At 31.2% G+C, this 124,635-nt stretch overlaps 18 protein-coding genes across 28 annotated transcripts; 8 read left to right on the top strand and 10 right to left on the bottom strand.

Annotated features, from left to right (window-relative positions):
• Positions 1-14,329: 14,329 nt before the first annotated feature.
• LOC108470044 (AUGMIN subunit 8) lies at positions 14,330-21,707 on the top strand. 3 transcript variants are annotated; one of them, XM_017771224.2, is made up of 7 exons: positions 14,330-14,747; positions 16,653-18,143; positions 18,407-18,526; positions 19,295-19,411; positions 19,495-19,584; positions 19,809-19,916; positions 21,078-21,707. In XM_017771224.2, the coding sequence occupies exons 2-7, from the start codon at positions 16,800-16,802 to the stop codon at positions 21,180-21,182; spliced, it is 1,884 nt and encodes a 627-aa protein (XP_017626713.1). In that variant the 5' UTR covers positions 14,330-14,747; positions 16,653-16,799; the 3' UTR covers positions 21,183-21,707. The 3 variants fall into 3 exon arrangements, with proteins under 3 accessions (XP_017626713.1, XP_052874038.1, XP_017626714.1); XM_053018078.1 differs by lacking the exon at positions 14,330-14,747 and adding an exon at positions 15,680-15,998; XM_017771225.2 differs by lacking the exon at positions 14,330-14,747 and adding an exon at positions 15,680-16,511.
• Positions 21,708-24,189: 2,482 nt separating this feature from the next.
• LOC108469990 (eukaryotic translation initiation factor) lies at positions 24,190-29,813 on the top strand. Its single transcript, XM_017771150.2, has 9 exons — positions 24,190-24,619; positions 24,986-25,057; positions 25,349-25,444; positions 25,550-25,771; positions 26,383-26,480; positions 27,196-27,283; positions 27,396-27,746; positions 27,835-28,077; positions 28,191-29,813. The coding sequence occupies exons 1-9, from the start codon at positions 24,428-24,430 to the stop codon at positions 29,211-29,213; spliced, it is 2,385 nt and encodes a 794-aa protein (XP_017626639.1). The 5' UTR covers positions 24,190-24,427; the 3' UTR covers positions 29,214-29,813.
• A 667-nt stretch (positions 29,814-30,480) lies between these two features.
• LOC108468032 (uncharacterized protein At2g34160-like) lies at positions 30,481-32,853 on the bottom strand. Its single transcript, XM_017768883.2, has 5 exons — positions 32,484-32,853; positions 32,174-32,222; positions 31,603-31,665; positions 31,452-31,516; positions 30,481-30,732 (listed from the first exon to the last, which is right to left on the bottom strand). Exons 1-5 carry the CDS (start codon positions 32,616-32,618, stop codon positions 30,640-30,642), a joined length of 405 nt encoding a protein of 134 aa, XP_017624372.1. The 5' UTR covers positions 32,619-32,853; the 3' UTR covers positions 30,481-30,639.
• A 2,372-nt stretch (positions 32,854-35,225) lies between these two features.
• LOC108468031 (transcription factor HY5) lies at positions 35,226-37,253 on the bottom strand. 2 transcript variants are annotated; one of them, XM_017768882.2, is made up of 4 exons: positions 37,040-37,253; positions 36,567-36,750; positions 36,323-36,479; positions 35,226-35,470 (listed from the first exon to the last, which is right to left on the bottom strand). In XM_017768882.2, the coding sequence occupies exons 1-4, from the start codon at positions 37,134-37,136 to the stop codon at positions 35,399-35,401; spliced, it is 510 nt and encodes a 169-aa protein (XP_017624371.1). In that variant the 5' UTR covers positions 37,137-37,253; the 3' UTR covers positions 35,226-35,398. The 2 variants fall into 2 exon arrangements, with proteins under 2 accessions (XP_017624371.1, XP_052874324.1); XM_053018364.1 differs by lacking the exon at positions 37,040-37,253 and adding an exon at positions 36,895-36,998.
• A 3,768-nt stretch (positions 37,254-41,021) lies between these two features.
• LOC108467828 (protein OVEREXPRESSOR OF CATIONIC PEROXIDASE 3) lies at positions 41,022-43,369 on the bottom strand. The gene is made up of 3 exons (XM_017768624.2): positions 42,696-43,369; positions 41,897-42,229; positions 41,022-41,354 (listed from the first exon to the last, which is right to left on the bottom strand). Exons 1-3 carry the CDS (start codon positions 43,263-43,265, stop codon positions 41,205-41,207), a joined length of 1,053 nt encoding a protein of 350 aa, XP_017624113.1. The 5' UTR covers positions 43,266-43,369; the 3' UTR covers positions 41,022-41,204.
• Positions 43,370-44,360: 991 nt separating this feature from the next.
• Positions 44,361-47,978, top strand: LOC108467502 (uncharacterized). The gene is made up of 3 exons (XM_017768133.2): positions 44,361-44,648; positions 45,841-46,072; positions 47,199-47,978. The coding sequence occupies exons 1-3, from the start codon at positions 44,515-44,517 to the stop codon at positions 47,493-47,495; spliced, it is 663 nt and encodes a 220-aa protein (XP_017623622.1). The 5' UTR covers positions 44,361-44,514; the 3' UTR covers positions 47,496-47,978.
• An 845-nt stretch (positions 47,979-48,823) lies between these two features.
• LOC108468090 (tRNA (cytosine(38)-C(5))-methyltransferase 2) lies at positions 48,824-52,937 on the top strand. The gene is made up of 10 exons (XM_017768950.2): positions 48,824-48,999; positions 49,120-49,230; positions 50,305-50,398; positions 50,506-50,624; positions 50,728-50,850; positions 51,153-51,504; positions 51,604-51,698; positions 52,156-52,221; positions 52,307-52,371; positions 52,449-52,937. Exons 1-10 carry the CDS (start codon positions 48,907-48,909, stop codon positions 52,525-52,527), a joined length of 1,197 nt encoding a protein of 398 aa, XP_017624439.1. The 5' UTR covers positions 48,824-48,906; the 3' UTR covers positions 52,528-52,937.
• A 1,171-nt stretch (positions 52,938-54,108) lies between these two features.
• Positions 54,109-57,763, bottom strand: LOC108468376 (probable boron transporter 7). The gene is made up of 12 exons (XM_017769264.2): positions 57,658-57,763; positions 57,197-57,302; positions 57,026-57,108; positions 56,762-56,954; positions 56,357-56,661; positions 55,945-56,285; positions 55,777-55,872; positions 55,586-55,702; positions 55,190-55,509; positions 54,847-55,117; positions 54,363-54,497; positions 54,109-54,261 (listed from the first exon to the last, which is right to left on the bottom strand). The coding sequence occupies exons 2-12, from the start codon at positions 57,298-57,300 to the stop codon at positions 54,232-54,234; spliced, it is 1,995 nt and encodes a 664-aa protein (XP_017624753.1). The 5' UTR covers positions 57,301-57,302; positions 57,658-57,763; the 3' UTR covers positions 54,109-54,231.
• A 2,454-nt stretch (positions 57,764-60,217) lies between these two features.
• On the bottom strand, positions 60,218-63,518 carry LOC108469062 (serine/threonine protein phosphatase 2A 57 kDa regulatory subunit B' kappa isoform). The gene is made up of 2 exons (XM_017769957.2): positions 61,881-63,518; positions 60,218-61,007 (listed from the first exon to the last, which is right to left on the bottom strand). The coding sequence occupies exons 1-2, from the start codon at positions 63,027-63,029 to the stop codon at positions 60,651-60,653; spliced, it is 1,506 nt and encodes a 501-aa protein (XP_017625446.1). The 5' UTR covers positions 63,030-63,518; the 3' UTR covers positions 60,218-60,650.
• Positions 63,519-64,005: 487 nt separating this feature from the next.
• On the top strand, positions 64,006-69,484 carry LOC108470171 (uncharacterized). Of its 5 annotated transcripts, none has more exons than XM_053031741.1 (6): positions 64,006-64,189; positions 65,120-67,041; positions 67,752-67,869; positions 68,251-68,310; positions 68,397-68,507; positions 68,582-69,484. In XM_053031741.1, exons 2-6 carry the CDS (start codon positions 65,126-65,128, stop codon positions 68,618-68,620), a joined length of 2,244 nt encoding a protein of 747 aa, XP_052887701.1. In that variant the 5' UTR covers positions 64,006-64,189; positions 65,120-65,125; the 3' UTR covers positions 68,621-69,484. The 5 variants fall into 5 exon arrangements, with proteins under 5 accessions (XP_052887701.1, XP_052887700.1, XP_017626919.1 ...); XM_053031740.1 differs by having other exon boundaries at positions 65,057-67,041; XM_017771430.2 differs by having other exon boundaries at positions 64,010-64,189; positions 65,095-67,041; positions 68,397-69,484.
• A 1,320-nt stretch (positions 69,485-70,804) lies between these two features.
• Positions 70,805-73,878, bottom strand: LOC108470304 (stress response protein NST1-like). Its single transcript, XM_017771606.2, has 3 exons — positions 73,273-73,878; positions 71,824-72,079; positions 70,805-71,442 (listed from the first exon to the last, which is right to left on the bottom strand). The coding sequence occupies exons 1-3, from the start codon at positions 73,603-73,605 to the stop codon at positions 71,069-71,071; spliced, it is 963 nt and encodes a 320-aa protein (XP_017627095.1). The 5' UTR covers positions 73,606-73,878; the 3' UTR covers positions 70,805-71,068.
• Positions 73,879-75,701: 1,823 nt separating this feature from the next.
• Positions 75,702-77,105, bottom strand: LOC108468377 (leucine-rich repeat extensin-like protein 4). Its single transcript, XM_017769265.1, has one exon. The coding sequence runs from the start codon at positions 77,103-77,105 to the stop codon at positions 75,702-75,704; it is 1,404 nt and encodes a 467-aa protein (XP_017624754.1).
• Positions 77,106-80,423: 3,318 nt separating this feature from the next.
• On the top strand, positions 80,424-81,067 carry LOC128279420 (uncharacterized). The gene has a single exon (XM_053018244.1). It carries the CDS (start codon positions 80,478-80,480, stop codon positions 80,832-80,834), a length of 357 nt encoding a protein of 118 aa, XP_052874204.1. The 5' UTR covers positions 80,424-80,477; the 3' UTR covers positions 80,835-81,067.
• Positions 81,068-82,232: 1,165 nt separating this feature from the next.
• On the bottom strand, positions 82,233-86,354 carry LOC108467694 (uncharacterized). Its single transcript, XM_017768427.2, has 6 exons — positions 86,023-86,354; positions 83,855-84,796; positions 83,597-83,770; positions 82,795-82,937; positions 82,545-82,655; positions 82,233-82,472 (listed from the first exon to the last, which is right to left on the bottom strand). The coding sequence occupies exons 1-6, from the start codon at positions 86,149-86,151 to the stop codon at positions 82,394-82,396; spliced, it is 1,578 nt and encodes a 525-aa protein (XP_017623916.1). The 5' UTR covers positions 86,152-86,354; the 3' UTR covers positions 82,233-82,393.
• Positions 86,355-92,111: 5,757 nt separating this feature from the next.
• Positions 92,112-93,640, top strand: LOC108467933 (40S ribosomal protein S11-like). The gene is made up of 6 exons (XM_017768762.2): positions 92,112-92,267; positions 92,348-92,388; positions 92,468-92,568; positions 92,815-92,959; positions 93,042-93,131; positions 93,350-93,640. The coding sequence occupies exons 1-6, from the start codon at positions 92,256-92,258 to the stop codon at positions 93,438-93,440; spliced, it is 480 nt and encodes a 159-aa protein (XP_017624251.1). The 5' UTR covers positions 92,112-92,255; the 3' UTR covers positions 93,441-93,640.
• A 1,949-nt stretch (positions 93,641-95,589) lies between these two features.
• On the top strand, positions 95,590-98,050 carry LOC108469170 (uncharacterized methyltransferase At2g41040, chloroplastic). 2 transcript variants are annotated; one of them, XM_053018211.1, is made up of 8 exons: positions 95,590-95,999; positions 96,337-96,437; positions 96,534-96,674; positions 96,776-96,857; positions 96,969-97,162; positions 97,237-97,414; positions 97,553-97,657; positions 97,772-98,050. In XM_053018211.1, the coding sequence occupies exons 1-8, from the start codon at positions 95,850-95,852 to the stop codon at positions 97,898-97,900; spliced, it is 1,080 nt and encodes a 359-aa protein (XP_052874171.1). In that variant the 5' UTR covers positions 95,590-95,849; the 3' UTR covers positions 97,901-98,050. The 2 variants fall into 2 exon arrangements, with proteins under 2 accessions (XP_052874171.1, XP_017625551.1); XM_017770062.2 differs by having other exon boundaries at positions 95,596-95,999; positions 97,237-97,348.
• An 11,799-nt stretch (positions 98,051-109,849) lies between these two features.
• On the bottom strand, positions 109,850-115,852 carry LOC108468378 (uncharacterized transporter C405.03c-like). Its single transcript, XM_017769266.2, has 8 exons — positions 115,689-115,852; positions 114,079-114,402; positions 113,326-113,549; positions 112,204-112,271; positions 111,991-112,092; positions 111,310-111,427; positions 111,089-111,224; positions 109,850-110,104 (listed from the first exon to the last, which is right to left on the bottom strand). Exons 1-8 carry the CDS (start codon positions 115,767-115,769, stop codon positions 110,036-110,038), a joined length of 1,122 nt encoding a protein of 373 aa, XP_017624755.2. The 5' UTR covers positions 115,770-115,852; the 3' UTR covers positions 109,850-110,035.
• A 4,515-nt stretch (positions 115,853-120,367) lies between these two features.
• Positions 120,368-123,666, bottom strand: LOC108467655 (calmodulin-binding receptor-like cytoplasmic kinase 3). Of its 3 annotated transcripts, none has more exons than XM_017768374.2 (8): positions 123,342-123,666; positions 122,723-123,227; positions 122,439-122,657; positions 122,093-122,340; positions 121,709-121,874; positions 121,543-121,632; positions 121,163-121,461; positions 120,368-121,078 (listed from the first exon to the last, which is right to left on the bottom strand). In XM_017768374.2, exons 2-8 carry the CDS (start codon positions 122,979-122,981, stop codon positions 120,875-120,877), a joined length of 1,485 nt encoding a protein of 494 aa, XP_017623863.1. In that variant the 5' UTR covers positions 122,982-123,227; positions 123,342-123,666; the 3' UTR covers positions 120,368-120,874. The 3 variants fall into 3 exon arrangements, with proteins under 3 accessions (XP_017623863.1, XP_017623861.1, XP_017623864.1); XM_017768372.2 differs by having other exon boundaries at positions 123,501-123,666; XM_017768375.2 differs by having other exon boundaries at positions 122,439-122,645; positions 123,501-123,666.
• Between the last annotated feature and the right edge of the window lie 969 nt (positions 123,667-124,635).

The following is a 124,635-nucleotide window of genomic DNA, read 5'->3' as shown; positions in this document are numbered from 1 at the left end:
TAGGGCAAAATCCGAATAACTAACACGACTTGAACTCAAGCCACACTTGGGGCGGTGAATACCTTGACTATTAGGCTATCACATTGGATTTAAAATACACTTTTATTTTTATACTATATTTTTCTAAAAAAACGTATATAAATTATCCTCCAAAAACAAGCAATAATAAGATAAATTATTATATTCACCGACTATGGTTAAAATTGGTTATGTTTTGTATAGAAAACTATTAATGAGAATTGTACACATATACCATATTATTACCTAAAAAAATGTAACAAATGGAAGAAAAAGCCAATGAAAGTTACATGTCATAGAAGGAGACAAGTTGTAATCACATGCATAAATAAAAATTGGAAATTTTTCCCAATAATTTGTGCCTCAAATCTTAATGATAAGTAATGACCATAGGTCAAATTTCGGACCAAAAAATAATATATGTCTATATATATTGAATGTTTTAGAACCAATAATTGTGATGAGATTCATTGCATAAACAAAAGATGGGTCTTCTACATGCCATGGGACTTTTCATGGGACAATACATAAAAAAAAATATAACAGAGTTTGCTTGCTTATTATGGAATGTTCCGGTCGAGAATTAAATTGTATAATTTTATAAGAGTTAAAATGTAATTTTATTATTTTAATAAGAAGATTAAATCAAAAATTTATTATTTTTAAGGTTAAAGTATAATCTTACTTAAAACTTTATAAATTTTAAAGGGTCAAAAAATAAGTTTACCATTTTATGGGGTCGATCCTTTGTTAGGCCCTCTTACTGTCGCCCATGTTTAAAGGTTCGATAAAAACTTGGGAAGGTTAGGTAAAAAAATTAAGTTTAATTAAAATATAAATTGATTTCGGGCTCAAACATTTAAGACCCAAATCCGATTCATCTTCAAAGTTTGTAATATATTAGATTATTTAATTTATGATACATAAAAATTAAATTTATATTGGTATATAACTATAATGTAAACATTAAAAGATATTAATATGTAAAATTTAATAAATAAAAATATAAAATTTATTTAATATCAAATTAAAATAATATATATATTTCAAAAATATTTAAAATAATATGGATGAGTTTAAATGCCACCAAACATTATAATTAAAAGAAATTCAATATCATATAATTAATAAACACCCATGAAATAAATAAATAATTATGGAAGTAAAATAAGCTAACTAAAATCAGCATATTAAAAAGGAAGCATAAAGCCTGGTTGTCAAAATAAAAATATTTCCAAACATTTATTTTATTGAACCCTAGATTAAATAAACAAGAGCATGATAATATTGGACATCACATGCAAATTCGATTATATTGAACATGGTATGAATAAAATAAGATATAAATTTAAAATAAATATTGAAAAATGTAAGGTTGACATGGGTCGGATTAGCTGATGTAGCCGGTTTTGTATCAGTTCCGACTGTATTGGTTGATATGCAACGTCCTGATAGAAAATTGGAGTAATTGATTCTCTATTCCGCATCATGAAAACTTCGGTCTATATCGGTTGCACCGGTTCATTCCACTCAATTTCAATCACACCGGCTGAAACTTTATGCATCGATTAATGTATGAGTAATATTGAACGGAATGTTTTTATGTTTTTCTGAGTGCGAGAAGATATTTTTTTCCTTATTTATTTCGAATTTACTTAATAATAAAATTTTATTTTAGAAGCTTATTGATGATTGTTTTATATAATTGATTAATATTTTATATTTAAAAATTATTTAATCTCGTTTATTTTGTATTTGTAAACGATATTGAATGTTTATTTTAAAATATTGATCAATACAAAATGTTACATCGAAATAAATTGATATACATATCAATTTCGGTAATAAAAAACAGTACACCCACCAACATAGTGATGATTATAAGAAAATTCAAGTAAACATAATTCAATTATATTTTTTCTTTTTTGATCGCTCAATTCGAAAAATTACAAAATGATCACTTAATTATTTAATTTTGTCTTTTTTTCACTAGTTGATTAACGTAAAACGAAAATATCCAAAAATTTAAAATAGTCAGGTGATTAAAAAATAAAAATAAATAAATATATAATTATTTTATAACTTTTTATAATTAAATGATAAAAAGGAAAAAAATATATATATAATTGAGAGGCCTTAAATTATTAACAAAAGCAAGGGCTAGGACCAAGCAAAATAGCTGTAAGATTCAAATAATGGGTTACTTTTTCATTGAAGTTGCAGCCGAAAGCAGTGGTCAAACATATGTATACACACACATACATATTGTAAAACTAAAAAAAGGCCGTCGTCAATGGAGGAAAGGGACTCATTCCATGTGCAATAAATCATAATATATGGTTTGTACCATGATTAAAAGATTGGATTGGATTGATTGAACCAAAAGAAAAATCGAATTGGATTTATCGGTTAAATAAAGTAGAGATATAATATATTTATTTTGATAAGTGTACAATATTTTAATACGTTATTATTTTAATTGTAAGGTTAAAATTTTGTAATTTCTACAATTATTTTACGATTTTTGAAAATTAATAATTTTAAGATTCGATATTGTCTTTTTTAATAATATTGTCTCTTATTTTTAAACATAAATTAATTACTTTTAATATATATATATATACCTATATATTGTAAATTTTATCTAGTATTGAATATGTTTTGTTTATATTCAAATTCGATTTAAGTATAAAATCCGAATTTATTCTTATTATGTAAACAATTTTAATCGAACTTAATCAAATAATTTTGAATGTCTCGATTTTTATTTGAATCTTATAAAATTCAATCCAACTTAAATAAAACTTTAGATCTCAAATTACAAATCCAACTTGAATTCGAGCTTTTATAATCTCAAGTGAATCATATTCAATTAAATCTTAAACCCTATATTAATATACATTCAGGGGCATAACTAGGGGGTTGATAGGGTCTCAGCCCCTCTAAAATGAAAAATTTTCTATTTAAGCTTTTTGAATTTTTTTAAAATTTTAAATTAGTAAATGCAAAATTGCACTTTGTCCCCTTAAAAATAAAAAATTTTGATTTAATCCTTTAAAATTATAAAATATATGCTATCAAAATGATGAAATTATATTTTTACTTACAATTTAATTTCAGTCCTTAAAAATTTATGATTGTGCCCCTGTTTACATTATGTGTATAAATTATCAATAATAAATCATAATAAATTTCAAATGGATATTGATGTGTATATATATGGATATTAATGTAAAAGCTTTTGCTTACAATAATTTGTGGAAGCACTTAATATTGATTAAAAAGTCAAAAAGTAAAACACAAACAATAAAAGAGGAAAAAAAAAAGTGAAATGGCAAAATGATGCATTTGGCAAATGAAAGACTAATATATCAAAATATTAAGTTTCGTTTTCAATTCAACATATATTTCATGTTTATTTTTCGGTTCATGAAAATTAAGTTTTCAGAATTCATAATTATCTCTCTTAAATTATGGTTAGCATTCTAATTTAGTTATTTTAAAACGTTTTATTTGAATCATCAAATAATCAGTGTCTTATCAATCAGATTCTTCTATCATTTTACTTGTTAGCTTGGGCATTAAAAATTGGTTCATATCTAAACTAGGGTATAACATGAAACAAATTTTAATTACGTTAGTACCTCTGGAATAGATATACTAGATATGACATGTTAAAAGAAGTTCTAATTTTTAAAATCTATGCATTCTTTTCTTTTTAATACATCAAATTCAAAGTTTTTTATGTAGTAGGCATACATGTGTATAAAATTTGGCCAAAGGCGTAAATGAAGGCATGTGGTGATATTACCCCTCCCCATAAAACGATAAAATTACTTTGTACCCCTTCAAATTTTAATAAATTACAAGTTAGTATAATAATAAATTTACACATTGACCCCAAAAATTTATGATTCATATTTGATCTCTCTAAAACAATTTTCTAGCTTCGTCCCTGGATTTAGTCAATGTATTTTAAATATATTCCACAAAACATTTGAGCTAGTATTCAATGCCCAAGCTGATTGTGAAGTTGACAAAATGACCCGATCGATACGTTATTTTATTGTATATTAGAAATTAACTTCGAATCATAACATGTTAGGCAATCTCAATCTAAATTTAAAGTACCATAATCTCAAATATGATGTAATTCAACTCACCTAATTAATATGATAAAGGAAAAGGGCACTCTTTTGAAGCAAAATGAATCAATTGGTAAACACTTTCATGCAATTAGAATAAAGTATGAAGTGAAGAAAGTCCATATATGTAAATGTCCCTTTTCTCTCAAGTCTCAAGCCATTTTGCTTGGCTTTTATTTCACAAAGTCTTGGCCACTTATTATTGTATGCCTTTTGCACCTAACTTCATTTATCATCAAACTTTACATTATTTCAGTTTCATCATCAAGGGTTAATTTATCAACCTTCAATTTCATGTATGTAACTTATAATTTATGCCAATAAATCCTTGACTCTTAAGTTATTACGAGGTCGATACAAGAATTTTGAGGTATCAAGTTCGAGTCTCATTTTATGTAAATCTATGAATTTTTTTCCTAGATTTATTCTTGTTAGTTAGTTTATGTTTAATAAACTGAAGAATTAAATATTGAAAAATAAGTACGGAAAATTAAAGTTATAAAATATATTTAATATATTATTTAAAATTAATTATAGAATATAATTAAATTATCTAATTAAATGAAAAAAAAAAAAACAATGCCTTGAGAATAGTTCATAATCGACTATTAATTTTTAATTTAATTGATATTATTTGACTGCAATTTAAATGAGTTTTTAACATTTCTTATTGCTAGTTAGTTTTATGACTTTCTTTTTATTTTGTTCGTAAAATAGGCTGCGCCACCTTTGACTTGGGACGTGATGCATGGGCCAATAAGTAATTGCCACGTCAAAATTTTATTTTCTTTGTTGACCAATTTGTACATTGGTGGGTCCAGGCGGCCTTATTATGTGGTTACGTAAACACCGTAACACAAAATTGTTCCTAGGAATAAGGAAAATATAGAAAAATAATTAAATATGTCTAAATTAGGAAATTTTTAAAAATGGGCATAAAATTGAAAATTTGAATTAGCCTTTTTAATTAAATTTTATATTCTTTTAAATTAATTTAAAATAAACATGCTTTAAAATTATTATTTCTCAAAAGAATACTTAAAAATATAAAATTGATTATAGTAAATTCATAAAGTAAAAATATTTGCTATTATAAAGCTTCATCGATGGGTGAAGTCGAAATTTTATTAGAGACGGAATTAAATTATAAATTTTGTATAAGATAAAATGTAATTTTATCTTGTATTAACTTGTAATTTCATAATTCTTTTATTGACTAAATAAAAATTCTTTTCATTTTTGAGGTAAATTATAATTTTAACACATTATAACTTTTGATTCTATTATTTATAAGAGACTAAAAGGTAATTTATCCATTTAAATACCAAATAAATAATTACTACTAAAAGGCCTTGAAATAGTTGGCATTTGGTATCTGAATACAAAAGCTTAAGATTCACCGTATGAAATCATGTGTGTGGCTCTTTTAAGTCCCATATTGTGTTATCATGATTGAGTTTTCGTTCAAGTTGATCCACTTTTTAGTCTTTTTGTGTTATAATTGTTTTGTTCTATTTTATAATTATTCGGATATGTATTTGTATTTATATCTTGATTGTACCAGTAAAACTTTAAAAAATTATATGCATAATTATTTCAAAAATTTCATTATAAAGCAAATAAGAATAATGACAAATTTAGCCTTAAACATGTATATCTTTTGTCAATTTGACATTTACTCTGTTTTTGAACTACTTTTGACCTTCAACCTTTTAAAATGAACACTTAAAAAGTCGAATTAATATTTTTTTAGTGGAAACATTGATTAAAATATTAAATTTTTAAATACGATAGCTCACATGGTAATCCATATGTACTTCATGTTAAGTTTTTAGAATTTTTATAATCCTATTTTAAAAATATTTTTATAATTTTAAACTATTTATTATCATGACATGTAAGAAAAATAGTGACATGTCAACATGAAGGACACATGAACTATCACTTGATTTACCATGTCAATATCGTTAAAAATTAATGTTTTAATCAACATTTTCGATAAATAAAAACGATTTAAACATTTTTAAAATGTTAATAGCTAAATTTAGCTAAAAAAAATGTCAAATTATAAAAAGAACTAAACATTGATGACTAAATTTATCATTATGCGAAGTAAATATTTATCTTGACTTGTATGAAACGATAATTAAATTTTTTATCAAAGATATATTTAATGCGCGTTTAAACCCTGTCACCCCAATCCCCACCCGCAACATTATATCAAAATATATTTAAATCCAAAATTTAACTTAGTTATGCGGTCACATTTAAGCAAATTTAGAATTTAGATTTCAATGTATACATTAATTTTCTAGCAATCCCATTTTCTAACCTCTATATATATAGTAAATACAATTTGAATCTCAACATTAAAATATTTATTTTCTAATAAATTTGAAATTCAAATTTCATCATATATACAATTTTTTCTTAAATTGAAATTACAATAATTTCATTATAAGTTCGATCAAAAATTTTTTTTACATAATGCCTAAAACTACCTATAATCTCTTCCAAATCTATAAATAGGAGGAAAATGCACTTTAAGCGTTTGAACTCACGTCCTCTTGCGTTGAAAACAATACCCATATTAATCGAATTAAGACATCATCAACAAAATTAATTAAAAATTAACATTAAATATGATGACAATGGTTTCAATTGATATTATTAATATTCTTAAAAGCCAAAATGAACCTACCCAGTGAACAAGACTTAACATCCACCTCACAAAGTGAACACAAAAAGGACAAGTTGAGTTAATTGATGAATCCCCTTTGAGAGAAACCACACATCATGTCACATCCCCCTTAGCTACCTTACCAAACGAATTTACATTTTAAATAATTCAAATTAATCATAATGGATTTTTTATTTATTTGTTGATATTTATATATATATATATTTATTTATTTTTATACTTGTTAATTTGTCTATTTAATTAACAGTTAGGACCTTCGATTTTTATTTTTATAGAATTTTTAAAATTTCACAAATATATTTACTATTCTTTATTTTTATTTTTGCATTTTAAAAATTTCTCAATTTTTTTCCTTTTTAGTATGATATGCTTTTGATGGGTTTTTTACGTGTCATAAAAGGGTGAAGTCGAGAATTTTTTTCTCTAAGGTGAGGAGAGGAGCAAAGTTAAATATTTTACGGGAGTTAAAATATAATTTTATCATCGTATTAACTTACAACTCTATTGTTTTTAATAAGAATTAAAATATAAAATTATTATTCTTGGAGGTAATTTGCAAATTTACCAGCTCCCTTAGTTTCGCCATTGGTGTCACAATTTGATTTGTTAGTTGATGAAGTAGGATTAACAATTAGTGCAAAATAAAAGTAGAAGCCAAAATTCTTTAGCGCCAAGGGTTTTAGAACTTAACCTATCATGCCACTAGTTTATCGATTCAATCGGTTTATTTAGTTCGATTAAATAAATTATTAAAAGAATCATAAAAATTTAAAAAATTAAAAAATTGATTCAATCAATTTGTATCAATTACCGATCAACTATCTCAATACCCTTCTCCGAATTAGGTACCCTTATCAATTTTTGGTCCAACTGGTCTAAATGAATGGACCTATCTGATTCAAACAACCCTATTTAGCACCAATGAAATTTGAAAAAAGGAACAAAAGATCCAATTGATTAAACCTCTAGTTTTCAATTCAATTGGTTAAACTGGTCAATTCAACCATTTTGAAAATATAAAAGATATAAATTAATAATAATTTAAAAACTAAAGAAAGGATAAAAAATAAGAAAATTTGGAAAATTATATTAAAAAAACAATGAAACGCTCATTTCTATAAAATATATATTAAAAAACTTTTTTTCCATTCCAATTCTCAATTTTTATTGGTTCCTATCATATCTTTAATTTTTTTAATGAGTTATCAAGACTAATTAATTTTTAATTTAACCGATTGAAATAATCAGTTCAATTTTACAACTCTGAGTACTAAACTAAAAATCAAGTACAACTATAGGGACTAATTGAATATTTAACTTTTTTAATGCAAAAAAGTTTCCAATTTATGATAAAATCTAAATTTATTAAATGTAACTCTTAACAATAAAATTCAGGTTTTACTTAAACTTTCTTTACTAATTAAATAAAATTTATTCTTCCATCCCACTAAAATTTTCACATTTTGACTTTTAGCATCCAAAATGTTTCAACTTTGACTTACTTATTTCTTAAAGTTTATCATAAACAAAAATTGAAAAATATATTATGAAAACTTTGAATGATTTAGTTTTTAAATATATTTTTAAAAATATTCAATTAATTAAATTATTTGAAATAACTGAGGTCAAAGTATGACCCAAAATGTCAACTATGGCATAGAGTAATAGAATATAGATTAAAATATATTATAGGTCTCTATATTTTTTAAAATTTAGAATTTAGTTCCTATATTTTTATTTCTAAAAATTTAGTCTCTTTATTTTCAAATTTCAAAATTCAGGCTCAATTATTAATATTGTATTTTTTTGTTAAATTTGTTAGTGTGACATTTTGAAATAAAAGAATACTCATTTGATAGTAATGTAACTAAAAATAACGTTGTAATGAACCTAAATTTAATAAAATAATTTAACAGTGTTAACAATTGGACATAAATTTTAGATTTAGAAATTAAAGAGACTAAACTTCTGAAAATAAAAATATAAAGACTAAATTTTAAATAATCAAATAATACAGGGACTTATAGCACATTTTAATGTAATATATATAGGTGTGCGAAGTCCAAATCATATGGGGGTATTAAAATAATTTTATTTTTTCCCCAATAAAACAACAAAGTTTTCATAAATTTATAGAGGATTTTGATTTCAGGTGACAGATATTAATGCAATTTAAATGTTATTAGTTGGTTTATTTGATTGCAACTTAAAGTAATGTTTTTAATTGGCAATGAATTTAATTGTTTTGTTGGTAGTGATTTTGATGTATTGTAAATTTCTCCCTGGTTTTGGAAAAATTAAAATTTATATCAACTTTTCCATAATTAAATATTTCTTTCTTTTTGGATAATTACATAATTAAATATTTTTTCACAATCAAAACTAACAACGTTTTTTTTTTTTTTAGTTTTCACTAGAATAAATACGAGAAATTATTTTATGCACCATTCCCACCACATTATTCATGGTCCTTTTCCAATTATTTAACGATATTTTAGCAATTTTTTTCATGTAATTGATATATAATTTTAAAAAAATTTTACCCTCAAACTTTAACCTCAAATCTTAAACTCTAAACCTGAACTCAAGTTTCAAATTCAAGGTTTGGGTTTAGGTTCAAGTTTAAGATTCGGGATGAAAAATTACTAAAATTATTTATCAATAACATGAAAAACTTGTTGAAATGTCATTAAATAATTAAAAGAGACCATAAATGATGTGATGTGAATGATTCATAAAATAATTTCTCGATAAATACAATACAATTGTAAACCTAATTAAAATATATCAATTATTTTAATAAACTAAATAGTATAATAAAGGAATTTTTTTAATTATTATTAAACCATTTCTACGATATTAAAATTTGATATACTAAAAATTAGTACCGAGTGTTCTTCAATTCTCATTTTATTATTTTCTTAATAGTAAATAATTTTATCATAATAGTTTGTAAATAATATATTATTAGTATAATTATAATATATTAAATTAGATTATATAATTATATTATTTCTAAAGTTTTAGATATGAAATATGAAATATAAAATATAAAAATTATTTATTAAATAAATAATTAAAATTTGATACTTAAAATTAAAGTAATATAATATATATTTTAAAATTTCCAGTTAATGAAAAAATTAATAGTTTAAAGAAAAAAATTTATTTAACAAAAATATTCTAACACAATAATTTTTGGATAACCTCCTACCACAATTTTACTAAATTATTAATAAGTTTATATTTTTGTTATTTAATTTTAAAAATTACAAAGTAGTCGTTAAACTATTAAAAGTTATTGTTTAAGTCATTAAACTATTAAAAGTTTTCATTTAAGCCACTAAATCGTTCGAACGTTTTTATTTAAGTTATTAGAATGTTAAAATTTTTTAAAAGTTCGGATAGCGAGTTTCAAGTGATGATTCAACTTCGACAATCGGTATGGTGGATTAATATCCATTGACGAGTAGAAGAATATAACTTAAATTCAAGCCGATTTGACAATTAGTGTCAAAGATTAGGGAAGAGAATTATTTAGATTTTGGTTCACAAATTTGTGACATTTGAAGTCGTTTCATGAAAAATAAACTATAGAATAAAATGGGAAGGAGCACTTTCGACTGGTGTAGGCAATGCGAATAGAGTACGCTATACAACAATGATTTTAACAGTTCAATGACTTAAATAAAAAATTCGAATAGTCAATGACCAAAAACGTAGATTTACTAATAATTTAGTGACACGGGATGTAATCTAACCTAATTTTTTATCAGATAAATATAGTAAGTCTCATAAGTAATAAATATATATTTAAAATGATAAAATCAAAGGATGATATAATTTGTGACTCATGAAATTGATAACTAGGTCTATTTTGATACTTATTCTATTGTGGTTGTTAAACTTGATAATTAGATCCATTTTAGTCATTGAACTTGGACACTGTCAATATTGATGTATGACTAGTGTTACTTGTAACACCTCTTAACCCCAAACCGTTACCGGAACGAGGTTATGAGACATTACCGGACATATCAGACAACTTGCGAATAATTTACAATTAATATAACTTTTATGGTATAATATAATAATTAAGTCCCTATCTTGAACTCTCGAAGTTCAAACACATATTAAAAGTAGAACGGGACTTGTTCGAGTATTCCAAAATTTTTTTTTTATAAAAATTTCGGCAACATTTCTGCTTATTTTTACCTAAACCTCCTGCAAATTCAAACCAAACCAACCAACACCAATATTTCACATTCATATAACTATTATTTATATCATTAACAAAATTTTAACTTAATAACTATCATAGCATCATTCAAAATTGATTAAAACTTCATTCATTTAACAACTTAATGTTCATGTATCAAAATATCATGTACTTTCCTTACTATTTCATTTAACCATCTAAATTTTATAAATCATCCTTCACTACCCAAAGTAATATACATATTCAAGTGACTAAACAACACCTATGTACATGCCACTTTTATCCAAAAGAAAATATACATCACCAAATTTGTGTTGGAGTCGGGATTGTTTTGGATCTTGAGCCGAGACACTTGACTTCTACTAACTGCATGCGGAAACAAACAACCGTCTGAGTATGGATATACTCAATGGTATTACTATAAATCGAGTCATATCAACAACAAGTAAAAACATAAATATTAAAATACCTAACAATTAATGTCATATGTACTAATTCATAAATCAATGTATTTTCTCAAACTTAAATTTATATCACTTATGAATATACATTTCATACTTTTCTCTTATTATCACAATTCCAATTTCAATTGTAATTCTTCTCATTTCAATGCCTCAAATTCACATTTCAATTTTTCACCCTATTAACGTAACTTTCGGACTTTGGCGGATACACGGATCCAACCAAACACACCAATATGGCACCCAGTGCCTCATCGGATAGTTCAAGTAATAATTGACACCAGTGTCTCATCGGCCTAGCCAAGTAAAGTTGGTACCCAGTACCTCATCGAATCTATCCAAGAAATATAGTGACACCCAGTGTCTCATCGACTCGAGGTCAAGTATCCTGAACACTTTCAATCCTATGGCATGCCAACTATATCCGACTCAGCCCGACTAGTTAATAGGGTATTCAATTCACTTTCTCAATCCTATATCACTTTCAATTCACAATTCAAATCACCAATCATTTTTCAATCAATACACTTTTCAAATAATTACATATTCCATAATTCACTTATTCAATTCAATTTGATTCAATTTGCATCACTTTCATTTTCACTCAATATTCATATCAATTTCACATACTTACCTCAAGTCTTACTTACCATACATAACAATAAAAATTCAGCAATCAATAATAATTAAAATTCAAATTATAGTAATACACACGTAATTCTCCGTTTTAGTCCTCGATGACTTTCTCCTTTCCTTTCGATGCTGATGCTTCAGGTTCTTTGTTGGCTACGAAAATAATAATTTATAATCATCAATACAACATGATTCAATTTAATTCATGGGCCTAAACATGCAAATTTAACCATTTTTAATGTATATATATAATTTCACCATTAAGCTGTCTACTTGAGTCATTATTACTAAATTATTTATATCTTGAGCTACGAAACTCCAAATTAATATCCGTAAATTTTCCTTAAAACTAGACTCATATATCTTCTAACCATAAAATTTTCAGAATTTTTGGTCTAGTCATTTAGTACAGTTTATTCGTTAAATACTCCCCTGTTATTTCATTTGACAGTTCTGACCTCACTCTACTAAAAATAAATTATCTCATTGTACAGAACTCGAACAAGGTTCTTGTTTATTTATTTTGAAACTAGATTCATTAAGGAGTTCACATATATAAATTACACTCCATAATAATTTTTGTACAATTTTTAATGATTTTCCAAATTTAAAACAGGGCATCTCGAAATCACCCCAAACCAGTCTTACAAAATTTCAAATATCTCTTGATTCATCAATTCATTGCTTACACTATTTATACTATAAGAAACTAGACTCAATAAGTTTTAATTACATATTTTTTTCATCCTCTAGTTCAATTTATACAATTTTTAGTGAATTTTCAAAGTCAGACCATTGCTACTTCCCAAAACTGTTTTGATGTAAAATGTTAATAACCAAATTTATAACACCAATTCACACCTTATTCCTATTCAAATTTCATTTAAACTCAAATTTAACTATTAAATTTTCAACATATTTTCTTAATTCCGAATTTTCCTCAATTTAGTCCCTAAAACACAAAACTTATAGTTTACTTTGCAATTCAATCCTTATTTCATTTCTAACTTGAATTCCTATCAATTTAACCCCTAATTCATCTTTTTATTCAACATGAACAATATTTAGAAATCTAATAACTTTCAAAATATCAACTTAATTTCATCAAAACTTTGTTCTAAAGCTTTTAAAATATCAAAATTAAGAGAAAAGGACTAAATTTAGCTTACCAAATAAGTTTGAAGCTTCAAAATCTCAATTTTCTCTTTTCTTTTCTTTCCTTTTCTTCCCTGTTTTTCGAATGCTCTCTGTTTCTTATTCTTCTTTGTTTCTTTTTATTCTTTTCTTCATTTGTTTTATATACATATATATATATAATATTATTTAATAATAATAGTTAATAATAATTTATAATTTATAATTCAATAATAATCTAGAGAAATCTTTAGATTTTTTTCTTTGTTTGCCTCCTCAACTATACTAAATGGTCTATTTTCCATTTTGGTCCTCTTCATTTTCTTTTAATCTACAATTTAACTTTCATCCTTTATTCAATTTAATCCTTTTACTAATTACTCTAAATTAAGCTAAATTTACTTAATTAAAACCTAATTAAATACACTACTAGACTCATAAATATCTTTTTAATAATTATTTTCGAACTTATTTCACTAAGACGGAGGCCCGATAACACACTTTTCTGGTGCCTACTGATTTTGGGTCGTTACATTACTGGAATAAAACTAGATCAAACAAATTGTGAACTAATTGATAAAACTGTCCAAATAAAAAGGTTGAATCAATTGACTCGAAAACTAATTGAAATTAGTAAATTTCAAAAATTGGGACAAAAATCGACAGTTAAACAAAGATGAACCTATTTAATAAAACCTTTTTTTTTTCTTATAGAATTTTAATTATTATTGGTTGAATGGTTAAACCAATCAAATTGATTGAATCGAAAATTGATGGATGGTATAACTTGCTCAACCAATTATTCAATAATTAAAACATTAAATATGACACTCTAATATTGTACCGCATCATTTTGAACCCAATTATAAGTTAGGGGGCTAAAAATTATATTAAATCTAAAATCAACCATATATGAATTAGTTATTTTTTAAATTCATCATTTTATAAATTTATTAAATATTTCCTAAAAAAACTAAATTAACAATAAATAAATAAATGTAAAAAAGAAAATGTCAATAAAAGTAGGTGGCGCGAAAACAACTGCCTTACTCAGTTTTCTTCTCTCTCTCAACTGAAAAAAAAAAAAAAACAGTTTCCTGCCTTTTTCCCTCATCTTTTATTCAAACTTTTTTATTTAAATTTCTTTTATTTTTTCCTCGAATTTATCACTTTATTTTCCGCCTTTTTTGTTGTGAGTTAAATCTCTCTTCCTTTTCTCTCTCGAAAAGAAACTGAATTTTTTTTCAATACGTTTCCGTCTCCCGCCGGAATATTCCTTCTCCGATCTTCCCCCAGTTATCCGTCCTTTCTTCTCCGGCGATCACTCGTATTGGTTGCTTCTTTTTTTTTTTTTTATCTTGAATCTCAACGAATTACAGTTAATTCTCTTTGATTGAATCGCTTTGGAATATAATTTTTTTCCAGATCGGTAAGAGGTGAGATTTTATTTATTTAATTTAATAATTTTTTCTTTCTTCTTTATCTTGAGATTTGTTTTACAAGTAATTTTCAGCTTTCTGTTTTAAAATTTCTTCTTGCTTTGTTGATTACTTGTATTAGTATAAAAACACCAAAAAAAAAATTAATTAGTTTAAATTTATCGTGAGATTTGTAAAATTTGTTTCTTACTTTGTTAATCGCTTTGATTAGTATGAAAAACACAATAATGATTACGAATAAAATTAGTTTAAATTTAATGTTTCTTTTATTTTGGTTGCTATTTTTAGCAGTTGGATTCAAATGAACAAACCTCTGCAACTTTGTCACTGATAGATTTGCATAAAAACAGTTATTTTTTTAATCACTCTATTTTTTGTCTTCAATTTTAGAGACATAACACTGTCAAATCCAGACACTACATGATTTTGGATTCTTTTCATTTTAAAAAAAATTAAACCCTCATTTAAAATTTTAAAATCTCTAAACTATCCTGTGATTTTCCATTGATTTTCGTTCCTCAATCAATAATTTTAAAAATATATAAAAATATTTCTACAGATGGATACTATGTTTTTTATCTGTATATTTACAGTTCTTTTATTTATATAAAAAATTTTAAACTATTATTTAAAGTTTTCACTGTTAATTCATGGGGATGGACACTGATCTTCTTGCACATGGTCCTCCATCTCTTTCCCCATATCATTCACCAACATCTCTTTCCCCATATCATTCACCAACATTAGCACCGCAAGAAAAACTTCAATTTTGTTCTTTTCTTTATCCAATTATTTAATTTCTTAAACCAATTAGGATACAAACAAACAATCCTACATAATTTTCATAGTTTGTTGAACTGCACTTAATTTTTTAATTTATTGTTTATTTTTACTGTCATTTAGTTAATCAAACATGTGATCCCAGGTAAAAAAAATCCCATGTGATCAATGTATGTATTTTTATGGGAAGATAGGACATTTAAAAAAAATTAAAAATTGATTCAATTGTTTGTTGTGATCGTTTTCATTGAATTCCTTTTCATGGAAAGTGGGTGAGAAAGAAGGGAAAGAAGCCAGCGTGGGCTGTTTTATTTATTTTTGTGAGTGAAAAAAAATCAATGAACCCCTCATTGTGGTTATTGTGCCAGCCCAGCTGACCATGCATTCCCGTGTCAAAAGTAGATATATTAACATTATAAAAATTAATTGACAATTAGAGTGAAATTGGTTTCTTTTTATGTTACTCAGGTACTTAAAATTTAGATATGTATTTGATGATTTCATGAAAAGTTATATTTCATACTTTTATAGCGGTAATGCATCGAATTAGTGTTTTAAACATGAATATTTGAGGAAAAATGAAAAGTTGGAGTAATTTTTATATGTGTATATATATATATTCTTTTTTCTCTCTCCCCTAAGCACCTTTCTTCTAGCTGTCTTCTTATCTTACTCCCCCCACCACCAGGAAACAAAAGACCAGTGGAGAGTTTGACAGTATAGTTTCTCCAATATTCCCATAGGGGACCTCTTAGTGCAATTGCATTTGCAAATTTATGTGAGATTTTGATTTAACAAGAAGCCATAGTGATGACCGTTAATCTATGTCGGATAGAATTCTACTGTAATTTCTGAACCCCCTCCAACCCCGATTGTGCCTGATGCTGTTTTATCACTTCTCAGTCTCATTCTTATGGCTTGATCTGCTTGGATTTGGGCTTTTCTTGATTAATAAGCTATGCCCCTTTCAGTTAATTTCATGTAATTCTCTAATTCTTTTATCAGTCAGATCTGGGTATCTGTAAAGATGTCCTCTCTTTTTTTCCTATGGTGTTCGTAATTATAACTTTGCTTTCTGCCATTCTGTAAGCATCTAACTTTTGGCTTATGCATTTGTGGCAGATTTATTGAAGGGGAAAGCATCTTCTTTTTAAGCAGCTGGAGTTATTCCAGTTATGTGTGGGATTCATGTAAAGGTTAGGCTGTTAAATGTAGTTTAGTTCTATTTATGGAAAATCCCATCAATGTGGTCTAGTTTGGAAGGTTTGGATGGATATATGTGAATCAGAGAGACGATTGCCAAAGCTTGCAGCTGTGGATACCACAAGGCCTCCTCTTGTTCCTGCTGAAAAAAACAATGCACCACTCACGACTCGACAGCCTCGAACTAGGGAAGTTAGTTCCAGGTTTAAATCACCCAGTCCTTCGACAACGTTTGGTCCCAGGCGTTGTCCATCTCCAAACCTTACTAGAACAACCTCTACTCCTTCCCAGTTGCCGCAAAATAGAGCTGTATCAGCTGAGAGGAAACGCCCCTCAACACCACCTTCGCCTCGAAGTCCATCTACACCAGTTCATGATTCATCAATAGCTGTGCAGATACCATCTAGAAGGCTATCAACAGGCCGCACACCTGAAAGTTTATGGCCTTCTACTATGAGAAGTCTTAGTGTTTCATTTCAGTCTGATACGATTTCAATTCCTGTTAGCAAAAAGGAAAAAGAAAAACCAGTTACTAATGTTTCATTGGATCGTACTTTGAGACCTTCTTCAAATGTGTCTCATAGACAACAGTCTGAGAAATCTACCTTATCACGAAAGCCTACTCCAGAGAGAAAGAGTAGTCCTCTTAAAGGGAAGAATGCACCTGATCAATCTGAAAATGCTAAGCCAGTTGAAAGTTTGCCTGGCCGATTGATAGATCAGCATAGATGGCCTAGTAGAATTCGTGGGAAATTATCTTCCAATTCATTGAATGGCAGTGTGGATCTGGGTGATAATAGGATTGTCAAAAGTTTATCCACTCCAGTTCCAGGAACTGAGTTATCTTCACCGAAGAGGATGCCAATGTCTGATAGTTCGGGTAAACCTCTAAAGAAAATTGCTAACGAGACTACCAGTTTGTTATCATTCAATGAAATTAGTCGAATAAGACCTGAGGCAATTTCAATTGATGATAAGTCTATGCGAGTATCTGGACCTGCAAGGCTCCTTTCTGCAAGTTCATTGGACAAATTGGCACTGGCAACTCATGCGCTCAAATCTCTGTCTTTGTCTGCTCCTGGATCACGACCTCAGACACCAAATAGGACCTCTGTTTCTAGGGGTGCCAGTCCTTCTCGGGCAAGGCCTTCCACTCCACCTCCAAGAGGGGTCAGTGCAACTACAAGGGGAGTCAGTCCATCTCGGATGAGGACATCCACCTTATCTAGTCAATCCCACAGCTCAACTTCAGTTCTTAGTTTTATTGCAGATATTAAGAAGGGAAGAAAAGGTGCAAACTACATAGAGGATGCTCATCAACTGCGTCTTCTTTATAATCGATATTTGCAGTGGCGATTTGCTAATGCCCGAGCAGAAGCTGTACTGTACATTCAGAAAATTACTGTAGAGGTAGAATTCTGCTTTAAACAAACAACTCTTCCCTGAAGAATATTAGCATATGCAAGGGAGATAGTCTTTGATGGTTTGAATAGGATAATTTTCAATTGTTTGCTTCTTTCTATCACGATCCACAATGATCAGCTTCCTACCGTGATGAATTTCTTGACAGTATAGTATGCGTGTATGCACTTAGAGCTATAGAAATGGCATGGGTAGTGAATTTTCAATTCTATCCTATGTTTATCAAAGAAAATTTTGATCTGTTGTTGCAGGAAATTTTGTACAATGTCTGGAAGGCTACTTTGGGTCTATGGGATGCCGTGATCAAGAAAAAGATCACTTTGCAGCAGCTGAAGTTAGAGCTCAAGCTGAACACGGTTTTGAATGATCAAGTAATGCCTGCCTCTGTTTCTTCTTTGATAGCAAACTTTTATTCCCCTCATACATGTTCGATGTTAGAAGTGCTTTTATATTTATGTTTGAAATTGTACTAGTAGTCTATGTGCATTTTTAGTTGTGCAACTCCTGGTAAAGATACAGGAAGTTTTTCAGTGCATGCTTATGTATCTGCTTTATACCTTCAGGTCTAAATAGTTATATTTTAAGGAAATGAGGGTTCAAACTTGAATACGCCTTTTATGTGTCAAGTACGTAGTGGTACCTTCAGTAAGGGAACAAATTTCGGTTAAATGTGATAACATATCGCAACTGACTCTCTGTTGCATAAACACGAAAAGTATGCAAGAAGTCAAGGTGTCAAGTGTGTATTGGTACCCTTCAGTAAGGATTTCCCTTGCCAACCTAGTCTGGCCCGGCCCATGACACCTCCTTTCCGAAGTGGCCTTCACTTGATAACTATTATTATTATTATTATTCTAACTGTTACTGTTACAAGGACATCACAGTTACAACTTTTAGATAAACACCTTTTATGTTTATTGATATCGAATTGATGGAAGAGACAAAATTTATTATCTACATAAATTATATAGTCTTACATGTGGTTAAACAGTTTAAGATCAACTGCTTGTCTCCAAAAGTTCGATATAAGGTCTTATCTCACTCATTTTAAGAATATTTACTGACAGTCGGCATATTAGTATAGATACTTTTTCACTGAATTTCCATTATCTAAATGCATGTGTCTCTGATTCATGCAGATGGGGTATCTCAACAATTGGGCACTACTTGAAAGAGATCATATAAGTTCTTTAGCTGGAGCAGTGGAAGATCTGGAGGCAAGCACTTTGCGTCTTCCCGTAGCTGGAGGGGCAAGGGTAAGTTAGTTTACAAGAATACTTCAGATTGATATCTGAAAAGAGACAATATTGACATCAGTACTGCATTTCGTGCTCTTCAGGCAGATATCGAATCATTGAAAGCTGCTATTTCCTCTGCTGTTGATGTGATGCAGGCTATGGGCTCCTCCATTTGTTCTTTACTCTCAAAGGTGTTTTACCTTCCCAATCTACTTATTTCCCCTGTTTCTCGACCTAAATCCCTGACATTATAAGGAGAGAAAACAAATATCAATGCCGTAGTTGATTTTATCCCTTGCTGCTCCAATGTGTGACAGATGGTTGATTCCGATATTAGCTTGCAGTTTTTCTTGCTGATTTATCTTTGATTTGGTTGTGGAAGCTTAATTGTATTTCAACATTATATGTGATGTAGGTTGAAGGAATAAACAATTTGGTCTCCGAGCTTGCTGCAATAGCTACTCTAGAGAAAAACATGCTCGACCAATGTGAAGCTCTCATGGCTTCAACAGCGGCTATGCAGGTGAGGACACATTACATGCTTGCCGATCTCCAAATTCTTGGATTGTAAATATCATGCATGTAATGAGAAATATGGCAAGGCATGAGAATAGGATTGAAAGCTATTTTCCTCTTAAAGAGAGCGAGAAGAGTTAGGGAGGGCTGAATTTGATGTTTCAAGTGGTACTTGTCATCTTCCACATGGAACATGACATAGTCGGATCCCTTTTGGCCAAAGCCAACCTTCTTGTGGAAGAAAGGCTTTAACTCAGTATCGAGTTAACTCAGTTTAGTTAATCATGCTGAAGTGGAAATTTCTTTCATGTGTTAATGGGGGTTATGAAAGAAAAATTTCAGCATGAAGCTTGATGGGTAATAGTTGGAGTGCTCATACATGCGTGCCACGTGAGATCTTCCTTATGCTTACCTGATTATGTTACTTGGACTCGGGTCTGTGTTAGATACGGATCTGTATCCGACACTAATTTATGGGTAAAAGTATCATGAGGCTCTTGTACTATGAGTTAGATTGCATTTTTTCCTTTTTACTTAAAAAATTGACAAATTAGTTTCTGCACGTTAGATCAAAGAGTAAATTGATCGTTTTGTTAAAAATTTCATTCATTTCTATTGTTAAAAACTGGTTCTTATATATCAGCATGAAGTACATGTGGCATGCCATGTGTCATTTGTTTGGTTATTCTATCAGCCATGCCAGTTTTTAGCAATAGAAATGGATCAAATTTTTAATAGAAAGGATTTTTGCTCTTTGATTTATTGTTCAGGTATTAATTTGCACATTTTTAAATAGAGAGGGCAAAATACAATCTTGACAGCTAGTATAGAGTTCCATGGTATTTTTACCTGAACTTATAGTTCATAGAGGGTCAATATCTTCATAACAATATTCAAATATAACTCGAACATGTATATTATTAGACATAGATACTTCAAGAAAAAATATGGATATCCATCCCCAATATGCCATCGCTATCGAACTGGCTGGCTGGCTATTGTCAGCTCATCCTATACATGTGCCACCTGAGCTGGCTAAAATGGATTTCTGCAATTTGCAAACTTATTCTAATGCATATAGTTACTTTGTCTTATTTCACATGCATGGATGGATGCATGCATGTATGTATGTATGTATTTGACAGTTTTTGGTGGTGTCATTGAACAGTTAGAAGAGTACAGTCTTAGGTCTCATCTCATACAAACAAAACAAGCTTTGGAGAGGAATAAGCAACCAATGATGGCAGCCAAAACATTATTTCCATGGCCATAAAAAAAAAAAAAAAAAACAGCTGGTAAGCTAATAATATTCTGCCAATATATTATTATTATCATATAAAGTGAGATGAAAATTAATTACAAAATCTCTGCTCTGCCGGCCCCTGTAAAATGTAAATTTCCCCCCCTTTTGTTTCTATTTTCCTTTTTTAACTTAAATGGTAATTTTTTTCTTCTTTCATTTTTTTTACCCTTTCAAAAGATGGAGTTACTGGCTCTGTTCTTTTTTCCTACGTGTAATTTTTGTATTACCATATGAAGAAAAAAAAAAAAAGGCAAAGGAAGCAAAATATTTGAGTTCAATGCTGAGGGAAATTTTAATTCGAGTCTTAACCTAGTTAATTTATGTAATTATTTCTAAAAAATGGTATTTAATATTAAGGTTTGTATTTTAGCATTTGTAAAATGTATTCGAGTCATGAACCTAATGTGAATTTCAACGTTGAAGTATTTTGTCATTAAATCAATGTAATTTGACATATTAATTAAAATTAGTATATAAAAATTTTACGGTTAAAAACTAATTTTGACATAGATTAAATGATTATTAAAAGAATTGAAGTTTTGTATTAAATTAATTTGGCCACCATCTCATTATTGAGAATTCTCCAAGCTTGGATGGTAAAAAGACTAATACAATTTTAATTTATTCAATTTTAGTTTGCTTTGGGTAGGGTTTGGATTTTCATTACCTGATTGGCTTTGTTCAGCTCGTTTTAATATTGAAAAAATAAAACATAAAAATTATATATTTTTATAATTAAATTTAAATTTAATTCAAGTTTGATTTGATTTAATTCGTGAACATCTTTAAATCACGCAAATTTAACTTATAATAAGTATTTACTCAAATTTGAAATCGACGGAAGTTTATGGAATCTCAAATAAACTTTTTGAGAAGATTAGTACAAGTCGGTAGTTTTCACTTTAATCAATTATCATTTTAGAATTTCTATTCAAGAGACTCGTAGAATGTCTTCAAACCTTTTATCAAGGTCATTCGAATCCAATTGTATCAATTAGTTGGATCAAGAACTGATTGGAGTATCAATTTGGAGAAAGGTAATGAACCAATTGATTTAGAACTGATAAGAATCGGTTAAATTGGGCAAAAAATTTATTGGATTTAATTTTTAATATTTTTTATACATTTTTAATAATTTATTTAATTAAACTGATTGAATTGATCAGACTGAAAAACTGTTAGTCTAACCGGTTCAACCACCGACTCGTATCGGAAACCTTCCCCTTAACTAAAACCCCTCTCTTACAAGGTAGGCTTTTTTTACATCAATACTTTCTATACATTTTATCAACTTTTGTATCATCGAGTTTTAAGTTATAATTGTGTTAAAAAGATTAAATAAAATTTTTATTCAAATTAAATTGATTGAAAAATCGAAAGTATGTCTTATACATTTTAAAGTAAAAATTTAATTGGACTGATTACCCTATTTTTTAGGTGAATTTTGTAAGTAAAGTTAAAATTTATTATTTTTAAATATATTATAATATAAGAACTATATATCAATTTATAAACTTAATCAAAAGTCCTGCCCGAAAAGCTCGACTTATATTAACCTTAGACAACAAATTTTCATAAGCTCGAACCCAGCACATATTCATATTTATTAATTAAAAATTTTATTTAAGTTTAACTGAAAATATAAAAATATATTTATAAAAAATTATAATAATAATTAAAAGTCTCCAACTGATTTTTCTAAAATTCCAGAAAACTTGTTTCAATTTTTTCTATAAAATGATCTGTTCATTTGGTCGAAAGCATAACTAAAATGTATATCAATAATATTTAATACAAATTGGATTTTATTTTAATTGAATTAAAGTATTGGTTCTGATTTATTTCAAAGCATGCAAAATAAGGTTCTAACTATTAAGAATGAAGGGCAAATTTGTCAATCAATGCCAAAGAAATCTACACAAACAAGGATAACGATAACGTATGAAAAAGATTAATTTCACAAGACATCGTCAAACTATAATGAATATTTTAATGTGGTCCCTAAATTTTAAAATATTTTAATTATATCCTTAAAATATTAGCGTTATATCAACCAGGTCCTTCTGTCCACTAGCCTAACTATCAACTTAGGCGTTTAATGGTTTAGATCTAACGTGATGCATATTAGAAGTATATTATTATAAGGACAGTTTGGATTTAACGAATTAAAGAAAGAAAATAATATCATAAATTTTGTTGATACATTTTTTTAAACATATCATATCTAAGTCAATGATTTTTGGAATTAAATTGGTGATCAAATTGATTAGGCCACCAATTCTTGATTCAATTAACAAAAAATACTGAAATAAGAAACCAAAAAAATAAAAAAAATATAAACATAGATACATATAACAATAATGACATTAACATCAATTATACACTCCTATTTAAATTAGTTTTTCTCATTTTAAATATTTTTTAAGTATTTGGATGGGTTGGGTCAATTGGGCCTTTTTATCTATTGGGCCATTACTTGGGCCAAAAACATAAAAAAATTAATTTTTTTTATCAGTTTACCACTTGCGATTCAACTCCGATTCGGAGTGGTTCGTTCTAAAATCGGTTTAACACCTTTGTCAAAATTAATATATTGTTCAATTCTTGTCTTTCCAATCTAATTGGTCGGTCCAAATCAATTTAAACAACATTAACCTAAGCTATCTATGCGATAGACACACATGTTTATAATACAATTTATATGTTTTAAATAAACATAATGTTAAACATGGACCAACATTTAACACTTAAATTTAGGGTTATGCTAATTGAAGAACTTGAATTAGGTTGAACAGATATTGTACACCATTAGGCTGATTGAAGGACTTAAATGATACAAAATTAATATTTTAAGGATTAAATTAGAATACATAAAAAGTTAGCGACCAATTTAAAATTTAGACAATAGTTTAAGGATTTCTCGTTAATTAACCCAAAATAAATTAAAAAATAAAAAAATCCATTGTTTTTCATCTTTACCGTCTTCGTGTAGCTCCTTTCTTCTCCTTTTGGTTCTTAAAAAAAAAAAAGAAAGAAAATCACTTTCATCGCTTCTCTCTCTAAAATCCATTTTTTTTTTGTAAAATTATTATTATCTTTCTATTTGTATTCAGATTCAGCGTTTTATAAATCCTCGATTTATCTGTTTTTTTTTTCTAAATTTTTGTTGTAATCCGACGGTGGAGATCGAATCTCACGTGAAAAAAGATCGAGGTATGCAGCAAGGTGATCAGACGGTGTTGAGCTTAAGGCCTGGTGGTGGTCGAGGGGGCAGACTCTTCGGTGGTCCTTCATCATCATCGTCGTCGTCGTCGTCATCGTCGTCTTCTTCCCTAGCCTTTGGTTCTGTTTCTTCTGATCTTCTTCTCTTTCGTCCTCATGGCGGTGCTTCCTCTTTCTCTATTAAGGTTCTTCTCTTTCCCGATCTAATCCTTTTTGATGTTATATTCACATAATATAATATATGCATATATGTGATGTTTTTATATTGATTTGGATTTGATTTGAATTTTATATTTTCTTTGCTATTGAAATTAGTTAGGCTTTTTTTTATTATTTAAAAATTATTAGTGTAGCTGCTGTTAGGTAATGTTTTTTCTTTCTATTTTTTTTTTTGGTTTAGTATAAGATCCTTAGCAAGTACATTTGATTTTATCATTAATATTGTTGGATTCTATATCTTCAATTGCCTGATTGATTCTTTTGGACTGTTAATCTGAATAGTAACATGCTTTATATTGAAATATTGTTGATCAATTGCTTTACTGTTTTAGGCTGGAGACTCACGATTCGAGGGTCGTGAACGTGTGCGTTACACTAGGGACCAGCTTCTGCAGCTTAGGGAGGTGATTGTCCAATCTTGTTCTTTGTACTATACTTCATATGTGAATCAGAAATATATTATTGTTGCATTTTGCTTTAGAAATCAACCAGGAAAGAACAAGAACATGTCTTTTATTTGTATGCAAGGAAGTTGTCCAACGTTTTTTGCATTCTGCTTCCGTTATGTCGAGTTGGTCATGCAAATAAGTTGTTCATAGGTGTTTGTTCTTTGTTTCAGTTTTATTTGGTTGAGACCATACAATGGCACTTTGTTTGATACGGTATCTGATTATATCCTGCTTGCCTTCTCTTAGGCGGTAGAAGTTATTGATGAGATTCTTAAAATCAAAGGAGAAATCAAGTTGGAGCTCTTTGGTGAAGATCAAAACAGCGGTCGTGCTGAAAGCATTGTAAGCCTTCTCTTGCCTTCATGGAATTACTGTATTGCAAATATATCCACCAAGTCATCATTCTTTGTTAATACTTGTTGCTTTGGTTTCTGAACTTTTTGCTAGCCATCATCAAATCAGAGTCAGAATCGTTACTCTGAACCTGATAATCGTGATTGGCGTAACCGTTCAGCACAGTTTCCTTCTTCTGGAGAGGAGAGGTCCTGGGAAGCTCTTCGGGACAGAGAATCTGGAAACCGATATGACTTTAGACAACCCGAAGCTAATCAATTTAATCGTCAAGATCAACTCAATTCTCAGTTCTCAAAGGCCTCTTATGATCAAGGGGTAATTAAAATAAAAAGATACAAACCTTTTTTCTATATAGAGTTCCCTCTATCTTCAGATTTTTACTGTTTGCCTTTGATGTTGTCTGAATTATTAAAATGCTACATTTTTTGTTCTTGGAGGTGTTGGGTATGTATTTGAAGCATCTTGCAACATATTACTCTTGTCATTAGAATGTTTAAAAGCTAGTTATCATCGTGCTGGAATCAGCAGTTCTGCTCCACTTGATTCCTTAACCTCTAGATATTTATATGGAGTCAGAGCAATTGTTCAATAAATTGAATCTGTAATGACTACTATGAATTTTATTTAAATGTGTTTTTTTATGATGATGAGATGGTTCAGAACCTTACATTTTGGGAATTTCTTTCTTTTATTTGTTAACCCATTTGCTTCAGGGTCATTGCAATTGTATTAGTTATGAAGCATGTCAGGTACTTGGCTCAGACACCAATTCCTGTATTGATAATATTTAAGGAACTCTATCACTTGTAGTGTCTTGTTTTAATTTTTAGCTTTGTATTTATTCCTTTTAAGAACTGAATTTATCCCCGTACACTATGGCTGCCATTTGGGTTTGGCATTTCATTTGGTTTCCTTTGTTGATATAGGGAGGACCAACTCCAACTTTGATCAAGGCTGAGGTACCATGGTCAGCTAGAAGGGGATACCTTTCAGAGAAGGAGCGTGTTCTAAAGACCGTAAAAGGGTAAATATGTTGAAAATATATTTTCTGCATCATATATGTGTCTAATTTTGTTACAAACCATAAAAGCATGTTTCTTGCATTATATATGTATCTCTGATTTCTATTGAGAAACCATAAAGATATATTTTATGCAGGATTTAATCTTAGATTAGGCATAATTACTCCCTAAAAATCTATGCAGCAAATAGACGTTGCAGTACATTTCTTTTTGTTTCTTAATAAGTTACTGAAACAAGGCATTATTGTGAACATCTGCCATTCAAATTTATTAAGGTCTATGAAGTTCTTAAATTCAGAGTTTATTTATTTATTTCTTTTTACTGTAGTTGGTATCTGGCACTTTAGTTTTGGAAGTTGCTAAATACGAGTTTTCTTTGATGATGAGAAAGCAAAAAGAGCAAATATATCATCTGATTATCCCTTGCAATCAATGGATTCCATTGTAAAGAAAAAACTTACCAAACCATTTTTTAAAGTCTATCGAGTTCTCAACTTTGGAGTCTAATATGTTTTCTCAGCATGCTTGGTATCTAGAAACTTTTTTTTTTTTGGAGCTACTGATGTGGGTGCTTTCATGATGACAAAATTTGTCAGTGGTTTTTATTTTTTTAACCATGCTTGATAGGAGCCGAGGCAATTCTTTCCTTCTCACTGAATTTTGTGCAATTAACAATGAGTTATTGGTTTTCTCTGAATGGATCTGTCCTCTGTGTAGGATATTGAACAAGCTTACTCCAGAGAAGTATGATATTCTTAAGGGTCAACTTATTGATTCTGGTATCACATCAGCCGATATCTTGAAGGTTGTTATTTTCTTGATTCTGTTATTCTTTTTGGAAATGCAATACTGTGCTCTTTTCCTGTTACCAGCGCAAGATAAAACTAATGATGCTATTTGTGTGTTTTTTTTTACAGGAGGTTATTTCTATAATATTTGATAAGGCTGTTTTGGAACCTACGTTTTGCCCTATGTATGCTCGATTTTGTGCTGATCTTAACGATAAGCTCCCCTCATTCCCACCCGAGGAACCTGGTGGAAAAGAAATAACATTCAAGCGAGTCCTCTTGAATAACTGCCAAGAAGCATTTGAGGGAGCTGACAAGCTCAGGGAAGAAGTGAGGCTGATGACTGCCCCTGAGCAAGAGATGGAGCGTAGGGATAAAGAAAGGATGGTCAAGCTTCGTACCCTTGGTAACATTCGTTTAATTGGTGAGCTTTTGAAGCAGAAAATGGTACCTGAAAAGATAGTCCATCACATTGTACAGGTTATTGCCAATACTTCCTTTCTCATCAATGGCACTTGGATTTCTAGCAAGTTATGGGAAATCATTTGTTGCTTATTCTGTCAAACAGGAACTTTTGGGGCCCGATACTAAAGCTTGCCCTGCAGAGGAGAATGTTGAAGCCATCTGTCAGTTCTTCAACACTATTGGAAAGCAGCTTGATGAGAGCCCAAAATCACGGCGCATAAATGATACGTACTTCAGCAGACTGAAGGAATTGACTGCAAATCCTCAACTAGCACCAAGACTGCGATTTATGGTTCGTGATGTTCTTGATCTTCGTGCAAACAACTGGGTCCCCAGGCGTGAAGAGGTCAGCTAATATATGCCATCAAATTTTCTGGGTTAGATTAGATAGAAGTTTCTGTTATGTCCTTGTGAACAGGTTTTAACTCCCAGCTCTTTTTCGTATTTGTTTTTCTGCAGGTGAAAGCCAAAACAATTACTGAAATCCATTCCGAGGCTGAAAAAAATCTCGGGTTACGTCCAGGAGCTACTGCAAGTATTAGAAATAGTCCTGTTTCTGGTGGTCCTATAAGTCCTGGTCCTGGGGGTTTTCCTATCACTCGTCCTGGTACCTGGGGTATGATGCCTGGAATGCCGGGAACTCGAAGAATGCCTGGTATGCCTGGAATAGACAATGATAATTGGGAAGTCACTAGGACCCGATCAATGCCAAGGGGAGATAAATCTGGAGGACATGTCCCGCCACCATTAGTCGATAAATCATCTTTAATGAATCCAAGGCTGTTGCCTCAAGGCAGTGCTGGCCTAATGACTGGTAGGACAAGTGCCCTGTTACAGGGAAGTTCGACTCCTCCTGCTCAGCCATCCAACTCTCTTTTGGGTGCTGAGCCTGTGGCCCAACCTACCAGACCTGTGCCTGTGGCTGCTGTTTCTCCCGTTGTGGAGAAACCACAAGATTCGGCTGCAAAACTAAATACAGACGAGCTTCGGAGGAAAACACGGGCACTGTTAGAGGAATATTTCAGTGTTAGGCTGCTTGATGAAGCATTACAATGCGTGGAAGAACTAAAATCTCCGTTGTACCATCCTGAGGTTGTGAAAGAAGCTATCTCGATTGCCTTGGAGAAAAGCCCACCTTGTGTTGAACCAGTTTCAAAGCTTCTAGAGTACTTGTTTATTAAGAAAGTTCTTACAGCTAGAGACCTAGGGACTGGATGCTTGCTCTACGGTGCCTTATTGGATGATATCGGCATTGATTTACCCAAAGCACCGAACAACTTCGGAGAAATAATCGGGACACTCGTTTTGGTTGGGGGATTAGATATTAAAGTGTTGAAAGAAGTTCTTAAGAAGATGGAAGACGACCTATACAAGAAAGCTGTATTTAATGCAACAATGAGGATCATTAGCTCAAATCCTTCAGGACAAGCCATATTGGATGCACAGGCATCCGAGGTCGAGGCCTGTCAGAATCTACTCTAATGTTTCGATACAATGAACTTCCACTTATCTCCACTGCAACACAACATCGTCCACAGATTTCCCCCTTTTTGAGGCCAGCAACTTGTATTCTGAAGTGGAACTGCACAAGTACAGGTAATGTTCTTATCGAGTTGTATATTTCTCCGAGGTCATAGCGTATTATTAAAGAAACAAAAACGAAGGAACGAACCGTAATGCCACAGAATTTTCCCTCGGCCTCAGATCTAGCTAATATATGCCAAAAAAGTAGTGAAGGGAAGAATGGATACCCCTTTTTAAGGAATCTAGTTGTTTTGTATTTGATTAGTTTTTCTTATAATTTTTCTTTTTAAGTTTGGTTGACTTAAGAACTCAGTCCCATAAATCTCCTTAAACCACTGAATTTTCCCCTTTTTTTTTTTTTGTGGCATATGATGTTTCATTTTTTCACAAATTGGGAATCAATGCATTCACTGAATCCATGACTTAGGGACCTAAAGGTTCATGTATTTGTTTCGTGTTTTTGAGATATTTTTATGTTTATGTGAATTTTTGATCCGTTAATAATTTGTATTATATAAATTTTGAGATATTCATGGTATTCGAAATGTTATTTTCTCATGTCGTATTCGTTTTGTGGTAACTCGTGTCTACTTCTTGATGCATAGGGTCTTATTATGTAATATTTCGATTTTGATTTTGGTTATAATTTTAAATAAATAAATAAAATTGATTTTATAGATTTGGATTAACTTGGTTGGACTTGAATATCATTTTTTAAGAACTCAAATCTAACTTATTTGAACTTGGATATGAATATATACTCAAGTTGACATTCCAAGTCGTATCAATTTAAATAATGATAAAAATATATTTGTTTGTAAAATAAATTATATTATTTTAAAGATATATTTTTTATCATTTTATGTTTTCGTATCTTTTATATAGACAACATCCACAAAATAATATTTAACCTAATCTTAGTTATTTTTAATATTTTTACTAATTTATTATTTATATTTAACATTTTATAATTTTTACTAAAACTTCATTTGATATCCAATTTCGACATCTTAAAATGGTAAAAGTAAAATGTCAATCAAGGAAAAAGTTGGATGCTTAATAGCTAGAATAAGAGCACTAAAAAGTTTTGACTTGAAACAAGAAAATACATCAAAACATAAAGAAAAAAAATGAAGCCAACATACATTCATCTAAAACATAAATCAATCCAAGCCATAAGTGTCACATAGTTTCAACTGTTCCACACCATGTTAAAACTAAGGAATTAGCAACAAATATTAATTTTGAATAACAAAGAGGAGCCCCCAGCAGTATTTTTACAAAAAAGTTCCTAAAAAAAATTTAAAATTATCATCCATACCTGGTCCCATTACAGTCAAAACCAAGGAAAAAACAACTGTTAAAAAGGATTAAAGTAACAATCTTAGCTTTGCTCCTCGTTTTCCAAAGCATCCTCGGCCGCAGCAGCTGCCATCAACTCATCGAATTTCTCCGATTTTGCCAGAAGTATTTCAATCTATACAGAAAAATTGACCTGATGAAGTTAGCCTCTAAATATTAAGGCAAAGTTTAACCATTTTTTGAGAATATAAGAGCAGAGCATATATGATTAACCCCAATGTTTTTGCCATACGGACATAACTCGTCATGGACTTCGTACTAATACGAGAGTAAATGCATATCCAAAACAGTCGCCTAAGCTAATTAATAGAAGTATGGGTTTCAATGGTGACAGCAACTGTTCAGCCCTAGTGCCCAAAACTTTTAAAATTTCTTTTTTACGAGCAGGTAAGTATCAACGGTTCCATCATGGCTTACAAGAGAATTTTCCAATCCCAATCTCAATCCCAAAAGAGGCCAACGTTGTACCATGCGTGTGTTTGAAAGGACCAACAAATGAGAAAAATAATAAATTGCTGTTTCGTCCCATTTTTCTATTGCAGAGGTGATGCCTCATCACTTCATGACAACCATTGGTTCGATTTTATTGATACCCTACTGAAAGCAATGGGGTCAATATGATAGCCTACGTCGCTCCAACTCCTTATTTTTCTTGAAATAATGATGTCCAATGCATATCCGGACAATAGGTATATACAGATGAGACCCTCGAGGATTCTACTACTACATGTATACCGGTATGTATCCCCGTATACCTATGTCTGAGTAACATAATATGAACCATGTCACAAATGTAATTTAAAGTAAACCATTTCAATTATGTTAGCAACTTACTTTTGCTTTTTGAACAGGTCGTCCCCCCGATTCCTCTCGCATATCAATGGTAGAAGTCATAATTTCTGGTATACAATACATATAGTAAGTTCAAATTCTCAACACGAGATTGAATGCTAAAAGCTATCTTATTAAGGTCAAAGAACCTCACTTTTCTCAACAGCCAGTCCGTTGTTCTTCAATATCTCGGCAATGGTAACTACCGTAGCAATAGCTGTGGACAGCATTTAAATGCATGTCGTAAGGAAAAGCAATAGTAAAGCAATTTTTTTCCCAACATATTTGCATACGTGCACACCAACTCTAGTACAGAAGCAGATGTGAGATTCATAGCTTCTCTCTAGGACCATGATACATAGCAACACATCCATGAATTACAAAACCACAAGCGATGTACACATATTTGGACATAGGTTCGAGAAAATATAACACACGAAAGATGCTCGAAATACATAAATAAATAAAAAATTGAACATACATCCAACCAGGGGCGAAGGGAGGCCTTCCCCCCCCCCCCCAATTGAAAAATGGCAGCTTTAGACGTCAAAATTCATAAAATCCAAAGTTAATATATGGTTAAATTATAGTGTGGCACCAAAAATGCTAGAATTTCGATTTACTCCTTTTGAAAACCACAAATATATAAAGATATAATCCAATATAAGGACGAAATTACATTTTAACTCTTCATAACAGTAAAAAAAAAGTGCAAAGAAGAATACCCATTCCAAGAGCAGAGAGTTCCACTTCATTGTATTGCTGCATATATCTCTGCCAAAAATGGAACCCGAAAAAAAACTTAAATAACTAAGAAAATTATGGTTTTTTTCACATCAGGCAATGAATTAAAACAACATTTAAAAAACCCAAAATCATATACTAAAACGCTAACACCAAAAAATCAAAAACTAAAACACTGCTACTACAGTTCAAGCAGGCAAAAGCAGATCAACAAGTGGAAAACAGAGAGATATTAGCAAAAATAAATAAAACCCAGAAAAGATAAGCAAAAAGGGTATTAAACAGTGAAACCTTAGCAAGATTAACGTAGAAAAAGAGGGGTTTTTTAGTATTGGAGACTTGAATACGGTTCTTCTTGTTGTTGTTGTTTGAAGGTGATGAATCCATGATGTTCAAGTTGTTTACTCCCTCTGTTATGCCCTCCATTTTTTGTTTCTTCAAATAAAAGAGATCCCCAACTAGTTATGTAACTGCTCTCTCACCAAAGTAAATAAAAAAAAAAGCGTAAAGGGGAAGAACAAGGATTTCAGTTTAAAGGCTCAAAAACCCTTGAATTTGGCCCCCTTTTTCACCAGTACTCCCCTTTCAATCTTTGTTCCCTTTGGTTTTTTTTTTTTCAAATATTTGCACTACAAAACAACGTCGTTTTAAGTTTATCTAGAGGTTCAACATTTATGAGCCTAGCCCTAGAGTTTTAAAGAATTCGGTAAACCACACCCAATTATGTTTTTTACCATTAATTATGAAAAATTATAAAAACAGTTACGTAATTATTTGATTTTGTCTTTTTTATCATCTAATTATCTTAGATTTTTGATATTTTCATTTTAATATTAATCAACTAGTAATTAAAAATATAAAATTAAATAGTTGAATGATTATTTTGTAACATTTCTATTAGAATAACTGAATTAAATCAATCTTTTTATTATTAAATTGATCAATTTAGTATATTTATATTTAACATAATTAATATTTTGAAAGGGATCAAATTTTTATTTAACAGAGTTAATATTTTAAATTTTTTATAATTTTACAAATTGAAACTTTCTTTTATAATTTGGCTTTATTGCATTCATTTTAATATTAATTTGAAAGAAATTAATTTAATTCAACCCTTAAAAGCCCTATGGATCACCAGTGGGCTCCAATGTGAGGTGTTTGGCAGCACACCAGTGAGCATAATGCTCTGATGGACTGATTTAGAAGTACAAAAACAGGGTAATTGTTATTTTACTTCTCTAATTCTTCTTTTATTATTTATTTTATTTAATACATCATTATTTAATATAATTTAATTTTTATTTATAATTTAACATAAATACAATTTAATTTATATTGTATTATTTGATTGAAATATAATTTGTAAAATATTTTTATACATTTTAATTTAATATCCTTAATAGTCATTTTATATTTTTATTTCATGGCTAATGGTGTGTTTGAAACCAAACACATCCCACCACTTGTTTTTATCAATTTGATTATCAATATTTAAATTTTAGTTAATATGTATTTTTTAGATGAAAATTTGATTAAATAATTAAAATTTTAATGACACTTATGTGACAGCTTGTTTAATAATCGATATGTTTAAACAAAACTTTTTTTTTTCCTCTTTATAGCCCTTTTAATTTAACTTCCTTATTTTGAAGTTACAAATACAAACAATACATCTCTAATCAAAGACCAACCGTTACAAAAGCACAATCAAATCAATAATAAAAAGTTATCCGAATATAATCCAAAATAAACATGGAAAAAATGTACGCATGGTAGAACTTTAAAAAAAATTAAAATTAAAATTAAAAGCTCGATTTATAAAAACCGAACATCAAATTTAAAAGTTATCACGATTTCAACCTTATAATGCCATTTTAACTTTTCAATGTTATTGTATTTTAATCTTAACCTCATGTTTTTAGAACTAGAGTTGTGGTTCAATCGATTAAACTATTACTTATTGATCTAATTTATTTATTTAATTCAATTGATTAAAATATTAAAAATATTTTCGATTTAACTGACAAATCAAATCAGTCTGAGTAATATTACGATCCAATCCTCAATCAATTTCAATCATTAATCTATTTTTAAAATTTTTATGATTATATAAATAAAATATTTTACTTAAAATTAAACGATAATTAAAATAAAAATAATTTTCAAGATACTTTTAATAATATTAAAATTAAATTAATCAATTTAATAATAAAATAATTAATTTAATCCAATCCCACACAAACTAGACCAATACTTCTTCAATCATCGAAACTATTTTGAATACAATGCTTTTAACCTCGCAATTTAAAATTTTAACGTCAATGCCTTAATGAATGTGAAATAGAAACTCTGAGGAGGATGTTGGCATTTCGTACTCTGCCAATGTCATTCGGTACAATGGGCTCACTTTTCATAAATATTCAATTAAACAATACAATAAATAATATTCATTTAATAATAAAACCCTAAAATAAATAACCATTTTTTCCATTCCATCGTTCTATATAAATAAACCTTTACAAATTTTTTACTTGTACCAAGTAAACGACAATATTTTAATTACCGAATCAATAATTAAATAATCAAATTATTTTTTATTCAACAAAATTAATAATTAATTAAAAATTCATAAAATCTTCTATAACTTAAATTGCAAAATAATAATTAACATTAAAAGCAATATACTTGAATCAAACTAAACCAGTCAGACCAAAAATTGACGAAACAACGATCCTTAGAAAAATAGTATCGAACCAATTGAAATGTAAATCATTACATCACTATTGAACCGACAACGGGACCATTTTTTTAATTTTTTTAATGATTAGCTTACCCAATTCATCCACCATTCCAGTTTTAAAACACTAATTAAAATATAAATTACTGGTGTACCTAAACAAAATATTAATGTTTAAAATACTTTTTTAATATTTATAATATGATAAAATCAATTGATGCAAAAATCATAAGTTGTAATGTACTTAGCATATAAAATTATTATTATTTTCCAAAAACAAAAGATGATTAATATTCTTTTGATAATTTACTTTTATGATTAAGATTAGAGAGAACCAAAGTTCCAATTGTCATGTTTTGCTACTTCATTGCATTGCTAATAGCGGTTTTTTTTTTTTCCCTAAAGCATAAAATTAATATTTTTTTAAAAAAATCCCTTTATAATTTTTTATACCCATGCATTTCCTTTAAAGGGTTCCATCAGCTGCATTTGAACTGCCATTTCCACCTCTCCTGCTAGCAGTTGTGTTCTTGACTATCTGCATCCACATTTAAAATATTTAATATTTAAACAAAAATATTTCAATTTCATAAATATTTTAACTACTTGAAATTTAACCTGTAAAAATATATAATAAATATAAAAATATCATGAAAATCCTTATACTAAAAATCAAATTACATTTTACCCTTTTATTAAAGAATGGACAAATTATTTATATTACATCAAAAATTAATTGATATTTTTATTAAAAACTTTGTTGATTTTTATTGTCAAAATGGATCATTACATATCAACGTGATATAGTATCTGATTTTTTCGTCAACCATACCAAACTTTAACTATAAAATAGATTAAATTTGTATTAAAAACAATCAATTTGTTATTTTATCTATTTTATAATGATTAATTTACTTATTTTTAAGTAGAAAAATAAAATTCAATTGAACTCCTAATACTACTCTATAGTAATTTTACCGTTTAGCCCTAACTCCTGACACTGCATCTGCAATATGCTATTCCTATTTACTTTAGGAAATTTCTAGAAAAGAAAAAAACTCTTGAACTTTTCATAAGATTAAAATTGGGTAAGAAATTCTATAATTTTATAAGAACATTACATTACAATATTCATCGTATTTTTGAGAAAATCCTTAACTATATTCTATTTCAAGTTATGGATTTTAAGGTTGAAAACACTGTATATTTGTGTTCGAAATGTAATTTTCAACTTCAAGATCCCGACAAAGAATACTAAATATCCCAAATGCTTCCAATTAGAATGATAATTATGAGGTGAAAGTGATGTTACGTGGTGATGATGATGATCATGTTATGTTGATGTATGGATGGGTTTAAAGAGAAAAAAAAATGATAAAAATTAATTTACTTGTCGAAGCATCTGATTCTCATTGTGCAACGTGGATAGCCTCTCTTCTAGTTCAGAGTTCTTCTTCTCCAAGTCTCTAACTCTGGTTTCCAGTTCATTCAAGTACGCCTTTTTCCTTTCCCTTGCTTGTTGCGCTGATACTCTGTTCCTCAACAACCTATTTTCAAAAAATAAAATGTATATTGTTAATTTACCATAATGCCACTACCAAGGGTAAAACGGTAATTCCCAGATATAGTTTTACCTCTTTAAGCGCTTGTTTTCTTTATCCGCTGGGCTTCTCCCTCTCTTTCTCTGACCGCCTTCACCCGATGGTTGAGGCCGGTCCAGTCGGGTCAGTGAACCGGGTTCACGACCGGCGGCCGGAGCTGCTGATGCTTCACCTCCTATCTCAGGCACTCTCCGGATCTCTTCATCACTTTCCATACCTTTGAAACCAATAAATAATAATAATAATAAATATACAGATCGGATTTTCAGTGCAATCAATGAAAATGCGGTTGATCTGGATTGATTTTCTCGAGAAAATAAAAATAAAAATAGACAAAAAAGGCTAAAAACTTTACAAATACCATTTTCTACTAACAAAATGCCGGTTGTAGAGTTTAGTATCTCTTTTTTCATAATAAAGAACAAAAAAAAGGAACCATATAAATCATTTTCTCATGGAATTTTGAAATTTACACGTCATTTTATAGCTTTAAAAAAATGGCTAACCTTCCTTGACTTCAACTTGAAGAGCAGAGCTTGAAGATCTTTCACTGCTTGAAGGCAAGGAACTAGCTGCTATTGAACTCGTTCCTTGTTCTTGCATTTCTTCGTTATAGAAAAAACAAAATAAAATTAAAAAAAAAATCGAGAGATTTTTTGGGGAAATGGGAAGAAAAGCCGGATATCTATTAATGTTAATGGAACAAAAATTAGAAAGAGTGTTTGCAGTGTTGCAGAAAGAATATTAGCCGTTGGATTTGTTCTGAATCTAAGGGATATTAGTGAATGAACGTGGAGTTATGGTAGCCATGAGGAGTGTCGTTAATCAAAGGCTAAGGGAAGATAAACGTGGAGGAATGATAGCCGTTTGATTTGAAATTGATCGTACGGTTGGGTGGGAACTGAGAGGATGGGGATGCAATGAATTGGGACCACGTTATGCTGGCTGACTGCTGCAAAAAAAAAAAAAATTTGTTACAATATGAGTCAAGTCCCCGTTTTTGGTACATTTTTTGAATAAGAATATTTGTTTAAATGGTTAAAATTATTCTTACAATATTATTTTTATTACATATATTTCAAATGAATATACTTAATATTAAAATATTACATTTGCAAATTTAACAAAAAAAATTGTATATAATATGATTAAAATATACTTTTATTTAGGAAGTAACAAATATTATTAATTGAACCATATAAACCAATAATAAATCTGACTTCTATTACCAAATATTTTGAAGTTACAAATTTAATACTTTAACCAAAATTTCTTTTAATTTTATAAATATATTTTTACATAATTATTTTTGACCCTCAGCGTACCATAATTTAATCCGTATATATTATTAAATTATTTTTATAATAAATATTTCACGTACAATTTTAGAATGATGTACATAAAATAAATTAAAATACGATACAATAGGGTTAAAAATAATATAAGTTGATAATTATATTAATATTAAAAATATAAATATCTTCAATCAAAATATATAAATATCTGAATTATTGATCCAATATATATATATATGGTTGTCTATATTTGGGTTGCTCACGTGCACGAACGTGTTCTTTGCACTGTAAGATTTTTATTAAAATAAAAAGATATGTATATAAAAATAAAAACGTTGTCCAAAAGGGAAAGTCTTGTTAAATATAATAAAAATTGGGATTTATTTTTAAAAAAGGAAATTAATTTTAATATTTTGATACTCAAAATTAAATTTTCCATTGAATGTCCTAAAACTGCCATTTTCTTTCCTCAATATATATGCCCAAGAAAATACATTTAATATTCATATAGAAATATATGCAACTTTATCATATGAAACCCCCCAACATATCTTTTATTTTCTTTTCTTTTATTATTATTATTATAAATATTGTGTGATGATTTAATATGTCTAAATGATGAAGCCAGCTGCTGCAAAAATCCATGATAGCTACAAAATTATGTATTCATCCCTATTCTAACTTTGGTAAGAAATTTTGGGGTTCAGTTGAAATTTAATGAATTTTTTATCTAGTTTAATTTAGTACAAAGATTAATTTGATTAAACTCATTTGCATAAAAAACCCTTTATTCCTATAATCAACGAATTTTTTAATATTAATTATTTTAAAAAGTTTAAATTAGGTAAGTGAGAAAAATTAAACCATATACCAATGAAGTAAGACATATATAATGCATAATTAAATTTTATATTTAAGATTAATGTAATTTTTACCCTTAAACTTGAAATTAGATTCATTTTGATACCTTAACTTTTTTTTAGGATTCACTTCGATATGTGTATCTTTTTATTCACTTTGGCAATTGAACTTAGCAGCTAGGTCCATTTTGATTCATAAATTTGGAAAGTTATAAAAGTTTAATGGTGCGGTGTTGTAAGATTATGTTACGTCATTACCAAGAATTTAAAATTTTGAACTTTTCAAGTGATAACGAATACAATTTCAAACTGTCATGACACAAAAAGCTTGATGGAATCCAAGTTTGAGAATAAAAGTCGATTTAGTTGTTAAATTCATATATTAGAGTAGATAAAAAAATATAGGTTTCAAAGTAGAAAAAATTGTCAAGTTTAATGGCTAAAATAATATTAACCCTTATATATCTTGAATTAAAAATTTCATTTATGTTAGATAATAATTAAATTTATATTTATATTAAAACATAAATTAACAAAAAAGAGAGTTAAAAGAAGAATACTATATTGAAACATCGAGTGATAAAAGAGTTTAATATATTTTTGAGTAAAATATTAAGTTCAAATATTGTAATTGAAAAAAAACAACTCTAACGAGAGCTTTACTCCCATTTATAAGTTCTATCCGGTTCAATTTCAAATTTAATTAAAGTTTGTACCCTTAGACCCCAAAATCAACCAAAAAGTTATTGAAATAAACTTCCTTCAAAAAGACAAAAGAAATTGGATGGTCCCTCTTTTCTTATATGCTAGGAACTTTCACAAATTATAGCAATGGAAAAGTCATCTTTCACACCCCAAACCCTAAAAAAATTTGGATTCTTTTCTCATTGCTTGGATTTTTGCTTTTAATAATTCCAAACCCATTAAAATTTTCCCCAAAAAGGTAAGAAAATTTACCCATTTTACACAGTTTTAAAGTCTAAATGAATGAATTATTTTGGGTAGAAACTTGCATGTGATATTCGGGCAATGCCATTAATGGCTATGACTTGTATAGGGAGAAAATTATATGTTAAATTTGCAATTAGTTAGTTGAAACCTAAGATCCATTAGCTCACATGTAGTTATTAATATGGTATAAATGTGATATATTTAATAAATCAACACCGCGTCGCCTTTTAAACACGGTTATTAAGATAATTCTTTTTAAACTGAATAATTAGCAACCAAATCAATTCAAACTAACTACACTAACCAACCAAAATAAAATAAATCTGAAAGAGAAATCGCATATTTACATGTTTAACACACGTATCATATTTATATTTTGTGTTTAGGACTTGGACTGTTTTAATAATTTATATCGTATTTATATTAGCACCATTAATACGAAAAAAGTTATAACACGTTACATGCATATATGAATTACCAATATACCACTTTAAAAAAGAACTAAACACGATAAACTTGCAATTACGATAAACACGAAATGAAAATGTGACTATAATTTATGTCACTCGGACTCAGGTGTGAGTGCTAGATTTAGGTTTTTCTAAGTTTTTCTTTTTGGTTGTTGTTGTTGTAGTATTTAGAGCATCCTTACAAGTCATCCTTATCTGTGTCTCGGACATAATATACATCAAGAAAAATGAAGAGTACGAGTAACTTAAAATATAACCCCCTAATTCAAATCTCCGCTCTTGAATGGATGGAAACCACGACACTAAGCCGAAACCGGGTTGTCTAAATTAGCAGAATGTTTAAGGTTAGATAAAGCAGATTCGGGAAACAAAATAGATTCGATTAATGAATATCTAAAGATTCGGTAAAAGTGTCATAAAAGCTCCAGTACTAAAGAATCGAATTGCATTTTGCCCCTCTATTAAAAAATTTGGCAAATTAGACCCCATACATTAAATCAAAGAGCAAATTAATCATTTTTATAAAAAATTATTTATTTATACGGTTAAAAACTGACGTGCCACATGTAACCGTAGGAATGGATGAGTGCATTAAATCAAAGAGCAAATTAATTATTTCTATAAAAATTTCATTTATTTATACGGTTAAAAATTGACACGCAACATGTACATCATGTTGGTGTACAAAGACCAGCTTTTAACTGTAGGAATGGATGAAATTTTAACAGAAAGACTAATTTACTTTTTGATCAAATGTACAATGATTAATTTGCTCATTTTCGAAGTAGAGAGTAAAATGCAATTTGACTTCCTACTATAAGGGCTTCTATGGTACTTTTACCCTAAAGATTCGTATCCGAATCCACAACAAATGTTAACCCTTACATCACCACAGTAAAAGAGAGCATCGAATAGTGTCGGTTACCCAATTTTTTATTAGACATTGTCATCCCTAAACAGTAAACACCATTTTCCTGTTCAAATAGATTTGAGGCAACATAGGCTTTTCAGTAAATAAAGATTATTTACATTTCCGAGAAGCAGCGCACATGTAATGTAATCGCATTGTTCTAGATGCCGAACGTGCGGCGTGTTTCAATCCAGAAAAACTGTTTCAGAACCATACCTTCGATATGGCTGGCGATGCTCAGGAACTCCATCCTCGTTGCGCTTATCCTCGAACCATTTTACGACTCTTTTTCGGGGCAAATTTGTTACTTGCACGATGCTGCTAATCATTGTGTTCTGCATTGTTCATGTAGAGCATTCGATATGTAAGATCATGCTCCCATAAAACAAACTTTAAGATCGAAAAGAGCAAAGAAAATACAGCATTTCTTCCCAACATGATAGGCATATCAAAACAAACTAGGAAACCTGAGGCTTAACCGAACAGGCAGCATATATAGATATAAAAATAAGCATCATAGTATATGGATTACTCAAATGCTATGTTGCTCTGATTATTCATACTTGGACACGAGGTAATAGGGGTACAATCAGTATACAAAAAAACTTAGAAAAATCAAGCTTGTATCCAATACTCAACCCCGAGTCAGAAATGTATTAGTTTTCTGATAATTCCCCACAGTTCGAAAGTACCCTAAGTATAAACTTCCGAAATCAATTCCAATCCTTGAATAATATTAGCACAAAACCACTCTATATTACTTCCAATAACTGCTCAGAGGCTCAAACACTCACCGACATTGTCATGTACAATGATCAATTCACGAACATAGATAAAGTGGTAGTAATATAAATTAATTTTCTTCAATTGGACTTACAGTAGGTCGCTTCGATCTTCGATAAACTTTTTCAAGGGTGTCGATTTGCACTTTCTTCAATCTCTTTTGAGCAGACCATCTTTGTTGCATCACATGGATAGGCTCTTTCACCTTCGGTTCATGTTTCACATTATCCATTGTTGTCTCAAATGCCAGAGTTTCTACATGTTTGGTTTCAGGCATTGGTTCCGGTTCCGGTTCTGGTTCCAGTTCCTTCTTAACTGGTTCATCGGGCAATGTAGCACTTATCATTAGAAGCTCCGGGGGTGGCTCGCGGAGCAATTTGAGGACCACAGCTCGGTCAAGACATAGCTCTGCAGCAAGAGTTTTAATCTAGAAAAGCAAGGAAAACAAAGATAGATTTAGCATTACAAAGCAACGATTTTTCAATGCTACTATGCTCCTTATATTTGAAGAATCAAACATAGATATTGAACATGGGTACTTTCATGAAGGAAAATGAAAAGTCCGAACAATAAGTATAATCAATGAAACAATCATGATTCTCCTTCCAGAGAAGTCTTTAAAGTATTGTCCGTCTAGAGTCAACGGATCTTTCAACGGGGTCGGGTTGGTATTGCTCCCGCCGTGAACTTCGCCTCTTCAGGCAAACTCTTCAAGCATCATTCTAAAGGTAACATTCAAACATCTAAATTACTAAAAACAAGAAATTTGCCAAACCCAATTTAGTTTGAGATAAAATTAACAATTGGGTTATCCGGTCTCAATTCATTGATTAACTTTTTGCAGCGATAAATGCAGTGTATATATGTGTGTATATATATGAACAACAACTCACACTGGTTTTACGGCGGCCGACTTTGAGAGCAGCGGCCAATCTTCGAAGCTGCCAATTCTTAAGCTTGACAGGCCTTTCTTCTTCTTCATCGTCGTTGCCGTCTTCCTCGCTGTCGTCTTCCACCTCTTCTTCAGCATCGTTCGAGGCTGAGCTAAATCCTTCAAAATCGAAATCCCCAAATGCTTCAGCCAACTCATTCGCAAGCCTCTCGATGTCTTCTTCATTTATCTCATCACCTTCATCATCGTCATCTTCCATGTCTGGATTATCATTCTTAAGGTCTTCTTCCAGCTGTTTGAAAAGAGCTTCGAACGGGTCTCCCTCAAAATCCTCCTCTTCCTCCTCCACTAATCCTTTTTTCTTCTCTTTCTTCAATCTCTTTTTCTTATCAGTGCTTGCCGGCTGGTTGTTCCGGCGGCGAGAGAACGCCACCGTATATCTGCGGCGAGACTGAGGTGCCGGAAGAAGATTGAAAGATCTCGGTTGAGCTATGGAAACGCGTCCTCTGTATGAAGAAGATTGCAAAATCCGTACGGATATTGAAGAGTTCACTGACAAAGCAGAAGCCATTGAAGCAAAACTTGAAGAAACAAAAATAAGGGTTTATGGTTTATGATTTTAGCTTTATCCATTTGGTTAGATCGGTCGCTAAAAAAACCAAACCGAAATACGGTTCATAATAAATAAAAGCTTAATTGTAAATTGACCCCTAAACTATAATTCATTTCTTAGATTGGTCTTTTAAAGTTTTCGGAGTCAAAAGTGTTACCTAAACTATTAATTTAGTCTTATTTTACCAAAAAATGTTATCATTGGATGCAATGCTATAAATGAGATATTAGTGCTAGCAAATAAATTAAATTTGATTATAATAAATTTGAACTCAATTAGCTAATTATCGAGCTAAGCACAAGTTGAAATTGAGCTCAATAATACTCAATGATTATCACCTTATCAAATTAAATTATATTATTATAAATATTTATTTTATTAAATTATATTATTGCCTTTAATATATAAGGTAAACTATACAAGACTCGTCATTAGTAAAAAAATTATCACCTAATTATAAAAATTCTAAAAATTTTAACCTTCAACATTTACCTATTATACATTTTTTTTAGCTTTGATTTTCTTTATGACTTTAGTCACACAACATGTATAAGTTATAATCTAAATTGTTCTCACTCTTAATCCATGTGTCCTATATCAATTTGATTCTACTTTATAAAGGTAAACTACATCCACTCTTACTAAATTATTAATAAGTTTACGTTTTGATTACTTAATTTCACAATATTACAAAATGATCTTAAATTGTTCTAAAGTTTTCATTCAAGTCATTCAATCTCAGATACCGACAATCGGATTAACTTAGATCTAAGGTATGTTCTTGTATTCATTGATATGTACTAATTCACTATACTAATCATTGAATCATCACTCAGAGCTCGCTAACTAGACTTAAAAAAAAATTAATAACTTAATGAGTTAAATAAAAACTTCCAAATAGTTTAGCGATTTAAATGAAAACTTTTGAATAATTTAATAATTGTTTAATAATTTTTTGAAGTTGAATGATAAAAAAATAAGCTTAGTAATAATTTAGTTACTTTGAGTGTAGTTTAACCAAAAATAATTCATTATTTGTATTTATCTTTTCGTCTCATTATCTTAATTTTATCTGAATTATTATTCGATCCAAGCATTGGTGTCATAAATCCAGCACTATTACAAGATCCATAGCAAAAATCATCACTGTCGCTGTTTGTTCATTTCTGGGGTTTCTTCTATTTTTTCACTTCAAAGCTCTCTGTAAATGGCAGCTTCGGCATCATCATCATCAACAACAAAAACGATACCGGCGAGGAAAAGGGGATGGCTCAGTAACATCTCCTCAATTTCATCACGGATTTATTTCTTCCTTATCTTCCTTCAGATCCCACTTTTCAGGTCAAATCCCATTTTTTTTTCTCTTCTAAGTTCATATCTCTTCTCTCTTGGATGTTAATTTTAGCCGTGTTTTTAGCAACTAGTTGTAGAATCTGTTGAGGATCTGTTTTTTTAGAATTGGATTGGATTAAAAGAACTAGTGAATTAGAAAAGGAAGCACTAAAAAGAAGCTATGAAATGTTGAAATTGATGCTTGATGTTTAATGGATCATGTGATAATGTTGTTTTATGGTAATTTGTTGTGAGGGTTGACTTATGGGGATTTGCCATTGTTGTAAGAATTGGTCAACTGGTAAGGATTTTTAAGGTTGTTCTAAAGGTTCTCCATGGTTCAAAGTACCACGGAATGGAGCGCAACGGTGCTTAGGTTTGGATTCAGTGTTATTATAGCACTGAAAACGTGAATCGGGCAAAAAGATTTGGATTTAGTTGATGGACAACTTGGAATATGAACGGTGATTCAATGTTCCTCAGTGATCATATTGAACATAAACCGAATCCTCGAATCACCATCAGTTCAGCTAATGCTAAAGATTTAGTAAACCTAGTCGAAAGTGAGCCCGTGATTGTGATTTTGTTAACCAAAGTGAGCAATGTTTTGAATGTTACTTAGCGACAGAGGAAGCCACTGTGTCTAACAGTATGTCCATAGGTTATGGAACACCAGATATGAAGAGGTGCCCTTGAGGATATATATTGAATGAAGTCAAGGGTTCGTTTGTTTCATGAAAAATGAATCCTGACAATGGACTTTTGAGAATTTTTTATATTTTCAGTAAAATATTTTCTGTTGGTTGGTTGTTTTCCCAGAAAATCTGGATTGACATAAAAGGAATGCGGTTTATTCTTATTTTCTTTGCTTCTGCTTCTATTCTTTGGGGATCAATCCATTTTTGCTTGGCTTTAGCTTCTATACAAGAAGGGATTGATTCCGTTAATACTTAGGTTGATGATTTTTTTGTTATCCTTTAGCTTTCGAATATGTCTTATGGTTATCTGGTTTTTGTTCCTGAAAATGCAATTCTTGCTTTTATTTCTGAGATGCGGAATGGCACAAAGTCCTAAGTTGCTGTTTTTTTCAAAATCCTTGTCTAGTGGCTCTACATGTATTCTACCTGATCTAGCATTCACCGCGATAAACCAGAATATGATTTCATGGGGCTTTCTTTATCACCTTTTTCTCTTTTGGCAGGATCCCATGCAGATCCGGAATGTGTTCAACTCCAATTCATGTCACATCTTCCCAGTTGATCGCAAGTGACATCTTTCCTGTGCCTGTGGTGAAGGCAATCCTTTTTCCTGGAGCCATTACAAATGGCCTTGCCAAGAATTGGACTGTTCCGAGCTGGGACAACTTGTTAAACATGTATAACTTAACTAGTATAAAGGAATCCTCTGCATTACCCGATCTCCAGCGCTTAGAGGTTATTATCCTTGACTTTTTAATCCTTTTTTCTAATTTTTAGTTTTTAATGGATTTTCAGTATATGTGTGAAGAAATTTACTGTTATGTTACTAGTAGGCCTTGTAGGGAAGCATGCACATAATCTTAAGGGCCCCCACGATAGTTATTTGTTAACCGAAAATCATCAAAGCTGAGCATGATTTGAATTTGATCATTGTCTCTAGGGGTGTGAGAACAAGATACCTATAATCAAAAGACTTGATTTGGATTTGGACTTGGACTTGGCTTTAGCTTGAAAGACTCAATTTAGATTTTTTCATTTTCGAGCAGAGCATAAGCTTTAGCAGCTCGAGCTAACTGAGTTCAAGTAACTTACAAGCCTAATTGAGTTTTTTGTATTTTAGTTAGAATTGAAGAAGTTTTCGTTCAATCTCTGATTTGAGCATAAGAATAGAGCTCGTTTTTTTGCTTAGCTAAATAAGCTTATTGGTAAAAAGACATCTTTAGTCCTTTTCAATTTTGATATTGAGCAAATTGGCCCCTCTATTAAAATTTGAAGCAATTTAATCCCTGTCAATTTTGAAAGTGAGCAACTAAGGAAAATTAATCATGTCATCAATGTTTTTGTCAATTGTACATAATTTTGATTGGTATAATAACAAATTTAGCCCTCAAAGTTTATGCATTAAATTTAGCCTGCAATGTTTGTGTAAATGTGTAAATGTGTAAATGTTCTAAATTTGTTGAATTTTTTTAGAATAAAGACTAAATTGACACAATATGTAAATATCTAGGCTAAATTTGTTGTTATACCAATTAAAATTATGTACAATTGATGTAAGACAATAATGTTGCGATTAATTGTCGTTGCTCATTTTCAAAATTGACAATAATTAAATTGCTCCGATTTTTTTGAGCGGCACCAATTTGCTCAATTTCAAAATTGAGAGGTATTGGAGAGGTCTTTTTACCAAGCTTATTTGAGCTTAATCAAATGAGCTCGAGCAGTTCTGTTTTGTTCTCAAATCGAACTTATTTTCTTCCCTTATAGTCTTCACCATACTTGCCACAATAGTCACCCACATTAGTTTCCTATAAAAAATACAATCCCATAACCACATCTTGTTTATTTTGTTCTCGTACAGGTTCTAGCTGGAAGCTACTTTTGTGTGGCAGGAGCACTCGTGGGACTTCTAAAACCCGGAAGAATGAGCATGTTTGGGACACTACTCGTAATATGGGGTCTTGTCAAGGAAGGGATCATAGGAAAACCGGCAAATACCGATCCTACAAAAGCTGTATATGTATATCCAACAATGGTGCTTGCACTAATTTGTGCCTTGTCATCGATCAAGTACGATGTAAAGAAAGTTATGAGAACTGCCCCTGCACGACCAATTGCAAAGCCTCTTCAGAGCTCTTCCAAATCTAAGCTGAAATAATCGAAAAAAAAAAAAAAAAAAAAACCTCGAGTGAAAAGCTATTCTAACATTTATTTTTATACTGAACTCTTGTAACCTGTCAGCTGAAGTGTCTTTCCTTATAAATTCCGGAAAAAATCTCATTCGCTACTTCGAGTTTATTAGTTTTTAAAGCCAATGTTTTCTGGAGCTGCATATCATGCTTCAAAACGACGGATTCGAGCTTAAGAGATGCTGTGCATCCATGTACGTTTACCGCAGGCAGGCAAGGCTGTGAACTAAAGGGCTAGAATCTGTAGTTCGAAGCTGTTGCTAGCAGGCATGGCATTGAGTTCGGTAATTTGCAGAAGCTTCCATCTATTTTCGTGCTTAGCCTCGATTTAGTATCTTGTTTTCAGCCACTGATTTTTGTTCATCCCTTAGCTTCCGTTTTTTCAGGATTCTTGCTTTGATATTTGTTTTGTGTTTTGAATTAATTACGTGTCATTGTGAGATTGTCATTAATTGCTTTCCTTAGTCGCATTGAGAACTTTCATTTGTGAGATTTTATACATAGCATCTAGCTGAGTCAAGCTTGTACTAGAGCTTAACTAATTTTCGTACTTAAGCTCAACTAAGCTTGCATGTATCCAAGCTCGCCTCGATAATTAAGTTTAGGGTTAATAACATATTAATAGCAATAATGTAATTTAATAATATAAAAAATAGAATATATATTAAAAACGAAAAGCTTAATAAGGCTTGCGAACTATTTGAGTCAAGTATTATTAAACTCGAATTTAGCTCGATTAATAGCTCAAGTTGCTTGAGGTCGAGCACAAGCTTGGCTCGATAATGATCAAATCAATTTTGACTCGAAAAAGAGTCGAACTTAAGTAACTTGCCAGCATTAGTGTCTCATTTGCACCTTTAATTGTGATGAGAGAAGTGGAAGAGTTTATAAGAAATAAACTAATAATTTTATACTCGTTTTATCATTTTGGTAATTAAATTTTTTTTCAATTTGATACATGAACTATCATTTTTGTGTTAATTTATATCAAAAAATAAAAATTTCCATGTAAATGTTGTACACTTGAGTAATTTTCTAGAGAAAATGATAATTTAGGTATCAAATTTAAATACAAAAATAAGAAAACGATTATAATTGAGTGGCAAGATATGATTTATTCTAGCTAATAACCCATGACAAAATTCATCATAGAATCTAAGTTAATGGATCAAATTGTTTAAAAGTTATCAAGTTTTGAGACCAAGTTGGAAAAAAGTTTCCAAGTTCATGGACTGAGAACAAATTAGGCCTTAAAAAATTCGGACCAACATAAAAATTCTGAATTTGATCAAAACGACACAGTTTCCTATATTTTGAAAGGCCGCGGGCACAGCTTAACTTGAACAAAAAAGCCAAACGAGAAAAAAGCGGCGGCGGTTGATGAGGAAAGGGAAAGAAATGGCGAAAACCATATGTCAAAGCACAAAGGATCCATGGCGAGTCTTAGAATTCTATAGTGGCATTGGTGGCATGGTTGGTATTTCTTAAAAACCCTCCTAAAACCCCAAAAAATCTTAAGTTGTTTCCTTTTTTTCAGTGAATTAGTATTTAATTTTTACAATGACATTTTTTTTTCACATTTCACTGTTTTAGAGGTATTCTCTAATGAAAGCTGCCGTCAACTATCATGTAATCGAAGCCTTCGAGATCAATGATAAAGCTAATGATGTTTATCAGCACAATTTTGGTCACCGCCCTTATCAGGTTCTCTGTAATGGGTTTTCTTGAATGATTTTTTATATGTTTTGGAATTATATATATATATATTTTAGAGTCAACCCAGTTTATTAATTTAGTTTCTTTTTTTTCTTTTTAGTGATTTCTGGTTATGGTTCACCGTAATTTTTTGTTTTCAGTTTCTATGCATTGGTGGGGGTAGGATTACATTATAAATTTTGGGGGTCAAAATGCAATTTTACCGTTACAAATTTTTAATTTTTGGAGGACTAAACTACAATTTTACCCTTGGAGGATGGGTTGAAGGCCCCTTCCCCTGCTTAGGCTATTGAAACAATGGAAGTTCTTATTATTTACATGTTTATGTTTTCGAATTATGATTTTTTACTTTTAGAATCAAGCCAATATATTGATTTAGTTTCTTTTTACCTTTTTAGTGATTTCTGGTTATGGTTCACTGTAATCTTTTAGACTTAGAGGTAAGTCAAAAATTTTATAGTGGGGACAGAATCAAATTGTAAATTTTTTGGATCAAAATGCAATTTCACCAATGTATTAGCTTACAAAGATTTTTAATTTTTGAAGGACTAAACTACAATTTTACTATTGAGGAGTGAAGGCCCCTTGCCCTTCTTAGGTTACTGCAACAATGGAAGTTCTTTTTATTTACATGCGCATGTTTTAGAATTATGATTTTTTATTCTTAGAGTCAACCCAGTTTGTTAATTTAGTTTCTTTTAACCTTTTTAGTGATTTCTGGTTATAGTTCACTGTAAATTTTCACTCAGTTTCTATGCATTGGTGTTAGGCTCAAGGCAAAATCAGAAATTTTATATTGAGGACATGATTAAATTATAATTTTTTGGGGTCAAAATGCTATTTTATCATTACAACTTTTCAATTTTTGGAGGACTAAACTACAATTTTACCATTGGAGGGTGGGGAAAGGCCCCTGCCCCTGCTTAGGCTACTGAAACAATGGGAGTTTGCTGCAATTTTTTCCGTTTTCGGTTTCTATGCATTGTTCATAGGCAACTCAAGCAATGGGAGTTCTTATTATTTATATGTTTATGTTTTGTTGAACAATATTGGTCAAGACAGGGAAATATTCAGAGCCTAACTGAAGTTGATCTCGATAGTTATCAAGCAAATGTGTGGCTTCTTTCACCTCCTTGTCAACCATATACTAGACAAGGTGAAGCTTACTAATGTTGCATATTACACTTTAAACGGATTATTCGAGTAGTTGATGGGTAGCTCTTTGAATATGGGGAAACATGTTTTTGTGTTTTGTTTTGTTAGGTCTCCAGAAACACTCTGCCGATGCTCGAGCGTTTTCGTTTCTTAATATTCTCGAACTTATGCCACGTATGTCAAAACCTCCGGATATGTTACTTGTAGAAAATGTTGTCGGATTCGAGGTATGTTTCTCGAGGATGTTAACATGACCCGTATTTGTATCATGAGGTGTTTTTACTTCTCATCTTTCTAATCTCTTTGCCTTGGTGTGCGGAAACGTTGCAGACTTCAGATACTCATGCAAAAATGGTAGAAGTATTGGCAAATTCCGGTCTTGTTACGCAGGAGTTTATTTTGAGCCCACTTCAATTCGGTGTTCCTTATTCCAGACCACGCTATTTTTGCCTGGTTATCTCTCTCTCTCTCTCTCTCTCTCTCATATTTAGAATGTTCTATCAGTCATTCGAGAGCTTATCTCTCAATATTTAGAATGTTTTCTGCTATATCGAGCACTGGAATGTTACAACGAACAATTTCATTTCACTTCAACCAATGGTTATGCTTTAATCCTGAACTTCATTTATCCTATGTTCTTCCAGTTTGTTTATTCCTGCATGCATATCATTTCTTTTTCAGTGTGCGTGCACGTGTGATTACTTGTTAATTTTATATTCGAAGAATTTCGTATAATTTATGGTGTACTTGTGCAGGCAAAACGAAAGCCTTTATCTTTTCAGTACCAGCTGTTCAATAACCAGCTTCTATTGTCTCCGAGCCCGTTATTTGGTAACAATGAGAAGACAGTGATCGGTGAAAACAGTCAATCACAACAGAACTGGGATAAGTTAATTGATTCTTGCCAGCCAATAGAAAACTTTCTTGAATTTACATCTTCGAGTGATCAAGTAAACACGGAAACCGGTCCTTTCGCGAATGCTGGAGTTTCTGGAAATGACCAGGAAACTTCAGAGACATTTGTCGAAGGAGATGAATTTGATTTTGGTGCTATAGATCAGTTTGTAGTTCCATTAAGTCTAATCGAGAGGTGGGGAAGTGCTATGGGTATCTTTACGTTATCGTTTAACTTTTATCGATCCCAACTTCTATTTTGATGCATTTACCGATTCTTTTTGCTTAAAAGTAATCCTTAATGAAGTTTAGATATTGTTTACCCGGATTCGAAACGGTGTTGTTGTTTTACGAAAAGCTATTATCGGTATGTGAAAGGTACCGGCTCCCTTTTGGCAACTATCCAGGTAAAGTTTCCTACTTAGGATACCAATGTCTATTACGGTATGCTCGTGTAGGTTTTGTTGGTAAAAGTATCATGGATGCCCCTGTGTTAGGAGTCAGATTGCATTTTGCCTCATTTACTTAAAAATTGGAAAAATTAGTCCCTGTACGTTAGAATAAAGAGCAAATTGGTCTTTTCTGTTAAAATTTCACCCATTTCTACTGTTAAAAAATAATATAGCTGATAGAATAACTAGGCAATTACGCACTGACGTACAGGAACCAATTTTTGACAACAGAAATGGATGGAATTTTTAACAAAAAAACTAATTTGTTCTTTGCCTATTTTTTTAGTGGAGGGTGCAAAATGCAATCTGACTCCTAATATAAGGGCGTTTATGTTACTTTAACCAGGTTTTGTTCCTTTTATGATATGATATGATTTAATCAGATATGTATATGTGAATGGTCAATGTGCAGCCAAAGAACAAGGGAAAAACATCTTCCTTAAAGGAGCAGTGCCTTAGATATTTTACTCCGAGGGAGGTACATGTTTCTCATCGTTTATATTGATCCCTGGTTTTCGGTTCTCATTTACGAATTCTAACGAGTTTTCATCAAAAATGATCAGGTAGCCAATTTGCATTCTTTTCCAAAAGATTTTCAGTTCCCAAAGCACATAAGCCTTAGACAACGGTACAATGTTGGCATTTTAGACTATTTCCATTGTTTCAACAAAATCGGAGTTAATCTAAACTATTTTTTTGATGCAGTTACGCGATGCTTGGAAATAGTTTAAGTGTAGCCGTTGTTGCCCCCTTACTCCAGTACATGTTTGCCGAACCGTCATGATTTTTCAGCACAAGAATTACGTTAACACCAGATGCATATCTATTTCACTTCTTCAGACACACGACCTTTGCGTGTCCGAAGTTCTTAAGCAATGGCATTGGGGCGCCACTTGAATTTAGCCTGAGAAAACTATGTTAGCTGTTGACTGAGTCGTTGCTTCTTGCATCAGGTCGGTTCTTGTAGTTCATTTATTCGATAACCTGAGAGAATGAGTAGAAATCGTATTATACGTAATGTATCTTAGATGGATACGGATACGGATTATAGACTACATTCTAAAAAAATCCAATTAATTGTTAGGCTCAGTTGATTTGCCTATACTCTCAAACTTTAATCATTTGTATTGATCATTCCTTAAAGAAAAAGAATTGTTTTCATTCAATGTATGGGAAAGTTCTTAAGACATATAATCTCTATGCTTAGAAGTGGGATTTTGTGCTGCCTATGTTGGTTTGATTTTACTTTGTAGTTGCTAGGACATGTTTTTATAATTGTACTATATTTGTTATTCTACTGTATTTGTACTTATCAATTCTAAAAAAAAAAAAAAAAAAAAACCATTTACGAGACTCCCAAGTAAGAACCAAATACAGCCAGAAAATGGAAGACCATATTTTTATTGGTAAAAGTACTATGAGACTTGGAAGTCGGATTATATTTAATTTCTTGTACTAAAAAAATAGACAAATATGTTCTTATTAATTAGATTAAAGAGCAAATTTAATTAATTAAAGAGCAAATTTGTCATTCTATTAAAAACTCTATTTCATTTTTACGGTTAAAAAATAATCTCTATGTGTCAAATGAGGTACATGCGGTAGGTCACATGTAACTTTTTGGTTATTCTATTAGCTATACCAATTTTTAATAGAAATGATGAATTTGTTCTTTGATCTAATGTACAATAATAAGTTGTTGATCTAATGTACATTTTGAATAAAATGTAATTTGATTTTTAGTACATGGGGCTTCTATGCTACTTTTATCTATTTTTATTTTTAAGTTCAAATTCGTAATATAACATTCCAAGGCATAAATGAGACCGTCGTACTAAAAATGACCATAAATGAGACAATCATACTACGAAGTGATTTGGGATCGACTAACACCACCCCTCAAATTTGGTTATGTTATTGTGGAATTAAGGTCGAATAACTTGAGTTATAGAGTAAGCTAAAATCAAGTATTTATAATGGATTTTTTATATTTAATTACATTGAAAAATATTTGAAATTGAATTTAAGCATGAGACTAAAGTTTATGTTTTTAATTCTTTTTTAAGGTTAAACCTTTTAAGTTGAATTTAACCAAATAAATTTAAGTAAATTTAATTTTTATCTTCAATCAAGTTTAAGCTTTAAAGATGAAATTAGCTCACACTCGAGCTCGGGGGTGTACTCAAATAAAACAAATGAAAAAGATGGGGATTAAAATTAAAACATTAAAAGCACCACTTCTGCAATGAAAAGGAGACTGAAATGAAAACAAGAGTAACCCTCCCTATTTTTGCCTTACTCCTAATCTCATTTCTCCCTTTTAGGTTTTTTCTCCATAACCAATAATTTTTATGGGTTTTTTTTCGTTCTTTTCTTTGGGGGGGGGGGTGATTTTCTGCTAATTTATTATTGCAGCTTTGCTCTCCAGCCAGGGATTTTCTGGATCAGCTTGTAAATACCATTCCAATTTATTATTGCAATTTTGCTCTTAGCCATTCCTTGGATTCTCTGGATGAACCTGTAAAACCCAAAAATATAATCTATGTTATGAGTATGAGTATACTCTAGACACAGTCTGTGTTAAATATCCGAATGTGTCAGAAATGTTAAAAGATATACCTGATATAACCTATCTTCTTTATAGCTTTTAGTTCTAAGCTTAAGCTCTCCTCTGCTAGTTGTCATTTCATCCAATATCTCAGCATCATGGAAATCATCATCAGTGCCTTCTGCGCCATTTGATGATTCCCCTTCCTGCATTCCGATCATCAATATACATACATGCATGCATGCATGCATATGTAGCCTCAGTGTCACCTATGGTGAAACACACACATACATATGCATGCAGGGACAAAGCTAGAAAATTATTTTAAGAGGGTTAAGATGAATCATAAGTTATTGGGGTCAAAGTGTAATTTTACCATATACTAACATATAACATTATTAAAATTTAAGGGATTAAATGACTAATCTATCATTTTGAAAGGTCAAGGCCACTGCCTACCCTTTTGCCTTCCTTCCTGCATACATGCATGCATGCATATGTAGCCTTAGTGTCACCTAGGGTGGAAACACATAAAAGTCCTATAGAAAGATGTACCTGGAGTGATACTTTTCTCGGGGTACCAATGATTTCTTCGTACTCGGCGGCATCGAGTTCTTGAAGGTGTTCAGGCTGGAAAATTTTCGCGAGGACGTGTTGCCGGATACTGATGAGAAGGAAGAAAGGTACCGGGAACAATATCCCAGCAATAGGTATCCATGTGACCCCAAAACATAAAATGAAATACGCAATTTGGAACAATGTGAACAACAAAATGGCCTTGAATGGGACCAACTCCAAATATGATGCATGTAAGGTTTCCAAGACCCTGTTTCCATACATAAGAAAGTTAGCTTAGTGCCTGAGTAATCTCGGGTTTAGGGTTTAAAGTGGGACTTACTTATAACGACGGCTAGGGGTAATGAAGAGTAGCAATATCCTTTCCCAAAACTGGCAACCTTCGAGACTATCGATGGCCATGTAGGCGAAATATCCCCATAGTACCGATGTAGGGATCATTCTTATTACGGGTACAATGAACATTGGTATTGCAACAAGGATTGATTGCAACAGGTTGCTCATCCGTTGCTCATTAACTCTAACGGGTAAATAAGCGTCGATGTGTTTCTCGGGATCGAATTTTTCTTTACCGTTGTTCCCGCCATCGTCTTTCATCATGGCTTCTTTTAAGTTCCTCAATTCTTTGTCTGCTGAATCATGCTGCATGACATTTCGATGTTATGTTGTAGTGAATCTCGAGATTGAATATGCGGTGGTACGAGTTTATGATACTTACAGCAGGGGATGCATCTAATTCAATGAACACGGCTTCCATTCTTCCGTAGATTTCGGATTGGCTTGCTTTTTGTTTCATGCCTTCCTTGACACTTTTCACCATTTTTTTCCGAATCATCTGCATATTCATCAGTTATATAGTCATCGAACAGCTTTAAATGGGAAATAGTTTCGAAAACTACGGAAGCATACCTGCTTGTTGAGAACCGCAAGGCTCTTGGTGTGCATCGGAGATTGCGGTAGGACACCATTCGACGGAGGGAGTCCAAGCAATCCGCAAACGAATGTCTGAAAACCATTTTGAGCATAAATTTAGTATGAAACAAAATGAAACTTGTACGACAAGCAACGGTTACGTACCGTAATCCCAAGGATCAAGATATCCCAATGGTAAGCAGAGGGTTTCTTAAGGTTAAACTCCTTTTGTTGTGCCAGCTGCGATGCGACACTGTGATCGAAGAAATATAAACCAGCTATCATCGATGCCGGTATAATGGCAGCAAAGATGTACAATGGTGGAACCCTTCCCATGTCCTTCACTACTGTCCAATGATATAGTGATTCGGGTTCCCATAGAAGTGGACAGTACAACCTTCTGGGAACTCCGGAATCGACTTTCCGGGGTACGGCATATGACAATGCTGTCCAAACCAAGACCATTAGTGGAACACCGTAGTCTGCGATTAAACTTCGAAGCCAACCTGAAAACCAGAGCCGATAAGTACATCATTCTGAAAGGACAAACAAACAAAAATAACCGGTTCAACTGAACCTGTTCCGTAGCGCCAGGATCTCGCGTTCCGTGTCATTAGAGACGTGTATAGGACCCCGAACGAGAAAATGACTGCTAGCAATCCATTAGTGTATAGCCAGTGGAACTGATGTGTCTCCCCATGAGATTCTCCACCTTCCGGTATATAGAATTCACTGACCACGCCTTTAATCGCTTCTTGAAGGAAAAGAACAGTGATCAACATGCCGAAAAGCTCGCCTGCGATCCTCGTAAACCGGTTGATTATGAGGCAAGCGTTGAATATGGCGAGCAGAACGAGCATCACCGCGGTCCATAAACAGACCCTAGTGAAGGCAAAAAAACATAAAGACAAACTATCAAACATAGGGACAGAGGTGGACTGTTATGATGCCGTCAATGCATAGGGAAAATATATTTCATTACCATGATGTCCAAGCCAAATAAAGTTCTTTGCCCAATTCGAGTCTTTCTATACTGAAATTGTACAAGTAAGTGTACATTATAATCGTCGGTTCCGCAACACCGACTATCAACATAGGTTGACCGCCGATAATCGAGTGTATGATACCGCAGATGGCGGTGGAAGCCAATGTTTCCACCGTGCTAAGCGTGCCACCTAAAGAAAAAAAAAAGACAGTTTCATTAACGATGTCATATATGTATGATGATAATAGCGGCATGTTTTACCTGTATCTCGACTCAATTGCTCTCCGAAAGCAATAACTGGAAGAGCGGAAGCAAAGAAGATATAGGTCGTCGGAGCTAATATTCTGTTTGATAAATCGAAAATGAATAGGCACGGAAATATATGTAGTTGAGGAACGTAAAAACGGTGATTGAATCGAATGAAAGACGTACCGATAGCCTGAGCTGAATGCACTGGTCCAATCATGCCGATAGCATGCTCTTCGTCCCTTGAAGTCGCTGATTATACCCGAAAATGGACGTTTGTTGTTTTCCATAACTGATTTAAGGGAAGAAAAAAAAGGGTTTCATGTTTATATCTATGTTACTTGGATTCCAAGATAGTGTTCGAAGAAGCTCGTATGTATGTATGCATAATACCATCATATAATACAAACAGGAACCAACAATTAACTCTTTTTTTCTCAGATGTATGTATGCATGCATACGATGCGGAGGGAGGAGCAGGCAGGAGCTCTTGATCCCTTAAAATTGGAAAATTTTGCTTTTAATCCCTCAAAATTCATTAGTTAATATATGATAAAATTACCTCACATGCATGTGATGTACATACGTAAACCAATATGATAATTAAGAAACAAAGACAGTGATGAATAAGAGTATATATTAAGAACCTTTTCAAAAGCTTCCTCGCCGGAGATAGAATTTTCCGTTGCAAGACGTGGTCGGAGAATTCACTTTGGAGGCTAAAAAGAAAACGAAAAAATGGCTCAGTTCTTTTGCTTCTTTACTACAACACAGCTATGCTATATATATATATAAATGAAGAAAAGTAAAATTTACTAAAAAATTACAGTAAGTTAGAGAGATAGTTTTACAGTGTGTTACGGTGAGAGGATGGTGGGTTCAAAGTTCAAACAATGAACTGCTTTTGCGGGGTCAATTTCCATTTTACCAGCCCTTAAGCTTCGGGTTTAACTTTTTTTTTTAAATATATAATAGTAATAAATTTGTTTTATAACAACAAAGAAAAAAGTTATCTATTTTGAGTTTAATTACAGTACCTCAATAAATAAAAATGTGCTTTGAGATGTGGATGGAAACCCTACTCCATGCTTGGCGCTTAGGCGGCTTGGCCCGAATCAACTACCATCAAGCTCGGGAAGGCTTTATGTTGGACAAAAAGAAGTTTAGAAAGAATTGAGGTAAAAATATAGATTCGAAAAATAAGTTTGGACAAAAAAATAAAATTTATTTAGAAAATAAGTCGGTCTTGGGTAAGGTTTTTTTGCTTGCCCAGACCCGAAATTTCAATAAAAAAACCCTGTTATTTTTGCTGTTGTTTTCTCACTTTTTGTCATTGTTTTACTATCATTTAATTATTATGTCATTTAATTATTATATTGCTACTATTTTGCTGTTAATGTTTGAATATTATATAACATTTATTTTATTGTTAATTTTGTTACTATTTTAGGGTATTTGTTTGTTAAGTTGCACGTATCTTAATATTATTTAAATATAAATATTTTTTAAATTTTTTTAGAAATATTTATTTTAATATTTTAATGTATTTAGTGTATTATATTTTTATATAAAAATAAAAAAATTAATATGGACCAAATTCAAATTTTAACATTTTTATCTGAATTTAACTTGGGTAAAAATTTAAATCTATTTTTTACGCGAACCTAGACTCATCAATCAAACTTAAACTTTTATTAGGACTGGTTTGGCTCAACCCATAGGAAACTTAAACAATGGATCTTCTGATTTAAGCTTAATTTATGTTTTCTTATTGAAAAAAAAATAAAAAATGGTAAAGATGTTGAGTATTGGGCTAGCATTTTGGGGTTTTGAGGTGTTTCTTAAGAAGGTAGGAGTGAGGGATTTTTGTCTTTTTGGAATAATTCTATCAATGTATTCTCTTCTCAATAAATAAAAATGTCACCAGTTTTCTAGTGAATGATTTTAAAGAAGTAGTTGCTAATTCATAGCATGAGATTATGCATAGTAATGGTTTTGAACTTTAATTAAAATCATGTTAATCGATTGAATTAATTTAATTTCATTAATCAGTTGGTTGTCGAATTTAACCGATTAATGATTATACAATATTTCAAGAATTAAAATTTCGATTAATTTGATTAATTCAATTAACTTTTAAGACAAGTGAACATTATCAATGTGTAAAATAAACTAATTAAAATTATTTGAAAACAAATAGATTAAGTTACATGTTTGTTAATAATAAGCTAACTTAATAATAAATATCACTAGAAAATATCAAAATTAAAAAATATATCTTATTTGATGAAACTAATTTTAGAATTTACTCGTCACATCCCTAATGAGTGTTTAGTAAACCAAACATATTTTATATTTTTTCAAATTTTAATTTTTATACCAAACATTGTAATATTATATTCTTACCGATCATATTATCATATATAACATTTCATCAAAATCTTAATACGAGAAATAAGAATAAATAAAATTCAAATAAGACAACAAATATCAATTTTTTTACAAATAAACAATTACATTACAACAAAAAAAATAACAATAAACTTAAAATACAAACATCATACTTTCCATTTCATGTTATGGCGTGACGAGCATCAAGCACCAACTTTGTAAGAACAAAACATTCATGTTCCTCAGCTCTCACTCTCTTTAATTTCAAATCCCATTTTCTTATACGAATTTATGGCATTTGGGTATGTTTTGCTTCTAATAAAAATTAATAAAATAAACTCAATCAAAATTATATATAAAAAATATTAACATCAAGATTAATTGTTTTTAATTATTTACTTTTAAAATTGACAATAATTAAATTATTTTAATTTTTTGAATGATCAATATGCTTAGTATCGAAATTGGAAGAAACTAAAAAACCTTTTACCCACAATTTTCAATAACCAAACATATTTAATATAATAATATCTATCTTCCATCCATCATTTTGAAACTTGAATGTTATTTAACACAATATTCTCTTTTACATCAAGCATACCAAATGTCCTTTTAATTTTATAATATTCTACATAATTTATATTACTTATGTATAAAACAATTTAATTATATGAATAATTACCATTTACAAGTACCCTAATGAAATTAGTAACTTTTATTTAAATTTACTCAAATTGAATAAGTTTATACATTGTCCCATGTCATAAGAAACGCTAATATACATCAATTTTATCCAATAACTTTTATCTTATTATATAATATATATATAGATGATAATTTATATGAATATGATTTGCAACCAGATGATATACATAATATAAATCTTACTTTAAAAAAAGTTTGAATAATCCATATACCTTACAAGGAATGACCGCCAATGAAAAATCCATATACATACGTATACATATCTATATATGTATGTATGCATATCAGCACATTGACAGTAGCCATTTGCATGTATTTCCCTTGAAATAAAGGAAAATAAGTAACAATAATTTCAGGATTATGCATGCTGCTCTGATTTTTCATTTTTTTTTTTAATGTATCCGTGTCAGTGTCGAATGTATATTTAGATATGAATTATGAATCTATGACCTTCTAACAATCTCCCAAATATGTAAAAAATGAACATCGCGTATCCAACAAGTACTACACTTGTACCTGAATAACATAGGTTCGGGAAAGCACTTCACGAGATTGAGGTTGCCGAATGAGTTACCAGAGCAGCAGTATTACTAGTTGTTGGTGGCCGGTGATTAGCTGCGTTTTCTAGCCGCTCCCATGCTTTTTTCCTTTTCTCAGCGGATTCGCTTAGCTCTGCTTCTTCATCCTTTAAATGAATAAGGCAAGACATGAAAAATCCATCATCAATATCCATGAACATCTTCCTGACATTTAAAGTTAAGTTCAGGACCGATTGATTCCAATGGTTCCGGGCATTCTTTTCCAAGGCTGGAAGTATGATGGGAAAAATCACATGCCGGTTATGTGCGATTATGTTTATGATATGTTCTTTATTCCAAAAGAGAAGTGCTCTTTCAGCCACCTGAAACAAGCAGATGAATTAAAATTAAGCTTATAATCTTTCTTCTCCATGTCCCAGATTGATTGCAGCAATCAAGTCAAATGATTGAAATCTTATGATACTGAGTATAAAAACCATGCGAGAAAAGACAACTTTCAATCAATTACAGGTTGGATGATTGCATTATGTAGACATCTCAATTGTTGTAAAACAAAGACATGTAACTGAAAAGTTTAACAGCTACCCTCATTTTAAGTCCCCACAAAACTGTTGCTGGGCACGGAGTTGACCGACGCATGTTACATTCAGGTCAAACATATGTAACTAAGCTCGGTCCTATTTAAGCCAACCGTAAAGCTGCAAACCCTTAGTTTAGATATTATGTAACTCGTTAAATTGGGGCCTACCCCCTGAGTTTTCTCTAGTTATGCTCACTTCTGGTCAAAACTCAAACATGGCGGTGGTGTATGGTAGATCAGTGTCAAATCATAAAACATATCATTAGACTAGAAGATACATCTAGCCATTACAGGTCAAACATAGAGATATAACTAAGCTCAGTCTTATTTAAGCCAACCATAAAGGTACGAACCCTTAGTTTAGACATTATGTAACTCATTAAATCAGGGCCTCCCCCCCCCCCCCGAGTTTTCTCGAGTTATGCTCACTTCTGGTCAAAACTCAAACATGATGGTGTATGGTAGATTAGTGTCACAAACATATCATTCGATTCGAAGATAACATCTAGTCATTACATTTCTTAACAAGTTAATAGATGCGTGTTTTAAGGCAGTGTCATAAAAGGATCAAGATGAGAACATACTAAGCACAAGATGTATAATCAAGGCAATAATGAGATGCAAAGTAAGTATATGAAGGTACAGAGAAATTTACCTGGAAGTGGAAACTGCTAATGCAACGACCAATCTGCCAAGACAATGGGACCATAACTTTTTGGAAGTCCACCATGTCGATTTCTTCCAAAATATCCTTCAACTCGTTGAGAAACATCACCTCCTTCTGGCTGTTTGTTATTGGCCAGTACTTCAATAACCCCTTTATCACTATACTAGATAGCTTCGGGTCCTTATCGATGAACTGAGTGACACAATAAGACAATTGTTGAAAGTAAACTCCCAAAGTTTTTGGCTTGTGCAGCGGAATCAAAACCCTCTGCAAGAAGATCTTATGCTCCTCCTTTAAAGGCAGAGCGAATCCGCTGATTATACTCCCGAAAATCTCCAACAACTCAGTGATTCCATTATGTCTCTCCTCTTCGAAAACGAATCGATAAAATATATTGCTTATATCCTTTCGAATAAGTGGCCTATGAACCATAAACTTCCCATAAACCCTGTGCAATATAGTCTTCAAACACTCCCTTTCTCTCGGATCCTCTGAATCAAACAAGTCGAGCAATCTCAAAATAAAGGCATGATCTATGTACTTTTTAGCTACTTTAGCATCGAGACACGAAGAAGTGATGAACTTGAGCAGCAGATCATACACAATTTGCAAATGTGGCCAAGCTGAACAAAATATTGGATCATCATCATCGTTTTCACCATTATTACTTGTAATAGACCGATAATTTGGCGGGAAAACCCTGAACAGATTCGTCGAACACATCCTACACATGGCCAAAATCGCAGGTTCGCTAAATCTAATAGATCCAGAAGCCACGAAATCTAATAACTCAAGCAATGTCTGTCTCTTCACATCTTTTTCAATCGAATTTTTAGTCGCGTCACTGAAATCGAAAGTCACACAACAAAGGCTAACCTTACTGACGAAAAGGTTCATCTTTTCTGAATTTGGCGCGTTTTTGAACGGCAGCAAAGGTTCAATTCCCGCCACAACACTTGCCGGGAAAATGGAGGAGGACGTTCGTTTCGTGGCGCAGGGACGGCCGCAGCCCGAGTTGAAACTGTTGGATAGATGAGTGTGTGGACCGGCTGTCATGAATGAGTTCGGCCGAGTTAACTCCGGCGAATCCGAATTCCCGAAACTCCGTGGAATTTTACTGAGGAATTGCCTTAACATTGTAGAATTTTAAAGGTATTATAATTTTTAAAAATATTAAATTGAGGACCAAAAAAGATTCTTAAATTTAAAAACAACTACATTATCCAGAAACCGATCTGATGAATCAATAAAACAATTTAAAAATAAAAACACTAATCCTAGAATTTATTGATAAAAACAGATTCTCTAAAAAATGAGGAAAAAAATAAAATTTTTTAAGATGATGAATCTGAATTTCATTATTCCATGATTAAAAAAAAAAGAGAGAAAAAAATTTATTACAATGTTGCCTGTGGTACAGAAAGATCCGACTAGATTTTCTGAGAATGCAAAACTGTGTGTTTGGATAGAAAGGAAAAAAAAAACGGATTATTTGTTCAAAGCTTGAGCGAGAGAAATTGTTGTTATCGCTTTTTTTTTTCTTTTTCTTTTCTTGTTATTATTTACGGTGGAGAAAATCTATTTTAACAATAATAAGGTTTGAGTTTCTTTGAATCTTTCTTTGTTGTTGTTGAAGAAAATGAAAGGAAGCAAACTAGAAAAAAAAAAATTCTGTTGATGAGAAAATGTGAATTTTTTGTTAAAATATGCCATATGACCTTATATTCTTCACAAATTTAAAATTTAATCTATATACTTTTATTTTTAAAATTTAATCCCTTTAATCTATTGTTAACTTTTTTTTTGTTTAATCTATTAGTGGGAAATTTTGAAACTAAAAATATTATTTTTAAAGGATGGAATTCGAATAAAATATCAATCAAGACTTTAATTTAAGGAAAAAATCATAAATAGATGTGTTTAATTATTTTGATTACTTAATTATATTCTGAATATCTAATTTCGAATTTGAAAATTAATTAAAATTTTATAATTAATAAATTTTAATATCTGAATATTTATTATCGAAATACTTAATATAAATTTAATTAATGAATATCCAAATATTTATAAACATAAAAGAATAATTATTTCAAAATCTAAATTCACGATATCCAAATATAAAAAATATATATCAAATAAATATCTTAAACCACAATCCTAATTAGTGTTTTAATATTAGTTTAGGGTTCCTACACAGCAAGCTCTTCAAACCCTCCCAGAGGTCTAAGGTTCCATAGAGCTTTTATCCTTATTTCCTCTAAGCGCTCAGTTTTGCTCTGCTACTCTCCATTATTGTAAGCTTCCTTACTTCGAAACCCTAGATATTCACTTGACGAATCACTTATTTTTGGGTGAAAATTTGGTTACTTGTGTTTGATTTTAGGGTTTCAGATTTGATTCTGTTACTTTGAATCGTATTTTTACAATTTTCATTCTCTTTTGATGATTCTCGACTTTGCATGAAAATTACAATTTGGAAGGAATTTTCACCTTTTAGTTCAATTTTGTTTTTTGAAATGTTTGTAATTGGTTATACTTTCTTTATTGTTTTTATTTTGACTTTCTGTAAGCTTCCTTATTTCGAAACCGGAGATCTTTTCTTTGATTAATCACTTACTTTTTTTCTGAAAATTTCATTCGTTGTTTTGATTTAGGGTTTGAGATTTGAATACGTTTCTTTGAATGTGGTTTTGTACTCTTTCTTTTTCTTTTTGCTGTTTCTGTTCCGATTATTCTCGACTTTGCATTACATAACCCCCCCCCCCAATGTATTAGTTGTCTCACAAATGACTAATGCTTTATATTTTTTAGCTTATTTTCCTTATCAATTTGAAAGAAATTTTAATTGTCGATTCAATATTCTCTTATTATTGTTTTAACTTTCTATTCCGTTCATTCCTCTCAATTTTCGACTTGGACACCAATCAAAGAGTATTTTTTCTTATGTTAAAATTATATCTACATCCAGCTGTCTTTTCTTTCTTTCTTTTTTTCTTTTTTTTTTAATTATTTTAATAATTAATTTTGTGAAAAAATTAAATCACTATTTTGTATGTTCTTGGTTTGCATAGTCATTCTTTTGTTTCATTGATGAAGTGAACGTGTAAGCTTTGATTTAATAGCATTACAATGGATTGATGATTTGTTTGGTAATTTACAAGGTACTTGTATTTATATGTGGTTTACGGTTCTGATCTAGCATGTCCAATGATCTGGCATCTCAGCAATTGATGGCACAGCTTGAACCCATTTCCAGCAAGATGTCCATGGGATTTGGGATTGATGAATCTTTACAGCAGCAGATACCATCGAATATGGCGAAAGATCAGATGGGATCCATGCCTAATAATTGTGAGTCTCAGTTACCGTCAATATCAAATCAACAAGTTGGATATGTTGAGTCCCAAGCTTATACTCAGCTACCACAGCAGTATTTAATGTCTAATAAGCCAGTGGGAGAAATGATTCCAACCGTGTTGGATAGCATGAGACAACATCAATTACCAACTTTGAATAAGCGTAAGGAGCTGATGGAACCAATTGCCCCGAGTTCTCTTCCAAAGAAGTTATCACTGCCAAACAAACAAGTGGCACATATGGAACCCAGGCCATGGTTGCAACCATTATCTGTTCCTAGTAAAAGACCTGTTCAGATGCAATCTGTTTCTAGCTCGCTGGGATCAGAACCTTCTCCAGCATCGAATAAGAGATCACTTCCAAGCAAAGTTGGGTCATCAGCTTCAAGGAATCAACCTGCACCTATACGGCCATCATCAAAGGTTCAGACTGAGTCATTTCAATCTGTGAGGTCCAAGATGCGGGAATCTTTAGTTGGTGCCCTGGCATTGGTTTCTCAGCTGCAAAGTGAAAATGCAATGGTGGAGAAGAACTCTGGGAAGACAGAAGAGGGTTCGCACCCAGTTGATTCCGATTCTGGCAAGTCTGATGCTGTCCACACTTTATCTGCAGAACCCCAGGGGATATTGCTTCCCAACCGACACGGTGGTACTGTCGGAAATAATAGTGAAGGTACAGAAGTTGTGCAATGCAATGAGCTGCAATTTCAATCCAGCAATCTTTTACCTGATGAGGATGTTCAATTTACTGACAACTTATTTGCAAGAGATGAACTTTTGCAGGGAAATGGCCTTTCTTGGGTATTAGAACCTCAATTGAAGGTGGGAAAAGATGGTTTAAAACAATCATTACAGTCTCCACAAGAGTTGGCTTATCAAATTGAAGCAGAACTCTTTAAATTATTTGGAGGTGTGAATAAAAAGTATAAAGAGAAGGGCAGGTCTCTTTTGTTTAACTTAAAGGATCGTAATAACCCTGAACTCAGAGAAAGAGTTGTGTCTGGTAAAATTACTCCACACAGGCTTTGTTCTATGAGTGCTGAGGAACTGGCTTCTAAAGAGCTTTCAGAGTGGCGGCAAGCAAAAGCAGAAGAGTTTGCTCAAATGGTAGTTTTGCCAGATGTAGAAGTTGATATTAGACGTCTAGTAAGGAAAACTCATAAGGGTGAGTTTCAAGTGGAGGTTGAACAAACTGACAGTGCTTCAGTAGAAGTATCTGCTGGAACTTCAACTATTCGGCGACCAAAAACTGAGGCAAAAGAAACTCCTAGAACCATTAAAACTGTCGGAAAGAAAGATGAATCAGATACTGGAAGTGAAAAGAGTAATCTAGAGGACCCAAATCTTACCATTACCATTCCTTCAAGCGAGGGACCTGATCCAATGCAAGGGTTGATGGGAGAAGATGAAATCAAGAACGTGGATTTTTTGCCTCCAATTGTTTCCCTTGACGAGTTTATGCAATCTCTTGGTTCAGAGCCACCGTTTGAGAATTTACCTGATGAGGCTGGAAAAGCAACAGCAATTTCTGCTAAGGATGACTCAGAAGCTGGGTCTGACTCAAAGTCTTTTGGTCGAGCTTCACAAATTCCTGTGAAGACAATGCCTGATAAACCTGGAACTAGTGATGCAAGCAATGTGAAATCAGTTTCAGATGTTAAGCTGAATGACATTCCTGCAAAAACAGAAACTATAGTTTCTACAACCACTTCGAAGGGTGAACGTGTCTGGGAAGGGATGCTCCAGCTAAACCTCTCAACCACAACCTCTGTTATTTGTACTTTTAAAAGGTATGTTTACAATTGCCTTGTTATGCAGAGCTATTTTTTTCTTAGAAATTTTTTTATTTAACATAATTGGTTGTTCATCCTATTTTGTTGCATATGTTTGTCTCTCACTCATATATATAATTCAATTTATCATGATTCTCCTTCATTCTTATCTGTATTTTAGTAAATGTACAGGCATATCTTTATGTATAATCATGTACTTTGTTGATAAGTAGACAGGGCTTAAGTTGTTATTAACTCAACCTTGACGATGGCCATGTATTCTAAATATTTTTAGAAATGAATTGGGGAACGTTGTGGAGTTTGCAATATCTGAGACCTTTCCTAGTTTCTTATTGTTTAAACAGTAACTATAGTGGATATGATAGATTTTAAAAGCTTATTTCTACTTTAGATGACCAAATCAAGTATTTTGAGGGCTATGTAGACGAACAACTTTTCATGAAGCAAGGATATTAGAGTGTCATGGTATATTGGCAGCTTGGAGACTCATGGGAATGTTGAACATTGACTAATCTCGTAAGAACTCTTCTAGGTTGAAAGTTTAAATAAGTTGGTGGAAGGTCCGGTAACTCTTGGTTGACGCATTTTAGCTATTTTGAATGGTTTTGTTCTGCATGAGATGTTGATTGTTGACTTGCTAAGTTTCATTGGATTTTACATTTAAGGCCTGATTCACATACTTAACAATCCAATTTTGGGTGCTGCAGCGGTGAAAGAACTTCTACGGAGTGGCCTAGCATTCTTGAAATCAAAGGCAGAGTCAGACTTGAAGCATTCGAGAAGTTCCTCCAAGAGCTTCCATTGTCTCGGAGTCGTGCTGTTATGGTATCTAATGTTCATTTAAGTTGTAGTGAATTCCTGTGCTTGCCATATTCTGTCCAAAAAGAAGCAAAAATGAGGGAACAGAAACAAACTTATTTACCCAATTTCATCTTCCATTTATTATTTTTGCGTTTATGGAATTTGGTAAAAGCTTTTAGTGTTCTATGTTCGTGTTTCATTTGTGTAAAATCGCGAGTTAGCTATTTAATTTAGTGTTTGTGATGGTTAATTCTGATGTTAATCGTTGATCCATGTAACAGCAGACACCATATCAAACGAAAAAAAAAAGTTTTATAGTGCTCCATATCAAAATCTAACATAAGGATCTGGTTTTGGATTGATGTTGCAAGTTGGACTGATTGTATTTGACCTTTCATTTTGCAGGTTATTCATATCGTTTGCAAGGAGGGATCGTCCGAGAGCGAACGGCAGAGCCTGGTCGAGGTAAGGGAAAAGGGAAATCGAAACATTGAAACATTGAACAAAGAATTTGTTAGTGATGGTTTATAACTCAGATACCCTTTATGCAGACGGCTGATTCATATATTTCAGACGGGAGAGCTGGTCTTGCTGAGCCTGCTTGCGGGGTCGAACTTTATTGTTGCCCACCCGATGCAAAAACACTTGAAATGCTCACCAAGGTACTTTCAAAGGACCAAATTCAAGCTCTTAATGCGTTAGATAATGGTCTAATTGGTGTTGTTGTATGGAGAAGAACTCAATTAACATCACCGAACTCAACTTCACACCATAAACACATCTCGAGAAAGCAACACTTCACTTCTCAAAAAAGCAACACTGACATCGATTCTAACTCTACGTCGGTGCTGCCGCCGATGTCTTCTCATGGCGGACTTCCTCATTTTGAAGCTCCTCCTGATGATGAGGGTGACGATATTCCACCGGGATTTGGCCCTGGGACAATGTCCCGGGACGAAGATGACCTACCCGAGTTTAATTTCTCTAGTGGCCCGAACACAAACCCGTCAGGGCCACAATACCCTGCCGGGTACCAGTCCCAAGCCTCTCGTTTACACGCTCAAACATCATCTTGCCCTGTTGATCAAATGAGAGAGCTCATACAAAAGTATGGGCAACCAACTACAAATACTCCTCTAAGGGTTCCACTGCAACAGTGGAACGATAATGACGACGACGAGGATGACGATATACCGGAATGGCAGCCAACATCCCAACAACAACCCCTACCACCCCAAGTCAATAGATTTCAACAGCCAATGCAAGTTCCCGGTCAACAAAATGCTGCTCAGCCATGGCAGCAACAGCAACAAGGGAATTGGTGGGTTCCTCCACCTGGTTCACAAGGCAAACAATTTGGTGATGGAAGTCAATTCTATGGGCAAAATGTAAGAACTGGACAACCTGTTTGGCGAAAAGATGTTTCTAACAATAGAGGGTTTTAGTTTCGATTGTAACTACAGGCATTTTATGTTTTTTTATCGTAGTTTTATTCTAGCATTTTGTAATCTTTGATGAAATTTTTGTTTCGTTGTTTTTCGTTCTTTTTTTTTTTTTGTTTTATTAATTGTAGTTCTTGTTGAAGCAAAGAGATCTAAGTCAATTTAAATATATTTATTTTTATAATTTATAAAATAAATATTAATACATTGACTGTTTATTCGCATTTACTATCATTTTAATTTTTAAAATTTTCGTTTTGATAATTTTCAGAATTAATTTTATTTTGTAATGATTGAATCGAAATGTATCATCAATACAGGTACATCAATCCAGTTCTTATGCTCCTAACCTTCAATTAATTTTACTTAAGAGTGCATATGTTCACTCAAAGCTGCAACTTCCTCTCTTAAAGCCAACTTCATAAAAAGGATTAATATACCCAAATTTGGTATTTAAGTTTCTTTTTTTTTTTTATCTTGATATTATGCTCCCATAAAGCCTTATATTTTTATACATAAGCACCTCATTGTTGAAAATGGAATAAAAACATTTATACCCAATCAAATTTTGGTACTCAATGAATGTGTCATTCATGACTCTAAAATCATCGTACATTTGTTTTTCTTTTACTTTCAGAAAATAATAATATTAAGGTTCAAATTTCTTAAAATATCCGTTTGAAAAAGATATAAATTTTAGGTAACATGAGTTGACACCAATTTAATTTTAAAATACGAACCAAAGATCAAATAGTAAAAACCTCCATTTAAAAAAGATGACTGTTAAAAAGGAAATAAAATATCTACTAGGCATTCAGTACAACAAAAATCTAATTTGTATTTTACTAAATGATATAAAATTTTAATATAAATTAAAGCGGTTAAATATCCAAGTCCTCATCAAATATAATATCTTTCATGAAAAAAAAATCCAAAAAATAAATTTAAAATAGGATTTTTTACCGTTAAATTCTTAACAGGGTTGGAAAAAAAGTTCCTGATTAGATGGAATAATGAATCACATTCAACAGGACCGAATTTACAACACTGCTTTAAACCAATTCCTAAACCCATTTTAGCCTAATTTCATAATGTCTAACACATGGATATCGAAACTTCCAAGAATCTTCAATATATAACGAAAACCTTTTAATAAATCTATACCCGTATCTGAAACTGAAATCCGAGTAACATCGACTAATGGTGGATAAAAGTACCATATTTGTACTTAAAACTAATTTTTTTTTGTTAAAAATTTCATTTATTTCTACTATTAAAAAATATTCATGTATGTTATCATAAGGACCAATTTGCTCCTTAATCTTAAGGTACATGAACTATTTTTTTCATTTTTGAGTAAAGGGAAAAAATGCAATACGACTCTTTAAGTACAGGAACCTCCATGGTACTTTTAGTGCATTGACAACTCAGAATTCAGATTACCATGTTTCCTACATCCAGCATACCAGGTCTCATCTAAAAATACTTAGCAGCAAGAAAATGTAACACACAAAAAATTTTAAGTTCAGCTGTTGTCTGATGAAGAACTTTTTAGCAAACAAAACTGCCATAACAATGTGTTCAATGATAAAAAGAGCAAACAATACGAACCAAAAAGCTATAAAACCTAAAACTTTCGTTTAGTCCAACAATGCACTCAAATACAACTACATGGTCATTTTTCTAAGGAAGCAAACCCCGACTGTTTATTTTCGCATTGTTATATGAACAACAAGAAAGACATGTTCATATACGTATGTATGTCAAACAAAAAAGATGTTTTACCGTACAGGCTGTTGGTTGTAACGGTTCTTCTCTTTCTTCTTTGCAGCAGCAAGCTTCGCACTCCTTGCAGCAGCCTCTTGTGCAGCAGCTTTTGCAGCAGCGTCCATCTCTTTACTAGATTTCTTCTTCTTCATAGATGCCACCTTCTTTAGCCGCTCTTTCACATCAACAGCAGCTACATCCTCCTCAGTTTGCTCGGTCCCAGCAAAGTCATCTAGCCCGTTGGTAGTGTCTGTACTAGTAGGTTGATCTTGTGATTCTTTTCCTTCCTTTGATTTATCCTTCTTTTTCTTCTTCTTGGCACTTTTAGACTCTCCGGGTGGATTATCTTTCTTTTCTCCTTCCCCTCCTTTCTTTTCTTGTGCAACATCTGTAAATATAAGACGTAAAGACCTAGCTTAGAAGAGACATTTTCAGCTATTGATATTTTGGAAAAGGAACAGTTCTTGTTTAGAAATGCCACATATAACTGTAAAAGGTTGCATGCATGCACTTGAGAGAGAATTCTGTATTTTCGAAGTTCGATTCACAAACAACTCCAAGGTCTTTATGCAATACGTATTGGGAAAATCAATCATCAAAGGTTGTTTGTCAAAACAGAAATAATCTAAGAATTTATTCTAATAACTTCTGATCTCAAAATGGGAATAACTAGCCAACTTTCAGCCAAAACAATGGGAACAATGTTAAAAGCAAATAATTATAGATCTAATATAGAAAGTAATCAAAGCACCAAGTTGGTTAAAATTACCACGTGACTCGTCATTGCTGTTGTTTTCCTTCTGTGTGACTCCAAAATCAGCAAGAAGAGCCTCCAACTCTTCGAGTTCCTTTTTCTTCCTCTCTTTCTTTGAAAGTTGCCTTTCTGCCTCTTTGGGCGGTGCAGGAATTTCAGGATCCCTTTTTAGCACAGGCTCTGGATGTACTTGAATTTCCGGTTCATGTTCATGATCTTCCTCTATATCATCATCTCCTTCATCTAAAATATCTTCTTCACTCTCACTGTCCTGTAACCACAGATAAAACAAGACATAGCTTGTCAATAAGTCAACTAATTTCCATCATTCGTTCTGTACGATTATTGCCATTCAATCATAGAGGACATATCATTTACACTCAAGAGTCTCATCCTCGTGGTAGAAATAACAAATGAATAAAAAGGACTCAAGCCATGTGAGCATGAAAGTAGATCATGTTCCAGGGGAAAAGCCATTGCAACAGAAACATCTAGATGTGCCAAAGCTTATAACAACATGATCCTCAATAGCTGCGAGCCCTATAATACTAACAATGGATATAACAACATGATCCTCAATAGCTGCGAGCCCTATAATACTAACAATGGATTTTAAAACTAACTCAAATAAATATAAGACAAACAGATAAAACCAATATACACCACCATTAATTTCTATTATACCAGTAAAAGAAAAAAGACAAAAGACTTCATCCAGAGAGAAAGACCTATATATATAAAGCTTCTTATTGCCTTCTACCATTTCTTTTTCAGAGGAAGGTTTCTGTATGAAAAGTGTTGATGACAGCATTTTTCTTAGTATTGCAATCAGGATAACAAGCATTCTGAGCATAAAAGTATCCCCAGTTCACCATGAACTTGCATACATACTGCTGGTAAAAATAATCATGAGTATCACTAATTAGAAAAATCATGCCAGTAGTTTTATAGCTTAGTCATATTCAAACCAGCTTCTTAGAAGAGTATCGAGTTCCTATAAAAACATTTACAATATCATGAACTCACGACCTCAGCTAGAACCTTTTCAAAGGAACTTCTGTTAAAAAATTTCTATCCAACTTAAGTATGCAGAAATAGAGGCATTCTCAAGTATCACTGCTATTACTACAAATACCCAATAATCTATGAACAAAAATAGCTCCAAACTTGAACTCAAAATTGAGAACTACAAGCAGAAAACAATGAACAATCTAGAATTTATATGAGAACCAAAATCAATATGTCCACCCTCAAACAAGTATGCTATTGCTATCAGTTTCAGCCATCAAATCGTTGCTCAAATCATCTACTTCTAAGCGTTTCTATAGCAAAACTTCACATAACATAATCATCCACAATCATTCAAATAATAACAAAAGAATATTTTTAATATATATTAAAATTCACACAAATGGATTTGGAAAAGAAATGGCAAAAGATCGTTTAACCAATAAAACTATTCACCTCTACATTAGCTGTCTTCTCTTCGTGACTCTGAGAAGGTTCCGAGGATCCCCAAACGGACTGAGGTGGAGCAGTGGTAGCATAATAATCGTCATCGTCTTCATCATCAACATCGGCCCACGACTTGACGGTGAGAGGTGCCGGAGCCCAAAACACCTGAGACTCGGCTTCTTGTTGCGACTTCTGTTGTTTTTCAGACTTGGAAGAAGATTTCTTCGACCGCCTGTCCTTGTCGGATTTCTTCTTCTTCCGGAGAGTTTCGAGAGCAGCGAACACGTTCGTGTTGGTGATCACTAATGATCCTTCGTCTCTCCTGCTACCTCCACCCACCATTTCACCACCAAAATCGAAATCGAAAAAGTTGAATCGACGAATATACGAATTTTTTAAAGAACACTGAGATCGAGATGTTAATAACGAGATTTGATTTAAAATGTTGAAAGAATAAGGAATGATTGATTAGGGTTGGTTGAAATTTGAAGGGAATTGGAGATCAGAAGGGAGTGATTGTTTCTCGAGAAAAATAAAATTCGAGTGGAGAGAAAATTAGGGTTTAAAAAGGAAGCGTATTTTGTTGCAGAGTAGGGGGAGTTAGGGATTATATTGGAGGGGAAGAAGGTAACGTAAAATAAGTAAATGCTTAACGACGCCGTTTCGTTTTGGTAAGAATAATATAATTTTTGGCCCTTGAAGTTGGCAACTAAGTTCATATTGGCACCTGTAATTTTTTTTTGTCCATTTTGGCATTTGAACTTTACAGCTAGGTCCGTTTCGGTCCCTAAACTTGAAAAATGTAAAAGTTTGATGATGCGGCATTCTATGATTGTGCCATATCATCACTTGAAAATTAAAAATTTTATATAAATTTCTAAGTGATGATGTGGTACAATTTCAAAATGTCACATCTAATATTTTAATAACCATATCAATGTTTAAACATGTCAAATCACCGATCTCTTGTTCAATTAGTTCGATCGGTTCAATGTCAAAGCAACAACAATAAAATAAATAATTAAAATATCATTAAAATCTAAAAAATATAAATAACAAAGTCATTAGATCAGTTTAACTTGCGTCGTTTGTCTCTGTTTTCGATTCTTACCAATTTCAAGTAATTTCTGAGTCAATCTGTTCAACCCCTTATTTAAACCATTATATCAATCAGTTCTTGATCCGTCCGATCTGATCCTGTTTCAGTAACATTGGTCACATAATTAAATATTGACAGAATTCAAGTTTAAGGACCTAATTGTCAAGTTCAAATACCAATAATTATATTATCTCTTTAGTTTGCGAAGTTGAAATCAAGTTTAGAAGTATGATTACGTGTAAGGAAGATATTAGCAATCTCACGACGTCTATTTAAAAAGATGTGCCATTAGTCATGTGTTATCCTTAAATTTAAAATACTAAATTAAAATTTGATATTTAAAATAAAATAAAAATGAGACAAAACACTCAAAGAGAATTTAGGGAAATATGTCGTGTTGGACGAGCTTTCTTGCCAACTAAAAATAAAATAACCGGCCTATTTGACCGACTAACAATTTTATTTTGACATACATGACTAATTTAGCCCAATGTATCTTAGAGTGACTAAATGAAATATTACACTGTATGATAATTTATTTGATTCACCAATTTTATAAAAAAATATTTTAGTTATACATATGAAATTTATTTTTTAATCTTTAAATTTGGATTTTTATCAAATTATTTTAAATATATGAAAAATTAAAGTTTATTAACTCTGTGACATAACATCTATATGGCGTTCACATGTTATGCCACATTAATAATTAATTAATTTTTAAATTAAAAATATTTAAAATATATATTATTTTTATTTTTAAATAATTTAAATATTTTTATGAACTTTTTAAATTTTGAATTTTTAAAAATAACTAATTGTTTATATCCATTATTCAAATGTATACTAAATTAGCAAAGTTAATAATATTAAATTTTTATTCATTTTAGGATAATTTGACAAATATTTTAAGTTTAAGATTAAAAGACAAATTAAATTAAGGATTAAAATTATAATTTTTGTAAAATTAGAAGGATAAGTAAGTGATTACGTCAATAACAAAAAAAAATCAACTAATTATTCATAGAGAAAAAAAAAAAAAAAAGGGCCGCCATTATAATAGTGTTGCAACTGCTACTTTTAAGAACACGTCCATATTATGGAAACTCGAAATTTTACATTGAAGAAAAATGGTAAAAAGAACAAAAAACACAATCTTCAGGCTTAGCTAATCATGGCAAGAATAAAAAATAATAAACCGGAAAAAACAGTAGCAAAGATCAATGTTGCATTGCCTTTTCTTCGTCTATCTTGTCATGTCTTTGCAATTGCATGCATGTGTTTCCAGTTTCGGATGCAGCTCTTTGTCTCAAAAAAGATAATCCAACTGTGCAAGGAATTAGTAGAATACCGGTGGTGGTGGAGAAGAATAGTTTTTTCCGGCAAACGGTGGCAATAATGGACTATAACCTGTAGGACTTGGCGGTGGTGGTGGTGGTTGTAATGTCCAACATGGTGGTGGTGGTGAAATAGTTGGTGGTGGTGGCGGCGGTGGTGGCGGTGGCGGTGAAATAGGGTAGAGTGGACACGGCGGCGGAAGCAATGGCGGAGGTGGCAGTGAAGGTGATGGACTAAGCTTCGGACTGCAATTAATGGCACTACAATTTAAAGGCACACAACTGAACATTTTACATTGTAATCTCGATCTTTGAAGATCTCTATTATCGAAACAATTTTTCTTGTCATCGAATTGTTCCAAATCCAAACATGCCGGCGGCATTCCGGTGAAGAAATTATTATTGAAACTGAAGTTCATTAAGTTAGGTAACGAACAAACACGTTCATGAACAGTGCCCGACAACATATTATGCGACAAATCGAAATGTTCCAAGCTTTCCATTTTTCCGATCGATTCCGGCAATTCACCGATCAATTCATTGTTTTTCACATCAAAAACTGTTACGTTCTTCAATGATCCGATCTCTTCAGGCAAACATGAATGTAACCCATTGTTACTTAAAACGACTTCGTTTAAAGTACCCGACATGTTCCCCATACTCCTCGGTAGACACCCGTGAAACCTGTTATTAGCTAAAACAATGACGGAAGCCGGCGAGTTCCCAATATTTTCCGGCAATTCAAAAGCAAACCTGTTATTATTCATAAAAATGGCGTCCAGTTTCTTTTCGAATAAAGCTTTGGGTACTTTACCTTCAAATTCATTGAACCTAATGTCGAGGAATTTAAGGTTTGGGATTCGAAGAACAACGTAAGGAAACTTGCCCGCAAATCGATTATTACTTAAATCAAGCTCGAAAAGACGTTTTAATTCTTTGAAACTCCATGGGATTTCGCCACAAAACCTGTTGGAGTTTACATGAAATAATGCTATATCATTAAGGAGTCCAAGTTCTTCCGGGAGTGTGCCGGCGATATCACCGTGGTTAAGATCGATTCCGGCGACGGTTATGATGGCGGGATCGTCGAGAGCTGGGGAACAGAAAACTCCAGTGTAGTTGCATACATTGGATCCTACCCAATTGGAGGTTAAATTCAAAGGGTCTGAAATAATGGCTTGTTTCCATGCTTGTAAAGCTATATAAGCAGTTTTAAGCCTAGGGTTGTCAAAGGTTAAGGATGATGATGGAAGAACTGAGTCGAACTCGGCGCCGGATTTGAACTCGCCGCCGTAATAAAACACTCTTCTACGGTTGTCGGATGTTGCAGTGGTGAACGGAATGAATCTGAAAGTAACGAAGAATGCAATGATAAGAAGAACATTGTTAACAACTGTGTTCTTCATCAGACACAGCAATTGAACATGTAATGGAAACTAAAATTAATGTCTGAAAAAACAAAAACAAAAACAAAAAAAGATTTAATTTTTGTTTTTAAATTTTTTTTAAAGCTTTGTTTAGGTCACTGAGTAAGAAAATAATGGTGAAGAAGCAGTGAGGGAGAACTAATAAGTGTGCTAAAATATATAAAGTTAAATCACTTTTTATTGAAGAAAAAAAAAAAAGAAATTCAATACGGATGGTAATTCGGTTCGGTGTATTCGGTTTGGTTCACATAAGAATTAAATTTACTCGGTCCATTAAATTTGCAAGTTGGGAGCTAAAATTTGAAGGTATAATATAATTTTAATTTTAATTTTTTTGTAAATTTGATAATTAAATTTAATTAACTTAAAAAAGTTAAATTTGCTTTTTTTAACAAAATCCCAAGTAAAACTTTTTTTTAAGCGTAAGATAAATTTAGCTTCTAACATTTACTCATTTTGTCATTTTATTCTTTTTTGTGTTATTTTGACACTCGACCTTTAAATTTTAGGCAAATTGATTTTTTTTTTACAAATAAACTGACTAAATTGTTAAAATTTAGTTTATACTTCATTGCTAATATGGATAATTTTTCTAAATTTTTTATGAAATTTTTATTTAAAAATTATTTTTTATGAATTATACATAAACTGTCACACTAGTGGTCGCAACAATGTTGTTAAAATTTTAGCAATTCAATCAGTTTTTTCGTAAAAAAAAAAAGTAATTTGACTAATTTTTAAAGGTTAAAAACCAAATTGACCCAATAAAAAAGGAATAAGAACCAAAATGAATAAATGTTAGGAGCTAAATTTATCTTTATGCCTTTTTTTAAACGATGTTAGCATGATAGCCCATGTGTACTTTATGCAGACATGACATTATTTAATTTATATGCCACATCAACGAAAAAATTCAAATTTAAAAAAAAAAAAAAAGAGTATACAAGTTTAAAAAAGATGCATGAGATACATATAAATTCTCATGCAGACTACAATGTTTAAAAATTTAAGGTTTTAGTCTGAATTATAGTTAAAAAATAGCATTTCAACTTTTTTAAAAGATTAATGTTCAAAATTAATTTTTTAAGTTGAGGGTTAAATTTGACTAAAAGAAAATAAAACCAAATTAACAAAAGATGTAAATATTAAGGATTAAATTTAACATTATACTAAAATTAAACTTTAAATAGGTAAAATATTATTATCATGTCAACTAAATTATTAGTTTCGCGTTAAATATCGATTCAAATTTAATTGAAGGATATCTAACATACGTAAATCTAAATTGTAAATTATTATGTAATTATTGTATGAACAAACCAAATCGATTCAAATAATGATAATTTAACTCGGATCGGTTCAATTACAAATTATAATTAAATCGATCCGATTTTCAATTTAATTTAAAAAATAAAAACTAAATAGCTATAATGTTTTTAAAAGAAATATCAAAAAGGAGAAAAACGATTAACACCTTTAATCACTCCACAAAAATAGGCATTAATTTCTAATACTTGGCTTTTATTTCTCGGTCAAAGAGTTAAATCCCACTAAATTTAAGTTGGACTTTACACTAAATCAAAGTTGGACTCAATATTTTAACACTTGAAATAACTAATGTATATATTTATGGATAAAATATGTTCTAAGTCCTTATATTTTTATATGTTTGGAATTTAGTCTCTTAATTATTTTTTTATTTTATAGATTTGAAAAAGCAAGTTCAATTGTTAGTACCGTTAAAATCTTCTGTTAAATTTAAGTTTATTACAACATCTTTTTCTTTGTTATGTAGCTACCAAGCAAGTTTTTTTTTTTTAATTTCAATATATCCTATCGGTAAATTTGACAAAATAATTTAACCGGTATTAATAAGTTGACTTATATTTTTAAATCTGAAAAATAGAGAAATTTAAATTCTTTGAAATAAAATTAGGGGACTAAATTTCAAATGTATAAAAGTACCACAATTTGGAGGATATTTTAACCCAATCATATTCAACGACGAAGCAAATAACTTCATTCTAATGGTCAAATATGAACTTTTGGAGAGGTCAAAAGAAAATTTTACCATTTTGTCAACTTACAACTTTATAATTTCTAAAAAGGACTAAACTACAAATTTATTATTTTTAGGTATGGTTGTTAATTTTTTAAAAGAGTTAAATCATTTTTAAATAAAAATATTGACTAAAACATCAAGTTTCAAAAAAAATAGTTCATAAAATTTATCATGAAATATATGTATATCGCCATGCAAGCTATCATATTCAAAATTTTAATGTTTTAGTTAATATTTATATTAACAAACAACAATTTGACTATTTTTAGAAGTTTGATAGTCAAATTCGTCTCTTTTTAAAAGGTTGAAGGCTAAATTTAACTTAAAAAAAGCTCAAATTGACAAAAAATATAAATGTTGTGGGCTAAATTTGACATTACGTCATATTTTACCAAAGCATTTTTATCTATACTATTAATAAAATCGCTAATTGAGTAGGTGTCGTGATTCAACCGGGCACTAACTCGATTAAGGAAACTACAAAAATAACTTTTCGTATTTAAAATAAGTTATATTATTCGAGGGTAGTTTAGTCTTTTTAATTAAAAAAACAATAAAAAAATGCACGTGGTGGGATTTGAATCTATGACAATTACATCCAATATTTTATTTTGAGTTATTTATACGTTTTAATTTATTATGCATACTTTATTACTCCCATTAGTTGTATATATTAATAATGTTGTTGATTGAGATGGTGTCACATATTAATTCGACACCAACTTAGAATTGATGACAGCAGTACAATAAATAATTATATTCATTTAGTATTCTTAATCCGATATATTCATGTGTTAAAATTTTGTTTTACTTATAGTTTAATCTAATTTTTATTTTAATATCGTATATATTTCATGCATTATTATAATTAATTTCAAAACATATATTTCATGTTTTATTGTATGTTATTTTTAAACATACATATGTATTTTAAATATGTGATTTTCACAAGTATACTGCGTGTGATAGAGATTTTAATATTATATTATAAATATATATTTGAAAGTAAATTTATATGTTTTATATATCCAAAATTATATTTAAAAATATTTATAATTTATATAAATTTTAATATATTAATAATTCGTATTGTAAAAAATTAAAACAAGAATAATGCGTATTTTATTACATAATTTTAAATATAATTGTTGTTGCTGTTGCCGCATATACCGTTCCACAAATAGTAACTACCCTAACGACTATCTATAAATAGAAACAATTTTCTATTACATTGAAAAATGTTTGCGCATTGCAAAGCCTTCGGAGTTAAATAAAAAAAAGTTCGGAATATGGCCGTCGGAGTTTCCGACGGCCTTTTCCGATCAATCTACGAAGGATGTTTATCTAGTTGTGATATTGTCATTGAACGTCGACCGTACCACCGTAATTGTGGTTGTGCCCTTCACGACAAATCACGCCAAAATTGTCGCCACAAGTTCTCCAAAAGCACGAACGTGTCTTACCCAATAAGGAGAATCTGGAACGAAGGATGTTTGGCTTTAGATGCGACCACCATGGCTTCGCCATCTTCTTCGCCGTGCATTACGAGTTTTCACAAGGCTGTAAAGCAACCGTTGGAATTATGTAAAGAAGAAGAAGATGATGGTTATGAAGACAATTACTATATGGCTAAGTTGTGGAACTGAAATATGGAAAGGGAATGAATAAATTTTTAGACCAATTTTTTTTTAGAATTAAAAAAAAAAAAAGATTAGAGGGTAATTTTTATTTTTGATGGTCTAATAAAAAATCTAGAAAAAAAAATGTTTTTGATTTATGCCATTTTTATTAATTGCCCTAAAAATTTGGTTGGTTGCTATGTAACTGGGGTTTAAAAATTTGTTCATCAATAAATCATTGCATTTTGCGGAGTTAGAAATTTCTTTTGGATCTAAATTAAATTATATATCTTTATAATAATAAAAATATAATTTAATCATTTTAATAATTTATTCTTTATTATTTTTAAAGGGTTAAATCAAATTTTTATCGTTTTTGAAGGGCCAAAATATAATTTAACTATTACTAATTTAAAATTTTATGAATTATAAAATATGTAAATTAAAAATTTACCATTTTAAAGAAGCCATGATCTGTACTAAGCTCTACCACTGCGTATCTATCTTTGCTTATGCCTTTGTTTTAATTATTTGAATTGATTAAATAAACGATTTGATTTTTTAATTATATCAATATTTAATTATTTTTGTTCGATGACATGATGATCTTTCACTTACTATATGAATCAAACCAACTAAAATTTGAATTTATTTTGGTTGATGTCAAAAAGTTTTGTTTTTTCAGGTTCGAATGTAAATGCAAAATACATATTTTTAAAATTAAATGTTCATTAAAATTAAATGAATTTATACGTAAACAAATGAAATTTAAAATATGAATTTATTCGTGAACACATATAAACATTAAATAAATTAAGCTCGATTTTGATTAAGATTTATAAATGAGCCTTTGAATGTTATTAATGCTAGTGAAACCGAATAAAACCGACTAATTGAATCAAAAACCGATTGATATATTATTCCGGACAAAACTATTGAACTAATCTACGAGTAAATAGTTTGAAAATGATAAAATAAGAAAACGAGACAAAAAATCGACATCATTGCACCAATCAAAAAGAGATAAAAGTATTAGGAATCAAATTACATTTTACCTCAAAAAATAAGTAAACCAACCCTTATGCATTAGATCAAAAAACAAAATGGTCATTTTATTAAAAATTTAACGTTATAAACTGTCTTGACTAATAAAATAACCAAACAATTAAACATTAGATCAAAAAACAAAATGATCATTTTATTAAAAATTTAACGTTATAAACTGACTTGGATAATGAAATAACCAAACAATTAAACATTACATGTCACGTATACCTTATGTTGACATACAAAGATCAATTTTTAATCGTAAAAATGAATAAAATTGTTAACAGAAAAAAGTCTGTCATTTGATCTAACGTATAAGGACTGATTTATCTATTTTTTAAGTAGAAGGGTAAAATGCAATCAAACTCTCCACGATACTTTTACCTTTAAAAAAAGATCACATTTCCTCAATGCCAAACAGCCGCATAATAAGGAAAATATGTACCAACATGATAGAAAAACGATACAGCATATAACGTTCGTATGAGAATCCACCACCACCATTTAGCTGTAAATTTACATATATATACAGTTTTTTTTCAAAGAGAGGGAACCTCGGAGTTCGGGACAGACGAGTCCATGCCCTGACGAACATCGCCTCGGCAAAGCGGGCAAACCCTGTAAACCGAATAGAGAGACGTTAGTTCCTGAACAAGATGCAAGGGAAGTGAATGGTAATGGCAATTATACCCGTGTATTTCTTTAAGCCATTTATCGACGCAAGACATGTGAAACTCGTGTTGGCAAGGCAGGACTCGTATTTTCTCCTCTTCTTCGTATTCAGCCAGGCAAATATGACACCTATATATACACGATAAGTTATAGCAGCGGTGAGGGTAATAAAAATAATCGATGTATAAGAAATAAGGTTTCTTAAGGTATGATTAAACTGAATATACGGACTCCTTTCCCAATCCACGATTGTTAAGAAAGAACTTACTGTTCAACCGTATCCCCGATCTTTGATGCATCCACTTTTTTGTGATTTCTGAGAGGGAAAGAATCAACTACAGATTCGGGAGCCGGGAGTGAGACCATCGATAAGGAAAGTGATACCGGTTGACGATGAATTTCATCCAAAACCTAGAAATTTTCGTTTTGACAGAACAAAGAAACGAGATTAATTTGCAAAGCTTCACATTATCGAATATTTAATGCATGGAGAATTGAAACGTAAATCATTATTGCATTCCGTTTTACCTAGGTACGTTGGTACAAAATGGAGTTTTTTAGGTTAAAGTATCGTGGAGGGCCTTATATTAAGAGTCAAATTGTATTTTGCAAGTTACATCAAAGAGCAAACCAGTCATTCTATTAAAAATTTCATCCATTTCTATTGTTAAAAAATAATTTTTGTACATTAACATGATGTAACAGTGGCATATGATTATTCTGTCAACCAAACCAGTTTTTTATAATAGAAATGAATGAAAATTTTGACAGAAATGACCAGTTTGCTCTCTTAATCTAATATACAAAGACTAATTTGTCCATTTTTGAGTAAACGAGACAAAATACAATCTTGCTCCTAATACAGGAACCTTTGTGGTACTTTACCAAGTTTCGTGTGATTACAACATATTTGCGAGTTTGCAGGAAAAACATAAATAGGCAAACTATCAAACCTACTTTTGCTATATGATTTGCAACACGGGGCTAATGAGAAGCAACATAACAACAGATGAGTGTAGCCGAGATGCAAATATTAGGATAGATGTATGACAAGATAAAAGGAAAAGTACCTCAAATAAAGCCTCAGCGAGCATAACTATTCGTGATATACTTGCACGAGCACTAGACTCATCAGTTAACAAGAGAGAATCGCACGAGCACGTGCCATCAGGGTGGAGTCCAGATGGACAAAACGTAGTTTGCTGACTATTTTCGTCATGGCCACCGAGCAGCCTTTCCCAGATCTGAAAAAGATTCAAAATTGTAAAGATTATTGATAAATGTTGTCACGTTTAAAAAGATCAAAATTTTTCATGCATGCATAATACCTCTGATCTCGAGTGCTGTCTTCGTTCATTCAAGCTATGGATTCTACTGGTGCTGAGGTAACCAGAATCACCTCCGGCTCCATCATAAAAGAAATCACCACTGAAATCTAGGAGCCATCTGTCTTGAGATGCTACATCGTTCCTATCATTTGACGGGGAATCATTAAGTCTTCTAGAACTGTGCCTCGAAAATGCATCCCAGAACAATCTTCTACTGTTCCTCCTGGCTTCACGATTACTTGTATCAGCACCGCCATTGGATATAATATTGGAAGTAATGCTCACAACATCAACATGAAGCACACCTCCATCTCCGTGGCCTTGTTCCCTATTGGACACGAGAAATCCTAAACCAGAAGGTATCGATTCTTCTCCAAGGGAGTGTAAGGTCGCCAGTTCAGAGTCATGAGGAGCGGTCTCAGAACCCGAGCTATGGACTGTCATTACTTCACCCAATTGATTCTCAACAGGTATCCGATGTGAATCTTCAAGCCCTTGAGGAGATGAAATACTTGATTCAGGACAAAACCGAGATGAACCTTTGTTTTCACAGCCACTGACTGCATCCTCATTAGTTGAAAGATTTATTGAGACATGGTCGGAAGATTGTTGTTCTTTAAAGGAAATGCTAGCTGAAGTACTACTATCCCTACGAGATTCACCACGAGAGCTTACCTGAGGAACAACCAAATCCGTACTTTCAGTCAAGCATTTCCTACAATCATTTGCATCTACATCTCTTGAACCACCATCAATCGACAGATCCCCACCGACTTCGTTATTGCTTTCAGCTGAAGTTCCGGTTTCAGTACCAGTGCTGCTGAGCCCCGTTTCCGTACTGCATATCGAACCAGATTCCTCTAAGGGAGTTTGGACCATGTTGGAAAGCGAGTCACGGTGTTCCGAACTCTTCACCGGGATTTGGGTGGGATAATCTTCCATCTAAATCAAAAGAACGTTATTCTATCATTCCCTGCAGCATATTCTCGAGCTCCCAAGTGAAATATTATAACTAAAAACACAAAACAAGAAATAAAACAATAGCTTCCAAAACATAAACATGTTCTTGAACATGCAACCGGAAACACAAGCATTGTTGCTAATTCACTCGACTATTGCATCCTCGATGAAGACAAAAATGACGAGATGTTCAACCCGCAGCCATAATGAAGATTCAATACTGCCTTTCTGTCTACATCTTTGAAAATTAAAGCTACTTGATGAAAATTTTTAACTAAAAATGAACCTTTTTTTGGGGTCAAAATATCAAGCAAACATCAATAGAGAAAACAATCTAACCAAGAGTAAAAGTATCATGGAGACCCTTGTACTAAGAGTCAGATTGCATTTTGCTCCATTTACTTAAAAAAGGAGCAAATTTAATCCACTTACATTAAATCAAAGAGCAAACTAGTCCTTTCTATTAAAAATTCATCCATGTCTACTCATAAAAATTGACATAATTGACGGAATAATCATACATGTTTATTACATTTACACATGTAAAAATAGATAAAAATTTTAACAAAACAAACCGTTTGCTCTTTGATCTATCATAAACTAATTTAATTTACTCATTTTTTAGTGGAGGGAATAAAATAGAATCCGAATCCGACTCCTTGTACAGCGGTCTCAGTACTTTTAACTCTGAGCAAGTAATACTTGCTAAATTAATGTCCATCTCGATGATTAGGTGTTGCTAATTTAAGCTATGAGCTACCATAATTTACAAAAATACTACTAAAGAACATTGATCTTCTTTATAAATTCGTCCTTTGAAATAAAAGATACACAGAGAACAGACCAATAATTTATGAACTATAACGATACACACGAAAAAAATTCAGAAAATAAAATTGTAGGAATTACCAAGCATTTAGCCACATAAAGACCAAAAATTTTACAAATAAAATCTAAAATAAATTAACAAAAAAAAAAAAAGAAACCGAATATTAACATGCTAAAAAAGTAAACAAAAAAATACCCAAATTTATCTGAAATGAGTGATTTTCTTATGATTTAAGCAAAACCCAGGTCGCTAAAACGTTTATTTAATTAAAATTTTAAGAAAAAAATTGGGTATTGAATTTATCATCAAAAAGTCCAAAACTAGAGATCTTTTTGTATATAAATAGCAAAACTCAAATCATTTTTTATAGTTAAAATACCTCAAGAGGAGCATAAGAAGAACCGCTACTGCAGGTGAAGAAAGAAGGGAGTCTGGGAAACCGGTTGAATCGGCGGTTGAGTCTTCCCTGCGATGGGTTCAACCCCAGTCGACTGCTACTCGAACCCATTTTCAAGCGATTTTTTGAGGGAAAATAAGAGGGAGGTTTTTTTTTGTGACTGATAGTGATTTCCTTTTTCTTCCTTCTTCGAATTGTTAATGGAGTTTTTATGTGTTAACAATCAATGACAAAGAAGACCCGATTCAAAGTTTTTACTTTTTATTTAAAATTTAAAAAATAAAATAACAGTGGCAAACGAACCATTTTCCGTGGGCTTACGTATGGCTTCCTATGTTTGTATCGCTTCCTTATATGAAATTCAGTCCTCGTAATGGTAAGGAAAAAGGCCTAATTCTATATTCAGTCCTTGGTACTTTTCTAAATATTTGAATCCAGTCCCTAATTCTTAATCGCTCTACTTATTTGATTTCAAAATTAAAGTTTGATTGATGATGTAGCTAATTAGAGGTGTTCATGGTCAAGTCGGGTTTAGGCCGGATTACAAAAGAAATTAAGTTTGGGTGGAAGCTTGGCTCGTTTTACTATTTAAAAGATAATTTATTTTTTATTTGAATTTAATTATAAAAATATATAGATATTAATGTAAATTCTTTTTTTATGTTTTTATTATTTTAAACAGTAAAATGAGTTGGGTCGAGTCGAGCTCGTGTTTGACCTGAAGCGAGTCGAGTTGTTAGGTCCACCCCTACTATTAACTAGCTTCCATAAAATTCTAATGTGCTTTATTAAATAGATTTTAATTTTATATTTGACATTTAAATATTAAAATGATACATATTTAAATTTAACGATAATTTATTAACAATATTACTATTTGGATTTTTATTTTTAATCATAAAATTTAATAAACTTGATTTTAAGAAATAAAATAAAAATTTTAAAAGTTCAAAAGTTCAAAAAGTATAAAACTAAGAATAAACCTAAAATTTATAAATTAATATAATAATAAAAATATATTTTGATTCCTTAAAAGTTTATTATTTATTTCTAACTCCTAAAATTATTTATTTAATAGATTACTCTAATAATTAATCATTAATAGCTTGCTTAATGAAGTATAAATTTACTTAATTGATAAAATAATTTAGTTCAACATATCATGAATTTAAATATTATGTTTATTAGTGTTCGAGGTTTGATCATTGTCCTAAGTATGAAATAGTTTTAAAATTGTGATCAGCGTTTATCCTTAAATAAGTTTACGAATACGAATAATTAATTATTGGGTTCGTTCTAATAAATACATTAAAAATATATATATTATGTTTACCAAAAATTTTATGGGTAGCACGTTCTTGTGCAATGCTTTGAAATAAATAATAATTCTTAACATATTATTTAAAATTAATAATAAGATAATTCAGATTATATTATAGTATTATTTTCCACTCTTTTGAGTGCACTTTAGGGACATTACATGTGAGTTTATCATCTTTGTTATGAAAGTGGTGGGAAAATTAATTAGGTTGTAAAAAATTAAATAAAATATTTATTATTTAAGAATTTAACTGAATTAATATCACCCATCGATCAAATTTCAATTCAGTTATAAAATGATAAAAAATTATTATTTTTTACTGAAACAACAAATATTATTTTGAATTTATTTTATTTTTATATAAATTTTAAAAAATACATACACATAATGATATTTAAATTTAATATATCATAATTTTTATTATATCAACTTTATCATTTCAATAAACTCAGTATTTAATTTTTATATCAAAATTTTATAATTTTATTATATAATTTTTTTACCCACGTTATAAATATGTTGTAATCTAATATCCAATAAAACCTAAATTAAAAAAAATCTATAAAATGCAAACTATAATTCAATGCTTTGCTTGAAATGTTTGATAATTAATAATTTGGTTTTATTTATTTAAAAATAATTAATTTATTTTTCACATGATTAGTGACAATAAACCCTAAAAAAAGAGTTACTATAATATCTAAATAAGAAGAGAGAAAGTTAGGTAACCCATTAATGGATATAAATTGGTGTTTGCATTTGATTTTTTTAATATGATATTTATGTTATTTTTAATCTAAAATAATATATATATATATATATATTTGACAAAAGTTATATTTTTATATTTAAATGTAAGGTGTTAATCTGTTTAGTATTTAATTCATGTATTAAATTTGATTTCATGAAAATTCATAATTAACTTTCATCAAATTAACTCTAAAACCTGAATTAAAAGCTAAAAAAGTTAACATCATTACTATTGAGTACCAAAATATGTAATTTTTTAAAATGCACGTACAATATTAAATAAAATAATAATACAAATACCATATTAAAAAATTTTCCAAACTTAAGTATCATATATAAATGTAGGTTGATTTGGTATTGTCTAATTTAGTGATGACATTGCTATTCCAACTTAATTTTTATTACAAAATCAAAATTTAATGACATTTTGTTTTCTTGGTTTCAAATTCAAACAAGTTAAAAGGTTGTTTTCTATGTAGAATTCTTACCAACTAATTGTGTTTAGTCCATTTCATTAACAAAAACTAATCATCTAATCAATTCATTTTCAAAATGAATTGTGGATCAAAGTGGTTTAAAATTGTTTTTTTTATTTTAAAAAATCACCTACTTAAATATAGTGTAAAAATGTGAAATTATTGTCGATCCTTCAATTACATGGAGTGGATCAAATTAATCCATCTATTACTAATTGGATTAATTTAATTATTATACTATTGAGAAAAATCAAACAAGGCCAATTTGTAATAATGTTAACTTTTATGGTTTTGTAAAAAATCAATATTAATATTATTAATAATAAATGTTAATTTTGTTGGAAATTGAATTTATTTGATTATTTTAATAATATCAAGATTAATTTAATAGAATCATTGTAATTGATAAATACATTTACATAAAAAATATACATGTAAATTTTATGAACCGAGCGAATGAAGTGGATTTGTCGTTCAAATAACGCTTAAAGTATAATTTAAAAACCTCATTAAATTATATGAAATACACTTATTTTTTATCTTTATTTTGTAACAGTACATATTATTTTAAATTTTAAACATAAAAGTCTTTACCACGATATGAAATTTACCTTTTAACTCATCTGTAAATGATAAAATATAAATTAATATAAATAATTTGTAGCTTGCCCTCTGGAAAATAAAAAAATTTCCACATTTAATCCTTTAAAAATAATGGAGTCATAAATTAATAAAAATAAGACTATTCTTTGACTTAAAAAATTCCACCCTCTTTAAAAAATTCACAGCTTCACCTTAATATTATAATATTAAAAAATAAAAATAAGTAGCTTTGAAAAAAATGATAATGCTAAAAAAATTATTTTTGAATAATTTTATTATAATTTCTGATCATATCTGCTCTTTTTGAGATAATGTTTAGAACTACTCATAGTCCCTCCACAACGCATAAATAGAAGAATAATGTGCTTTACTTCACACGAATCCACGTCCTCTTACATTAGTAATAATACTCATGTCAATCGAATTAGGACTCAATCGACTCATTTATTTACTATTTTTTTTCTTTCTCTTTCACAAAATGATGCTAAAAAAGGGACAACCAATAATATATTATATGTTGCATAAAATAATGCCAAAAAACATACAACCAAGAGTATGTATTATATTCTATATATAAAGAATATGGTTTTGCCTTTATTATATTGAGAGGGACCAAAATGTATGAAAATGATGGGTGTTTGTGGCTAAACCACAACTTTTTTTATTTCCCGACTACTATTGTTGAAAAACCCATGTGAATTCTCATCCACAAACACATCGAGCATAATCATAAGGGGGAATATTTATCTAATTAGACATGATAATTTGGAATAGGGTTATTGGCATTTTTCTATACTCTTTTTAGTTTATTTTTGTTATTAGTCCCTATATTTTACAAAAGCTGATGGATTTAATCTATTCTTTTCTTAATTTTGTACTTTTTGGATTACAAAATTTCAGTAATTGACAAATGATAACTATTAAATTTATTAAATTATGTTATTTTCAAAATCTGACATTGTCGTATGTGTAATGTCATATCAATTCGCTAATTAATAGATTATCAACTATTATTTTATGTTAAGATTGAATTTCAAAATTTCAAAAGTATAGGGACTTAGAATGATCCATTTAGAGAATATAGAGTAAATCTACAACTATACATACAATATATGACTAATAATTGAATTTAACAAATAGACTTAAGTTCTATTGTTTGGATCGTGACTAAAATTTTGAAAATTTAAAAGTAAAGGGACTAAAATTGATCAAACTAAAGTACAGGGATTAAATCCATAATTTTAACAAAGTATAGGAGCTAATAAAGAATTTAACCTACTATTTTTCCCACTACCTAAAGAATTTTCATTTTAAATATACCTTTTTTATTTGTCAAATCTTTTAAAATATACCTTAAATATTGTTCCGTCGTTAACAATGTTGAGGCGGCATGATAATGTTGATTGAGATAAAGATACGTGGCGAAAATGTCATGTCAACACTATTGGATCATTATTAAGTTAAATAGTTGAATTATTAAAAAAAAGAAAATCAAATTAAAATTTAGAAAAACGTGGAAATTTTAAAATTGTAAAATTTAAAAAATCATAAAATAGAAAATATAAAAATAATAAAATTTATTTATATAATTTTAATTTTTTAAATTTTATAAAATTTTAATTTTATATTATAAAATAATATGAAAAATTATAATATTTTTAAAAGGTAAAAAATTTATATACTTCTTTCTTTTTAGAATTTTAACATATTTTAAGGAACTTGCATTGCAGGTCAACAAACACACTTATTTTTTATAAATTAAATATAAATAATTTTAACGTATTTAATTTAATGTAAGTAATATTTAAAATAAATAGTATTTTATAAATAAAATATATAAATCAGAATTAGGATACCAAATTTAATATTTAAAATTATTATTATTATTTTGTATATTAATAGGTTTGACCCAAATTAATTCATTATTTTTATCATCTTCACTTTTACAAACGTACTTTTAGTGAAAATAATTTTTATTTTTAAAATATTATTTTAAATTTTCAAAATTTAAATTTTATAAAATTTATATATAAATAATATGAATTTTAATAAAATTTAAAAATATTTATTCTTTATTTTAGTTATATTAATTAAAATTACATGTTTTATATTACAAACTATTAATTATTAAAATTAAAAAAGATATTTTTACAAAATATTTAGAATGTTTATTGTTACTTTGTTTTTTTTTCGAAAAAGTTGAAATATTTTGCTTGTAATGCTTTGATGTTTATCCCTATTTGTTAATTTTATTTGTGGAGTTAAAAAAATAGAGATAATAATAACCTATAAATGTTTTACTAAAAACATAAAAATAAACTACAATTATATCTGAAAAACACTTAAAAATTTCGGTATCGAAATGATACTATTATATATATAAACTTAATTTTAAGGTAAAAGTAACACGAAGTCATTGTATTAAGAGTCAAATTGTATTTTATCTTATTTACTCGAAGAATAAGCAAATTAGTCATCATATATTAGATCAGATAACAAACTGGTATTTTCTGTTAAAAATTCATCTATTTCTACTATTAAAAATTGGCATGGCTGATGAAATAACCAGATAGTTCCACATAACATGCCAAGTGTACCTTATGCAAACGTACAAAGACCAATTTTTAATAATAAAAATGGATGAAATTTTTAACTGAAGGACTAGTTTACTATTTGATCTAATATATATTGATTAATTTATTTATTTTTTGAATAAAGAGGGCAAAATGTAATTCGAATTTTAGTTTAAGGACTTCCATGGTCCCAAATATAATATAATCTATTCTATAAATGATATTTGGGCCTAAGCCCACTTTTGTAAAATTAAGAAGGATCTCTCTTTTTCAATTATGGGTTGATTAATCGTTGAAAAATAGCCCTAACTTCTAAAAAAGCCCAATTTTCATTAGTAATCCCCATTCATCATCCCGTTATGAAAGGCTAAAAGCCGAGCTATTTAATTAGGGTTAGGGTTTTATCAGTGCAAGCCTCTCTGCGGTTTTCATTTCCCCTTCGCAAGTAGCCAGCCGTTTCACATACTCAAGAAGAGAGAGAGCTCGTAAATCATGGCGGAACAGGTTCACATTCAGATCCATTATCTATCTCTTTGCTTTGCTTCTCTTTTGTTTCTGATTTTTTTTTTACTTTTTTTTTGCAGACCGAAAAAGCTTTTTTGAAGCAACCCAAAGTGTTTTTGAGGTAATTTTCAATCCTCAAAACTATGAAATTATTTTGAATTTAGGGTTTTATTGATTTCGAAGCGTTCTTTTTTTTTCAGCTCGAATAAAGGTGGGAAAGGGAAGAGGCCAGGAAAGGGTGGGAATCGCTTCTGGAAAAGCATTGGATTGGGCTTCAAGACTCCCCGTGAAGCTATTGAAGGTTCTTTTTCTTTAATTTTTTTTAAAACTATCCATTGATGTATGTAATTTAAGCTTAAAATTTAATTAAGCTACATGGTTAGGGTTTTTATCTTGTTGTGCTTTGAAATATTCGAAAATGGGTCCTTTCTATAATGGTATACTTATAGGAAAGAAAAGATGAATTAATTGATTGATTAATGTTGGTTTATGGTAAGGAATGCGTAGAATGTGTTTTTGTAATGTTTTGTTTATTTGTTTTCTAAAGGAACCTACATCGATAAGAAATGCCCCTTCACTGGCACTGTTTCAATCCGGGGTCGTATCTTAGCCGGTACTTGCCACAGTGCCAAGATGGTCAGGACAATCATTGTTCGACGGAACTACCTTCATTATATCAAGAAATACCAAAGGCATGATTCAGCTTCGTTTTAGTCAAATCTTTGTGATGAGAATGGTCTTTTGAGAGTGAATGTTTTTTGTTTTTCTTTTCAGGTATGAGAAGCGCCATTCAAACATCCCCGCACATATTTCACCATGCTTCCGTGTGAAGGAAGGGGATCATGTCATTATTGGGCAATGCAGGTTAAACTTCTGAACCTGATGAGTATAATATTAATCCTTTTTTATAGTTGGGTGTCGGTCGGCATGCCTTAGACCCCTTTGGGGTGAGACACATTTGCTTAGGTGCACTTGAGCTCGCAAGAAAGGGTTCTCGGGAGTGTGTGTCCTGCATTTGACTATCCTTGAAGTTGTAAATGTTGGTTGTTTATAATGTGTGTATATATCTTTTTTAATGTCAGGCCGTTGTCGAAGACCGTGAGGTTCAATGTTTTGAAAGTGATTCCAGCAGGATCTTCCGGTGGTGGGAAGAAAGCTTTCACCGGAATGTAAGCTTTTCTATGGTAGTCCATGGTTATAGGAACCAATAGAGAAGATAATCAAAGAAATTAAGTTCTTAAACTGCATTTAGCTTTGAGGATATTTTACTGTTAGAATTGTTTTCTTTTTTTGGGTTATTTTCTTGTTTTGATTTTGTCGAATTACGAAATCCGGAATTTTGAAGATATCTTTATTTAAGTTTGGCTTTGGAATTTTTGCTTCATTCCTATTATTTTGCTTTCTAAGAATGAATTTAGATTTATGGGTGAACTATGAATGAGGGCATAAATTCTTCAATTCTTATGAACTTGCTTTAGACATACGGGTCAAATAAGATTTTGGTCCTACAATTGTACTCGAATTTGGGATTTAGTCCATGTTATTTTGTAATTTGGTTAGATTTATTAGATATGAAAATGGTTAGATTTATTTTATTCTAAATATATTAGTGCTTTTTGTGCTAAACGTCAAATTAATTTTCTTTTTGCTTTTAATGAGAATTCTAATTTAAAAATAATAAATAGTAAAAAGAAATAATCTATTTATTTTTCTATCAAAATCAAAAGTGTTTCAGTCGGACTACGCATTGAATGGTAATTAAATCAAAATAATCTTATATTTCTGTTGATTATTGAGATCAAAGTTTTTCTATTAAAAATGATAAATTACATTTGTAGTCCCTTGACTATTAGTAAATGTTTTGGTCATAAAATGTTGATTCAACAATTTGACTTTTTTTGGTTGCCCAACAATTTGAAATTTTTATATTATGGTCACTAACCATTATTTAAAATCGAGATAATGGAAACTTTAACCTTTAATATTTATTGTTTTGCAGTTTTACTTTTATTTATAATTTGTATTCTTTGGGTGATTCTAATTTGGCATATCTCTGAAATTTAGTTGATAGATATGTTGTTTTAGTTTTTAGGTGAAAAATTACAAAGAAAAACAAAATTGAAAAAAAATTCAGTTGCACAATGTGTAAAGACTGTAATTTTTTAGAATCAAAGTTAAATTGTTAAAATTGTTATTATTTTAATTTTAAAACTGTCGTGTTATCTTTTCATTAACCATTTAATATTGTTGAAGAAAATAAAATTGAATAATAAGGTGATCATTTTGTAATTTTTATAGTTGAGTGACTAAGAAAAATTTACTAATAGTTAGGTGGCTGTAATATTAAATTTTTATTTTGATCATTAAACTATAAAAATTATAATTTAGTCACTAAAGTTTTTAAGATTTAATTTAGTCACTCATCCGTTGACTCTTGACGGAATGGTGATGTGGCATTGATAAAAAGATAAATTTACTCCACCTAATTATGCTATGCGAATTTTATAATTTCCACATGCGTTCTCCTTCACCTTCTACTTACTCTTTTCAAAGCTGATCGGAAAGTTTAACTAAATCCAAAATCTGACGTATTTTAGGTCACCATACCTCCACAAATTGAACCAAAAATTTGACACCTAATAAACTGAATCATAACTCTTAAACCATTTGACTTGACGTTCAAAAGTTTCTTTGCTAAGCTGACCAGGAGAAATGTAAAGAAGTTGTAGAAGAAAAGAAGATCCATTTACAGTGAAGTAAAAGAAAAATAACACCAAATCATTTTTTAGACTAATATTACAGATTTGCATTTTAGTTTTTTCTTTTGTCTTCGATTCTTTTTCTGTTTTTCCATCAATCTTTCACTGTTCTCTGCAAGATTTTCGAATTTATAAATATACACACGCACTCTTGTAATAATGATCATTATATCATAGCTTACGTTTTCCTTCTAATGTTTTCGAGTACTTATAAAATAAGAGGTTAGATTTAAAGAGTTTAGGTAAAAATTGTTAATAGGTTAAAGTTTTGGATGGACTTGTGTTGGTGGTACGGTGGCCTGAAATTTGTGGGTGTTGGATTCTAGGTTTAGGTTAACTTTCTAATTAACTTTGAAAAGAACAAGTAGAGGATAAAAGGAGAAAGAAGTTGAAGAGATGATTTTTATTGGTGTAAAACGAACCGTTTCATTTAACCAGAAAATTATGTGAAAATTATAAAATTCACATGACATATTTAGGTGGATTAAATTTATCTTTTAATGTAATTTATCTTAAAAAAAAAAATCTCATTTTGTGAATCGAAGTACGAGAAGGTATCCCTCTCGGTTTGATTTATGAATAATTATGTTCCGATGATTTCGATCATAAACCCAAAATCTGATGAGGAAACTGATTTATTAACCAATCAAAACAATTAATTTGATTGATGATGAAATCATCCGATTCGACTCAAATGAATGGAGTAGCTGAGGGTGATATTATTGCTCACAAGAATCCTATCCAAATTTTTACTTAAACCACATTTTCAGACTCAGTGAGCTGGCCTTTACTGTTTACATTTCTAATTTTCTATCCACCTTTCATGGCGATTGCTCCACCTTCTCTTCACAAATCTTTGTACGCGAAATACCCTTGCGTTTCTCATAATTTCCGGTTTCGTCATTCCCTCCGTTTCTCTTGTCGACCGTTCCGGTTCACTGCTACGGCTAGCTCCGCTGTCTCTTTGGAGACGGTAAACTCTATCTCCCCCTTTTCTTTTTCCCGGTTTTTTAATTACATTTTTTCTTATTTATACTTTGATGAAATTTCGACTATTTTATTAACTTGAAAAAAAAAAAGAGATGTTTTAAATAATTAAAAATTCAGATTTAATCATCAAAACTGAAAGTTAAAAATAATCAATTATTTGCTGAAAATATTGTGATAATTATTTTTGCTTAATTTTTGCCAATTTAGCATTAATTCAGATGGCATCGTAGTTGTTTTCAGTAGAACGGGAATTTAAACTCATTTAAATGCGTATAATTCTTGAAAATTTGAGTGTCGGATATAAGATTATAATTTTTCAGGATTTAAGCATTCAGAAGAATCAAACAGAGGAAACATACTTGTTTTCTTGCCCTGTGTGCTATGAACCACTTATACGAAAAGGCCCGCCGGGTTTAAACTTGTAAGTTAATATGTACATACGTACGTATGTATGTATGTGTTAATCTTTCTATCAGACTCGAGTATGAATCTCAGACGCATTTTACCTAACTTGCAGGGCAGCTATTTACCGGTCCGGATTTAAGTGTAAACAATGCGACAAATCGTATTCGAGTAAAGACACGTATCTCGATCTGACTGTTACTGCCGGATTGAGAGACTACACTGAAGTCAAGCCAGCCGGAACCGAGCTATTCCGGTATGAGTAGTTTCTATATACACATGGATTTAAATTGAAGAATATTTATATGTATCCCACACTTAGAGTCTGAGTAATATTAACTCTGCTTACTTCTGTAGGAGTCCTTTTGTATCATTTGTCTATGAAAGAGGCTGGCGTCAAAATTTCAACCGCCGTGGATTTCCCGGGCCTGATGAAGAGGTAAATCTTGATCGGATTTGTGTAATGTTTGAATTTTCCGATGTGAACATGGCGTTGTTCGGTTTGATGTATCGAGTTTGTAAACCTTGTGATTTTTGTCGAATTATGCAGTTCAGAATGGCTCAGGAGTACTTCAAACCTGTAGAAGGTGGCATTTTAGTTGATGTTAGCTGTGGAAGTGGTTTGTTTTCCCGGAAATTCGCGAAATCCAGAACTTATTCCGGTGTTATAGCACTCGATTTTTCCGAAAACATGCTCCGGCAATGTAATGATTTCATCGAGCAAGATGCTTCTATTTTGGCTAGGTAATGCCTATCTACCACTTTTATATTTCTTTTAAGCAAGGAACTGATCCACACTTTGATCGGCGAATTTGCAGCAATATCGCTCTTGTTAGGGCTGATGTTTCCCGGCTTCCTTTCTCATCGGGTTCCATTGATGCCGTACATGCCGGTGCCGCCCTGCATTGCTGGCCATCACCTTTGAATGCTGTAAGCATTCTTTCCCAATATGTTCTTTGTCACAAATTAGAGCTCGAGCTCAACTCGAAATTTGAGGTTTGAAGTTTAGCTCGAGCTTTAATTAAGTTTTACTTTTTAACATTCGAGCTCAATTCGAGATGAAGTCTCGATTAGGCTCGTTTACATGGTAAAAAATATATTCTTAAAGCATTTGCTTGTTTTGATCATTTTCAGGTTGCTGAAATTAGTCGTATATTGAGAAGTGGCGGAGTCTTTGTCGGAAGCACTTTTCTCCGTTATACGTCGTCTACTCCCCGTATAATCCGACCTTTCCGAGAGGTACAAGCGAATTCATTACGATTTCTTTTTAACTTTATACCGAACATCTATGTTACCCGACACTTTTTCTTCAAGCTTCAATATCCAACACCCGTGTTCTCGTTTTTTCTGTAGAGGGTTCTGCAAAATTACAGTTACCTTACGGAGGAAGAGATCGAAGCCTTGTGTACATCTTGTGGTCTTGCCAACTATACAAGAAAGATTCAACAATCTTTCATCATGTTTTCGGCCCAGAAGCCTTAAAGCAAGATTCGGGTTCAAATTATTTCAGATATATACATTTTTTCAATATATCTCCGATCATGATCCGTAATGATTAGTTGCATAATATTATTGATTACATACACATAATTAAAAAGTATATTCAAGTTCTCACATCAACTCGAATAAATAGTTGTCGCATCATTTTTCCATTAGCCATTCAACAACCGGTGACCAAAAAAGACAATAAAATTGGATGACTATTTTATAACTTTTCACAATTAAATGACCAAAAATGAAACTTATCAATAGTGGAGTGGCTACAATTTTTTTTTTCTTTTGAAAAAAGAAATTTCGTTGTTAATTATTTCATCACATAAAAATATTGATTTGTGGAAAAAATGATACAGTTTAATTTATTATTGTTGAAATCTAATATATATTATATAAAAGAAAATACGGGAGCATATATATATAAATATATGTAAACTTTGAATTTTGAAATAATTGATTGAGTTCCAACATATTTTCTTAATAATTGAAGTTTTTGTTTCCTGCACTTTGAACTCAAAGAGATTCATAGAGTTTAGTAGGAATGCTTAGTTCATAAAAAAAGAAGAAGTTATTTTAGCATTTTGGCCTTGGTGGACTAGATTCTATCGCCGAACTCCATGAATCCTTTGAGCTCTAGAGATAAAATCTTAAGACTAAAATTGAATATAAATACTTCCGTTGAGGTCAAGACCAGTCCAGATAGTGACCTTCCCTCAATAGTTTAGTTTGGTTAATCACGATTTTTTAGACTTATCGTTGTTGGGACCTTTTTCGGAGTTGAAATTCTCTCGGGTGTCCTCACTGGATCCTTTGTCTCCGGTGTCCAGGTAACGTTAACAAGTCTTGATATTGCTTGTATCCTAAGTTACATCTTTAACGTCTTTTCTGTCTCGTAAATCCCTATCTCCGCTTCAAACACTGGTGGTGCTTGGGACAATGCTAGGTACATTGATCGAGTCACTTTCTACAATCCATGATCGATGTTTTGAAAGTAATGGTTCTATATATACACTTGGATTTTGTTGATCACAGGCTGGTGCTTTGGAATATGCAAGAATTGTCGATCCCAAAGGATCCAGACCACATAAAGCGGCCATTGGTGACCCTTTAAAGGATACATCCGGTCAATCATTGAACATCCTTATCAAGCTAATGGCGGTCAAATTGCTTGTCTTTGCTACGCACCGCAGTTTGCTTTTTAAGTTATTCTAAAAAGAAGATAGTCATCGGCCAATGGTTCACCAATACCAGTCTCTACCAGTTCTTCTCTAGAGATGACATATCAAGGTTCAAATTGGGCATCGAAAATTAACAACATAAATATATTAGATTAATAATATTAAATACATTATAATTATTTATTATAGTGTTGTCGTCAATCCTATACTGGAGTCGACTTAATTTGTGACACTAACTTTGTAACGCCCCCACACCCGAGACCGTCGCCGGAGTCGAGTATGAGATGTTACTAAGCTTAGTTTAACATTTTTAGAACTTTGGATTATTTGTTTCTACATTCACAGCTTTTAAGCTACTTGCGTCACAGTCACAAGAAAAATCATATCTCGAGTTACGAAACTCGAAATTAAGATCCGTAAATTTTCCCTGAATCTAGACTCATATAACTATCTACTAATTTTTTTCTAGAATTTTTGATTGGGCCAATTAGTACAGTTTATTAGTTAAAGTTACCCCTGTTTCAGGACTCGACTGGTCTGACCTCTGTTTACTACGAACCATATTTCTCTCTGTAAAAATTCATATGACTATGAGGTTTATTTATACTAAAACTAGACTCAATGAGGATTCTTAGGATATAAAATACACCACCTAATTATATCTTTACAATTTATGGTGAATTTCTAAAGTAGGAACAGGGATTCAGAAACTGCTATGACTCTGTTTCACTAAAATTCAAATATCTTCTAACATATACTTCCTTTACTTGTTTCATTTGTTTCATGTAAAACTAGACATAATAAGCTTCAATTTGATATGTATTTCACCACCAAATTCAATTTCTATGATTTTAGTAAATTTTCAAACTCGCGTTAGTGTTGCTGCGGTATTCTGTTTATGGTAAATTTCATCCTTTTATGAGTTTTTATGCACTAAGTATCTTAATAGTTTTCCTTAACATCAAACATAATCTAAACTAACCATTTTCATAATTTATCATTATCAAGCATTTCCTCAACCATTTCACAACCATACCATAAGATCATTTACACAAAATGGGTATATTGCTATACATGCCATACTTAAATTTACAGGCCATTTACCAAAAGTCTTCGGATAGTGTGGTGAGCCTTGACCTATCCCGACTCTGAGTGGCTTGTCCAAAACTACAATGAGTAAGAAGGAGGGAGTAAGCATAAATGCTTAGTAAGTTCATATGCAAATAATAAGTAACATAACAAACAGTTATACCAGTCAACATTAGCATACACCACTAAAACACATATCACATTTTTAATCATTCTTCATCATCTTATTACCTTATCGTGGTTGTATCAATACTCAACCCGAGGGTTAAATACATACCTGTCCAAAATATCCATTTCATATCACTTACCAATACTTCTCTTTACATCTCGAAATTTTCCTCCATTTGAGTAGAACTTTACCGTTGAACACATCGGAATATAATTCGGATACATGGATAACTTGCACATAAGTGCCATATATACAATCAAGCAATCATGTAACCCGCCCATAGCGAACTCGGACTCAACTCAACGAGCTCGGGCGTTCGCATCCATAAGTGAACTCGGACTCAACTCAACGAGTTCGGATGCCTAGTTACATCTCACGAACTCGGACTCAACTCAACGAGTTCGGACATTCGCATCCATAAGTGAACTCGGACTCAACTCAACGAGTTCGGATGCTCAACCATCCTAGTGACATGTCACTTGTATCCTAATCTATTCCTAAGGTTCAAACGGGCTTTTCCTCGAACACTTATCCTTGCCGTCTTCCGTAGAATGCCGAAATCAATACTCGGTAACAATTATATTTAACAAGTAGCTCGCATAATTTACATATTATTTGAAATTAGCCACAAAGCATACATTTCATAATTAAATTCAGCATAGCATATAATTAACATCAATAACTTAAAAATAACAATTATGCTACTTTATTTACACATGAACTTACCTTGGTACCAAAATACAAAGATTTTGCAATTTAGTCCACAATCTTTTCTTTTCCTCGATTGAGGTCGATTCCACGTCTTTCTTGATCTAAAATAACACATTTAGCTTATTTAATACTCACATTATCAAATTAATCCTTAACTCAAATTTTGGCAAAATTACAATTTTACCCCTAAACTTTTGCATATTTACATTTTTGCCCCTAGGCTCGGGATTAAACTTTATTCCTTATTCTTATGTTTTACAACATGCTGATCACTTTTCTCTTCTATGGCAACATCAAATTCTCACTCTAACATGTACTTGTGACTATTAGGTATTTTCTTGATTAAGCCCTTTTACTCGTTTTTGCTTAAAATCGAGTAGTACAAGTTGTCTAACATAATTTAAAACTTCATATTCTATCATAAAACATCAAAATACACAAATTTCACCTATGGGTATTTTTCCAAATATAAACCCTAGGTTAAATTATTGCTAACATAAGCTTTATCGAGTTACTGGGATCTCAAAACGTAAAATCATTAAAAGCGGGCTTGGAATCACTTACTATGGAGCTTGGAAGCTTGAAACAAACCCTAGCTATGGAGAACCCTTGAAATTTCGGCCTAATGAAGAAGATGGACAAAATTGGCTTTTAATTTTGTTTTAATTCATTTTAATAACTAAATGACCAAAATACCCTTACTACTAAACTTTCCAAAAATTCCTTCCATGTCCTAATTTGTCCATGAACTTAAAATTGGTCAAATTGCTATTTAAGACCTCCTCATTAATATTCCAAAACAATTTCATACTAAAAACTTCTAGAATGCAAGTTTTGCAACTTATTCGATTTAGTCCCTACTTTCAATTTAAGCACTTTAGGCATAGAATTTCACCACGAAATTTTCACACAATCATGCAATCATATCATAAACATCAAAATCATTGTAAAATAATTATTTCTATCTCGGATTTGTGGTCACGAAACCACTATTCCGATTAGGCCCTGATTCGGGATATTACAACTCTCCCCCCCTTTAAGGATTTTCGTCCTCGAAAATCTTACCTGTAAACAGATGTGGGTATTGATTTCTCATAGTTTCTTCGGATTCCCATGTAGCTGCTTCTACTCCATGCCTTTGCCACAACACCTTCACAAGTGCAACACTTTTATTTCTTAGTTGTTTGACTTCTCGAGCTAAAATCTTAATCGGTTCTTCTTCATAAGTCATATCCGGTCGCAGTTCAATTTCTATCGGTAAAATTATATGTGAAGGATCCGAACGATACCGACGTAACATAGATACGTGAAACACATCATGAATCTTTTCTAATTCGGTGGTAATGCTAGCCGATATGCTCTGGGTCCAACTTTTCAATTATTTCATACGGTCCAATAAAACGCGGACTTAACTTGCCCTTTTGTCCAAATCTAAGGACTTTCTTCCATGGAGACACTTTCAAAAATACCTTATCACCAACTTGAAACTCAATGTCCTTTCGCTTTAGGTCTGCATAAGATTTCTGTCTATCTGAAGCAGCTTTCAAACAATCTCGAATTATCTTCACTTTTCTTGATTTCTTTTATTAAATCAACTCCATAAATCTGATTTTCCTTGAGTTCAGTCCAATACAAAGGCGTTCGACACTTGCGACCATACAATGCTTCATAAGGTGCCATTTTCAAGCTCGTCTGATAGCTATTGTTGTAAGCAAATTCTACCAACGGCAAATATCTTTCCCAACTTCCTTGAAATTCCAATACACAACATCTGAGCATGTCTTCAAGAATCTGAATTACTCTCTCTGATTGTCCATCAGTTTGTGGATGAAAAGCAGTACTGAAATTTAACTTCGTACCTAACGCGTCTTGCAACTTTTGCCAAAACCGCGAGGTAAACCTTGGATCTCTATCTGAAATAATCGATAATGGTATTCCGTGTAATCTAACAATTTCTTTAATATACTGATTCAGCCAACTTGTTAAGAGAATAATTAAATGCGTCAGGGATAAAATGAGCCGACTTAGTTAATCATCAACTATTACCCGGATGGCATCTTTCTTTCCGAGTCAATTGCAATCTGAAACAAAATCCATAGTAATCCGATCCCATTTCCATTCAGGGAACCATAATAGGTGGAGTAATCCGAAGGTACTTGGTGTTCGGCTTTCACTGTTGACAAATTAAGCATTTGGACACAAACTCGATATATCTCTTTTCATTCCATTCCACCAATACATTTTCTTCAAGTCATTATACATTTTGTACTACCCGGATGAATCGAGAATAACCACTATGTGCTTCTGTAGGATCTTTTGAATCAATTCCTCATTCTTGATACACAAATCCGATCTTTAAACATTAAGCACCCATCGAACCAATTTTGAAATCGACTCAGTATCTACTTCACTTTTTTTCTCTTGGCTTGCAAATATTGATCATCTTTCGAGTTTGAAATCTCTTGTAAAAACATTGGTTTTGCTCTTAACTCGCTAGAATCGAGCTATCATCGACACGTTCAACGAGTGTTCATAACTCTCAAAGCAAACAACAACTTTCGCTCAAAGCATCAAGCAACCACATTCGCTTTTCGGATGATAATCAATAACAAGCTCGTAATCTTTCAACAACTCCAACCATCTTCGTTGTCTCAAATTCAAGTCTTTTGTGACATCAAGTACTTAAGACTTTTGTGGTCGGTATATACCGACATTTTCACCATACAAATAATGTCGCCAAATTTTCAAAGCAAACACCACCGATCAATTCCAAATCGTGAGTAGGATAATTCCTCTCATGAGGTTTTAACGCCTCGAAGCATATGCCACCACTTTTCCTTCTTGCATGAGCACACACCTAAACCATTTAGAGAAGCATCACTATACACCACAAATTCTTTACGATTAATTTTGTACTAACACCGGTGCCTCTGTTAATAACTTTTTCAATTCTTCAAAACTCGTTGACATTCTTCCGTCCATTCAAATTTAACATCCTTTCGGAGTAATCTAGTTATAGGAGCAGCAATTATAGAAAATCCATTTACAAACCGCCGATAATACCCAGCTAGCCCCAAGAAACTTCTAACTTCAGCTACGTTTTTCGGTGGTTTCCAATCAACAATGGCTGAAATTTTACTAGGATCAACCCGTATACCATCACCTGAAACAATATGACCCAAAAATCCAACTTCCCGGAGCCAAAATTCACTTTTACTAAACTTAGCATACAACTGCTTATCTCTCAAAGTTTGCAAAACTATCCTCAAATGCTCAGCATGCTCTGTCTCATCTTTTGAATAAATTAAAATATCATCTATAAACACCACAACAAATTTGTCCAAGTATGGCCGAAATATGCGATTCATTAAATCCATAAACACAGCAGGAGCATTTGTCAATCCGAATGGCATAACTAAAAATTCATAATGACCATACCTTGTTCTAAAAGCAGTTTTAGGTACATCCGACTCCTTTACCCGCAGATTGGTAATACCGGATCTCAAGTCAATCTTTGAAAACCATGTCGCTCCTTTTAGCTGATCAAACAAATCATCAATTCTCGGTAACGGATACTTGTTTTTGATTGTCACCTTGTTTAACTGCCGATAATCAACACATAATCTCATAGAACCATCCTTCTTTTTCACAAATAACACGGGAGCACCCCAAGGTGAAAAACTCGGTCTCACAAATCCTTTATCAGTCAACTCTTGCAACTGCGACTTTAATTCTTTCAACTCTGTTGGTGCCATTCTATATGGAGCAATCGAGATCGGAGCTGTTCCCGGTATCAAATCAATACCAAATTCTACTTCCCTGACTGGAGGCAAACCCGGCAATTCTTCTGGAAATACGTCCTCAAATTCATACACAATCGGCACTGATTCAACTTTCTTTTCAACTTCTTTTGTATTAATTACATACGCCAAATAAGCTTCATAACCCTTTCTCAAGATATCTTTGAGCCGACATTGAAGAAATCACACTAGGCAATGCCTTGATTTATCTGATTCAACCCGAGTTTCACCATTTCCACACTTTAATTCTATAACCTTTTCTTTGCAATTTACTATAGCATCATGCAATGTCAACCAATCCATACCCAAAATAACATCAAATTCATCAAACGGCAACAACATCAAGTCGGTAGGAAAGTAATGATCTCGAATCATTAAAGGACATTTCTTACATACTTTATCAACAATCACACATTTGCCTAACGGATTCGACACTCTAATCATAAATTCGTATTCTCAACAGGTATATTCATACTAGACACCAATTTCATGCACACATATGAATGAGTAGAACCGGATCAATCAAAGCAATAACATTAACATTATAGAGGAGAATGTACCGTAATCACATCGGTGAGGAAGTATCTTCACGCTTTAATAGCATAAGTTCTAGCCGAGCCCTTCCTTGAGTCTAACCGGTGCATTCTGGCTACATTCTTCTTGCTTGTTTCACTTCCACTTTTCTCGGATACCTTCCCTCGAGTTTGCACCACTAGCTTTTACATTCGAAAATTTTCTTTCTCAACTCTCTCTGGCGGTCTCTAATAAAATGATCCGGAGAACCACATCGAAAACATTCATTTGCTCTGCGGACCAAAATGATTTCTACCACACCGGCACTTTCGGGTTTAACAAATCTCGTATTTCCCACACTAGCCGTAGAAGTAGTCCGAGATTTAGGACCCACATTTCGCTTCTTAAAATTTCCATATGATTGCCCAAATGAAACTTGGGAGCGAGGATTCATATTTCTTGACTTTCCGGTTTCTTTGTGAGGTGCATTACTCATTGGTCTTTTCTTCCAATTTCGTGTTTCAGATTCTACCTTTTTCTTTTCCTTCAGTAATTCTTCAGCCTTGCAAGCTCGATCGACAAGTACCACCATTTCTTTTAGTTCAAGGATCCCAACAAATACCTTAATGTCTTCATTAAGCCCATCTTCAAATCGTCGGCACATCTTGGCTTCTGTAGGAACATATTCCCTGGCATACTTACTTAATCGAACAAACTCTCTTTCATATTCTGAGACTGTCATATTACCTTGCTTTAGCTCAAGAAACTCTTTACATTTCTGATCAATAAATCTTTCACTAATATATTTCTTCCGAAACTCTTCTTGAAAGAATTCCCAGGTTACCCTCTCTTTCGGTACCACCGAAATCAAAGTCTTCCACCAATTATAGGCTGAATCTCTCAACAAAGATGTAGCACATTTCAAACATTCTTCAGGTGTACAAGATAATTCATCAAATACCCGGATAGAATTTTCAAGCCAGAACTCTGCTTTCTCTGCATCATCATCAATATTTGCTCTAAATTCTTCAGCCCCTTGTTTACGAATTCTATCAACGGGGGTTCTGTGAAATTTTATCATATCCACTCCTTGAGGCATTGGAGGCATAGGTTGAGGAATTGGGGGAGGTGGGGGAGGTTGTACATTTGGGTTCGTACGAACGAACTCAGTGTACCATGCACTCATCATTTGGAGAAAGGCTTCCCGACCCCTTTCTCCTCCTCCCTGACCAACAGCAGGAGGTGGATTTTCAGTCGGCGCTGCTCCTTCAGTCGGAGCTGGCGCATTACTCTCTACTTCATCTGCCACAGCTGGATCGGGATGCATTTACTAAAAAAAATCATTTAAAAAGGTCAGAAGTCGTCACACTATCACAATTTATACATATGGCATGTATAGCAAAATCCGTACATACAACACGTAGTCCGAGAACCGACTAAACCTGCTCTGATACCACTAAATGTAACGCCCCCACACCCGAGACCGTCGCCGGAGTCGAGTATGAGATGTTACTAAGCTTAGTTTAACATTTTTAGAACTTTGGATTATTTGTTTCTACATTCACAGCTTTTAAGCTACTTGCGTCACAGTCACAAGAAAAATCATATCTCGAGTTACGAAACTCGAAATTAAGATCCGTAAATTTTCCCTGAATCTAGACTCATATAACTATCTACTAATTTTTTTATAGAATTTTTGATTGGGCCAATTAGTACAGTTTATTAGTTAAAGTTACCCCTGTTTCAGGACTCGACTGGTCTGACCTCTGTTTACTACGAACCATATTTCTCTCTGTAAAAAATTCATATGACTATGAGGTTTATTTATACTAAAACTAGACTCAATGAGGATTCTTAGGATATAAAATACACCACCTAATTATATCTTTACAATTTATGGTGAATTTCTAAAGTAGGAACAGGGGATTCAGAAACTGCTATGACTCTGTTTCACTAAAATTCAAATATCTTCTAACATATACTTCCTTTACTTGTTTCATTTGTTTCATGTAAAACTAGACATAATAAGCTTCAATTTGATATGTATTTCACCACCAAATTCAATTTCTATGATTTTTAGTAAATTTTCAAACTCGCGTTAGTGTTGCTGCGGTATTCTGTTTATGGTAAATTTCATCCTTTTTATGAGTTTTTATGCACTAAGTATCTTAATAGTTTTCCTTAACATCAAACATAATCTAAACTAACCATTTTCATAATTTATCATTATCAAGCATTTCCTCAACCATTTCACAACCATACCATAAGATCATTTACACAAAATGGGTATATTGCTATACATGCCATACTTAAATTTACAGGCCATTTACCAAAAGTCTTCTGGATAGTGTGACTGAGCCTTCGACCTATCCCGACTCTGAGTGGCTTGTCCAAAACTACAATGAGTAAGAAGGAGGAGTAAGCATAAATGCTTAGTAAGTTCATATGCAAATAATAAGTAACATAACAAACAGTTATACCAGTCAACATTAGCATACACCACTAAAACACATATCACATTTTTAATCATTCTTCATCATCTTATTACCTTATCGTGGTTGTATCAATACTCAACCCGAGGGTTAAATACATACCTGTCCAAAATATCCATTTCATATCACTTACCAATACTTCTCTTTACATCTCGAAATTTTCCTCCATTTGAGTAGAACTTTACCCGTTGAACACATCGGAATATAATTCGGATACATGGATAACTTGCACATAAGTGCCATATATACAATCAAGCAATCATGTAACCCGCCCATAAGCGAACTCGGACTCAACTCAACGAGCTCGGGCGTTCGCATCCATAAGTGAACTCGGACTCAACTCAACGAGTTCGGATGCCTAGTTACATCTCACGAACTCGGACTCAACTCAACGAGTTCGGACATTCGCATCCATAAGTGAACTCGGACTCAACTCAACGAGTTCGGATGCTCAACCATCCTAGTGACATGTCACTTGTATCCTAATCTATTCCTAAGGTTCAAACGGGCTTTTTCCTCGAACACTTATCCTTGCCGTCTTCCGTAGAATGCCGAAATCAATACTCGGTAACAATTATATTTAACAAGTAGCTCGCATAATTTACATATTATTTGAAATTAGCCACAAAGCATACATTTCATAATTAAATTCAGCATAGCATATAATTAACATCAATAACTTAAAAATAACAATTATGCTACTTTATTTACACATGAACTTACCTTGGTACCAAAATACAAAGATTTTGCAATTTAGTCCACAATCTTTTCTTTTCCTCGATTGAGGTCGATTCCACGTCTTTCTTGATCTAAAATAACACATTTAGCTTATTTAATACTCACATTATCAAATTAATCCTTAACTCAAATTTTGGCAAAATTACAATTTTACCCTAAACTTTTGCATATTTACATTTTTGCCCCTAGGCTCGGGATTAAACTTTATTCCTTATTCTTATGTTTTACAACATGCTGATCACTTTTCTCTTCTATGGCAACATCAAATTCTCACTCTAACATGTACTTGTGACTATTAGGTATTTTTCTTGATTAAGCCCTTTTACTCGTTTTTGCTTAAAATCGAGTAGTACAAGTTGTCTAACATAATTTAAAACTTCATATTCTATCATAAAACATCAAAATACACAAATTTCACCTATGGGTATTTTTCCAAATATAAACCCTAGGTTAAATTATTGCTAACATAAGCTTTATCGAGTTACGGGATCTCAAAACGTAAAAATCATTAAAAGCGGGCTTGGAATCACTTACTATGGAGCTTGGAAGCTTGAAACAAACCCTAGCTATGGAGAACCCTTGAAATTTCGGCCTAATGAAGAAGATGGACAAAATTGGCTTTTAATTTTGTTTTAATTCATTTTAATAACTAAATGACCAAAATACCCTTACTACTAAACTTTCCAAAATTCCTTCCATGTCCTAATTTGTCCATGAACTTAAAATTGGTCAAATTGCTATTTAAGACCTCCTCATTAATATTCCAAAACAATTTCATACTAAAAACTTCTAGAATGCAAGTTTTGCAACTTATTCGATTTAGTCCCTACTTTCAATTTAAGCACTTTAGGCATAGAATTTCACCACGAAATTTTCACACAATCATGCAATCATATCATAAACATCAAAATCATTGTAAAATAATTATTTCTATCTCGGATTTGTGGTCACGAAACCACTATTCCGATTAGGCCCTGATTCGGGATATTACAAACTTAATATATGTATATACAGCGATCTGTTCTTTTAAATTATTTTAAAGAAAAGATGGTCTTTGATTAATGATTCACCTCGAAGGTCTTCTTTAGAGATGTCATATCCTCTTTAAAGGTCAAATTGAGCATTGAAAATTTTTCCCCTCGAAGGAGTTCACGGTGACATCGATGATGACAACAATGACGATGATTTTGGGTATGGATTATTGCAGTAATCCGTACATTTGTAAATTTCATATGAGAAATCTCAAATTTAGTAAAAAAATCAGTAAAGATAATTGGATATTTGAATTTACTATAATTACGAATACCATATTATTTTAATCCGAAATTAAATGAAAAAAATATTATCCAAAAGGTTTCAATTTCTTAATATAGTATACAAAATTCATGATCATGCGTCACAAACCGAAACTTTAGTCAAGCAATCGTGCCGCCTTAAACTCTTAATTTCAACTTCTCTAAAATCCAGTTTGGCATATTAGCTATTAGAAATCCCAGAAATACCTGTAAATTTAAATATATCAAATAAATATTTTATATATTAAATTAGTGAGAATAACTTAAAAATATTATATATTTTTTAAAAATATTTAAAAACCAATGAACCGAACTAGTGAAATTCAGCTCAATCATCTTTGGACATTTGGTTCGGTTTTCTAAAAACCACACTACTACATGACAACGACAATTTTCTTCTCAAAACCGATCCGGTCTAAACCGTTATTATATATCCTTATTTTTGGATTTATTAAAGGGTTAATTCTACTTTAAAAAAATAATAGGGTTAATTTTATCAAACATCCTCAAACTATAAATCAAATTTTAAATTGATCCTTAAACTTCAAAAAATTTTTGAGTTAAACTCATAGTTTGAAAATGTATTGTTGAGGGAGATTGGCTCCTTCTGGAGAAACCTTCGAAATATCATTTTTTGGACAGTTGACCTGACCCCCAATAATCAAATGTATTGTCTCTATGTTAGAGTTTTGTCCCGAGCCTTTGCAGAGAGTTGTGTACTATTCATAAAGTGGGTACCTCGATTGGTGAAAATAGATACATGCAAGACTCACAAAAAGAGTCAGTATAAGGCGTATGAATAATAATGGAGGTATTTGGGCATCCCACAGCTCGAATCACTAACTAAGGCTTAAAGGCAACATGTTCACATGCCTTAAATTGACGCATTTATCGAGTCTTGCAGGTACATATCTCTACCAACCAATGCGCTCCCTCCGTCAAATTTACATGGCTCTCCGTAAAGGCTTGAGACAAAATCCCAACACAAAGATAATATTTTCAATTGCTAGGGGTCCGGGTTGACTACTCGGAGGACGACACTTTTAAAACTTCTTTTAAAAGAATTAATGCCCTTCAGTATATCGAATACGATATTAACTTTTAAAATCTATAATCTTAAGGGATATTTAAATCAAAACAAATAATATATTTTCAATCTAAAAATCATATTTATTGTGATTGCAATTTTACCTGAGCTGCGCCAATCATATAAATCACTGAATATTGTCGACCATGTATTATCATGTCTTCCAATACTGCAATGGGTATTGTAAGTGAAACACCAAGCGAAGCAACCAAAGGGGATGTCCACACAACACCTAATGCCCTGTAAGATAGGATCTATGTCTGAATTAAGAACATGCAGATTCCGGTGCCGGAAAATTTAGTAAATATCGTCGGAAAAGGCATACCAAAAATAGTCTGACAGGAAATTCCCAATGAAACTGTTTATGATAATTATCTCTTGTAAATTGGTCGATCGAGGAAATGTGAACTTTGGTTCAATCCCAATAGCAGTCAATGGCCATGCTGAAAAAAGATAAAAATCACATACACTAAATCATAATATCGATGTCATAATTATGTTTGTATTTTACATTTAAGTAAATTTTTGTAGGTGAAAGTAATTGTCCAAGTGCTTCTATTATAGGGATTGAATCAAATTAGTCTCAATTTAATCTTTGTACTAAATTGTAATAGAGTTAATATTTATTATTTAAAAAAATATGAATTTAATTTTATTTACAGTTCAATCCCAAACAAAAGATTTCATTTGTATAACTATATAAACCTTTTAAAATATTAACACTGTTAAACAATAAATAATTTTTTTAAAAATAATAAATGTTAACTCTGTTCAAATTTGACCATATTTGATTCTTTTGAATAGTAAAAGGATTAATTTGATTCGGTCCCTTATAATAAACTTGCCAAATACATTTATCAAATTTTATATATTTGAAACTGTGTATTAAATACATATATTTCAACGTAGGGGCAACATTAAGGATCTCAAAATTTCGTGTCCCTTATAAAAAACTGTAGAATTATAAATAAAAGGAATGGTAAAATTGCATTTCAGGCCCTCTTACCAAGCCACCAAAGCGCAACAAATGTAAATACTCCAATATAGCCAAACAACTTCTGCATGTCTACCTTTTCTCCTTGTTCTCCAGAAAATTTCTTAAGCAAAACTGCAACGTTTTTTTTATTTTAGTTAATTTGAGGGGGTCTTTTTGTTGCTAATTAATTTATTTTATCAACAAATTAATTAAAATTTAATAATATGGTTGAAATGATAGAACCTGAAAATAGTCCATAAATCATTGCTGAGAGCATTTCCAAAAGATTTCCTACAGTAACATGGTTTTCGCTTTTAAAAAAAGGAAAAACGAAACACTGTTAGCAATAGAAAGGAAATATAATATATATTATTAGGATTTATTTATTTATTTTTAAAAAAAATATTTGTATTTGATGTATATGTCAAATATGTATTTAAATATTAAATTATAATACAAAAAAAATTAATAAAAAATTCTTTATAAATTCGTGCTAGACTCTGATCCCAAGCCTGTATAACGTATAATAAAATAATTGTCACCTTGACTAGTTGAGTGTGATCTAAATTTGATAATTTGACTCAATCATCTTAAAATCAAACTTGACCCAATCTGGTTTGACAATAAAAAACCAACAATCTTGTTACATATCGTTAGGATGACACAAGGGACTAGGTTCACGGGCAATATGTGCAAACCACCCGAATGAACTCCTCGTAAGAACCCTTTGGCTTACAACTTGCTTGACAAGCGGACCTATTCCTTAATAGCCACACCAAATTCTAACTACCACGTTCCATCTAGATGATTAGAGCACATCATAGTACCACTCTACTTAAAACCTATGACACCAAACCACTTGGTCAACTTGCTCCTGACCCACCAATAGCAACTCAACACGTGGCATCTTGGACAAGGACAACATGTATATAAGGGTGCGAGGCCTAAAGTCGAAGGTAAGTCGCCTACATCTTCTCTCCTACTATCTCACTCCCAACTCCATCATCTCCTCTCTATCTTCTACTCCAATCACCCTACTAGACAGTTCTATCCTGTCTTAAATAAGGTGAAAGGTGAATCACTCATATCCATCATCTATTTTTTCTTGTATCAATAAATTTAAATCCATTCAACCAAATTTAAAAATATTTAAATTTAAGACATTCTAATAAGGACAACCTTAAATAATATAAAATCACAATAATTTCACCAAAAAAAACCCTAATCTCAAAAGTAAATTACTTGAATCTAAAATTCACCCCTAGTGGAAAATTTCTAAACCCGTATTTGATTCGATTCAAATTTCGAACTAAACAAAAACAAAAGTGTAGATTTGTAATAATATATGGAGGGAAAAAACAGTACTTGTTGTTAGTGATTGGTTTTGATTCATTTAGGGGCCACCATGTGTCTCCAAATGCAGTCATGGCAACACCTGTAATGCTAATGACGACTGAAACTACATTCACGGCATTAATGGAGTCTTGTCCCAAAATTGCACCGAATATTAAAGTGAAAAGCCCTGAAGTTGAAGACAACAACGTTGTATTGGCAACACTTGTTCTTGCCAGTGCAGCATTAGTTAGATACTGAAAAAGAGGAAAACAAAACAATGAAAGATTTTAGAAAGGTCGAATTATAACCCCAGTCCTTGTACTTTTCGTACTTTATAATTTAGCCCATCTAGGAATTTAGTCTAGCTTAAAACTTAAAAAGAGAAAGACCTCTTCGGTTACTTTTAATTTTTTATATTGAACAAATTAGTTTTTTTTTTAAAATTAGAACAATTTAATCACTACTAATTATAGCTAAACAAGGGTCTTGGTCCCGTTAGCTAAATAGTAGGATTGTATTTTTATCCTCTTTTAAAACTAAATAATTCAAATTAGTCTTTTCTTAGCCCTTTAGTTAAAATGAAAACTTTCAATTTCAACCCTCTCAAAAATTAATTATTCATTTTTAACACATAATTTCTAGCTTCATCTCAGTTTACACACACGAAAATTTTTTTTAAAAAAAAAATTCCAAAATTCGAAACTCAAACTCGGAATTTAATTCGGGTAAAACTAGGTAACAAAAAAATATGGAAAGAAAAACAAACAAGTTTGTGATTCGAACCTCGGTTGCAAACCAAATGGGAGCCATGCAAAAGCCAAATGCTACAACTTGCATTGCACTAAGCATTATTCCATCATTCTTTTGGGATTCCATAATATCATTGCTTTCCTCTTTCGTACCAAGTTCTATGACATGATCCGGCAGGGTTTTAAGGTTGATTCGGTGCTTGTCGTCTTGTTGGACAGAGGGATTTTGAGGGCCTTGGAGACCTCTAAGAAGCTTTAATAAGAAATCTTTAAAGAATGCTAATGGAAGATAAAGGGTCAAGAGGGAGGTCCCAATATATGATACTACAAATGGATGCTTATAGTCTTCAAATACACCCTGCCAAAAACAAACATACATACAACTGCAAGCAATGATTTAAGCTTGAAAAATCTAAGAAATTGCAGCAAAATCAAGGGCGAAGCCAGGAATTATGTGAAGGGTTGAGATAAAACTAAAAAAGTTGGTGAGATAGGCTAAAATTTTGGGAGAGGTCAAAATTGTAATCTTCCATTTAAAGAAGGCAAAAAAAATTAAATTAAACTATTTATACTAGAGGTACTAAAAGTGGAATTATACCATTTTATAAAAGGCTAAAAAGGCCACACCGTCTAATTTTTTTTTATTGGGAAATCTTAATTTTTATTTGTTAATTTTTTAAATGTTTTAACATTTTTATGGAATTTTAAAATTTATTTTTTAGTTTTCTTTTAAAAATACATTTAAATCTTAGAGCTTCTTACTCTTTTTCTTGAATTTTCCTTCTTTTTAATTTTCATAAATTTTAAAATTTTTGTTTCAAATTTTAAAATACATTCAAAAGACCTCTCTAGTCTTTTACAATTTCAAAATTAAGCAAATTGGTCCCTATAAAAAATTGGAGCAATTTAATCCTGTCAATTTCAAAAGTGAGCAATTAAAGACAATTAATCATTAAGTTAATATTTTCAGTCAATTGTACATAATTTTGACTGATATAGTAACAAATTTAGTCTTGATGTTTACAAAATTTGTCATTTTGGCCTTAGTTCTAAAATTTTCAATAAATTCAATCTTGACATTTACACATACGTTACGGGATAAATTTGTTAAATTAGGGCCAAATTGAAAAAATGTGTAAACTTTGAGGGATAAATTCATTATTATATCAATCAAAATCATGTCCATGGAAAACATTAACGTCGTCATTAATTATCCTTAGTTATTTGCTTTCAAAACTGACAGAGATAAAATTGCTTCAAATTTTTTTTGAAAAGGACCAATTTGTTTAATTTTGAAATTTAAGAAGGAATGGAACAAAACTATTTAAAAAAAAAAAAGAAAACATCATTTATTATAGAAGGAAAATCCCAGGAACAAATGAACCATCATTTTCAACAAGGGAGAAAATAAGAAGAGATAATAGAGAATATTGATGGGTTTTGGACTAAATTAAAATAAAATGAACCCCACAATTTTATAACCAAAAAAGAAAATTGTTTCACTGGTAAAGCTAGAAAAACATGAACAAAACATTGAAACATATTCCAAGAAATCTTTTAAAAAAACAAACAAAGCCATAAAATAATAATTTTTATTAAAAGAAATAAGAAAAATTATTTTAAAAAAAATTGAGAAAAACGAACCTGAGTGACCTCTGCAGAGGTAACCCACATGATCACAACACAAATAATCAGAACCAATCCCACCATATATTTCCATTCCATCTTCTTCTCTTCTTCTTCTCCTTAGAAACTATACATACATACATACATATATAAGGTTTTGTTTATAGCCAAAGAATTAAGGAGGGGGTGATAATGGGAGCTACGGCCTAATTTATTAGGTCCTTAACAAAGAAAAAAGTTTATGTTAATATGGTAGTGAGTATTTTTATGGAGGATGTTAAATTTATGGGTAAATTTCGGTAGAGGTCATCTAATTATGATTTTTTTCTTTTTGATCACTAATTCTATGCTAAAAATTGTGATTTAATTTATATATATTTATTTTTACTTAGTTTGATTCTATTTTTATAATTTCATTATTTAATTTAAATACTTAATATTGTTAATTATTTCAATCAAAATGATGATGATATCAATTTTCTTAAGAATATTATTCCAACAAAAATTATTTTATTATCATAAGTTCAAGTGGATGTTTTAAGAAAAATCCACTTGAACAATTTTAACTTATTTTTATTGTTATAAGACTGCCAAATAATTTTTTTAGTTTCAAAATGTTAGGTAAATTTTTAAAAATAAAAGTAAAAGATTAAATTTCAAATATACAAAATTTATAAGGATATAGAGTATATTTTAATTTTAAATTTTTACTCTATACTCAATAACCTAAACGTGGAAATCATAATATATATAAAAAACACATGCCAATTATACAAGAATTTAATCCTAATCAATGTTTAATTAAATTGATCATAACCTCAATAAAAAGTGACCATGTTGTGTTAATTTTACATTAAAACAAATTTTTTTGAAAGAAATTAAGGTATTGATGGGTTATCTATAGATCCGATTCTAAAAATATAATAATATTAATATAAACTTATTTTTTATATATTTTAATTTTAAACAACAAATCAACCCAATTCGAGGTTAAAAAATTAAACCCAAATTCGACAAAAAGTCGATTCTTTATTCAATCCTTGAACACCTCTACTATATATTTGAACAATTATAATCAACGTTAATTTAATAAAAAAATAATTAAATTGAAAATCAAAATAAAACTTTATCTAAACCAGAATAAATTTAAATATTCCTTACTTAAGCCCCAACAAATATGAGAGTATAATTTTAAGCCACATCTTAAAATCATGGCCTATTGTATTGAGCTACATCCACCCATCAGCTACAAGTAAACGGCAGATTAGGCAAAATACCTAACAATTTCCAATCGAGAAATTACTATGAGTTTGGACATTTTAACAATTTAATTTAAACTTTTCTTAATACATTTAAAAAAATTTACTGGAAAAAATTAATTTTATCTCCGCCTCATAAAGTTTAGAAAACTATACTAATAGTTATTCAATTATTAATAATTTTATTTTTTATCATTACTATGTAAGGTTATAAAATAATCATCCAATTATATGATTTTTTTTCACTAATCAGTGGCTAATGGAAAGACAATCTGACAAAAAAATCAAATAATTGAATGATTGTTTTGTAACTTTTCATAATAATATGACCACAAAAAAACTTACTAATAGTTAGGTGAATTGAGGGGCAAAGCCAGAACAAATTTTTAGGGGGGCCGGATAAAATTTTAATTTTTTATAGTTTATATCTTTATAATTTGTAAAGGATTAAATCGAACTTTTATAATTTTAGGGGGGCCAAAGTGTAATTTTATCTTTATTAATTTAAAATTTAAGGGCCAAAAGAGTAAATTTACATTTTAGGAGGGGCCGAGGCCCATGCCAGCCTCCCTTGGCTTTGCCCCTGCTATCAATATAGTTTACTCAAAATTTTATCATTTACTTTACCTCTACCCATTACTATTGTAACGTGAGTTAAGATTCACTTCATTACTTTTTCATCCATTAATATTCAATATAACGATCATCATTTAAATATATACGTACCAACTTATAAATGGTGCTTAAATATGTATTAAATATTAGTAAATGAAAAACTAACGTAGTAAAATCAAACTTCAGCCAATGGTTCATAAGGGATGAAAGGATATACCCACATTAGCCAAACTTTACTAAACAAGGGTGATGCACACTTTGGCCAAAAATATTGTACTGACTATGGCCAGGGGTCGCAGGAAGGGGGTAAATACGGGCATGAACCCCTAAAATTGAAATATATTTTTGCCTTTTAAAATGTATAAAATTATAAATTAGTAATGATAAATTTGTATTTCTAACTTTCTAAAAATGATAAAATTTTAATTTAGTCTTCTAAAAATTATAAAAATATTAGTTAATACAATGGTGAAATTACATTTTAATTTTTATCAAAATTTATACATTAATTCTAGCCTTTCTAAAAAAATTTCTAACTTAGCCTGATTATATCATATTATTAATAATAGTAGAAGGACCAAATTATATCAAATCAAAAGTGTATGGACGAAACACTAAATTTAAGTATAGTACAAGAATGAAAACTATAATTTTATGGATTATTAATTAATAGTTTTTAATGAGTTAAAAACTTGACTACCAAGTATATCAAATAATTATTATACTAGAAATTTATCATACAGCAGTATGCGTGTGAAAATCATAGATTTAGAATATAGATATGTGTTTAAAAATAACATAAAATAAACAATAAAATATATAGTTTAAAATTAATTAACCATAATAATGCATTAAATATGTATGATAATAAAATAAAAATTAGATTAAATTATAAGTAAAACGATATTTAAACATATAAATACATCACATATTATATTTATGAAATTTAGGACTTTCAGTTTTACTGCACGTGGTCTACACATGACTTGAACATCATAGGGTTTGTTTTATAGCTTTAAATAATGGGTTTACGTAAGCAAGATTGAACGTAAATACGTAAAGCTCTTAAAATTTTAAAAATTTTATTTAAGTCCTTTAATTTTTAAATTTTACCATACCTTTTAAAGTTTTAAATTTTCAATTAAGCTTTAAAAACTTTTTGAAAATTTTAATTGAACTTCATAAAATTTACTGCTAAATTTTTCATTAATTTACTCAAAATTTTAAAAAAATTAATTAAACTCTTCAAAATTTTGAAAATTTTAATTATATCCTCCAATTTTGGTGCAACTTGCCTTGTAACATAATCTGATTTAATCTAAATTTCAATTTGGGGTTTTATATTTCACCTTTTCGTCAACTTACCTTGTAACAAAATTCAACCGCAAAAGTAATAATAAAAATAATTTAAAATTATAAAATTGGGTTCAATTAATTTTTTAATTCGGTTTAACTAGTTCACGAGTTAATTAACTTTTCTTTTTACTTCTTTCTGGTTGATATCTCTATTGATTTTCGATCTAACTGATCCAATCAACCTACTATATGAATATAGACAATTCACATTATATGAAATATTTATATGTGAAAGTTAATATAATTTTGTAATATCTAAAACACAAAAAAAAAAATTGTCAAAAATTTAAACATAATGTGAGTATATGAAAAGTGGTTTGCAATATTTGTCTTTGGGTTAATTTAACTAATAGTCCCTAGAGTATTACTTAGATTTCAAATTAATCCTTAAACTTTAAAATATTTTAATTGAATCCTTAAAGTATCAGTATTGTACCAATCATATCATTATGTCAACTTAGCCGTTAATTTAGATGTTGATTACTAGTTTGAATTTGATGTAGAGCATTTTTAAAATACATGCAACAACTTATAAACATGTGTATACTTATCACATAAACATGTTGGACATGAAAAACAAACGGTATAAAATAATTTAGAAGAGTGTTTTTTTTTTTAATTTAAAAAATATTAAATCCAAGTTATTGATGCGGTAGTCACACAGATGTTTACAATTTAACCTACATATTTTAAATATACTCCACGTCAAATTTAAACTAACATTAACACCCAAACTAAGGACTAGGCTAATTGAAGGGCATATTTGATATGATATCAATGCTTTCAAGATTCAATTAAAATATTTCTAAGTTTAAAACCAATTTAAGATATAAGAAATTATTACAATGTTTTTATACATTAATAATTTGATTTTTGTTGATTTTGGCATGTTGATTTGTTTGTGTCATATTTATTTTAATTTTGTATAATTTCGTGCTTTGTGTAATATATTGTTTCACATATCAAATTTTTATATATTTCGCTTCTATTATTTCATCAACATATTTTTCAAGTTTAATAATTTAATCCTCGTCATCATAAAAATTTCATATTTTTCCACAATTTCACTTTTACAATACTTTATGCATATATCATCATTTCATGACATATTTATTAGATTTTTATCATAATTTTCTTATTCACACGTTAAATTGTTTCACACTTAAATTTTTGTATATATTTTTAATTTAGTCCCTATTACCATGTAATTTATTTTTACCATATAAACACTTTAATCAAATAATTCTTTATAATATCTCATTTCACATACCAAATTTTCATGCATATCACTTCTCTTGTTTCAATTGTAAATTCTACAAAATTTACAATTTAATCATAATATCATAAAATTTATTATTTATTATAATTTCACATTAACATCACTTTATAATCAATTCACTAATATTTTCAAGATATCTACCAAACAACAGAAAATATCTTACACAAATTCATCCAAACACCAGAAAATTTTAACTTTTCTAAAAAAGTCATTTTCCGAAATTCATTTTCAATGAAACAAATAGAACTTCAAAAGATTTGGATACAAATATAAAACCCGAAGAATAAGTTTAAAATGGGCTGGGCCTATTTTTTCCAAGTCCATTTTCGGGTTTTAAAGAGAAAAAAACCCGCATCCAAAACTTGTACCCTAAACATTTCAGACACGGGTATATGAGGATACGACCCTCCAAATATGTAGAAAAACTTTAGATATATATAAATAAAATTGAACTGGAAAAAGTGAATCCTCTAAATCATACAGGTGAGTAAATATATCTACGTATTTACTTTTTAAGCTTTGCCACAAATGACATTATGAGATACTTGAAGCAAGAAAACCAGGCAAAAGTTCCATCACAGCTTCCTCCTAAATACGAATTCTGGTTTTTCCGGAAAAGCTTGAACCGAGGGCAGAACAAATTAACAATCAAGGGGAGAGAAGACTACTCTCAAAGCCTCTCTTTCTGCTTAGCCTCATCTCGAACTCCTACGAAAGTCGGCTCTTATCGCCCACAAATGTTCTCCCACGAATTTCATCTCCGGCCGGTCGTGTCTTATGGGTGCTGCACATTGAAATGCCAATGCAAACATCTTCACTATTATCTCGGCATCAACAGCTTCTTCCATCATAGGATCCACTAGTTCCACGGCTTGTCCTTCGTTAAACTTACGGAATGCCTATATGACAATAAAACTATTAATGATGTGAATAACAACCTCGGGTTTTTGGAACTTAATGATTTGAATGCAATGAAAGTTTACCCATCTAAGTGTGATGCGCTCTTCAACAGGTCTCCTTAGATCCACAGGACGGCGGCCGGACAGAATTTCGATAAGTAAAATCCCAAACGAGTACACATCACTCTTGGTCGTGAGTTGATAGGTTTTCATGTACTCGGGATCAAGGTAACCAACTGTTCCTTTCACTTTGGTTGAAATATGTGTTTGGTCCGAATCCATGGGACCAAGTCTCGCGAATCCAAAATCAGCCACTTTGGCTCTCATGCTTTCCGTAAGAAGAATGTTGGATGACTTCACATCTCGATGAATAATTTGCTTCTCTGGTTCACGATAAAGAACGAAATTGCTTAGAAATAAAGGAGTAAGGCCAAAACCAGCTAATTCTGCGAGTTTTATCTTACCTGCATAAAGATGGAGATAGGTAAGGCCATGAGCAACATCAATGGCAATTTCAAGTCGCTGATTGAAATCCAAGATTTTGCCTCGTTGACCTGCCAAGGAATAGTAGCAGTTACCATTTGTAAGATTTGAGCAATATCGTTGAAAAATTGGCAGTTATTAGCTTACCATCCAAATGATCTCTTAGAGTACCGTTCGGTACATATTCCGTAATAATAAGCCGTTCATTTCCTTTATCGACATAACCAAGAAGCCTCACAAGGTTCCTATGATCAATCTTGGATAGAAGTTCAACTTCACTGCTGAACTCAGTTTGCAGATTCTCAAAATGTTCCTAGACAATATTCTATGTCAACCGAAACAGCATGATCGGAAAAATAAGATGGGTTTAAAACTTAATCATAAAAACAAGCACTACAAAAGAAAGAAGCCAAGAATTTAATTTAAGCCAGTTCCAAGTCCATCACCGATAAAGACAGTTAACATGTCAATGTATCCGAGAATCCTTCAGAAAACCAGTTTCAAAACTACTGTACTAGTGGGTTTACTTACCTTCTTTGCTCGTTTAACAGCAACCACCTGACCGGAATCTAGCTGAGCCCTGTAGACAGTTCCGAACCCCCCTTCACCTATCTGTAGAGCTGGTGAGAAATTACGGGTAGCTCTGGTGACCTGTGCTAGATTGAGATGCACTGACCCGGTTCTATTGAGGTTTGGAGACACTGAGAATACTGAAGGATTAGGAGGAACCTTTTCATGAGGAACATGAATATTCACATCTAAAGGGGACGTCGAATCACCTGCAAGAACAGAACCATTTGTTTATGCCGCATTAACAGAGAAGCTAAATTAATGCCAAAACGGACAAGATGCACAGCTTAGGTAAGTTAACACTCACTTGAATTCGGCTCCTTTTTAAGAACAGTAGAGGCGGTTTCTCTCTTTTTCCTATAAACACAAGGGCAGATAAAAACACAACATGTCAAAACAATTCCCGATGCTGCTATCCCGACTTTGGACGAGGCTGAATATTTCTTCCCCTCCGGATTATCATCTTTCTTCTTTTGCTCCCGCAATAATTTTCTTCTTCCTATGGACAATTCAGCTGCAAAAAAACCTGGAATTTTCTTCTATCAAGCACTAAACTTTTCATAAACCCGAAACACGTATTCAAGTGCATACCTGATGAAAGGTCCAACTCACAGTAATCAGTTCCCATATAACCTTTAAACGCACAATGCTCTGCATAGTGAAACTGCAGGGCCTTACAGAACAGAACTTTATCTACCAGATTACCATTCAAATAAAACAGTTCACAACCGAATGAATTCGAATACTCTAAGCGATCAGCGCCGCAAATCTTCGACTTTACTTCGAGACTGGAAGCAAAGGATCTCGATACTTGCATGAACAGCAGTAGACTAAACATAAAAGCAGCCATTCTCAATGAATTAACACACTCAAACTTCCATAAAAAACCCGAATTACAAACGAATCATCAATTATTCGGATCAATACAGTAATATAAACCCTAATAAGCTTTGATTCAAAGGTTATCAAACAAAAAAGCTCAAAAAATTGAAGCTTATAGTATCTCCAACTCAACAAATTAACAAAGAACAAGTAAAAAATTGGACCAAAAGTCTTGAAATTTGAATTGATTGAATCAGCCAGAACAGTGAAACCCCTGCAAAAAAGTTCAACTCAAAGATATAAACTTTATGATAAAAGAAAAAAAAAAAACTTTTTAGCTGAAAACTAAAAAAATGAAGTTCCCATAGTTCTTGGAGACAAATTCAACCTTTCTAAAAACCCTAAAAGAATACACAACAGATGAAAAGAATCAAAACGACCCAGTTCACCAAATTGAGAAATGAAACAGACCCAGATAGCAAAAACGTATAAAAACCTCAAAAGAATCGAAAAAAAAAAAACATAGAAATGTGGCAGGAAACCGAACCTGAAAAAGTGACAGAAGGCGGCTAGTTATTTAAGGTCGTTGATGGTGTAAGTATATATGTATGTATGTATGTATGCATGTAATTACAGTCGTTTTAGCGTGTGAAATATCGTAAGGAAAGACCTGACTTTGCCTTTGGCAAGGAAGAAAGAATATATGGTGTGGGGTTTTGAGATTTGACGATTCGCATGGCTGTAAAATAGATATTTTTGGGGGATAAAGTAATATTTAGTCCTTCAAATTGGTAATTGTTTTCAATTTTATCTTTGAATTTATTTTTTTGAGTCTATATTAATCTTGAAACTTGATATTTTTTTTAATTTGGTCCTAGAGTTCTAAATTAACCGAGCTTAAATAAATGGGCCTCCATTAATGCTAGTTTATATACTTTTACGCTTGTTCGTGTTCAGTTCATATTTGTTAATAATTTCAAAATTTTGTTTATGTTCATTTATTTAAAATTATACGTGTTCATGTTCATTTGTTTAACTTAAACGAACATGAAACAAACACGAAAATATTCATTTGTTTGTATACTTTAGTTCATGTTAGTATCAAAATTTGATAATTTTTCTCAATTTGATCTCTGAACTTGGATTCGATAAGATTCCTTTTTACAAAATATATATATATAATTTGGAAAATACAAGAAAATTTAAAATTTGTATTTAAAATTTTATGTGATGATATGATATAATTTTAGAGTGTCATGTCATTATACTTTAAAGGAATTCAAGCTTAGAGATCAAATGGGTTCATATTAAAAATATATATTGGAATAAATAATTTGATTTTTTTTATAAAAATGCGAACATTATTCATAGTCCTCCCAACCCTTAAAATAGAAGAACCCTTAAAATAGAAGAATAAATGTATTTCAACACACTTAAACTTACGTCCTCTAAAATAGACAAAAATATCAATATGAACCTAACTAGGACTTAGTCAACAATAATTTATTAGTTTTAAATAAAAATTTCATCTATATAAATTAACATAAATTATTGATTTATTGATTTTCAAGTTAATGATTTAGTGTCAGTTTTTTTATTGTATTCAATAGTTAGACTAACTTCTTAATTTACATAAATTACAAGGACTAAATTTTGACAAATAAATTTATAATTTAACCCAA

Source organism: Gossypium arboreum, chromosome 8 (genome assembly GCF_025698485.1).
Source record: "Gossypium arboreum isolate Shixiya-1 chromosome 8, ASM2569848v2, whole genome shotgun sequence".
NCBI classification, from domain to species: Eukaryota; Viridiplantae; Streptophyta; class Magnoliopsida; order Malvales; family Malvaceae; genus Gossypium; species Gossypium arboreum.
Note: the sequence above shows the minus strand (reverse complement) of the source record. Positions and strands in the feature narration are given on the sequence as shown.

Coding starts and splice junctions, on each gene's coding strand:
- LOC108470044 (XM_017771224.2), top strand. CDS start 16,800: ATGGATATATGTGAATCAGAGAGACGATTGCCAAAGCTTGCAGCTGTG. Junction 19,412..19,494: donor CCGTAGCTGGAGGGGCAAGG/GTAAGTTAGTTT, acceptor CGTGCTCTTCAG/GCAGATATCGAATCATTGAA. Junction 19,917..21,077: donor CTTCAACAGCGGCTATGCAG/GTGAGGACACAT, acceptor GTCATTGAACAG/TTAGAAGAGTACAGTCTTAG.
- LOC108469990 (XM_017771150.2), top strand. CDS start 24,428: ATGCAGCAAGGTGATCAGACGGTGTTGAGCTTAAGGCCTGGTGGTGGT. Junction 24,620..24,985: donor CTTCCTCTTTCTCTATTAAG/GTTCTTCTCTTT, acceptor TTACTGTTTTAG/GCTGGAGACTCACGATTCGA. Junction 27,284..27,395: donor CATCAGCCGATATCTTGAAG/GTTGTTATTTTC, acceptor TTTTTTTTACAG/GAGGTTATTTCTATAATATT.
- LOC108468032 (XM_017768883.2), bottom strand. CDS start 32,618: ATGGAGGGCATAACAGAGGGAGTAAACAACTTGAACATCATGGATTCA. Junction 32,223..32,483: donor TCTACGTTAATCTTGCTAAG/GTTTCACTGTTT, acceptor CATTTTTGGCAG/AGATATATGCAGCAATACAA. Junction 31,666..32,173: donor ACTCTCTGCTCTTGGAATGG/GTATTCTTCTTT, acceptor TGCTGTCCACAG/CTATTGCTACGGTAGTTACC.
- LOC108468031 (XM_017768882.2), bottom strand. CDS start 37,136: ATGCAAGAACAAGGAACGAGTTCAATAGCAGCTAGTTCCTTGCCTTCA. Junction 36,751..37,039: donor TCAAGTTGAAGTCAAGGAAG/GTTAGCCATTTT, acceptor TTGGTTTCAAAG/GTATGGAAAGTGATGAAGAG. Junction 35,471..36,322: donor AGAATCAGATGCTTCGACAA/GTAAATTAATTT, acceptor ATGTGGATGCAG/ATAGTCAAGAACACAACTGC.
- LOC108467828 (XM_017768624.2), bottom strand. CDS start 43,265: ATGGCTTCTGCTTTGTCAGTGAACTCTTCAATATCCGTACGGATTTTG. Junction 42,230..42,695: donor TCGGCCGCCGTAAAACCAGT/GTGAGTTGTTGT, acceptor TTGCTTTTCTAG/ATTAAAACTCTTGCTGCAGA. Junction 41,355..41,896: donor GAAGATCGAAGCGACCTACT/GTAAGTCCAATT, acceptor TGAACAATGCAG/AACACAATGATTAGCAGCAT.
- LOC108467502 (XM_017768133.2), top strand. CDS start 44,515: ATGGCAGCTTCGGCATCATCATCATCAACAACAAAAACGATACCGGCG. Junction 44,649..45,840: donor CTTCAGATCCCACTTTTCAG/GTCAAATCCCAT, acceptor CTCTTTTGGCAG/GATCCCATGCAGATCCGGAA. Junction 46,073..47,198: donor CCGATCTCCAGCGCTTAGAG/GTTATTATCCTT, acceptor GTTCTCGTACAG/GTTCTAGCTGGAAGCTACTT.
- LOC108468090 (XM_017768950.2), top strand. CDS start 48,907: ATGAGGAAAGGGAAAGAAATGGCGAAAACCATATGTCAAAGCACAAAG. Junction 49,000..49,119: donor ATAGTGGCATTGGTGGCATG/GTTGGTATTTCT, acceptor TCACTGTTTTAG/AGGTATTCTCTAATGAAAGC. Junction 50,625..50,727: donor AAAATGTTGTCGGATTCGAG/GTATGTTTCTCG, acceptor GAAACGTTGCAG/ACTTCAGATACTCATGCAAA.
- LOC108468376 (XM_017769264.2), bottom strand. CDS start 57,300: ATGGAAAACAACAAACGTCCATTTTCGGGTATAATCAGCGACTTCAAG. Junction 55,510..55,585: donor AATTAGATGCATCCCCTGCT/GTAAGTATCATA, acceptor AATGTCATGCAG/CATGATTCAGCAGACAAAGA. Junction 55,118..55,189: donor ACCCCTAGCCGTCGTTATAA/GTAAGTCCCACT, acceptor GTATGGAAACAG/GGTCTTGGAAACCTTACATG.
- LOC108469062 (XM_017769957.2), bottom strand. CDS start 63,029: ATGTTAAGGCAATTCCTCAGTAAAATTCCACGGAGTTTCGGGAATTCG. Junction 61,008..61,880: donor TTAGCAGTTTCCACTTCCAG/GTAAATTTCTCT, acceptor TGCTTGTTTCAG/GTGGCTGAAAGAGCACTTCT.
- LOC108470171 (XM_017771430.2), top strand. CDS start 65,096: ATGTCCAATGATCTGGCATCTCAGCAATTGATGGCACAGCTTGAACCC. Junction 67,042..67,751: donor GTTATTTGTACTTTTAAAAG/GTATGTTTACAA, acceptor TGGGTGCTGCAG/CGGTGAAAGAACTTCTACGG. Junction 67,870..68,250: donor CTCGGAGTCGTGCTGTTATG/GTATCTAATGTT, acceptor TTCATTTTGCAG/GTTATTCATATCGTTTGCAA.
- LOC108470304 (XM_017771606.2), bottom strand. CDS start 73,605: ATGGTGGGTGGAGGTAGCAGGAGAGACGAAGGATCATTAGTGATCACC. Junction 72,080..73,272: donor AGAAGACAGCTAATGTAGAG/GTGAATAGTTTT, acceptor CTGTGGTTACAG/GACAGTGAGAGTGAAGAAGA. Junction 71,443..71,823: donor CAGCAATGACGAGTCACGTG/GTAATTTTAACC, acceptor TTATATTTACAG/ATGTTGCACAAGAAAAGAAA.
- LOC108468377 (XM_017769265.1), bottom strand. CDS start 77,105: ATGAAGAACACAGTTGTTAACAATGTTCTTCTTATCATTGCATTCTTC.
- LOC128279420 (XM_053018244.1), top strand. CDS start 80,478: ATGGCCGTCGGAGTTTCCGACGGCCTTTTCCGATCAATCTACGAAGGA.
- LOC108467694 (XM_017768427.2), bottom strand. CDS start 86,151: ATGGGTTCGAGTAGCAGTCGACTGGGGTTGAACCCATCGCAGGGAAGA. Junction 84,797..86,022: donor CTTCTTATGCTCCTCTTGAG/GTATTTTAACTA, acceptor CTTTTGATTTAG/ATGGAAGATTATCCCACCCA. Junction 83,771..83,854: donor GACAGCACTCGAGATCAGAG/GTATTATGCATG, acceptor AATCTTTTTCAG/ATCTGGGAAAGGCTGCTCGG.
- LOC108467933 (XM_017768762.2), top strand. Junction 92,389..92,467: donor CAACCCAAAGTGTTTTTGAG/GTAATTTTCAAT, acceptor TTTTTTTTTCAG/CTCGAATAAAGGTGGGAAAG. Junction 92,960..93,041: donor TATATCAAGAAATACCAAAG/GCATGATTCAGC, acceptor TTTTCTTTTCAG/GTATGAGAAGCGCCATTCAA.
- LOC108469170 (XM_053018211.1), top strand. CDS start 95,850: ATGGCGATTGCTCCACCTTCTCTTCACAAATCTTTGTACGCGAAATAC. Junction 96,000..96,336: donor CCGCTGTCTCTTTGGAGACG/GTAAACTCTATC, acceptor ATAATTTTTCAG/GATTTAAGCATTCAGAAGAA. Junction 97,163..97,236: donor GATGCTTCTATTTTGGCTAG/GTAATGCCTATC, acceptor GCGAATTTGCAG/CAATATCGCTCTTGTTAGGG.
- LOC108468378 (XM_017769266.2), bottom strand. CDS start 115,769: ATGGAATGGAAATATATGGTGGGATTGGTTCTGATTATTTGTGTTGTG. Junction 114,403..115,688: donor CCTCTGCAGAGGTCACTCAG/GTTCGTTTTTCT, acceptor TGTTTTTGGCAG/GGTGTATTTGAAGACTATAA. Junction 113,550..114,078: donor CCATTTGGTTTGCAACCGAG/GTTCGAATCACA, acceptor CCTCTTTTTCAG/TATCTAACTAATGCTGCACT.
- LOC108467655 (XM_017768374.2), bottom strand. CDS start 122,981: ATGGCTGCTTTTATGTTTAGTCTACTGCTGTTCATGCAAGTATCGAGA. Junction 122,658..122,722: donor TGAGTTGGACCTTTCATCAG/GTATGCACTTGA, acceptor AGAAAATTCCAG/GTTTTTTTGCAGCTGAATTG. Junction 122,341..122,438: donor TAAAAAGGAGCCGAATTCAA/GTGAGTGTTAAC, acceptor CTGTTCTTGCAG/GTGATTCGACGTCCCCTTTA.